Raw genomic sequence first — 139,245 nt, forward strand, 5'->3', positions numbered from 1 at the left:
ACCCTGGTAGACAGAAGGAGCTCAGTTATTGACACCTGGTTATACAGGGACAGACTAAAAAAAAAAGAGCAATTTCCCTAAGATCAGAGAATAAGAACCCTAGCCACCTTAACAACTTTACTTACATTACAGGCACCACATGATGACCCCAAAGACATAGCCAAAGTCATAAAGAATTAACCATAATGCTCTCACAAAGACCCAACAAAGAACCAACTTGCCACAAGTTAGAAATCACATTTTTATTATTTTTTAGGCGTGTAGTCAATCATTCACAGAATGAATCACTTCATACCACATGAATATTAAAAAACCAGCTTTACATTAGACATCCTAATTTGACACCAAGGAACAGATCTACAATTGTCCCCTCTGAGGTATAAAAGGGGAATGGTTCTTTTAATCACAATAAATCCAGGATCTCTCAATAACCCAAGCTCTAGCTCTCCCTGATGGATATGGCAGATAAATTTATTATTCTGCAGTCATAACATTATCTTTTTGTATTCCATCTATGGCTCATGAAAACTCTCTCCACATTTAATACAAATGGCACTGACCTCAGCAAATCCTAGACTAATTGCAAATAATCAAGGAAGTTGTTGTGAGGAGACAAGTTAAGAACAAAACAAGAGCTAAAGAAATCAATACTGTGCAAAGACTCCAAACTCAAGATGGCATCTGATTACTGTCACTAACCAGTCAAATTGGCTCAACCACCTCAATTGCATTTTTACATTTAATATATGTGTTGCTGAAGTCAGCATGCTCTTTTGAATTGAACATAATTTCTCAACTACATGTAATCTAAAGTTATGAGAAGTAAATTAATCAGAGAGCAAACTTATGATTACAAATATAAAGGGCTCTGAACCATATTTATTACAATTCAGTGGGAATTCCAAAAAACACTCTCTAAAACTTTGCTCCTTTACAAGGGATCCAGCTGAATACGAGGAACTAGCTTTATTCTCAACCTGATGTCCAAATTGCTAGAAAGATACTAAAAAGGAAGGAAAGTTGGGACAAGTTCTATAGCAGAAAGAGCACTGAACATGGAGTCAGTCCTAACTTTACCACTTACAAGCTGTGAGAGCAAGTCACTTAAACTTTTTGAGCCTGTTTCTTTATATCTGTCAAACAGGGACAATAGAAATTATACTACCTACCTGACAGTTGTAAGGAGTAATGTTTAAGTACTTTGCAGTCATAAAAATGATTTATGAACATAAACTTATTGTCATGATTATTCACAATCTTTTCCCTATATCTTTCATAAAGAATAAAACTGTCAAATTCCTTTTATTATGCCATGGTTACAAAAGCTAATCCTCTTTGTGGCTACTATGTCTACTATGTGAAGACTCCTGGATGTAATTCATGATCAAGTTTGATCAACTGTGAAAATAACCTCCCCTGGCTATGAGATTAAAAAACACAAACTACATTTTCAGATTTTAAAATCTGACACAACTTCCCCCCAAATTCTGCTGTCTTCTGTTGCTTTATTTCTTTCCCTCTAAGAAAGAAACCAGCATCCAAGGCACCATCAGGAACGCCAGAAAGAAGAGGGCAGAAAGCCCTTTGGGATGGGAATTTCCCTGTGCTGCAGACATTTCTGGATAAGGAAAGAAGAAAAAAGTGAATGATTATTTGTAGAAGATTTTGTGTTGGATGGAAAGTATTCAATTCAAAGACAATAAAAATCTTATGAGTCTGAATAAGCAAATGAAAAATGGGGGTGGGGAGGGGAGCGGGGGAGTGAGATGGCTCTAAATGAAAAGCTTTGCTTATGTGAGCATCATTTTATTTTTTACCACCACTAATGAAATTTGACTCAATGAAGAGTCTGCAGGTTTATGCTGGTGGTCCTAATACTACACCACCAAAGTTTTTTGCTTGTTTGTTTTTTAGTGAGGCAATTGGGGTTAAGTGACTTGCCCAGGGTCACACAGCTAGTAAGTGTTAAGTGTCTGAGGCTGGGTTTGAACTCAGGTCCTCCTGACTCCAGGGCTGGTGCTCTATCCACTGCACCACCTAGCTGCCCCCCCCCACCAAATTATTTTTGAAAATTAACCTTTTGTTTTCTTGGCATTTGGAAAGACTCTGGTGGAAAGGTTAGTTCCTTAGGAGAGATTACCACACATCCTAGTTTATGAGCTCTGAGACAAAGAGATATTGAGACAACATGAAAATTCCTTAAGATAAAGGATGAACTAAAACAACAAATTAAATGGGTGATTCCTTGATTTCTGGAACAACTTATCCAAGGTAGAACATCACAACTATCTAGGAGTAGGCTGTGATTAGTGAAAGCTGAACAGAACTAAATTACTCAACTGAAACCAAAGTAAGGGGAAAAACAAGACCAGGGATATGAACAGTTTAGAAAAGCAAGAATAAACAAAAGAATTTAGAGAAGGAATGAAGGCATGACAGTAATGGCATTAAGATCCAAGAATTTCACAGATATTTAATTCACCTCCATGAACTGTTTGAGACGTATGAAAGACCCCATTTGTCCTGAGATGGTAATGGCTTCAATTCTAAAGAGAGGAAAAGTTAAGTTTAGATGCACAGGAGAAAAATTAAAGCAAGATGGGGAGATTTGGGGTTCTTCTTGTTGGAGAACAATAGGCATCTATTTTTAAGAACTTGGTTAAATAGTCTTGTCACAGAATTTCAGAGTTGGAATGGCACCACTGGCCAAGCAGTCTAGTTCATATGCCAAAAGGAATCCTCCATTTTAAATGTACACAACAAGTGGTCATGCATCTTCTGCTTGAAGACAACTTCTACATAGTGGGAACCCATTACCTCCAAAGTAAGCCCATCCCACTTTTTGGTAGTTCTATTAGCAGAGTTTTCTTAAGTTTAAGTCTGACTTTGCAACTTTCACTAATGAATCCCTGGTTGTAGCCTTGGGAGCCAGGCATAACAAACCTAACCTCTTTTTAAAAGTTAAAAAAAATTGTGTTTTTTTGTGGGTTTTTTTTTTGGTGAGGCAATTGGGGTTAAGTGACTTGCCCAGGGTCACACAGCTAGTAAGTCTTAAGTGTCTGAGGCCGGATTTGAACTCAGGTCCTTCTGAATCCAGGGCTGGTGCTCTATCCACTGCGCTACCTAGCTGTTCCAAGCCTAACCTCTTTTTCACAAAACAGTTCTTCAAATACTTCAAAGATAGACTCAACTAAGAATTCTGTAGCTTATAGTACAAGGATTCCCAACCTTTTTGGGTGGACAGTGATACACTAGTAGCTCTAAGCATCATCTCTCTTCCAACTTGAAATGCCATGAAGATATAGTCATAGGTGAAGCTGTGGGCCCAATTCACTAGATCAGGTGATCAATTACAATATCAAAATTTATTAACTCGAGATCCCTATTTTAATGGCTTAAGATGTACAAGAATCATCTCAGCTAGTTTAATCTCTGTATATAAAAGACAGGTGGGAAATGCCATGTATACTAACCACAAATAGCCCCTTAGCTAGTGCTATCTTCTTGAAGGGGCCAAAAGCACTTTGTAGATATTTTTATCAGCTTTCAAACGCATCAAAAATCAATGGAAAGGTAAAGAAGTACCTTTCTTTATACAATGATATTGTTCAATATTAGTCACAGAAACTAGGTTTTTTGATGTCTAATTGAGAGCTATATTCAATAACCCATGTTGTCTCTGTTCATCAACTTTGGTACCTGGGACAATATTCTTCTTTTATGAGTAGCATCATCTTCCAGAATTGAACTTGGTACTGTTTCATGAGTGCATTCCCACATACCTAGAAGAGGCAGGCAATCAATGTCAGAGAGAGAACAGAAATTTCCACTGGTCCAGAAAGATCTAGAAGGCCCAACCAACCTTTTATTTTCCACTTCTCCCATAAAGCATGCAAATCATGCCACTGACCCAGCCAACAATGGCAGCCAATGATTTTTTTTGGGGGGGGGGGCGGGCAGGCAATGGGGGTTAAGTGACTTGCCATGGGTCACACAGTTAGTAAGAGTCAAGTGTCTGAGGCCGGATTTGAACTCAAGTACTCCTGAATCCAGGGCTGGTGCTTTAACCACTGTGCCATCTAGCTGCTCCCAGCCAATGATTTTTTAAAGTATTTGTCTGTATGGAAATATCTCATTTACCAAATACCCCAGAGACACAAAAAAATTGCACATAATTTTTAAATGTATAAGCTAGAAGCCAAGGTCACCATTATGAACATCTATTACTGATGTGAGAAGGGACTGTAATGTGATGTGCTCAGGGCAAAGAAGTGTATAGGTTTGCTCCTATTCCCAAATTTTAGACCACTATGCATTTTGTGGTTTGGTTTTATTCTGTTCTCTGTGTGTGTTATTTGTTGTTGTTTTTTTTTGGTGGGGCAATGGGGGATTAAGTGATTTGCCCAGAGTCACACAGCTAGTAAGTGTCAGGTGTCTAAAGTCGGATTGGAACTCAGGTACTTCTGAATTCAGGGCCACTGCTTTATCTACTGTAACACCTAGCTGCCCTGTTCTGTGTTTTGTTTTGTTTTGTTTTTGCGGAGCAATGAGGGTTAAGTGACTTGCCCAGAGTCACATAGCTAGTAAGTGTCAAGTGTCTGTGGCTGGATTTGAACTCAGGTCCTCCTGAATCTGGGGCCAGTGCTTTATCCACTGTGCCACCTAGCTGCCCCTGTTTTGTGTTTCTTATAGAGTTTTTGGGCTTTTTTGGTCTGTTAGCAATAATTTCTTGCTGTTGCCAACAAACCCATTTTAAGTAATCCTTCTGCAAATGTACTGTTTTGAATGTACCAGGGGTACAGAAAATGAATAACCAGGGTGGTTAGAATTGTGTATAAAATGAGAGAGAATAAGCTAAGTGAAAGCCTGAAGGGTTATCCTATAAGAAAACAGAGATTTGGCAATACTTCTTTTGGCTGTTTGATGGCTTTTTTACGATTTGATTTTCAGACATGTTCCAGACAACTGAATTTGACAGGTAGATGACTGAAGAGATAAGAGTCACTGATGCTTGAAGGACTAGGATAAATCCTACTTACAAAGGAATAAATTAATACACAAAGGAAAAACAACTACCTCAGGATTCCCCTAAATTACTGTTGTAGCTATGAATAGAACCTGTAAGCCTTGACTCCTGGGATGTACTATTGCCTCAACATCTCCCAAGCACATGTTTTTTCAGTTCTGTTGCCCTTCAATACATTCTCCTATTAGCCAAGGAATTAAAAGGCATCTTTGCCCATGGGATCTGTCCAGAAAGGAGGTTACCATTGTGTTTTTTTAGAATTTTAACAACTGTGTTTTATAATTAATTGTTATTGCACCAGTTTTGGCAGTAAGCAAATTATTATTTTATTAGTATCAGTAAAGAACTGTGTGTCTCCCTAACTTCTCATGGTCTCAGGCTGCCAGACCTATGCTGTTTTTTGTTTTTTTTTTTTTTTTTGCAGGGCAATGAGGGTTAAGTGACTTGCCCAGGGTCACACAGCTAGTTAAGTGTCAATCCAGGGTTGGTGCTCTATCCACTGCTCCACCTAGCTGCCCTTTAGACCTATGCTGCTTTAAGAGGGAGGGCCAGGACAGTTAGGTGGCACAGTGGATAGAGCACCAGCCCTGGAGTCAAGAGGATATGAGTTCAAATCTAGCCTCAGACACTTGACACTTACTAGCTGTATGACCCACAGCAAGTCACTTAACCTTAATTGCCTCACCAAAAACAAACAAAAAAACCACCAAAGCAAACTCAAAACTTAAGAGGGAGGGCCAAGCCAAGAGCATGCACCAGGCACCAGCCAAGTGAGTGAGTCAAGAGAATGCCAATGCTTTAATCCTCTTTTGATAGAGGTGGGTCATTATACATTGATCAAAACTAATTGACTAATAGGGGCAGCTAGGTGGATAGAGCACCAGCTCTGGAGTCCCGAGGACCTGAGTTCAAATCCGGCCTCAGACACTTTACACACTTACTAGCTGTGTGACCCAGGGCAAGTCACTTAACCCCAATTGCCTCACCAAAAAAACCCCCCAAAACAAAAACAACCCAAAAAACTAATTGACATGGGGCACCTAGGTGGTGCAGTAGATAAAGCAACAGGCCTGGATTCAGGAGGGCCTATGTTCAAATCCAGCCTCAGACACTTGACACTTACTAGCTGTGTGACCCTGGGCAAGTCACTTAACTCTCATCACCCTACCAAAAATAAACAAAAAAACCCTAATTGTTTAATATCATTCAATTCCATTAATCAACAAGATTTGAGGGTGGTCTAAATTAAAATCAACTCTACAGATGACATCAGAGGAAGAATGTAAAAGACCCTTGCTGAAAGTCAAAGTACCTAGGCTTCACTGAGCTAGACAAAAGTGTCTATCTCCATTTCTTTTGTTCCCTTGCATTTGTCTGAAAGGACTGAAACTGATCTCTGGGTCTCCTCAAGAAATCCATTATTAATAATTGTTTTCTCAGACCATATACCTCTAAGAAGTCCAAAAGAAGAGTGGCAGTCACATCTGACAGAGGCTCCATGTTGAGGATCTGTGCCAACCAGCGCCAGCCATGGTTTAAGCCATGAGGGTGAGCCTAGGAGAAGAATTCAATCATTTAACAATCTTTATTCAAGCCATAGAATCTGTGGTAAAAATTATTGGACTTTAGCTGACTTTCGGGAGGGGCCACACCTGGCTCACCCTGAAGTTACATATGCTACTGAGGTCAGAAGGAGAAACCTCTCCAGAGGCAGTTTTTGAAGGACCTTCCCTTTTGAGGGAGGAAGATTGAACGCTCCCTGAGGGGAAGTGAGAGTCTCTCCTAAAACACTCTCCCTCTGCTCTGGCTCTCCTTCCTCTGCTTTCCCAGTGGAAGCTGTCCCAGGTGTGGTGAGTGAACACAAAAGCCTTGCATTCCTTTGAATTAGTTTAATTGGAAATGATCTGGGATTGTATAGACTTAGGTCAGAGCTAGGAGAATTTATCTGTATTTCTTTTCCCCTATTTCCTTATCTTTGATTTTATTAATTTCACCTTTGTTGTTTAATTAATTCCCAAGTAATAAAATCTGATCCTTGTGGAAAAGAAGCTGTAAGGTTCCTTTCTTATTGGCCTGGGAGAAATATCTAAAAGGGCAGTTCGGAGGGGAGGGAGCTTTGAACCTAGAGATCCCTCATTATTTCTGGGACCCCAATATTTGGTGAGTCACCCAATTAACGCTTCACATATTAAATTTGGGCCCAACAATTTGGCATATCCCCCTTCAAGACAGAATGTGTAAAGGATGGAGGAAACCTTAATATCTGGTGTTTCTATCTTTGCCACTGGACAGGAAAGATAAATAGAATACATCTTTTTTTTCTGGGATGGACTAATGCACTGAGTCTTCCAACTTTTGTTTCCTAGGATCCCTGAAATATCTGACTCAATTTAAGAGACTCTAGTATATCTCCTCAGTGTTGATACTTAAACTTTGCATTATTATTATATTTTTTTTTGGTGAGGCAATTGGGGTTAAGTGACTTGCCCAGGGTCACACAGCTAGTAAGTGTGTAAAGTGTGTAAAGTGTCTGAGTCTGGATTTGAACTCAGGTCCTCCTGAATCCAGGGCTGGTGCTTTATCCACTGCACCACCTAGCTGCCCCCTAAACTTTGCATTATTAATAGTAGTTTATATTTCTTTTTGTCCCTTTTGGGCCTGAGTGAAAACAGGTTCACAGCAAATTCCACTTTGAAAACTCTGATCTGAGCCCAAATCTGGAAGGCTTAAACTGAGGTGGGCCGTCCATGGTCTCATTATTTACTGACAAAGCACATTTTCTTGTGTTCATCTTCATTCCTAGACTATCACTTGATCCTTCCTTCCTAAACAATACTGCACAATTTTTGACTTTGACCTATCAAATCATTCAGTGAGACTTATCTCTTGAAGAAATGACATTTCCTATAGGTCCTGATAGAGCAAGCATTTTCTGAACAAAATTTCCACTGTTAGAGAATATGGTCCAATCTCCTATTATAGTTGGGTAGTCCTTCCTGCCTACCCCTTGCCTATTTCCATAAGGCCAACGGAGTTGAATGATGGCAGCATATAGACGAATCATCCCAGACATGCGTTTCAGAAAATTCTCCTGTTGTTCAACATTGGAATCATTGACTTGATAGCCAAGGAGTCTGTAAAGAAAAAACCCAAACATTCAATATGATAAGGGTAAAATGAGAATGAGGAACCTGAGCTGCTAGTTTAGCAATCTAATTTACCTCTTGTGGCTACAAGAACCTTCTCCTCCCCTCCCCTGACAAATCCAGATACACAAGGTTTCTCAGTCTGCAGCAAAAGCATTACTCTCCAACAGGGGATTGAATTGAGCAATGGGAGAATCTGCATTTTTCTGTTCCATCGTTTCAATTCAACACATATCTATCAAGCACTGACTGTGTAAGGCACTATGGTGGACACTGGGCATAGAAAACATAAAAAGAAAATAGTTTCCATCCTCAAGAAACTTACATTCCACTCTAAGTTACATGGTGATGTGTATAATGCACACAAGTAAATATACAAAATAATTTCAAGAGAAAGTATGCTAAAAACTAAGTAGAACATGAAAAGCCTTATATAAGACATGGTGACAGCTAGTGGATGAAGCTAGGACTTTAGGAAACAGGTGAGGAGAGGGGCAGCTAGGTGGCACAGTGGATAAAGTACTGGCCCTGGACTCAGAAGGACCTGAGTTTAAATCCAGCCTCAAACACTTGACACTTACTAGCTGTGTGACCTTGTGCAAGTCACTTAATCCTTATTGCCCCGTAAAAAACAAACAAAAAGAATATCAACACAATACATGGGAGATCTTTTTCAGTAAATGAATGCCCTTTGTCAATTCAGTTCTCTTCTCAATTTCAGCTTTTCCCATCTATATGGTAAGGATAACCATTCATGTCAACTATATAGCAGGGACTACAGAACCTAGATCAAAGTTTAAACCTATAAATCACATTATACTTTGTAAAACAATGCTTTTTCTTGCACGTGGGGGGGCAAACTCAAAAGTTAATTGTTGACAAATGACATAAGGGAGACTATAACTGAGAGAAAGGAAGGTGCTTGATAAATACAAGTAGTTTTTCTTTTTTCTTTAAATTTTCTTTTTTGGTTTTCTTTTAACTAAAGTTGTCTGTGATAGGAAGAAAAAGAAGCCTAATTCTTTATTCTTTAAAGATCATTCCAATAAATGCTACGTGGTCTGAAGTACAAGAATTCTCACTTCTGATATTGTTCCAAGGTCATTCCTTCCTTGAAGGCTGGGTAGAAAGGCACAGAGTAAGGGCACTTTTTGTGGAGATGAGCAAGGATGAGATCTCCCACCCTGGGATGGAGCTCCCAGATTCCTGATGCCACAGCAGCAATGGGGAATGCTGCTTCATGGTGAGAAGCCACTTCTTCTTCTCCTTGTTTCTGCCAATAAAAAAGGTAGCCTCAGTTTTCAGGGGAGTCTTCTATCTCCCTCTCCAGCTTCCAATAATAAAAGCAACTTTGACTCTGTGGTTTCATCACTAAAGGAAAGAACTCCCATGAGGAAATTCCCTATGCCAATACAGATCAGCAACTATATTGGTTAGAAAATATGCCTCAGAGTCAGGATCAACAACCCAAGGATTTAAGTCCTGCTTCTGACAAATATACTTATGTGTTCACAGTGAGTGAGTGCCCCAGAAAACTCTCTCCCAACAATATCTGGCATTCATATAGAAAGTTTACAATAAAATACTGTACATACATTATCTTATTTGATCTTCACAAAGACTCTTCCTATGAAATTAGTACTACAGTTGTTAATGACTAGATGAAAAATATTTGTTAACCATTTACCACATACCAAGAACATATTTTTACAGATAAAGAAACTGAGGCCCAAAGGAGTTAAATGATTTGCCCAAAGTCCCACAGCTAGTCAGAATTAGGATTTGAATCCCAGTTCTCTCCTCACCCAAGTCCTGTGCTGTTTCCAACTATATTACGCAGCCTTTCAAAAAAAAGTTTCTCTTACCACAAATTTCTCTGCCAGCTTGTAATGGACAAAGTCCAGTCCTTGTTGATGGTGTGTCACTGACACAGCCCGACCTCCACAGTGAACAGTCTTTCCCAAGAGCAGACTGTTGATCTTATCAAAGATCTCCTTCAGCTGGGAGCCTGTGGTAGACAAAACATAGGAACAAAGAGAACTACAGATGATCAACAAGTACTTGAGCACATACCTATGATTCCTCTCATAACATTATAATTAAAAAACTAATAAAACCACAGAGCAATACAGAGAAATGGGCCTTACACCATGGAAGTTCACAGTTTAAGCCTGAAAACCTTGATGCAAATAAACCCATCAATTACTTATTTAGTACTTATGTTCTGAGCACTGTACTGGATAATGGAGGAAACAACAGTAATATCAGTCATACTTTCTGTCTTCAGAAAACTTACAACTTAAGTGGGGAGTCAACATATAACATAAGAAAATCCCATGATGCTATTCAAATTGAATAGAAAAGATCATCAAGTGCTGTAGGAGATTTACACATGCAATAATCATACATTACCTTTCCTTAACTCCTGCTTCTGTCTACCCAGGAAGCTGAGGAATATCTCAGAAGTCTCAGAAATATTCTCTAAAACTTTTCATTTTAATTCATGTTATTTGTTTATTTATTTTTGGTGAGGAAATTGGGGCGAAGTGACTTGCCCATGGTCACACAACTAGTGAGTGTTAAGTGCCTGAGGCCGGATTTGAACTCAGATCCTCCTGAATTCAGGGCAGGTGCTTTATCCACTGCACCACCTAGCTGCCCCACGTTAATTTTTTAAATGCCATATATATTTTACAGAGATGAGCATGACATCAAAGAACAATGAAAAATTAGATTCCTTAACATCTGTGTAACGATTGGAATGACGCCACCTGCTGGAGACTTACTGTAAAAGAGTTCCACCCATGAAGTGAAGGTCTTTGAGGGCAAGACCAGGAGTCTTTTCTTTGGCGTCAGGAAGTGACGCAGGCTAGTGGGAGGAGGAAGGAAGAGACTGGCGCTCAGTCTTGCTCTCTTTCCTGAGGACTCTGGTGGAGAGCGGAGCTAGAAATGTGCTCTTCCTTTAATAGATAGGAATCTAGGCCTTTTCTTCTCTCTTTACCAAATTCTTATTCTCCTTAATAAACGCTTAAAAGTCTAACTCTTGCAAAAGCTTATAATTTATTGGCGACCACTCATTAGATATTTTAGACAGTTTAGCTAGAATTTTAGCCCTTAACATCTGGAAACACAGTTATACAAACTTTATATTCATACATTTGCATTATGCACCGACAGTGCAAGAATATTTACATGGTAATTAATTCACACAAACCACTTATTCCTAGATCATATTTTACCTTCACTTTAGATATAGTTTAAACCTTCCCCAACAATCTCACTTTGTGGAGAAGGGACCTACCACCACCAACTGCTGACCAACTGCCAAATGACAGGTCAACCCAGCAGGCTCCAGGAACAGACACTACCCACTCCCTCCCCACTTCCCAATTACTAGCCTAGCCCTGGCCATCGTCCAAAGGAGCAACCCTTGTGGAGGTATGACCTATCAAATGTCTCTGTGCATCCTGTAGTCCCCATCTCCTCCACAGCCACAAAAACTGAAGACACAAAAAAGAAAGTTCTCCTTATCAAAGTTGTTGGAATTGTCAAATGGTTCAACATTAGAAATGGATATGATTTTATTAGTGGAAATGATATTAAGTTGTACTACCATCTACTTTGCCTCTATAACCTAATGACCATGAGACCCTTCCATTTGCCTTGCCACTGAAACCTACCATATCTCTGTCTCTCTCTCTGTCTGTCTCTCTCAGATATAAGTACTTTGAGAACAAGAACTGTTTTGCCCATGAAACAAGACAGCATAGAACAGGGGCCAGGGACAAAAGGTGTTGTGTGATGGCTTGCTTGCTTGAAGATAATGAGTTAAAAAGTGGAAAAAAATCCCTGAGGCTTGTGGTGAGGAAGTAACTTGCACAAAGGTCTCTTTAGATCAAAAATACTATAGAAAAAGATCCTTACCTCCAGGACTTCCAGTTTATACTATCTACAACAATTTGTGATTCTGAGGATTCCTCACCAAGAGGTTCACAATATTTAGTCACTTGATCTGAAAGAGGGTCTTCCCAATTGCTGTTCTTTATTCCTTTTCTCTAAATACCAATCTCCAAAGAAATAAATTTATATATTCATCCTATCATTTTCCTAAACATATTCTCTTTAAACTCTAAGGGAAGAGGCAGGATCTTGGCCACACTAACCTGCTATAGCAGAGATCTGGCTCACAGGAATAGTGACAACTTTCTGCAGGTCCAACTTGATCTTTTTAGTCTGCCAAATAAAAGGAAGGAGAATCAAAGAATGTTCTGAAGAAACTAAGAAATCCCACTCAGGACAAGGAAAGTTGCCAATGTGTTAGCTACATTCAATTATGATAGAGACCAGGACCAGCCTTCAGAGCAAATTCCATGGAAAACACTTTCAGGACCAAGAGATTCCTTAACATTGCCCCCTGTCCTTACCTGTTGATCTTTGCTATTGGTTAATCCATCAAAGGCCAAAACACACTGATTGGCTACCTCCTGTAGCTGCTGGTACCACTGCATTGTACTGTCTTCTGCTTTCACCTGGAGGCCTGAGGAGAAAGAGCCATGTCTCATACTTACATATCATATACCCCATGACACCTAGTACAATACTATGTACACATTAGGTGCTCAATAAATACATTATGACCAGCACTTCCAGAAATTCCCCCTAAGAAAACTGTAGAAGATTTCAAGAACATCACAGGAAGAGTCAGAGTTCAAACCCATGACTTGCATTAATTAGAATAGAATAGAATCATTACATGTGAGAAGCCACAGCTGATTGATTCTAGTATGATATAACCAGTAAAATCATTCCAAAAGGGAAAAGACTGTTTCATCTATCTTATCACAGCATATAAACCATCCCTTTAAAGAATGTTTAGGGACAGCTAGGTGGCGCAGTAGATAGAGCACCAGCCCTGGATTCAGGAGGACCTGAGTTCAAATCCAGCCTCAGACACATAACACTTACTAGCTGTGTGACCCTGGGCAAGTCACTTAACCACAATTGCCTCAAATTTACTGAATAAGGTCCTAGTGGCCATTTGAAGAGCTATATGGTGAATATCTATTACCTTCTTTCTGTTTCCTTCCTGGGGACTGGGAAGGAACTGGGGTCTCCTTTTCTGTTTTTGGCTGCTTTTGTAATTCCTTTTGCTTCTCCTTGGCCTCCTCTTCATCTCGCCTCCTCTTTTCCTCAATAGCCTTGGAGATCTCCTGTTGCAAGCTGGTAAGCACTTGCCGCATTTCCTGCAGGGCACGCTCTGCCATAGCTTCATCTTCTGGGGTAGGAAAACCTCTCTGCAGATCCAAAGTAAAACAAAACTTAGTGAACAGCTTCCTGGAACAGAGATTGCTTAGAGAATGAAAGAACATAAGTTGGGACAGCTAGATGGCCCAGTAGATAAAGCACTGTGCTAGTAAGTGTTAAGTGTCTGAGGCCGGATTTGAACTCAGGTACTCCTGACTTCAGGGCCGGTGCTCTATCCACTGCACCATCTAGTTGCCCCTCTCAATTACATTTTAATCTGGTTCCCAACACCAGGATGTTCCTTCCTCAGGGTCACACATCTGACATCAATGGATTATAATTTTAATTCCTGTTGTCTAACCAAAGTGACCCCTGATGAAGGATTTTTTGGAACTTATTACAATCCTGTATTCTTAGTTTCCACCACAGTTTATTTCCTTTCTAGGCAGAAGAGTGCTGATAAAAGGAATATCAAACATTTAAAAACATATATTTTAGGGGCAGCTAGGTGGTACAGTGGGTAGAGCACCAGCTCTGGAGTCAGGAGGACCTGAGTTCAAATCCGACCTCAGACACTTAACACTTACTAGCTGTGTGACCCTGGGCAAATCAATTAACCCCAATTGCCTCACTAAAAAAAAAAAAATCTAATTGAGAAACGTTTAATAAAATAAATAAAAATGCAACATAACTCCCGATGAGAAAACTCCTTCTACCAATGTAGATTGACACTTGCTCTACATCTTTTGTTTTTGTTTTGTTTTTTTTTGTGGGGCAATGGGGGTTAAGTGACTTGCCCAGGGTCACACAGCTAGTAAGTGTCAAGTGTCTGAGGCCAGATTTGAACTCAGGTACTCCTGGATCCAGGGCTGGTGCTTTATCCACTGTGCCACCTAGCCGCCCCCTCTACATCTTTTAAGAGACCTGTTTAAAGCACTAGGCGGTTGTGACTTACCCAGGGTGACAGAGCCATTATGTATTCGAGATTGGACATAAATAACCCAGGTCTTCTGACTCAAAAGCTACCTTTACTACACCATACTGAGATTCACACAGAAAACAAACACAAATGCATCCTCAAATAGTAATGATGGTAGGCAATGATCCACACTTAAGATTTCCAGAGTGAGTTCTTTCTAAAAACGCTTTCATCTGTTAAGTCTCTCCGCAATGGACAGAAAGGGAAACTGAGGCCACAAGTTGTCAAAAGATTTGTCTTAGGATGTAGCAGCAAAGCTAAAAATGATCTAGTTGCTTAATTACTCATAAAGAAATATTTATGAAAAGACTACTCAAGAAAAGGAAGAAAACTGCTATGTTACCTCACTGGTGGTTCGAATGATGCCTGAGATAAGCCCACATAACTGGTTTCCTCTGCTTCCATAACCAGACAGGTCTATTCTCAGCAGGTCTTTGTGCTGATAATTGGGATCCAGCTGTTGATTGAGCTGCAACACCTCCTCTTGAAGGGCATAGAGACGCCGTAAACGATCCTGACCCTCTTCCTTTCTAAGCCGCTCTTGTTCTATCTGCCTCAACCGCTGTTGTTCAGCCTCACGTAATTTCAGGTTGAGGATCTACAAAAAAGGGCATGAGGTGAAAGCCTGATATTTGGAACTTCTCTCCAATGATTTCTAGGCCCTTTATCTTCATATCTTAAGTTCTATAAAGACTAGTCATTTGTAAAGCAGGAAGAGCGCCATAGCAAAGAAAGGCATTCTCCAGAACCACACAAAGCCAATGGTGAGGAAAAACGGAACAGGTTATACTGTGACATAGAGAGAGGTGTTCAAAGAGAGAGGCTGACAGATGTCAGGGAGGCTGAAATAGAAATTCCTGCACTGTTTGAAAGATGAAACTTGATGACCTAAGGATTCTTTAGAATTTAATATTTCATAAATCAGATTCTAGTACTCTACTGACCACCCAGGACCCTTCTGACTACAATAGTCTCAAAGAGAGATTCTCTAAAAGGCAAACAAAATGACCCACAATAGCTTCTCAGTCACATTATCCGCATTCAGCCTCTGACCTTGGCCCTATGACGATGTTCCTCTTTTAGCTTCTCCTGCTGACCTTGTGCTTCTTTGAAACTGAAATGAGATATAGAAAGGAAAAAAAAATAGGAATTCTTACTCATAAATTGTTCCCCACGGGGCAGCTAGGTGGCGCAGTGGATAGAGCATCAGCCCTGGAATCAGGAGAACCTGAGTTCAAATCCAGCCTCAGACACTTAACACTTACTAGCTGTGTGACCCTAGACAAGTCACTTAACCCCAATTGCCTCACCAAAAATTTAAAAAAGAAAATTGTTCTCCACAACATACACAATTAATACAATAATACAAAAATAAAATTAAACAGATGATACTACTTATTTTGCCTCTCTCAGAAATGAGTTTCAAGGACAACAGATATGGAATGCTGCAAATGTCACCACATGCAGTTACTCTGTTGGTTTTACTTTTTTTTCCTAACATGTTACGACTAAGGGATTTGAGAAATAGTGTCAGTGAAAGGAGAGAAAGTCTTTTTTTTTTTAAGTGCACTTCCACTGCGCCACCTAGCTGCCCCGAGAGAAAGTCTTAAAAGTCAAGAAGGCTTGGGTTCAAGTTCCACAACTGATACACAAGGGTTATCTGACCACATACAAGTCGCTTGACTTCTTAGTGTCCTAGGCAATTCTCTAAGAATATAAATTGAAGGACAAATGGTGATCTGTATCAGTAGAGGGAATGAAATCACAGGTCAGGAATAAGAAAAATAGTTCAGTGGTGGAGAAGGAGTTTTACTGAGAAAAGACTATAATATAAAAGGCATCACTAACAGTTAAAAAAGCTGTTTTCCTAAAATGTATTAAAGGAACCTTAATTTGAGATCACCTTTCTGTGGTAAAAATTATTTATGGTATAGCTGAATCATGCACATACCACTGAGCAGCTTTTGTAGGACCTCCCCTTTTGGGGGAGGAAAAACTGAACACCACCAGAAGGGAGGCAACTTCCAGTAGGTGGGGCGTGTTCAAAAGTTCTCGCTTTTTTGGCCTGGCGATCAGTGTGATGGCATCCTGGACCTGGCGGTGGCACGTGTTTTGCTCTCTTTGGGGCCACTGCTGTAACTGTAAACTGACTGGGGTTGGTGAGTTTTAATTACGGAAACCCTAAATGCCTTTGAACTAGCTTAATTGGGAATGCTCTGGGATTGCATAGGCTAAGCTTAGATTTAAGACTATCTGTATTTCTACTTCCTTATTTCCTTAATTGGTTTCACCTTTGTGGTTTAATTAATTCCCAAGTAATAAAATCTGATCTTTTATGAACTAAAACTTATCGGCCTGGGAGGAATATATAAAAAGGAAAGTTCAAAGGGGAAATTAAACCTAAAGAGTCCCTCATATTTCCGGGACCCCAATATTAAGGCGAGTCACCCAAATAACGCCTCGTATATCAAATTTTGGCCCTTACATTTCATAGGAAATAATCTTCTCTGGATCTTTAATTCTGATGTTGATACCTTACATTTTGGGAATATCATTGCTATCTATTTCTATCTAACCTAGCATCATCAATAATTTAGTAGCCTCTGGATATTCCCACCTTTTCTCTATCACCTCCTGAAGATCCTGATATTCCTTGTGCTGTTTCAATGATTTTCGTTCATCAAACCGCTTCAGCTGCTCTGATGCCATCTCAGAGAGGACCCGTACCTTCCTTTCATGCTCTTCCTGCCACTGCCTCAATCCTTTCTGAAAGAAAGATCGAAAAACTTTAAATATTAGAAGCAGACAGAGAAAACCTGGACTCGAATCCTGGCTCTGCCCTTAAATAACCTATTTTATCTTAGCCAAATTCCCTGGGACTCAATTTACAAAAAGAGAATCTGAATAGATGAACTCTGACGTCCTTGACTCCAGACCCGGTTGCTCTATCCACTGTACCACTCAGCTGCTCAAATAAGTCTTTAAAAAAAAATTCTTTACTAGCTGTGTGACCCAAGTCACTTAACCCCCATTGTGCCCCCCCCCCAAATTCTTTATTCAGAACTTAAACACAGGGAAGGCCAGGCGCCACATTCCCATAAACACAGCAGAACTCTAGAGGTTTCTATATGAAACTGTGAATCTCCATTTTATACCACTTGATTCTGAAAAAAATATATAATTTCACATATTACTTTCAAAATTGGCCTGTTTGTCTATGCTTCTATCTGAACTTTTTTCTGTGCATTTTAAACAAAGTTCCAATGGTCTTCTTATTTTTGACATTACTATTGTTAATCTCCTCTATCCATCCACTCACAATTAAAAGCTGAAAGAAAAACAAAATCCTCCTAAGAAGTAAGAACAGTCAAAGCTTTTTGAAAAGAACACACCAAGGCCACGCCTAAAATGAGTGCTTATACTCTACATAGATTACCTTTCGGACAGACTGAGTAACACCCCTTCATCCATCCCCTGGGGACACAGCATTGATCAGAATTGCTAAATCCCTCAAAGTTGTTTATCTTTACAATGTTGTTGATCTTGTATAAACTGTTCTCCTGGTCCTATTCACTTCCTCATGCTTCACACACCACCCAGAATTCCCTGAACCATCTCTCTTTTTTTTAATAGAATTTTATTTTCCAAAATATATGTAAAAACAAAATTTTAACATCAATTTTAAAAAACCTTTGTGTTCCAAGTTCTCTTCCCCCCTCCATTCCCACCCCCCACTCACAAGAAGTCAAGCAATTCAAAATAAGTTATACATGAGTAGTCATGGAAAAATTCCCACATTAGCTAGTTGTGAGAGAAAACAGTCTCCTTGACCTGGGAGTTCTGGAATTTGGCTATAATATTCCTGGAGGTTTTCCTTTTGGGATCTCTTTCAGGAGGTGATCGGTAGACTCTTTCAATTTCTATTTTAGCTTCTGCTTCTAGAATATCAGGGCAATTTTCCCTGACAATCGCTTGGAAGATGGTGTCTAAGCTTTTGTTTTGGTCATGGTTTTCAGGTAGCCCAATGATTTTCAAATTCTCTCTCCTAGATTTATTTTCTAGGTCAGCTGTTTTTCCAATGAGATATTTCACATTGCCCTCTAGTTTTTCATTCAATTGGATTTGCTTTACTGTGTCTTGGTTTCTCATAAAGTCACTAGCTTCCATTTGTTCGATCCTAATTCTTAGGCAGTTATTTTCAGACAGTTTTTTAATCTCCTTTTCTAATTGGCTTTTCAAACTGTTGACTTTTTTCTCATGACTCTCCTATATCGCTCTCATTTCCCTTTCCATTCTTTCCTCCTTTTCTCTACATCTTCTTTCTATTTCTCCTACTTTCTCTTCAAAGTCCCTTTTGGGAGCTTCCATGGCCTGAGACCAGTTCATATTTTTCTTGGAAGCTTTGGATGTTGGAGCTTTGACCCTGTTATTATCTTCTTCTTCTGAAGTTGTATTGTGGTCTACCTTACCCCCAAAGAAGTTTTTGATGGTGTTCTGCTTTCTGTGCTTACTCATCCTGGCTTACTATTTCTTGGCTTTTAACGCCTTTTTTTTTTTTTTTTAAGTTAGGCAATTGGGGTTAAGTGACTTGCCCAGGGTCACACAGCTAGTAAGTGTTAAGTGTCTGAGGCTGGATTTGAACTCAGTTACTCCTGACTCCAGGGCTGGTGCTCTATCCACTGTGCCATCTAGCTGCCCCTTTTAACGCCTTCTTAAAGTGTGGCGTTGCTTCCAGGACACACTGTTCAAGCTACAGCATGGCCCGGGGGATGGTTGGGCTTCTCAGCCTGCCTGGCCTCACTTTCATTTGATTTTAAACTCTCCACTGCGGGGGTTGGTACAGGGTGGGGTGGGGGGCCTGCTTCTCGGCTCCCCTCCTGTTCTCAGCTTCAGAGGGTCCCAGGTGTTTTGGGTGCAGAGGGGGCAGGCTTTAATCTCACCTGGCCTGTTCTCAGGTCCAGAGATAACCTCAGGCCTACTTTACTAAACAACCAACCAGCAAAGCTTTCTGTGGTGTGGTTCTCAGCTTCTGATGAGACTGCTCCCCTGTTCCCCTCCCCCACCTGGGTCTCTTCTTCCTGGTTCCCGTGCTGGGGTGGGACAGTTGAATCCTTCCATCCAGTCCACTAGTACCCCTGCACTTATACACCCCCCCCCCCCAGCCGTTCAGTCTGACTGTGCACTCGGTTCCAGAAGACGCCGGTGCTGCAGCCGATTCAGAGGCACTGGGGCAAATTTTTCCAGCGGGTGTCTGGTGTGTTGGCCCAATTGCAGGGTTAGGATTTATTCATGGCCCAGCATGGCCCCCTCAAATCTATCTATAGCTGGAGAAAACTCTCAGCCCATATTTTTGTATGTTTTTCTGCCCCAAGGGTTCTTTTATTGCTCTTTTTGGGATGATTGTATCAGGAGCCTTGTGGGTTTAATGTCTTTCCTCTACCATCTTGGCTCCGCCCCCCAAACCATCTCTTTTGCAATTTCTTATGACACAATATTCCATTACCTTCATATACCACAATTTGTTTAGCAATATCCCAACTGATGAATGACACCCCCCCCCCCCTTAGATTCTCATTCTTTGCTTTTATCGTTGTCAAGCCTGACAACAGCGGCCATGAGGTCAGCAAGCAGCTCTCTGGGCGTCCAAGGTCAGGGCAACTGTTTCAACTGTGGTAAGCCAAGTCACTGGAAGGATGAATGCCTCTCAAAAATGTTATGGGCCCAGAGCACCCCAGAAGTTCTCTGGGGTACATCAAAGAACCTTCTCCTTGAGAAACTAATCCAAAGGACAGACACACCTAAAGAGATAAGTGGAACCAGATGAGACTGAGCTAGGTTCTGGACCTCCACCCTTCATTCTAGTCTCCCTCAACCCTGGGGTGATAAGATTAGGTGTGGCTGCTTCCTTTGTGTCCTAAGGAGATGGCTTGAGAGATCTGCAGCCACCCCTCACCCAACTCCTCCAGCCACCACCAGTGGGGGATAGTCCTCCCTCACTAAAGGAACTTTCCAGTCAGATGGTCACCCCCATCAGTCCTCTATAAAAGTACCTGCCTGTCTCCTGCTCAAGGAGATTGGTATCTCAGACCAACTCTCTCTGTGCCATGCCTTTCTCCCCATGAGAAGTCCAAGGATTTCTTTCATGGTTTCCCTTCCCTTCCCTTCCCTTCCCCTAAATAAATGACTATTATTCTAACTGCTTTTGTGTGCAAGAGGGTGTAATTCTTTAAAGAGGAATTCCTAAGGACCTCAAACCCCTATCCCAAATCCCCTATCCCATTTTCCCCATGACATCTTTTTCCCCATTTGATACTTTTTTCAAGATCATGAAGCTTGTTTTGTTTGTGGCTATTCCATCTAAAATTATCATCTCTCTTAGCCTCCTTCCATACAATCCCAATGCTTGTTTCCCTGCTGATTTTCATTTATTTCTGTGCCAATCAATGTGTGTGTGTGTGTGTGTCTATGTACATTCAACCCTCCTTTGTCCATTTCAAAATGAGATTCATCTGATGTCTGCTACCAACACATCTTTTTCTATGTTGGTATACTCTTCTCATACATCTTAATTATGAAAAATAGCAGGTTATACCTTCCTTTTTCCTACACTAGTGTATTTCTTCTTTTATCCTCACTTCTCTCTCTTTTCTTCAAACCCTCATAAGAGAACTAATCCAACTACAAAGCCCTTTGTTTTTCTTTCTTGAGTCCCCTGATACTTAGGGTCCTCAAAGGACATCTGTTTCTTCTCTCCCTTTATAAATGTGAAGTACTACATATAGCCCCTTCCGAGTCATAAACAAAAACTGCCTAGATATTTTGCTTTTCATTTATGACTTCTTGAAATATAGGAATCCGTTGATTTTGGGGGGTGGGGTGGGTGGGGTAATGGGGGGTTAAGTGATTTGCCCAAGGTCACACAGCTAGTAAGTGTCAAGTGTCTGAGACCAGATTTGAACACAGGTCCTCCTGAATCCAGGGCCAGTGCTTTATCCACTGTACCACCTAGCTGCCCCAGATTCCATTGATTCTTAAGTTATTTTTTCTTGATCTATTTTCCAGATTAGTTATTTCTGATATCATATATCTTACATTTTCTCCTTTTTTTTTTCAATCTTTTGATTTTAGTCTATTATTTTTGGCTATCTCAGAAAGGCACTGATTTATGTTTGGTTTATTCTAATTTATAGGAAATCTGTTACTTGAATATGTTTTGTTTTGTTTTGTTTTTTGGTGAGGCAATTGGGGTAAGTGACTTGCCCAGGGTCACACAGCTAGTAAGTGTTAAGTGTCTGAAGCCAGATTTGAACTCAGGTCCTCCTGAATCCAGCGCCAGTGCTCTATCGACTGTGCCACCTAGCTGCCTCCTTGAATAAGTTTTACCACTTTACCTTCTAAGCTATTTATTATCCTCTGAATTCCTTTTTCCTGAACTTTTACATTTGACACTTACTAGCTGTGTGACCCTGAGCAAGTCACTTAACCCCAATTGCTTCACCAAAAAAAAAAAAAAAAAAGACAAAGTATATAATAACTCCTACGGTTGTTATAATCATTTCCTTCTTATTTTGGGAAAAGCTCTAGATTTATAATAATTTTTGACACTAGTTGGTGATATTTTTATTGATCCCTCCAGCGTTAGTATCTGAATTGGGGCTTTATGCCAGAGGCAGACGCCATCCTCTAAAGAACTTCTCAGTGCAGTGGTCTTCCCTTAATGGTCTTTCCAGGGTCCCTATGGCTCCTGAACTGAACTCTGCCTCCTCAGCATAGGCTCCCTATGAATCTTTGAAGGCAGAGCACTGGATCTACAGAACCCTCTATAACATCTCAGGACAGAGTGCTAGGGACACCTCATCCCATTGGTGCCTGGGGTGTATAATGAGTATTTGAAAGAATGTTCAGCAAGGTTTGAGCTACCAAGCATATTGATTTATTAAGCTATGCATGCCAATTGCATAACAAATCAGGGCCAGGACTCCTCAGCTTTGGCACTAGACTCCAAATGAGACTGGACAAGGGGAAACATATTTTTATGAATGAAAAATAATTAATGAAATAAGATGAATTAATTCATAGGAAATTAACAGGGTACAAACCAGGAAACAAAATTAGGAAATCCGATTTCTAATTAGAGGAAAGATATGGGGCTTTCCAAGTTGAGAGGGGGATGAATAAGTTTTGAGTTTGGGGAGAACAAAGAAGTACAATTTCTTCAAATTAGAAAAAGAGGTGTCCTACTCCCTCCACATGTCTGTAGTCAACCAAAACAGTAACCGATTGAAAAGAAACAGTAACTGACTGACTAGTAGAGAGCCAGTTTTCAGATAAGACTGCTTGAGATGTAATTATGAGAAAATTCCTTGCATCCCTCATCAGATCTGAATGGATTTCTGGTCAGTATAGCTTAACTCCTTAGTTAAGGATCTCTAAGGTAAAAGGGATGGGGCGGGGGAAATCTAGCTTCCCAGCTACACGGGGCTAAGTTCAAACAATACAATAAAGTTTTCTCACAATTCTCATAACTGAATAAAATTTTCTCCCAAGACTGAAATTGGCCCAGATGCATAAGTGAATAGAAAGGAAACTGAGGCTAGACCCAGAACTGAGTCAACAGAGTAAGTGTGGTTCATTTCCCACAATTCCCTCACCAGGTTGTGAAGCATTTTAAAAAGTATAAAGGCATTTATATTTCATACTAGAACAAGTGTTCTTAACCTAGGTAAAAAAAAAATTTTGATAGGAAAATGCAGTTAAGATGACAGCAAATAGGCAGCAAGTCAGATGAACTCTTCCAATATTCCCCTTTAAACAAACTTTAAAATAACACCTCAAATTGAAACCTGAAGCAGCAAAGCCAACAAAAGGTCAGAGAAAGACATTTTTGCAGCCCAAGAGAAATCAGGAGATTAGCAGGAAAGGTCTGTGATACCTGGGTGGTAGCTGGCTCAGAGGGCAGAGCAAAACTCAGCAACAGTGGCAGCATCAGCTTCACAAGCTCTCAGTCCACAAATGGTAAAAAGGTCAGACAATAGGTCAGAAAGAGATTGCAAGGGAGCCTTTGCTAGCACTGTTGAAATTGCCTATATGCAGTTCAGGGTTACAGTTCCAAGGCAAAGAGGTGCATTAGTACTTGCAGCTACAGGGATGCAGGGGATCTAGTCAAAGTTCCAAGGCAGAGAAGTGTGTTTCTGGTCACTCACCAGGGAATGAGGGCCCTGGTCTCAGTTCCAAGGCAAAAAGGAGCACTAGCACTTGCAGCCACAGAAGAGTAGAAGTCCTGGTCACAGCTCTAAGAGGAGCATTTGTTCTTGTGGCAATAGGGGAACAAGATCCTTTCCTGGTAAAGACCATAACACAGGCCAGGAGAGCAGTGATCACATCTCTCCTGAGATCCTACCACCTTGGAAGCACTGAAAACTTACAGATCCTCAGAACTAGCTCTGAAAACAGCAGCACAAAAAACCTGAAGTTTGGAACAGTGACCTCTCCAGTCCAGTAGCAGAGCCCAACTTTACCATAAAGTTAAAAGTCAAGAAATAGGCTGGAAAAATGAGCAAACAAAAAAAGAAAAAAAAACCTGACCATAATAAATAAGTTAATATGATGAAAGGGAAGATCAAGGCAAAGCTGAAGACAATGATGCTAAAAGCAAAGTCTCTCTCACTTTCTCTTTTTTTTTTTTTGGCAGGGCAATGAGGGTTAAGTGATTTGCCCAGGGTCACATAGCTAGTAAGTGTCAAGTGTCTGAGGCCTAAAAGCAAAGTCTTAAAGAAAAAAGGTGGACTGGATACAAACCAAGCAAATATTCCTGGAACAGCTTAGAAAGGATTTAAAAAATTTATTTATTTATTAATCTATTCATCTATTCATCCATCCATCCATCCATCCATCTATGGCAGGGCAATGAGGGTTAAGTGACTTGCCCATGGTCACACAGCTAGTTAAGTGTCAAGTCTCGGAGGCCGGATTTGAACTCAGGTATTCCTGAATCCAGGGCCGGTGCTTTATCTACTGCGCCACCTAGCTGCCCCCCCCAAAAGGATTTTAAAAAATAAGTAAGAGAAAAAAAAATAAGTAAGAGAGGTACAAGAAAAATTGGGAAAAGAAATGAGAATGTTCCTGAAAATTATGAACAGAGAGCCAACAGCTTGGTAAAAGAGGCACAAAAAATAATGAGGATAACACCTTAAAAACCAGAATTGACCAAATGGTAAAATAAGTACAAAAAATCCTCTGAAGAACTTAAAAAACAGAATTGACCAAATAGAAAAAGAGGTACAACAGCTCACTGAAGAAAATAATTCTTTCAAAATTAGATTTGGGCCAGTGGAAGCTAAAGACTCTATGAAACATCAAGAAACAATAAAAAGTGACACTAAAAATATGAAACATAGTCTGGGCAATTTAATCATTTTATTACTAGGCCAGCAGGTTATTATTAATACGATGGTCAATGGCCATCTCTCTCAAACCAAAGACCCCTAATGGCGGTAGGGTCACAGTTTATATACCCTTCTAATTGTATGAGGTCCAACACATAGCAATCAAATCTAACTGGTTGACATGATTGGAGGTATGTCATATTAAAATGAAATCTGGTGATATGTGACTTAAGTCATCTCATCAGAAAAACAATTGACCAAGAAAAGAGATCAAGGAGAGATAATTTAAGATTCATTGTGACAAAATATTAGGAGACCACCCTGTTTTCCAGAGCTAAGTGCCCAGCTGTGCCCTGAGCTTGGAAGGACAACAATTATCATTTTCTGGATGGTCTTACCCTCTGGCAAAATCACAAAATTCACCAGGTGTTTCTGAGCTGGGCAAGCACAGGACAAACTTAGAAGTCCTGCAAGAAATCAAACATGTCACATTCTTGCTGTTTCCCTTCACTGTCAGGGCTACAGCTCACTGGAAAGCCATTAGTTATCTCCCCACACTGCCTCAGGCCTCTCCACTAGGGTTGGGCCCTCAGCACATGTGTCCTTGCTTGCAAGCTATTTCTCTCACTTGGAAAATAAAACTTCTCTTTGATTTCTGACTCTCTTGTTACTAGCCTGCTCTGTTTGGCTCTGGCCATTCACAGGTTAGAGGCTGGTACTTCCCAGTTGACAACTGGATGACCTGAAAGCCACAATCAAAAACGGGCCTAGAAATATTTTTAAAAATTATGAATGGGGCAGCTAGATGGTGCAGTGAATAGAGCACCAGCCCTGGATTCAGGAGGCCCTGAGTTCAAATCTGACCTCAGACACTTAACACTTACTAGCTGTGTGACCCTGGGGAAGTCACTTAACCCCAATTGCCTCAAGAAAAAAAAAATGATAGAAAATGCTATCCACATCCAGGGAAAGAACTGATAGAGTCTGAATGCAGAACAAAGCACACTATTTTCACTTTATCATTTTTCATGGTTTTTTTTTCTTTTGCTTTGTTTCTTCTTTTACAACATGACCAATATGGAAATGTTTTACATGATTGCACATATATAACCTATTTAAAGTGTTACCTTTTTAGGAAGAAGGAAGGGGAGTGAGGTAGAAAATATAGAACTCAAAACTCTTTTTAAACAAATGTTAAAAATTGTCTTTACATGTAACTGGAAAAAATAAAATACTATTTTTAAAAAGTTATGGGGGCAAGCTAGGTGGCAAAGTGGATAGAGCACTGGCCCTGGAGTCAGGAGTACCTGAGTTCAAATCTGGCCACAGACACTTAACACTTACTAGCTGTGTGACCCTAGGCAAGTCACTTAACCCCAAATGCCTCACCAAAAAAAAAAAAAGTTATGAAGGAAAACTGCCCTGATGTTCAAGAAACAGAAGGCAAAATAGAAACTGAAAGAATCTACCAATCACCTCCTGAAAGAGAAACCAAAATAAAAACTCCTAGGAATTATTATAGCCAAATTCCAAAGCTCCCAGGTCAAGGAGAAAATATTGCAAGCAGTCAGAAAGAAAGGTTAAGAAGTCCTATAATAGAACCAGAGAGCCACTGAAATTTACTGAGTAGGGGAGTGACAAGGTCTTATTTGATCTTAAGATAAAGGAGAAGAGAAGTGTTGCTGATATAGAAATAGCAAGATCTGGCACACATGATTTAACATGTGGGGTAAAAGGGAGCCAAAATCTAGGTTAATGACAAGGTTGTAAAGCTGGGAGACTAGATAGATAAATGGTGGTGCCTTTTTTTTAAAGTAATAAACATTTTTATTTATAGTTTTGGGTTCCAATTTTTTTTTTCGGGGCAATGAGGATTAAGTGACTTGCCCAGGGTCACACAGCTAGTGTCAAGTGTCTGAGGCCAGATTTGAACTCAGGTCCTCCTGAATCCAGGGCTGGTGCTTTATCCACTGTGCCACCTAGCTGCCTCCTGGGTTCCAATTTTTGTCTCTCCTTCCTTCCCTCCCCTCTCCCCTCCCTTAGGCAGCAAGCAATCAGATATAGGTTATACAAATACAGTTATGTAAAACATTACCATATTAGTTATTTTATATAAGAAAACTTGAATAAAAGAAAAAAAAATGAAATTTCCCACTGATTGGGGGGGGGGGGGCGCGGGCGGGCAATGAGGGTTAAGTGACTTGCCCATGGTCACATAGCTAGTAAGTGTCAAGTGTATGAGGCCGCATTTGAACTCAGGACCTCCTGAATCCAGGGCTGGTGCTTTATTTACTGCGCCACCAAGCTGCCCCCTCCCAATGATTTTTAATCTCTTTCAATTGTCCATTACTGAATGTAATTTTTATTGTATTATGATCTGAAAAGGATGTGTTCCCTATTTCTGCATCCCGTTGTAAGGTTTTTAAGCCCTAATATGTGGTCAGTTTTTGTGTAGGTCCCATGTGCTGCTGACAAGGTATATTCCTTTCTATTTCCATTCAATTTTGTCCAGAAATCTATCATATCTAATTTTTCAAGAATTTTATTCATTTCCTTAACTTCTTTCTTGATAGTTTTATTATCTCTATCTTCCTGTAACTCATTCAACTTCTCCTTTAAAAATTCAGATGCATGGTGGTACCTTTGACAGAAATATCTCAGTTTGGAAGAGGGGTAGTTTATGTGGAACTGAAGCTCAGGAACTGAAGAGAGTATAGGGAGAAAAAAGGGCCTAGGGGAATATACTCAGTGAGAGGTGTGACATGAATAATGAACCAGCAAAGGAGACTGAGAAGGTAGAAAGAGAACTAGGAGAGAGTAGTATTCCTAGTGGCTTCAATGTAGTAAGTACTCGTTAATGTTTCATGACTAAAACTGGTCTCATCTTTCCCATTTCCTATAAAGCAGTGATCACAAAAAAGCAGTGATCACAAGAAGGATGAGTTTTTGTTGTTTTTCTCTTTTCACCTTTGACAATTTTAAAGACTTTTTACACTCCTAAATCCAGGTGTTACATTTCTGTCCTTTCATTTTGTTTTTTAAAAATATGTCCTTTACTTTGCTACATCTAGGGTCAGAGAGCCTGGGTTTTAATCCCAGCTTTGCCATTTGCTGTGTCACCCTGGACTTTAGTTTCTTCTATAAAATGAGGGGGCTGGATTAAACAACCACTAAAGTCCCTTCCAGACTTTAAATCTAACTATTTCCCTAGACTCAGTCCAAAGCACAAGTCCTTAATATGTAGGAAGCACTCAAATAATATACAAAAAAAGGACTGATTTATTTAATCTATGAGAGAAATGCATCTCTCCAGCTAAACTTTTTAGCTAACCTTATGTTCCTATATAGTGCGGCCAGAATTAACATTCACTACTCTTTGATTTACTTACGGTTCCTTTCATCTTGTGTACCTCCTCATACATTCGAATGCATCCTTCCACCTCCATTCCCCGGGAGGGGCGAAGTACCACAACTTTTGCCTGATGGTATTCATCCTGACTCTGTGTAACAAGAAAAAAGCAAAATATTTTCAAAAATGTTTTTTCTTCCCCTCAAAATAGAAAGCCACCTTTAATGCACCTTATATGAGAACATAAGTGATGCTAAAATGTGTTAAACATAATACAGACTGGTCTTTACATTACAATGTCAACTTGAAAGGTGTCCCCTTAAATTTACTCAAATTATTCCAGAATGTGCATCTATTTTCAGTTTAGATCACGTCTTCGGGTGGTAAATCCCTCATGTTCACTACTCATTACAGAAAATGACCTTAAACCTTCTGGAATAGGGGTCCCCAAACAACAGGTCAGGATACCTAGGATCGCTTCAAGCTAGTTGATGCTGTTAAGCCTGTGTCACCCGTTCCCATAACACTTTCCCAAACTCTAATTAGAAACTCCATTAGAACTCTACTTTTGGCTTATGACCTCATTTTCTGCAATTCTCTCTCTTTTTTTTTTTTTTTGGTGAGGCAATTGGGGTTAAGTGACTTGCCCAGGATCACACAGCTAGTAAGTGTTAAGTGTCTGAGGCCGGATTTGAACTCAGGTCCTCCTGAATCCAGGGCTGGTACTCTATCCACTGCGCCACCTAGCTGCCCCTCTTTTTTTCAATCTTAATAGTCTTTTATTTTTTTTCCAGTGACATGTAAAGATAGTTTTCAACATTTGTTTTTATAAGACTCTGAGTTCCAAGTTTTTCTCCCTTCCTTTCCCCTCCCCAAGACAGAAAACAATCTGATATAGGTTATATATGCACACATAAAACATGACTAATGTTGTGAAAGAAGAATCAGAACAAAAGGGAAAAGCCTCAAAAAATAAAAAAAACAACAACACAAAATGTAAAAATAGTATGGTTCAATCTTCATTCAGATCCCACAGTTCTTTTTGTCTGGATGTGGTATGGAGAGCATTTTCCATCATGAGTCCTTTGGAATTGTCTAGGATCATTGTATTGCTGAGAAGAGCTAAATCTATCACAATTGATAATTCCACAGTGTTGCTGTTACTGTGTACAATGTTTCAGTTCTGCTCATTTCACTCAGCATCAGTCCACTTAAGTCTTTCCAGGTTTTTATGAAATCTACCTACTCATCATTTCTTATAGCACAATAGTATTCCATTACATTCATATACCACAACTTGTTCAGCCATTCCCCAATTGATGGGCATTCCCTCGATTTCCAATTCTTTGCTACCACAAAGAGAGCTGCTATAAATATTTTTGTACATGTGGGTCCTTTTCCCCGTTTTATGATCTCTTTGGGATTCTACTACTAGGTCTGTATCCCAAAGAGATTATAAAAAAGGGAAAAGGACCCACATGTATAATCCTCTTTTCTCTCCTGTTATCTTTAGACCAAGGAAATGAAAAGAAGCTTCTCTTCACTAAAAAAAAAAACAAAAACAAAAACCAAGATGGGCATCTGGGGGCCTCTTGTCCACAACATCCAGTGTTTAAAGCAACAAAATTCATAATGAATCTTAGAATAGTTCACAAATCATTCAGCTTATATTGAACAGATGAGATACTGTACAAATAAGAGTATTTAGTAACTAATGGGACATAAGAGAAGAATGAGTAGAATAAGCAACACCATAAACAGTCTACTTCTCTTCTTTGAAGTGATATATGAGCAATCTTGATTCCACATCTATAAAAACAAAGCAATTAGATAACATAAAGGTTCTGTTATACACTTGCAACACTCAGCCAAGACATCTTTGAAATGCATATTTTTGCATTGAAATATACACATATTGACACCAATAATTCTAAAAATTTTGCCTAAAAATATTACTTTTAATTCATTATGTGATCTTGAAATTTAAAAATTTGATAAGGAGTTACTAGCCCTTGTTTATATATAACCATTTACTCGATCTTTATTTTCCCCCAACTAAACTAAGATTATCCTCCTATTGGAGAATGGCTAAACCAGTTTGACTTTTGGCTTAAGCTAAACTGTTACCTGAGTTCCATTTGGAGCTGCAGAGGAAAGTGGTGAGGAAACTTCTGCATGTCTGGCAGGGGATTTGGGAATAGACAATACTTGGTCACGTTCAGAAGAGAGTGCTGAATTCTCAGAGAGAATTTGATTCTGGTGAGAGCGAGGCAAGATGTGGTCTACCACCCATCCAGAGTAAGTAGACAACTCAGGAAGGGACATACATTCTTCCAAAATCTCCTAGAGAGAAAAGAATCCAGTTATGCATTCATTTTACAGGTCAAAAGTTCAATGCCACAGAGAATTAATTTTGTCCACACAGTCTTCCATGCATCTTACAGAAGACCAATTAAGTCTTCTCTGAGAGGTCAAAAAGCATCATTGTAACTTCTTCCTCAATTCTATTCCAAATCAGAAATGAAGAAAAGAAAATTTTTTAAAATGTCAAAATTTATTAAGAATTATCTTTGAATACTCAAAGGTAATTTCATCAGAAAAGAATGCATTTTTTTTCTGGGCATTGAGGGTTAAGTGACTTGCCCAGGGTCACACAGCTAGTTAAGTGTCAAGTGTCTGAGGCCATATTTGAACTCAGGTACTCCTGAATCCAGGGCTGGTGCTTTATCCACTGCACCACCTAGCTGCCCCAAGAATGCATTATTTACCCACTCAGGTTTCAATATTTAAGAACTTAGAGTCTAAAAAAAAATGAACTTTACAATTTTTTTAAAGTGCCTCTAATATTCAATTAATTGCTACCTTAAATTTAGCTGGGCCCTCACCATTACTCAGCATTTTTTGTTTGTTATTGAAAATTTATGGAAAAGCCTGCAGCCTATTCTGAATTCCTCTGCCATTCCATCAAATCTCAAATCCTAAATTCTATTCCTGGGTATTTCACTTTCAAGACATAACCACGTTTTCTACTTTACTAAGAAGGAATCCATGACTAAAACTCACTCAACTTTCCTGCCTCTCTACCTCAAAATTTCTCTGTATTTTTTACTACTCAGAGAAAGTATTCCTTCTTTTTCAAAGACAACTACTCTCCTGCCCCTATCTTATCTTACTTTCTCTAAGGACTACTCCATCAACTGATTTTATGTGTTGATCATGGAAAGTTTTTTGTAAAGATGCGTTTGAGACAGGAGTTCAGCATGCATGTCATGCAGCATGCATGACAGAATCAACTTCTCTGTGAATCAGGGATTTTTATCTGGGGATGTCGAACAAGGAAGGCAGACCTGTTAAGAGTGTACTGTCCTAATACAGGTATAAAATAAGATACCTTAAACTAGAGTAGGAATGGAAAAGCAGAGATGTATGTGAAATATGTATCCATAAAACCTGTTGAAGAAAGGGTAAAAAATTATTCTAAGGTTCTAGGGAACTAGAAAACCTATCTCGTCTCTCGTCCCCACCTCCATTATCTGCTTCCTATTTTCTACATTTCCACTTAAACAATCCTGGTCATCTATCAATGCCCTCACCCTTTAAACTTTTAACAAAATCTTAACAAAATTTTTTAAGCGCCCACTAGATACATTACACTGAGCTAAGCGCTGGGGTTTCGGATATAACATGGGCACTGCTCTCAAGGCCCTTACAATATAATGGAAGAAAAGATACATAAAATAACCAAATAGGGCAAATGGGAGAGTGAAGAAAGTACAGAAATCTGAAATTGTAAAGCATGTATAAACAAAAGTTGAGAACTATCTTTACATGTAATGGAAAAAATAAAATACCTCATACATTAAAAAAAAAAAAAAGAAAGTACAGAGTTAAAGAGGCACAGGAAACGCGAAGGAAAAGTTCTCTGGCGGGGGAAGGGAAGGAGTGTTTAGAAAATGCTTTCTTGGGGCAGCTAGATGTCGCAGTGGATAGAGCACCGGCCCTGGATTCAGGAGGACCTGAGTTCAAATTCGACCTCAGACACTTAACACTTACTAGCTGTGTGACCCTGGGCAAGTCACTTAACTCCAATTGCCCCGCAAAAAAGAAAGAAAGAAAGAAAGAAAGAAAATGCTTTCTCGTAGGAGGGCGGCTGGATTCGGACTTGAAGAAAAGAAGAGGGGCTCAGAAAAGGATGGAGAAAGGGGTTTTCCCTGAGTCTCTGAGGTGGGAGTAGGTAAATGAGGGAGAAAAAAGGAGAATGAGGCCAGAGAAGGCTGTAGCCTACTATGGAAAAGGTTAGGAATGATGCCCCAAAGTCCACGCTCGCACCCCATTCTCCTGCGGGGTCGCGGTTCTCTGGGCGGAGGGGGGGGGGGCGCGGAACAGGGCTTCGCTGTCCTCGGCCGTGAGGACGTAACAAGGTGGAGGGTGGGAAGGTCGGCGCCTCGCTCACCTCTCCCCTCAGCAGCCAGTCGCGGTGGTAGGACAAGCGCCCTTTGTCCGAATTCCTCAGAGCCTGCAGGGTCTCCCAACAGCGGCCCTCTGACGGCATCACCCCCCACCCCCGGCCGCAGGCCCCACGCCCACTCTGAGTTGCGGCTGACTCACAGAAGAACCACTTGTGACAAATACGGCTCTCGAATCCGCCGCCGACACCAGTCTAACTGCCTCCCGCTTCCGCTTCCGGTACAGGCTCCCGATCCCCGGAATTCGCTTCAACCCGACGGCTAGGTCGGCCCCACCCACGGAATGACTCAAGCTGACCTCTCACCCCTCACGGGCCGCGTACGCTAAAAGGGGCGGGGCATATTTAAAGGGCTCGCTACAACTAAAAGGGTAGATTGACCTGGAGTTTTCGAGGTGTCACTTGCCATTGATACGATAGAGCTGAAGGCGCTAATCAATGACCTTAAATTAATTGTATTTTATAATTTTTTTTTATTAAGATTCTTATTTGCATGTTGCCTTGGTTACTTTCAGGCCCTGATCTCCAGTCTCTCTTGAAATGTCATCATACTTCCTTCTAACAGTTCAATACTTTTAAAATGTCATCTGCTTAATTCCCACATAGTCATAAAGAAAGTATTGGAGGGACAGTCTACTTCTGTTACTCAAGGGGGGGTGCCACTGAGGTGCTTTGATTAGAACACAGGGATCAAATTAATCTGCCATCTCTATTTTAAAAGTGATAATGGAGCTGGTTAAAGGAACTCTGCTTCTACTAAACCAATTTTATGTCCTGGTTCTTCCATTCCTCTATGAACTAAACTGTGTTATTCATGAGCAAATGGAGAAAAATACCAAGAGAAAAGAGAGAAAAAAAATCAAACACGACCAAATTGCAATAAAAAAAAGCCTAACACCACCAAACCAAAATTATTTTAAAATCTTTAATAGTTTGCTGCCCAGAGCACCTTATAATAATTTGTTTTGTTTGGGGAAGGGGAAAATGATCATCCAATGGAGCCCGATAAAAATTATAAAAGAGTCTTGTAAAACACAAATACAAAAACAACATTTCACAGATATAAACCAAACAGTTAAGTAAACATCAAAAATAATGAGGATCAAACCATCAGGAAATTAAAATGAAATTCTTAAATTGTCTTATCCTGAAGTGCTTTTTTTGGGGGGGGGGAGGCAGGAGAAAGGCAAAGAAGTGGGGTTTTAGAGTTCCTCTGATACAGTAGAGATTTAGCAGAATAGGGTTCCAAAGGGATTTTTTTGAAGCCTTGAAGGAAAGTTTGTCAACAGGCATTGCATTTAAGTTAAAAGTTATTTTTAAAAAGTGAGAAATGCTCACACTTGGTGAGGTGGGGACAAGATGGAGACAGGCTAAGAGAATATAAGTCTGTAACTAACAGCTTTTTTCCCTAAGAGAGAAAAAAGAGAAAATGAGATCAAACAGTTTCTAGAAAGACTAAAAGGAGTTTGGGGGTGGGGTGCCTCAAAGGAACTGAGAATAAATATCTCTGTAATAACTGGGAAAACTGGGAGAACTGGGAGAAGCAATGATGCATATCCAAGTGATGGAAGAAAGATGCATATCCAAGTGATATAAAAAGTTTAACTGTTATAAAATCTAAGTTGTTAGCAGGTTAATTAAAAAACTCCAACCTAGTCACTGAGGAAAAAAGGGGAAGCTATAAAATGTCCACATCCACTGCATTCTAAAGATGATTTGGCATGGACTTTTGCAGAGCAAGAGGTCTGGACAAGATGTCTGCACCTCTCTGACCAAAAGGAAAAGAGGGACAGCCCAAAGGATCTCCAGATACAGCTCTTCTCTACAATCAGGTTCCTTGGAAGGGTCAGAACAGCTTCATATGGGAGGTGATCGGGAACGGATGGGAGAGCTTGTTAAATAAGTAGTTAAAGCATTGTCCCCAAACACATTGGCATAGGATGATTTGAGGAACTGGACGTAATTTTGCATGCTTCGGTTGGTACTCTCTGATTGCTCAAGACGATCTTTTAGGTCCTGAAGGCGGCTCTGGTATCTTCGGTCAGCCTAAGAGAAAAATAGAGGAAATTTAGGGCCCAAGGGAGCAGGAGAAAAGCTTTTCTTTTTTTTTTTGCGGGGCAAAAGTTAAGTGACTTGCCCAGGGTCACACAGCTAGTAAGTGTCAAGTGTCCACGGCCAGATTTGAACTCAGGTACTCCTGAATCCAGGGCCGGTGCTTTATCCACTGTACTATCTAGCCACCCCCGAGAAAAGCTTTTAACAATGCAATTTTTCCAGCACAGAACTGTAGCATGTAACTCTTTGCAACTGGAATTTTTCACCAAGTCATTCTAGATGAGGCCTAAACATAAACAGAAATCAAATGGCAGGTGAGATCTCATTGACGTATTGGAGTTTTTTTAAAAGTATGTTTACAAGGTTGATTCCTGAGCTGTTATGCATAGAGGTAATTTTGTGGTAATAGTATCAGTGAATTGCATGCACAGTGTGTGTGTGTGTGTGTGTGTGTGTGTGTGTGTGTGTGTGTGTGTATTTCTGTGGGTGTGTGACTGACACTTGTTATAGCCTCTGTAGCCTATATCCTGAAGTGGCTATCTTAAAAAAAAAAAACAAAAAACAGGCTATCTAGAAACATGGTTTTCAGACCCAATTTATAGCTTGAGCATATAATACAAAAAGAATACTACAAAAACTCATTACCTCCAACTTGCTGGAATTTATAGATTTATAGAGAAAGATTTTTCTGGACAAGAAATTATATCCCTCAGACATAAGGGTTATATAGGAAGACAGAACTTTGGTGGTGATATAAAACCCACAAATTCATCTACCTACAATTTACTTGTGTAGGATAGAGAAATCTGTCCTATAACAAATCTGCCGAGATTGTGTAAAGATTTACCATAGATGATTCACACATACTTATAATAATGACTTTTCCTTGTAAAAATATCAATTTTGGGGGAACCTGAAAATTCCAGAACTTTCCTTCATCTCAGGAAAACCTTCCCTGCCAGGACATCATTATCTAACACCTTCAGTTCTTTGGTATTAAAGATGGTTGGAGGAATTCTAGCCACCACCCAGCCCCAAGTTCAGACTCTGCTTTCTGCTTTGTTTGTTCTCCTCACCCCCAGCTCAACTCACATCATCTCGGCTCCGTCGTAGCTGGTTGAGCTCTGTTTTGGTCCGACTCAGCTGTGTTTCCAGATCCAAGATTTTGTTCTGGGCTGTTCTTTCCTTTGAGACTGCACGCTCCCTTGTTTGTTCCACCTAGAGAAAAGGCCCAAACCTGTGTGTGTTGCTTTCCCAATACTTAGCAGCCACCACCTTCACAAAATAGACCGTGCAATGTCTCTCTTCCTTGATGGGATACCCTTGATACTTTACCTTATACTTGGGGACTCTATTTTCCCAGAAGTATATTGCTACTAACTATAAGGCAGAAGGAGCAAGAAAAGGTAATAGAGGGGAAGGCAAACCTCTTCGAAGCTTCCTCTGCATCATGTGACAACAAAAGGGCTATGGGAGAGCCGGGCCAGGACTGGGGGGGCACCACTGACCTGTCTCTTGGCATCTTCAATGGCATTTTCCAGCTGTCGTGCTAGAGAACCACATTCCCGGGTTTTCTCCTCCAACCGAAGCTGGGATTGATGGATTGCCTCCTCTCTCTTTGCAATCACCTGGAGGAACTCAATGTTCTGGGCGCTAGTACACTCAAGTTTCCTGTATAAAAGCACTAAGTTAAATCTCCCCATCATCTTTTCTACCATCACTCATCCCTATTGGACACCATGAGACCTGTGTGCCACACCAGGGTGGCATTCAAATCTACATTCTCATGATGCCACCAGAGAATCAGAGTCCCAAAGGAAATGAGATATGAAATAAACCAGATTAACTGAAAGACCAAAATGGGATGGGGAGAGGTGGTTGAGGCAAGCTAGGGAAACACAGCATAAATTCATAATGAGATGGAGCATAGAGTTAATTCAGAGATGCCAAAAACCCTAACAGAACTTAACCACCAGAACAAATCTGGCAGGTGTGTCCTCCCTTTCCCACTATTAATAGTGACATGGGAGCTCTGGTCCCTTTGTTCAATCTGGACATCACATTGAAAGCTACCTTCCACTGAAGGAGTCATGGGTTCAGGGAGCTTAAAAAGGGCCATCAAATAAGGGAAGTCTCAAGGTCATTGGTTAGGTAAGTCATGGGGAAGACAAAGGTCAGAGAATAGAATGAGGAGAGAATACCCACCACCATATGTACCAATTGTCCCATTTAAAGCAGGCCCCCTGCCTAAATGAAATCTGCCTTTCTCCAGGGACGGGGTTAAGCTCTCAGTCTACTGGAGGTAGCTGTGTCTTGGTTCTTGGATGTTCCAAGGATGAGAGGTCTGCAAAGAACTTGTACTTTGACTGTATGGATGGTTGCAGGCAAAATGGAAGCAACTTTTCCTAAAGAGTTTCTGTTTGCTCTTCCCTCTGAAGTTAGCCCACCACCATCATTCCAGGACCTTGGGTCAGTCACCCCAAACTCTTCAGTGGGTAAGCATAAAGTGGAAACTGAAGAGTTCAGGTCCTAGAAAAAGGATGAGGACAGAAATAGGACACTGTGACTCTAACCTCTCTAGCTCTTCCACTTTCAGGCTTAGCTGTTTGTTTTCCTCCTGAGAATATTGATGTCTCTCTCTCACCACCTCCAGCTTCTCCCCCTGGTGTTCGATCTAAAATGACAGGAAAAGAGAAAAATTTACACAGAAGGTGATACATTGTATTGTTCTCCCTTCTCCCAGGAAGCTGGCATCCAAATGGACAGGACATCCATAGATGGTATTCCTTGTCGGGGTTGACTGCCACCTTCAGCATTCCCTGCCCATGCAGGACTTGAAGAAGTTTAGATCTAATAAGAATGTAGGCTTTCCCAAAATAAGAAACATCTGCTCCTGGCAAAATATAATGCTTTCTTGATCAGGAGAAGCCAAGGCTTCTCTGAAAGTCAAAAAGTCAAAAAAATCCCTGAAGCCAAAAGTACAGCCAAGTTGTCATGACACACATAGGATGTTAATACCCAAATAAACTTAAATTAGCCTACAGATAACCATGTCTGGAATCTTTACCTTTAATATAAGAACTGGAAGGGGCCTTACAGATCATTTAATCCAACCCCCTCACTTTCAAGGTAAGGTTAACAAAGGTAAGGTTAGAAAGGTTAAGGGACTTGCCCAAGATCACAAATAATGTTTGTCCCAAAGTAACAAAAATAAGACACCAGCATGCAAGACTGGAGAAATCAGGCATGACTGAATCAAAAGAGAATGTTAGATATAGGAATTGCACACAAAAGAATGAAAAGGAGAGCAGTTGAAGTATGAAGAGACGCCAGACAGGCATTCAGTGCAACAATGTCTGATGCCCAGGCCCTGTGGATTGCTTGGTTTGAGGACAATGAAAGGACTGAAAGTGCAAGAGGTAAATCTCAGACCAATATGAGGTTGTGGAAGAAGAGAAAATCCAGTTATCAGAATTGATAGAAGCAGCTCAAAAGTGACGCCTCCTATCACTAGAATCACTATTTGCAAACACAAGAACATTTGGCACACCAGACTTTTATTTCACATTGTTGATGAGAATTAATTCGTTTCGAAAAGTGGCAGCCAAAGAAAAGGAAGTGATCTTCCTTTGGGGGCGTGCGTCTCATCTTGGTATCCGGCTGGCTGTTCGGGTCAGGTCGTGAGACCCTTTCTGCCAGTCCCTTACCCGGGTGCGCAGATCTGCTATGATAGCTGTGAGGTCCACATTTTTCCTCTCATAGCCTTGTAGCTGATCCTGACATTCGGCCAGTTTAGCCTCAGTAATTTTGAGGATCTCAGGCAGTTGTTGAAGGTCAGTCAGCTGAGCCTGGAACTGCTTACGAGCCTTAAAGGGGGAAAGAAAGATATCTTTTGGTAAACACCAGTCCACATTTTTTTTTTTTTTAGTGAGGCAATTGGGGTTAAGTGACTTGCCCAGGGTCACACAGCTAGTAAGTGTTAAGTGTCTGAGGCAGGATTTGAAGTGTCTGAGGCAGGATTTGAACTCAGGTACTCCTGACTCGAGGGCCAGTGCTCTATCCACTGAGCCACCTAGCTGCCCCAGTCCACATTTTTTTTAACCTCTTGAAGTACTCAGAGAGCAGGGCTAAACTAAATATCCATCAAATGTGCAATGTAAATCTCTTGATAACAATGAGGGATTTTAGAAATTGTAAAGCCACTTTCAATCCATTTTGCATCCTCCCCTAGAAAACTTCAAAATGTGCAAGTTACCTCAGGGTAACTCATTGTAAAATTCCCAATTGTTCTCTAGGGTAGCTCTGACTATCTACCAGCCTGTTATGGAGAATTCCATTCTGGAGGACCCATCTCATCTTCCAGTAATAAGGCACCACATGGATCTCTGGATGTCTAACAGAACAAAAATACTTCTACATAATAACAGACCAACCCCAAACCCCAGATTTTTAAAGGTGCCTTTATCACATGAATTTGTTAAAGGTAGGTTTGGTTTTTGTGTGTTTGGGCAACTAGTTGGCAAAGTAGATGGAGGCCAGGTCTGGAGTCAGTAAGACCTGAGTTTAAATCTGGCCTCAGACACTTATTAGTGTCTGACCCTGGGCAAGTCACCTAACTCTGTTTGCCTCGGTTTCCTCATCTGTAAAATAACCTGGAGAAGGAAATGGCAAACCACTCCAACTTTCTGTGTGTTGCTGCAGGTTTAGGGGGAGTGTGGAAGAGGGTGCTGGTATCAACTAGGATCATAAAACACCAGCTAGTCAAGCAGGTATGTAGGAGTTCTATCATCATTTATTCTCTTAAAATTACTGTGTCTTTGAATGCTTTTAGCATTTTTTTTTAATGAAAGAGGAGAGAGAAAGAAGGGCAGAGGTAGAAGGCAAGGGAAAGGAAAAAAGGGAAGAAGAAAGGTATCAGCCTTTCACTTTCAGAAGAACATTTTTCCCTTTCCTAGCTGAAAATATAGGAGGGTCCCAGCTACCTGCCTGATTAATTCAGAAAGGAAGATTTTATAAGGGGTAAGTTTGTGTAGACATGAACAATTACCGATTCAATTTCTTTGTTCATTTCATCTTTGAGGATCTTGTTCTCTTTGTCGCAGCGTTCCAGTTGAGTGGCTACCTCATCAGCTTCCATCCGGGTCTTCATCACCTAGGTACAGAAAGGGCAATTAAGCTTTATGATAGGAGATTGGATTTGGTGAGAGACAACAGCATCTCACTACTTAGTTGTTGAAGGTAAGGAGTTTCAGAATGGGAAAACTTAGAGCAGATGAGAAATGAGGCAGGAATGAAGTAGGGCAGTGATGCCCTCCTGCAGAGAAAGGCTCAAATTAGAAAAGTACCTGACTCTTGTAGTTGTCGATCATCCCTTCATAGTTCTTGACTGACACCTTCAGCTGTTGGACCTCAATTTGGGCTTGACTTAGCCTGTCTTCCACAGGGGTGATACTAGCCTGTAAGGAGATATTTGCAATATGGAAAGGTTGGCTTTGACCAAACCTTTATGACATTAACTTTGGATTAGTGCAACAAGATGTGGTGAAAGATATCTCTCTGTTGAACAAAAGAAAAACATCTTTCCTCAGAAAAGCAACAAAGATAGAAATATCAGTCTTTAAACTTTACCAGCCTTATCACCTCCCCCCTCTCTTTAAAAAAAAAAAAATTAGCCTGTCCAGTTCCCTTCCTCTGGAAATTAAAGGAAATATGAATTAGTGATTTTGAAAAGTAAACCATTCCTGATTCTAAAAAGCTGACCTCATTCAGATTTATATTTCTTAAGGCTAAGAGGTAAGTATCCCAACATCCCTCCCAATTTACAAATGGGGAAAATAAAGCTCTGAAATTTGAAATGACCTGCCCAAAGTCCCAGTGGAATTCCTCCTGACCAGGAGAGAACTTTATAGTTTGTCCCAGCCCCAGAGGACACCAGGGTAGGGGAAGGTGCAGATGGAAGATGGGAGAAGAATCTTGTCGAATAATCAATCTTTTTCTTGTGATGGTGTTCAGGAACATATTAGAGAAGTCCATAAAAGACCTTTAGGTCTAAATATTGAGACATAGAATTAAAGTTCCATTCTTCCATTTCAATCTCATTTTGTACCTCTCAAAACATACAAATAAGCCCTTGGCAGGAAAACCTGACTTCAATCTAATTGCCAAAGGAAAAAGGGAAACCCAAAGCTGCCTCAGTAAGGTACAGTATCTCTTTTCCCAAGCTCTGGCCACATAAGGTAGCAGATTTTCTCTTTCTAAAGCTCTAGTTTTATGGTTCAAGGATGCTTAGCTGACCTTTAGCCTCTCATTCTCAAGTTTGAATGCAGAGTATTCTGCTGTTTGTCGGTGTAATCTTTCCACCAGATTATCCCGGTCTTCTCGCATCTTCTCCTCCAAGGCATGCTGCTGTGATACCAGATCCGTCACTCGGCTGGTACATAAGAAAAAGAAAGAAGAGAAAACGGCAAACATCGGATTTCAATGATCCCAAATATTTTGAAATGAAGTGGCTCCTTATGATCCAGAAGCCTTGGCATTGAGCATGCCAAAGGATAACAACGCTAGAATGGTTGTTTCCTCTATCTATGGGTGAAGAACTAACTCAGCTTCTCAACTGAAGTTTCATGCTACATGCGGGGAGGGCATGGAGGGCATGAAGAAAGAAACTGCTGAAATCTGGGGCCTGTTCAAGTCAAGTGTTAAGGGTAGTTTTGGGGAGGAGAACATGTTACATAATTACTTCCCCCAGTAAACACATACCTCCCCACTAAAAATGTTGATGAGATGTAGGTAGTAGTGCTATGAGCCACACATTGGTACCAGACTAGAAACTGAACAACTGAAAGGTTGAGGAGGTAGTTCGCTTCTGAGATCTACAACTGATTCGTTTTAACCAAAAACAAACATCTTCTGGTCTAGAATGACAATCGATATCACTCCCATTTCAGGAAGTATCTGTCACCTAGTCAAACACTGCTCAAATTTAATTAAGGCCATCTTTCAGATCCCCCCAAAAATCTAGATAGTCCTTTAGGGCTTATTTTTATCAAAATACACATTAGGCCTGAACCACCAAGCCCTTTGTGCTTAGCCCAAACAAAATCATCAGAAGTTATACACCCCTCAGATTAAATATAATCATAGCAAATATAGAGGACAATGCATTAAAATAATTATTCACCACATCCAAATAAGAGTGATATGAGGAACAGCAAAAGGCAATATAAGAAAAGACACAATCCACACTGATAGAAAAAAAATAAAAACAAGATCACCTACTGGCTTGATGTTAAAAAGTAATATTGGTAATGACTATATTATTATAAGGCAAGAAAAGTTAATAAGGAGAAAATGTTGGTAAGGAAAAGATGACCATAGCCCTATTTTGAGATAAGGTGATTCTAACTTGAAAATCCAAAGGAAAAAAAGTTTAAATATTCAAGTCAATAAACATTTATAAAGTGCCTTCTACCCAGCACTGTGTTTAGTGGTGGGGATATAAGGACAAAAATGAAAGTGGCCCTACCCTTAAAGAGCTTACAGTCTATTGGGGGAAACAGAACATATATTCAAATAAACCCCAAATAAAAGTACTAACTACTGAAAGGGAGGTGGAGATGAGGAAAGCCTTCTTGTAGGAAATGGTAACTAAGTGGAACTTTAAAGGAAGCTTGGAATTACTCTAAGATGGGGGGGGCGGTAAGTAGGGAATGCATTCCAAAGTAAATGTGGCAGCCTGTGCAAAGCAATATAGGGGAAAGAATGTTGAATGTGGGGAATACCAAGTAGACCAATTTGCCTGGAAAGTGAAATATGTGAATGACGTGGGAACAATGAGAAATTAGTCTGGAAAGGACTTGCGAAAGGATTCAAATTGGCTGAGGATATCGAAGAGTCAATACAAGGCACTGCCAATTTTTGAGCAGAAGAGTGACCTGTGTCTGAGGGATATCAACAGGGCAACTATGTGGAAAACAGATTGAAATGGGAGGGAAGTCGGGGGGGTGGGGGGGGGAGGAGTAAAACAAGGAAAAGCAATGACAAATATAGTCCAGTTGAGAGGTGATCCAAGGGCCTGGACTAAGGTAGTAGCCATGTGAACTGAGAAAAGGTAACAGAAGTGAGAAATGTTGTAAAGGTATAATCATCCTGACTTCTTAACTAATAGGATATGGAAGGATAAAGGAGAAAGTATAATAAAGAATACTAAAGTTAAACACCAGGTTACCAGAAGGATGGTAGTATCATAACACACAGAGTTTAGAAAGGGTGGAATCAGGGAGCTTTATTGGGGGAACAAAAAATGATGAGTTCTGGGGACATATTGACTCTGAGATGCCAATTGTACGTGCATAGATGGATATATCCATTGGGCATCTAGAGATTCAGGGCTAGAGCTTAGGAAAGTTAGGGTTTGATATGTAGTTTGGAGAGAAATCCTGTAATGAAATTATAATTAAACCCATGGGAACTGAGGTCATTGAGAAAAGAAGGTTCAGGGTAGAGCTCATCACTTCAGGACAAGTGGATGATGATCAACAGTGTCAAATATTGTAGACAAGTTAAAAAAAATATTGTAGAAAAGTCAAGAAGAAAGAGGACTGAGGAGAGGCCACCTGAGTGAGAAGGTAAGAGAATGTGGGTAGGGGGGTGGCTAGGTGGCACAGTGGATAAAGCACCGGCCCTGGATTCAGGAGTACCTGAGTTCAAATCCGGCCTCAGGCACTTGACACTTACCAGCTGTGTGACCCTGGGCAAGTCATTTAACCCCCATTGCCCTGCAAAAACAAAACAAAAAAACCCCACAAAAAAAAACCAACAAGAGAATGTAGGTAACCTTAAGCGACTATATTCAGTAAAACCATATTGAAGAGGTTGAGAACTTAGTAACTGGGTTGGGGTTTTGCAGACAATGGGCACTGGTAGAAAGGGGAGAAGATAGTATATAATAAGATAGTTAGGGGCAGCTAGGTGGCACAGCGGATAAAGCACCAGCCCTGGATTGAGGAGGCCCTGAGTTCAAATCTGAACTCAGATATTTGACACTTACTGGCTGTGTGACCTGGGCAAGTCACGTAACCCTCACTGCCCTGCAAAAGAAAAAAAAGATAGTATATAGTTGAAGTTATTAGCCTGAGGGGGTCAAGACTATGAAGTAATCCCTGAGCAGGAAGATGGATGGAAAGAGCAGGTAGGTTTCCATACCTATCAGAGGTAGGCATGAGGACAAAAAATAGGTTTGTAATGGTGAAATAGTAGAGGGAGAGTGATATGGGATAGGAGGTAATGATCAGAGAAAGGAACTCCTGCCGTATTCAAAGTCATTAATCTATATCACAGTGATGGCAATATCTAAGATACGAATGGTTGAAATGAAATAAAGATGTAGTTCATGGGATTTGAGGCAGTTGTGGAAATGACAGGTTAAGGGATAAATGAAGGAATGATGACAGGATAACAAAGAGTATACTAAAATCCTTCAATCCAAGGGTAAGGGTTGACATAGGGAGGAAGACCTTAAGATGTACACCTGAGAAAAGAGAGAATGACCTGGAGCTTCATAGATAAGTTTGACAAGCATCTGGACAAGGCATTATAAAATGTACCTCAAAGTAGGAGAGGTTGCTTAGTGGTAGATAGTCTGGAAGTGGCAATAACATTCAAGGAATATGCCCAGCTTCTCCCTATGGCCATGTCAGATGGGGCATGAAAGAAGCAGAGAGGTTGACTAGGGATGCAGCATCTTCCTGAGGGAGCCAGATTGCCATGAACACCAAAAACCGTAATGTGTGAGGTAAAAAGATCTAGGATGATCTCCTATTATCATCAAGAGAAAATAAAGTGAGCTGAGAGGAGTAGCAGGTGGGGGCAAACCCACAAATATCAACTGTATTCTTACTCTCCAACATGTCACTGGATCCATGCTCTCACTTTCTAACTATCTATCTATGCCTGTTAAAAATTCTTATCATATGTCTTATTGATGACTTCCGTTTTTATATCACATTATTTCCTTAATTCTTTCTACCCCCATGCCCCCAAATTATGAGCCATCCTTTGTAATAAAAATATAAAGAGAAGAAAAAGCACTTTGACAAAAGTGACCAACATAGTGACCAAATGCAATGGTAGATGCATAGTCCTTCATTGTAGGCTCCTAGTCCTTCATTTCTATGATGGGAGAAAAGGTATACTTTCTCAACTTTTCTCAGGGGTCAAGCATGATCACCGTAACGATAGTGTTCAGTTTGGGGGGTTTTGTGCTTTACATTTACAGTGTTGGAGTCACAGTAGATGATACTGTTTTCTGATTTAGCTTAACATCAACTCTGCTCAGTGCAAAGTCTATCAATGCTTCTCTAAATACTTAACAGTACTCAGTACATCGTGGCAATATTCCATCACATTCATATACACAATTTGTTTAGCCATTGATCCATTGTTTCCAGTTCTTTGCTACCACAAAAACTACTGCTATGAATACTTTGGTTTATATTTTTTTTGGGGGGGGGGTGTTGGTTTTGTCTTTTACTATGTCTACCAGTAAGATCTCTGAGTCAAAGGGTATGGGTATTTTAATCAATTTTGAAAAATCTATGCCTTTTTCATCTTATACAGTACTTGTTCATGTCCTTCCAGAAATCCACCAAAGATGTCAGTTAACATATATGGAGGCCTAGGGGCAGCTAGGTGGCACAATGGATAGAGCACTGGCCCTGGAGTCAGGAGGACCTGAGTTCAAATCAGGCCTCAGACACTTAACACTTACTAGCTGTGTGACCCTGGGCAAGTCACTTTCAAAGTAAAGGGAAGATCGGACTAATATACAATGTTTTAAGATTTGCAAAGTGTTTCACATATATTATTTACATTGGATCCTTACGACCCCCTTAATTACTACACATATTATCTCCATTTTACAGATGAGGAAACTGAGGTTTGGGGAGGTTAAATGACTTATCCAAGATTAAACAGCCAGTGTTAGAGGTGTGATTCAAAACTAGTCCTTATCCATATTTCACCTATTCAATTTACTATAGTACTCTATCTACTATATTGCACTGATTCAACAACCATTAAAAATACTGTTCAAAATGAAATGAATGAATGGATAAAAAAATATAAAAAGGAGTATTTACAAAAAATATAAACTTCCAAGATTAACAGAATAGAAAATAAAATATTCCTCTTTTAAAAAGTTTTTTTATTGTTAGTGAGGCAATTGGGGTTAAGTGACTTGCCCAAGGTCACACAGCTAGTAAGTGTTAAGTGTCTAAGGCCAGCTTTGAACTCAGGTCCTCCTGACTCCAGGACCAGTGCTCTATCCACTGTGCCACCTAGCTGCCCAAATATTCCTCTTTTTAAAAAAGAAATGAACTCCCTAAGGAAAAAAAAATCCGCAACCAAGTGGATTTACAGATGAATTCTACCAAACATTTAAAGAACAACTAATTCCAATACTACGTAAACTGTATGAAAAAATAAGTAAAGGAATCCTACCCAAATTCCTTCTCTGACACAAATATAGTCTTGATACCTAAACCAGGGAGAATCAAACAGAAAAAGAAAATTATAGACTAATATCCCTCTAATGAATATTAATTTGAAATTTTAAATAAAACACTAGCAAGGAGATTATAGCAACATATCACAAAGATCATATACTATGACCAGGTGGGATTTATATCAGGAAAGCAGGACTGAATCACTATTAAGATTTAAGCATAACTGTCCATATTAAGAAAAAAGTATATAATTATTCAATAGATGCAGAAAAAGCTTTTGACAAAACACCTATTTCAGTTTAAAACACTAAAAAAGCACAGGAATAAATGGAACTTTCCTTAAAATAAAAAGTACTATCTATCTAAAAACAAGAGCAAGTATTATCTATAATGGGTACAAGCTAGAAACTTTTCCAGTAAGAGCAGGTGAAATATAAGAATACTACTATTCAATATTGTACTAGAAATTCTAGCGATAGCAAAAGAAATAGAAGGAATAAACATAGGTGATAAAGAAACAAAACTATTTTTTTTTGCAGATGATATGATGATTTAATTAGAAAACCCTAGAGAGTCAACTTAAAAACTAACTGAAACACTAACTTCAGCAAAATTACAGGATATAAAATAAACCCACACAAATCATTAGCATTTCTGTATCTAACCAACAAAAGCTTGGGAGTCTATCTTGCCAAGACATACACAGGAACTATATGAACACAACAACAAAATAATTCACATAAATAGAAATCTAAACAATTGGAAAAATAGTAATTATTCATGGATAGGCTTAATAAATTTAATAAAAATGACAATAATACCTAATTTTTTTTTTTTAGTGAGGCAATTGGGGTTAAGTGACTTGCCCAGGGTCACACAGCTAGTAAGTATCAAGTGTCTGAGGCCGGATTTGAACTCAGGTACTCCTGACTCCAGGGCCAGTGCTTAATCCACTGCGCCACCTAGCTGCCCCCAATAATACCTAAATTAATTTACTTATTCAGTGCCATACCAATTAAACTACCAAAGAATTACTTTATAGAGATAGAAAAAAAAAATTGTAAGGGCAGCTAGGTGGTGCAGAGGATAAAGCACTGGCCCTGGATTCAGGAGGACCTGAGTTCAAAGCCGGCCTCAGACACTCGACACTTACTGTGTGACCCTGGGCAAGTCACTTAACCCTCATTGCCCCGCCAAAAAAAGAAAAAGAAAAAGAAAAAATATTGTAAAATTCATCTGAATAAACAAAAGGTCAAGAATATCAAGGGAATCAGTGTAAAAAAAGGAAGTAAAGGGGACTAGCAGTGCCATATAGCAAACTAGTGATTGATTAAATTGATTAAAATACTACAAAGCTGTAATCATTTAGTACTGGTTGAGAAATAGAGAGGTTGATCAGTGGAACAGATTAGATAACCCAATAAACAGAAGCAAATAAGCCCAGTAACCTAGTGTTTGATAAACCCAAAGATCCCAGCTACTGAAATCAAGAATTCACTTTTTTACAAAAACTGCTGGGAAAACTGGAAAGTAGTCTCTGGTAGAAAGTAGGAATAGTCCAGCATGTCATATCATATACCAAGATAAGCTCTAAAAAGGGTACATGATGTAGACACAAAGGTTAATATCATAATCAAATTAGTGGAGCATGAAAGAAATTACCTGTCAGATCTATGGCTATGTGAAAGGTTTATGATTAAACAAGAGATAATGGTTTGCAGGAGCTAAAATGGAAAATATTGGTTACATAAAATTAAAAAGGTTTTCCACAAACAAAATCAATGCAGCTAAAATTAGAAGAAAAGCAGGAAACTGGAAAAACATTTACAGCAAATTTCTTTGATAAAAGTCTCCTTTTTTTAAATATATAAGGAACTGAGTCAAATTAACAAGAATAACAGTCATTCCCCACAATTGATAAGTGGTCAAGAGGGTATGAATAAGCAGTTTTCAGAGGAAGAAATCCAAATTGTCAATAGCCATGTGAAAAAGTATTGTAAATAACTAATAATTAGAGAAATGCGGGGGCAGCTAGGTGGCGCAGTGGATGGAGCACTGGCCCTGGAGTCAGGAGTACCTGAGTTCAAATCCGGCCTCAGACACTTAACACTTACTAGCTGTGTGACCATGGGCAAGTCACTTAACCCCAATTGCCTCACTAAAAAAAAAATAAATAAATAATTAGAGAAATGCACTTTAAAACAACTCTGATTGGGGCAGCTAGGTGGCACAGTAGATAGAGTACGGGCCCTGGAGTCAGGAGAACCTGAGTTCAAAACCGGCCTCAGACACTTAACACTTACTAGCTGCGTGACCCTAGGCAAAGTCACTTAACCCCAATTGCCTCACCAAAAAAAACAACAAAAAAACCCAACCAACTCTGATACACCTACCTCACACTCAGCAGACTACCTAATATGACAGAAAAGGAAAATACTACATATTTTGCACCAAAAATGCACTGTTGGTAAAGCTGTAAAATAGTCCAACCATTCTTTTTCTTTCTTTCTTTTTTGGGAGGGGGGCGGGCAATGAAGGTTAAGTAATTTGCCCAGTATCACACAGTTAGTATCAAGTGTCTGAGGCCGAATTTGAACTCAGGTCCTTCTGAATCCAGGGCCAGTGCTTTATCCACTGCACCACCTAGCTTCTCCCAGTCCAACCATTCTTGAAAAGCAATCTGGAATAAAAAAGGGAAAAGGACCCAACATGTACAAAAATATTTATAATAGCTCTTTTTGTGGTGGCAAAGAATTAGAAATTCGAGGGGATGCCCATCAACTGGGAAATGGCTGAACAATTTGCAGTATATGAATGTAACGGAATACTATTGTGCTATAAGAAATGATGAACAGGCAGATTTCAGAAAAACCTGGAAAGACTTAAGCGGACTGATGCTGAGTGAAGTGAGAAGAACCATGAGAACATTATACAAAGTAACAGCAACACTGTGTGATGATTAGCTGTGACAGATTTGGCTCTTCTCAGCAGTGCAATGATCCAAGACAATTCCAAAAGACTCATGATGGAAAATGCTTTCTAAATCCAGAAAAAGAACTGTGCAATCTGAATGCAGATTGAACCATACTATTTCACTTTTGGGGGTGTTTCCCCTTTTTATACTTTCCTTCCTTTTTATTCTGATTCTTCTTTCACAACATGATTAATGTGGAAATATGTTTAACATTATTGTACATATATAACCTCTATCAGATTGCTTGCTGTCTTGTGGAGAGGGGAGGTAAGGAGAAAAATTTAGAACTCAAAATCTTATCAAAACGAACGCTGAACTAGCTGTGGTAAGAAATTTCCCCTCCCTCTCCCTTTAACTGCTAAGTACTGGCGTACTGGCTGTGTTTTCCTTTAAATTTTTTCGAATGGACCTTTTAAACTCCCTAATTATCCTATTTTTGATTTTAGTCTGTTTAACCAGACAAATGGGAGATAAGATCATGTTAATGCTTTGTTTTTGTGGATTTTCTATTTTTCTTTTTATTTTTGTTAAAAGAGCCAGCAACTTACTCACACAAGGAAATATCTCTCCCTCTCCCAACCATGCTTTTTCAGAGAAACCTGAAGAGATTCCCGCAGCTTTTCCCAGTTCTAACAGTAATTGTTGCTTTAATTTTGCATGCCTGGAGGCAATGACCCACCCTCTAGAAGCTTTTAATCCCTTAGCACCTGGAGGCAAAGTGGGGGAAGAGGAATCCAGGCCTGAGTTCAAAATCAAGTCTGATTCAAATTGCTCTGGTCCCTCCCCTCCTCTCCAGACCCCACCCTCTACTCCTCCTATGGCCAAGCCCATTGCTTCCCCTGCCTGGGAAGTCCAGAGATCTGATGCGCATGCTCAACTTTTTCTACCTGCATTTGCAGCTTCAGGCTCAGCCCTTCCCCGGCCTGGCTGTGCTTTTGAGACAACCTTAGAAAGCCCTTTAAATTCCACATATGCCTGTTTTGTTCATAATTTTGCTAACCTGCTTTTGTCTTTAATTAGTATTCTTATAAAGCATTTGTATGGTGAAAAGACTGACAGACAATATAGAGGGGTTAAAGAAGAAAAACTTAAGCTGAATAAGAATGACAATCAACATAGTTCAAGACTCTGCTTCTTTTGCCATGGAAGGGTATATATTTTACAGAAATGTAGAAGTAAGCAGCAAGGTATTGATATGAGTATTGGGGATTTTAGATATTGGAATCAAGAGTGTTCTGAATTCACTCAGATTATTAATGTCAGTTCAGAGGTTACATAGGATTTCTATGCTATTACATATACATTTTGGAATTAATGGTATAGGTTTATTTTCATAGAGATTTTAATGCTTTTGAGATTGTGTCTTATACTTAGTTTCTAAAACAAGGAGAATATTTGTAAAAGCTTTTTATAGTCATGCGATCAAGTTTATATTTTGTAATACTCTTATTAATATTAAGTTCATATTCATTTAGATTTCCCTAGTTTTAATTTCATTGTCTTTTATTATACCACGTGTATTTTCTTCTATTCATTCATCTATCTAATTTTGAAACATGGTTTTGATTTCATAATACAATGTTAATTCTAGGAGTATTGTGCTCCCATATTCTGAGTTATTTGTTTTTGCTATTTTTTCTCAACTGATTATTTGATCAAACTCTTTAAAGCATTTCCCTGGCAAATTGTTTGCCATGGCAAGTGTAAATTGATTCTAGAAGTATTATTTTTGATAAGCATATTCCAAAAAAAAAAAAAAAAGAGAGGAACATTTGTAAAAGTTGTCTTTGAGATTGTGTTGTGCTTTAACTTGTATTCAAATATGTTCTGATTTTTCACAAAAGTAATTGTATACTAAGTAAAAAAAAAGGGGTATTATTTGAAATTGTTGCATAATTATATATTGTGTTCTGAATCAAGATGTATTCACATTTTTTGCAATCATTTATTATCCTCAATTTTTAAATCCATATGAGATTTTAAATTATGGGAACTTATCATTTAAGACATTAATTGTCTTTATTCTGAGTTATCAGATGCCAGTTGGCCAAGATGCCATCCAATCACAAGAGGAATACATGCAAGAGCAGACACTGAACTGTCACATGAGGGGAGACATGCATGAAGTCAAGGTATGGCCGAGGGAACGGCTTTTGACAAATGTTCAGGTTGGATTCTCTTGGTTTAATATTTTATTCTCTTTTTCCCTACAATATTGTACAGATGGCTGGAAGTATTCATCCCACCCATCTCACTTCTACACCTGGCTTCTATGCTCCCTCCTATATGCCTGATGCCATGGACATCTCAATCCCATGCATCTGATTAAGTCTGACTCAAGTTTCTTCCAATATGTTCGGTGGCATGGACATATATTCCATCCACCTATTTTAAGCCTTGCATACTGTATGGGTAGTACATATTGCTCAAGTGTGGGAATGCTCATATCCCATCATTTCTCTGTTCTTTTATGGTAACCCCCATAATTATCTCAGGTGTCATGATAAATACAGTGTTGAATTTGGCCTTGACACCTGTTACCAATTATATTAGATTTTTTAATTTCTCATAATGGCATGAGGATAATTAGGCAGATGATGCAAAAAGTGATGAAACAAAGATAAAAATTATTTTTAAAAATTAATATCGCAGCAATTGTCTTCTCAATTACTCTCCATAAGGGGGGACTATAATAATATTATAATTTTAAAGAATGGTTCAATTTTTGTTTTATTATATGTTTCATGTGTAACAACTAAGATTCTGAATTCCCTTAGACATGTTTTTGAAAACTTTCATTGTTTGATTTGATTATTGACAAAGCTATTTTAAAGTTGTGTTAAGCTCAATTTTGTAGGAAATTTTCCTGGCTGATTACCAGCATCCACACATCAACCCCTGAAAAGACTTCCATTCCACGACTACACCTAGAGGACATCTGAGAAAAGACTTTCAGAGACTTTAAATGAACAGTTTTGATTTGTTGTTTTTGTTGTTTTTTTTCTCTTTCTGTTATAATATACACCATCTGTTACATGTATTCTCTGCAGAGGCCCTCCCTTTGCAAGACTAATGTCAAAGCGTCGGTTCATGAGGACAAAAAAAAAATCGCCCCTCTGGACAAAACTTTCCTCTCTTCCTTTTCTATATTGTTGTTCACATATTATTAGTTAGCAATAGTTATTATATTGTTTTTACTGTTCCGTCAAGGAAACATTTTGTTTCTTGAGGAACAACAGGGGGGACTGTAACGATTGGAATAACGCCACCTGCTGGATACTTACTGTAGAAGAGTTCTGCCCATGAAGCGAAGGTCTTTGAGGGCAAGACCAGGAGTCTTTTCTTTGGCGGGAGGAAATGACGCGGACTAGTGGGAGGAGGAAGGAAGAGACTGGCGCTGACTCTGGGGCTCTTTCCTCTGGACTCTGGCGGAGAAGGGAGCTAGAAATGCGCTCTCCCTTTAATAGATAGGAATCTAGACCTTTCTCTCTCTCTTTACCAAATTCTTATTCTCCTTAATAAATGCTTAAAAGTCTAACTCTTGCTAAAGTTTATAATTTATTGGCGACCACTCATTAGATATTTTAGACAGTTTAGCTAGATTTTTAACCCTTAACACTGCCCTGCAAAAAAAACCCAACTAAAAACCAAAACCAAAACAACAACAACAAAAAACGAATGCTAAAAGCTGTCTTTACATGTAACTAGAGAAAAAAATAAAATTCTAAGATTGAAAAGAAAAGCAATTTGGAATAATGCCCCCAAACCTAATAAACTATACATATTCTTTGATTCAGTAATACCACTACTGGGGTCTACATCCCAAAGAGATCAAAGAAAGAGGAAAATAACCCATATGTGTGTGTGTGTGTGTGTGTGTGTGTGTGTGTGTGTGTGTGTGTGTATGTGTGTGTATATATATATATGTGTGTTTTTGTTTGGTAGGTTTTTGTTGTAGCATAGAATTAGAACTGAGGGATGCCCATCAATTGGAAAATGGCTGAAAAAGTTATGGTATGTGAATACAATGGGAAATTATTATGCTATAAGAAATAATGGGGGCAGCTAGGTGGCGGAGTGGATAGAGCACCGGCCATGGAGTCAGGAGTACCTGAGTTCGAATCCGGCCTCAGACACTTAACACACACTTACTAGCTGTGTGACCCTGGGCAAGTCACTTAACCCCAATTGCCTCACTAAAAAAAAAAAAAGAAAGAAATAATGAAGGAGATGGTTTCAGGAGAAACTTAGGAAGACTTGAGTGAAGGGAGTAGAAATATGGGGTAAAAATGTAAACAGTAACAACAATATTGCATAGATAATCAACTTTGAAACACCTCTAACTCTGGTCAACCACCAAAAGACAAAACACAATTCCAAAGATTCAAGATGAAACATGCTATTCATCTGCAGATAGAGAAGTGATGGACTATGAGTGTAGACAGAAGCATATTTTCTTCAATTTCATTCTTTTTCTTCCTTTTTGGGGGAGGAGGAAATGGCCATGGATAAGAGAGAAATTTGTTTTGCATGTCTATACATATTTATAAGGGTTTTTATTTTCTTGCCTTATCAATGGGTGGGAAAGGGGAAGAGAAAGGAAAAGAATCTAGAATAAAAAATAAAACTGAATTTTTAAAAAAGAACAATAATAAAACATTAAAAATAAAAGTATGGTTCAATTTCCCAAATGCATTTTAGCCTATTTTTTTCTTCCTATTTCAATATGGGCCTAGCTTATTGACCCTCTCTAGTACCTGCTCAAGACATAAGTCCTGGTGGCTAACTCAGTTATCTATTCAAATTCATTTTGAGCTCTGGACAATACATTTTTCTCCCAATCTCCTAAAGAATTATAGCTCTCATTGAGAAGACCCCATAGTATCCCAGTGTTTAATGTAACTGGTACATCATCAGAAAACCAGTTATTTATAGAATTTCCCTGTCAAGAGGGAATATTATTATTTGAAATTTGTATAGGATATCCTCCCTGAAACAGGTGAATAGCTTTGGTGAGCTTGTTTCCTTGTTTGATGCCTTGCTGAATGTGTTGATACTCAGCAAATCATTGAACAAGGTTATCTCTGTGGTCACATCTGTCATTAAATGATATAATTTTGATATTACATATGTGAGAAATTTCATTAGAGGGGTACCTTTACATTTTATGACCAAAACATTTCATATTCCTTCATTTTTATAAAAATAAGCAGTGGAATAGTATATTCTCTATACTTTCCAGTCAAGTTTGTGTGAAGACAATCTACTCTAGAGAAAAGTCTGCAAAATGGTCTACCCATTGCCTCTATCAATGTATGCATGCATAGATCACTCTCATGAAGATTTTATAGAGGAAAAAAAAAGTGTGAATTTGGATTGGCACGTGTGGATGTCTCCTCAACATTTTGGGGGTAATCATACTATCAATTTTTTCCATTCTTTTGGAATCTTCCTTTCTTTGTGATATTTTGAAAACTGATCCTTGAACACTTAAAAAACTATATATTATCAGCTAACTGGTGCAGTGGATAGAGCACCAGGCCTGGAGTCAGGGAGACCTGAGTTTAAATCCAGCCTCAGACTCTTACTAGCTGTGTGACTCTGGGCAAGTCACTTAACCCTGTTTACCTCAGTTTCCTCATCTGGAAAATGAACTGGAGAAGGAAATGGCAAACCCCTTCAGTGTCTCTGCTAGAAAACCCCAAATGGGGTCATGAAACACAACTGAAATGATGGAACAACAATAGTACACTGTGTGTTTTTCTGTATATATTTGGTCAGTTCTCAGAGAGTCACTCCCCCAGATGTTATCTTAAATGTCACTGTCATATTTCATTATATAGGTGTCCCAACAGTCATATTGCAGTTTTAAGCCCTAACAGCTATGGTAGTGTGGTGTCTAAATGTGATAATTCTACTATGTTGATGAGAATAATATGCTAAAGAAATTCTCAGGTGCAGCCAGGTGGCTCAGTGATTAAAGCACTGGCCCTGGATTCAGGAGGATCTGAGTTCAAATCTGACCTCAGACACTTGACATTTACTAGCTATGTGACTCTGGGTAACCCTCATTGCCCCACCAAAAAAAAAAGAAGAAGAAGAAAGAAGTATCCCAAGAAATTCTCAGACATTTTTTCATTTCATATCTATTTGCTATCACACCACGAAGTGTCATTTACAAATGTTCTCTGGGGGGCAGCTAGGTGGCGCAGTGGATAAAACACTGATCCTGGATTCAGGAGTACCTGAGTTCAAATCCGGCCTCAGACACTTGACACTTACTAGCTGTGTGACCCTGGGCAAGTCACTTAACTCCCACTGCCCCGCAAAAAACAAAAAAATACAAATGTTCTCTGATACTTAAAGCTTAGTTCAGAATGACTCCCACATGCCTTCAGGTTCATTTCTCTCCATTCTGGGAGGCCACAGTGCTTAGGATCATAAACTAGAGTGTGTCCAAAAGAGGGCAATCCGGAGAGTTGAAGGGCTTTGCATTCCTGCTAAAGGAAGTTTAGTGAAGGAAGTGAGGATGTCTAGCCTAGAGGGACACAAGAACTGTCATCAAGTGCCAGCACAGCTGTCACATAGAAGACTTGTTCTGTTTGACGGTAGAGGACAGAACCAGGAATAGCAGGGAAGTTGTGCAGAGGCAAATTTAGGTTTGATGTTAGGGAAAAAATTCCTTGCAATGAGAGCTGTCCAAAAATTGAGCTTCCGTGAGAAATGATGGGTTACTTGTCATTGGAAGTCTTAAAGTGGAGGCTAAAATGACTGGCTCACTTGTCAGGATTGTTATAATGGGGACCCTTTTCAGTTATGGGCTGAACTAGATGGCTGCTGAGGAGCTTTCCAATTCTCAAATTCTGTGATTCATACTTTTCAGCTCTTTTATTCATTCAACACCTCTCTGACAAGAGAGCCATTGAAGGATGTTTAGTGGCAATTTCTCTGTTTTCTAGTTTTGTCTACAGTGATAATGTCAGTAGAGTTGTGATTTAGTTCCTGTATGCTTATCTTTTGTCCAATGGTCACAGAGTCCATTTAGAGTAGTAAGGATTAATGTTTGCAGAAGGTCTAAAAACACATTTTTAACATGTTTTACTTCCTTATCTAGTACTCCATCAAAATAACTGCAGAAGGGACAGGGAGCCATGCAGCACAGGAGGGGGTGGGGTGTATTTTACATTTTATATTTCATGGATTGTCATAGGACCCCCTCATGCCCAAAACTGGTCACACAATAGTCAACTTTCTGGTGATAAGCCTCTCTACACTTGGCTCCTTGGACAGCAGACACAATCCCTGCTGAGACAATACCGAAAGCTTTTCCAGTTCAGCTTAGTATTGTTAGTAAGAGTCTAGCTGAAGTTTAAACTTTACTTGCATAGGTTTTGAGAATATCCTGGTTACCTCCATGTCACAAGGACATATCCAATGTAGTCAACGTCTATATGATTACTATCACATATAGGATTTTTAATCTTCTTGGCCCTGTACAAAGATATACCTTCATTTCTTCAAGTCTTCCCTTTCTTTCTGCCACTAAAGTCATCATTCTCTTTGGAAAGGTCATTTATATTCCGCAGTAGATTAACACCCAAATACTTTTTTTTTTGGCTACTATTTATTTATTTTTGCGGGACAATGAGGGTTAAGTGACTTGCCCAGGGTCACACAGCTAGTAAGTGTCAAGTGTTTGAGGCTGGATTTGAACTCAGGTCCTCCCGAATCCAGGGCCGGTGCCTTATCTACTGCACCACCTAGCTGCCCCCCTTTGCTACTATTTATAAACAGGACCTATATTTTCAATTTCTCTTTTAGCTGTTATTGCATTGGTGGTGGCAGTGCAAATTGGTGCAATCTTTCTCAAAAGCAATGTGGCAAAATGTCATAAGAGCTATGAAATTGGTCATACCCTTTGACCTTGTAATTTCACTGCTAAGACTATATACCAAATATGTAAAAAAGAAATATTTAAAAAGAAAAAAATCTATTTGTATAAAGTTGTTAATAGATATCAGTCAAGAAGCAAACACTCACCAGACCTTTAGTCTTTCCCCATCTAAGGGGAGATAATTTACTCAATACTAGAACCACCCTGGGACAGACCTGACTTGGTCACTAGAGGGTGAATAAATCTAAACAGTAGTGCCACCCAGTTCTGCCCCCATCCCACACTCCCCCACCTTTATAACCAGGCAAGTCTTAGGACTTTGACCAGAAGGCAGACCACCATGTATATGTATCTGCCTTGCCATAGCTAATTTACTAGGTCCTCATCTCTTCTGTCTGTACATGTTTTCTTAGTGATGTCATCAGTTCCCTTGGATTCAGCTATCACTTCCACACAGATGATTCCTAGATCTGTATTATCCAGCCTCAGTCTCTCCTGAATTCCAGTCCCTCATCACCAACTGCCCACTGGGCATCTCCAACTAGTTGTCTTATAGGCACCTGTAATTTAACATGTCCAAAACAGAACTCATTATTTTTCTCCCCTAATGTCCCCTTCTCCCATATTTTTATGATTTTGGCCAAAGGACTTTCATTCTTCTAGTCACCCAGGTTTGCAACCTTGGAGTCAACCTCAACTCTTTCCTTTCCCTCTCATTTGTTAAATTTTGTTGATTCTATCTCTCAAATTCATCCCTTCTTCATTAAAACAGCTTTGATTCACGCCTTTATTTTCCTCTTGTTTAAGCAATATTACAATAACCTCTTTTTTTTTTTTTTAGTGAGGCAATTTGGGGTTAAGTGACTTGCCCAGGGTCACACAGCTAGTAAGTGTTAAGTGTCTGAGGCCGGACTTGAACTCAGGTACTCCTGACTCCAGGACCGGTGCTCTATTCACTGTGCCACCTAGCTGCCCCACAATAACTTCTTAAAGAGTCTCTCCACTAAAAAGTTCCCTCTTGCCTCTAGAATAACACATATTTTTATTTAGTTTCTAAGACCCTTCTCCTCCAGGCCTGGCTCCTCCAGCCTACCTCTATAGGTTTATTACACATTACAATTTCTTTCCTTCACAAACTCTATGATCCAGGCTGGTCTGTTTGGTATCTCCTGAACACAACATTCCATTGTCCATCTCTAAGCCTTTGTACAGGTTGTCCCCATTCATGGATGAAATGTATTCCCTCACCTTGCTTCTTCTGGGAATTACTAGCTCCCTTCAAATATTCAGCTCAGCTGTTACTTCCTAAAGAGAGTGTATGCTAATCCTCCCACACCTTCCCCACTTCAACTGCTAGTTCTTCCAACCCCCAGGAAATTATTCTTATAGTTCATTTCCTAAGCAGTTTATTTCCTCTCACAGCACATGAACTTCTTAAGTGCCAGGACGGTTTCAGTTTCGCCTTTGTATTTCCAGTGCTTAATACCCACTGCCTTGTCTAATTAGGTTCTTTTTTTTTTTTTTTTTTTTTTGGTGAGGCAATTGCAGTTAAGTGACTTGCCCAGGGTCACACAGCTACTAAGTGTTAAGTGTTTGAGGCTGGATTTGAACTCAGGTCCTTCTGAATCCAGGGCTGGTGCTCCATCCATTGCGCCACCCAGCTGCTCCTAATCAGGTTCTTAATAAATACTTCCTGAATGAATGGTTATGATGGTTAGAATAGAAACAAACTGGAATTAATGTTAATGCTTGATGGCTAAAGAATGACTGAGCAGACTGACATAACTGTGATACAAGAGACTACTACAACTGCCATAACAATTAAAAAATAGAAAGACCCATACTGCAATTAGAGTGAAATCCATATGAAATCATGAAACTATATTTGGGATCAGATGAGCATAAGCACAGGGAGAGGTTACATTATGACTTGCTCTTAATGTTTTAAATATGTTTATTTTTAATAAATCAATAAAGCATTTATTAAGAGCCTACCATGTGTCAGAAACCATGCAAGGCACTGGAAATACAAAGAAAAAGTTAAATATATGAACTTAAGAATTACACATTGCCCTCAATATAAGCAAAACAATACACACACACTGTGTGTGCCATATGACTAAACTAGCCCACATACCCTCAGTTACTGCACATGCCAGCTAAAAGCCAAGTTCATCTTTCCACATCCCTCTGCATCAACATTTTGCCCCAAAAGTCAGAGAACTGACTGGCTACAGGCATAATCTTGTGCTAATGTCCATCCAGAATTAGAAATCTGAGGGGCAGGTAGGTGGCACAATGGATGGAGCACCAGCCCTGGATTCAGGAGGAACTGAGTTTAAATCCGGACTCAGACACTTTACACTTACTAGCCGTGTGACCCTGGGCAAGTCACTTAACCTCAAGTGCCTCATCCAAAAAAAAAAAAATTAGAAATCTGAGAACCCTGCATGGACAGAACCTAGAGGTGCTGTCACATGCTCCCATCACAGGTAAAGGCCCATTAAAGAACATTTTAATTAAGTGGCAGCTGCAGAAAAACCATGGGACAGTGACTTCTCTTTTTCTACTGTGCACGATATGTTCCATCTTGCTATTTTACTAGCCCATGCCTCAGTTCTTCAGGCCCAAATGGGCTGTTTCTATTATTTATATTGCCACCTACTTTGCTAGGTAATATAATGTTAGGACCAAGTAACAAGGAATACCAAAAAGCCCAGTTTCTCAGCTGAGCCTTGTAGGAATCAGTGTAGCAGGATACTAAATGGAATCTGAATAAAAGAGAGCCATTCTAAGGAATCCAGTCAAACTAATCGATCTTAAAATCCATACCAGGCCACACAAAATTCCCCTCCCCCAGCCCACCACGCATGATTTCTTTACTGTCATCTACCTATACATAGCAGTGAAAATAGAGGATTTGTTTAAGGTTGAACCATGCCTAAAAACTTTCCCATGCTCAGCCCCCCCACCAAGGCCTCTGCCCAATCCCAAGACCTTACTCATTTAACACAATGATCTCCAGCTCTAGGTCTCCCTTGTCTTTCACCACCTGGTTGTAGCGGCTCCTCCAGGATTCCAGGGTAGAGAGGGCTTCAGCAACATACAGATCCTGGGGACACCAGGAAAGGACAAAACAGACTCATCAGCCCAAAGCATAAGAGAGCCTGGCCTTGGCACAAAGGTCAGAGGGCAAAAGTGATCTCTCATGCAGGGCCTTCAGTTTTTCAATCTAGCAGAGTAAAACTATGAGGCCAGGCCCAATATCTATAATCCATCATTTTGAAAAACCAAAAAAAAAAAAAAGTAGATGATGATGTCAGACCCTAAAACCTGAAACTACCTAAAAGCAGAGAAAATATTGCTCCCAAATTGCAAGTAACCACACTACTAATTAAGCTTATAAAGCCTTTCTTACACAGCATCCTGAACCACAGGAATTTATGCAGCTTTCTTACAAAAAGCTCAAAAGTTGATAACCACTTTTATCATTACCATCTTGGAAAGGGGCAGGGAGAGTTGAACAGATTACAAATGGGAATGCTGAGATGCAAAGGCATCTAGTAATCTTTTTTTTCCTTTTTTTAAAAAGTGAGGCAATTGGGGTTAAGTGATTTGCCCAGGGTCACACAGCTAGTAAGTGCTAAGTGTCTGAGGCCAGATTTGAACTCAGGTCCTCCTGAATCCAGGGCCGGTGCTCTATCCACTGTGCCACCTAACTGCCCGGCATCTAGTAATCTGCTGAAGTTTTGGCTCCCTTAAAAGCCCCTTCTTTCAAAGTCTTAGGGTCATTACAGACAGTAACCACGTTGGGATAAGAACCTAAGGTGGATAAATCAATAGCCTGTGGCTCCTTCTGTTGGACAACACTATTTCAGAAGCCTCAGGTATCCTTTTTAATCTTCCCAAGGCACCTTCTCAGTGTCGACTATTGTACTTTGACTACCCTACAGTTATCCTGTTTTATGAACCATCCCTAATTACCTTCTTGGAAGGGAACCTTTATCCACCCTAAGCCCAGTGTGACTGGATCTATCAACCTAACACAACAGACTGCCCTCCTTTGGAGGCCAACAGGGAGCAAGCTGTCCTCCCCAGGGTCAGAACTGGATTTGAGGCTGGGCAGGACAATGGCTAAAGCACTGTCTCTAAGTAAAGAGGCCAGTGTTGGCCTGCTACCTCGGAGTCTGACTGGCTGCTGGGTGACATTAGGGATACATTGCTTAGCCTCTGAGTCAGAGTTTCCTCATCTGTAAAACTGGCACTATTACCTCTCTCAAAGCACTGTGAGAAGGTGCCCCTGGTATGGATGTGAGTTATCTTCAGTCAGCCCTCCCCTGGCTCAGTTACCTTGTCTGCAAGCTGGACGTGCAGTTGTTCAGCATACTCTTCACTCCGCTCTGCCCTTTCCTGCTGTGCTCGGATAGCTTTCTTCAAGGCTTCTTTGTCCCGGTCTCCCTTCTGCTTGAGGTCCTTCAGCTGCTCCATGATGGCCTCCATTTCAGCCTTATGCTGTGAACCACTGCGCTCCAAATTCTGGGGACAGGAGTGAAGAATGAGGTTCGGTGAGCGCTAAGGCTCAATGTTCTTGTTGTAGGAACAACTGCTTATCACTCTTCCCAAAGGGGTTTTATACTTTACATTTCTTTCAGTTCCCCAGAATGCTATGAAATGCTCTGTGACCACTAGATGGTGGAGAGGGAAGAGGGCTAATCAGAAGGGAGGTTGCTATCATGAATCTTCGTCATTTATTGTATTATCCAGTGGTCCTTGAGGTGTGATCAACTCCTCTCAAAATTCCCTGTCAGGGAAAACTTACCTGCTTCCTTTTATCAGATAAGAATGATATAACCCAGCATGTTCCACATTCAGCCTTTCCTATAAGGAAGCTCAGGGCTACATTCAATACTCAAATGCTGCAAAGAATTTATCTTAGGACCCTAACACCAACTACTGTCTGCTTCCTTTACTGGGATACTGCTTTGTTTTCATTTTAATTTGGTTCCTCCATCCACTAAAGTTCTACTCTAATTCCTTACCATGATGTGGAAGGAACTGGATTCTCAAACTCTACAAGTAGACCATGCCAAGCTGGGAAGGCTTTCAGTATGGGCCCAGTGCCAGCCTGTACTTATGGTGTACCAGGACTAGCATAGCTAACTTTAGAAAGGCCCACTGCCAAGTTAGCAAAGTGATTAATTTTTTCTGCTACAACGACTTTCAAAGACCACATTAGTGGCAGAAGGGCGACAAACTGCAACGGTAGAGGGTGTACACACTAAAGAAACCATAGATCCTTGAATTAATGAAATAAGTTTATTTGAAACTACATAGTATGTTTATTTTTTAATTTTTAAATTTTTTTTGGTGAGGCAATTGGGGTTAAGTGACTTGCTTAGGGTCACACAGCTAGTAAGTGTTAAATGTCTGAGGCCGGATTTGAACTCAGGTCCTCCTGAATCCAGGGCCGGTGCTCTATCCACTCCGCCACCTAGCCGCCCCGTACGTTTGTTTTTTAAAACTATTTTAACCTTTTAAGCTCAAAACTATTTTAGAAGCAGAAAGGACGTAAGTCAAAAGTACGTGAATAGGGGCAGCTAGATGGCGCAGTGGTTAAAGCACCGGCCCTGGATTCAGGAGTACCTGAGTTCAAATCCGGCCTCAGACACCTAACACTTACTGGCTGTGTGACCCTGGGCAAGTCACTTAACCCCCATTGCCCCGCAAAAAAAAAAAAAAAAAAAAAAAAAAGTACGTGAATAGGGGCAGCTAAGTGGCACAATGGATAAAGTACCGCCCCTGGATTCAGGAGGACCTGAGTTCAAATCCAGCCTTAGATACTTGACACTTACTAGCTGTGATCCTGGGCAAGTCACTTAACTCTCATTGCCCCACAAAAAACAAACAAGAAACAAAACAAAACAACAAAAAAAGGTCAAATTACTTTAGAACAAGCAGGGACATCAAAGGTCAACAAGAAAAACGCACTTATTTTGCAGATGAGGAAATTGAGGCCCAGGGAAGATGAGTGATCTGCCTAAGGTCACAGGAGTTGTAGATGAATTAAGATTTGAACACAGGTTCTTTGACACTAGAGCAAGCATGCTTTGTACTGTACCTTATAGACACACTACTCCCCAGGTACGTAAAAAGAGACAACATATAATCACATACCACAGTGCAATCTAGGGCTATACCCATGTCTGCTAACTGTATATCCTGGGGTTGTTCTCCTTATCTGTCCCTACTAGAGAAGCTTAGACATGCTATCATGAAGAATGGAACTAATTCCATGGACCCAGATCTCTGAAGAGCTAGTACCTTGATCTGGATTACAAGACGACTATTCTCTGCTTCTTTAGACCGCAGTTGTGTCTGCAAATGACCCCGCATGGATTCCATGGTCTTGGAGAGTTCAGATGCTGTCTTAGCTTGAGCCTGCAGAGGGATCAAGTCAGAAGAGTTCCTTTCCCTTGCTGGACACATAGGTCTCTCACACCTGTGATAACCATAAGCTGCATGACTGGGTCCTGCCCAGAGGCCTACTCAAATTTTATGAAGCTGCCAAAACACATTAACTACTAGGTATAAGAGTGGGTATCTGATGCACTCTCCCTGTATTTTAGATGTGGTTTATTTCCAAAGACAGAGCTAAAAGAAACCTTGAAGAAAAATTTTAAATATGGGAAAAAATATTAAGAATGTTCACTGGTAAAACAAAATGGAGGGGCTGGGAGTCTAGAGAAGACAGCAGGGAGGGACAAATAACAATTGAGGATCTAGGATAACCATGTCAGAACAATTTCCTATTTAAAACTCTCTACACAATAGGAAAAAAATAAACAGGGAATATGGAAAGAAACTACCTTCTCACACTGAATTTCTTGTAGCAGCTCTTCTACTTCCTTGTCTTTGTCTTGTAGCAATAGCAGCAGGCGCTGGAAGACAACATACATCTCAGCTTCCCCTGGGGAAGGAGTGGGCATGCAAATTCCAGGGCAGGCTATAACCTCTGCACTTCTGCTGGCCAGAAAGGAGAGCACCCCCTTGTGCGAGGCTTGGGACTCATAACTTGGTCATTGGGGCCTGGCAGTTAGGCTGACACAGCCACACAATCCAAACCACAACCCATAGTGTTGAAATTAATGAGGCACGTGCCTTCTGGAGGATCTAGAGCAAATATTCAAAATAAAATGTGGCTGTATCTAGGAAAGAGCCATTGTACTTTTGAGTTCCCCAGATATCAGACCCATGGCAACATTATGTGAAAATTAACCCTTCTAACATTGTCCTTTTAAGTTTTGCAAAACAAACAATGGCTCAGAAAGGCTAAGAAAATCTGTATCTTCTTTTTTTTTTTTTTTTAAGTGAGGCAATTGGGGTTAAGTGACTTGCCCAGGGTCACAAGTAAGTGTTAAGTGTCTGAGGCCTGATTTGAACTCAGGTCCTCCTGACTCCAGGGCCAGTGCTCTATGCACTGTGCCACCTAGCTTCCCCAAATCTATATCTTCTAACACTGAGGCCACCCAAGACTCTTTCTGCATGCCCTGAACTCCCCAAGAAAACCCTTTTACCATTTGAATGAGATCAAAAAGGTGGCTTCACATTACCGCTTTTTCCGAGTCAGCTTCGGCTAGTCGTTTTAATAGGTTTCCTTGTTGCTCCATCAGCTTTTCTGAATCCTTCAGAGACAATCAAACTATCAAGGATATCATAAAACCAACCTCCCCCCACCCACCTGCCCACCCCACAGCCCCTATTCCCGGAGTGATACTGATCTTGAAAGGCCTCATTATTATTTTCATGTCCCCAAGTATTCCTTTCTGCCAGAGAAGGAAAGGGAAGGGTAGTTGTTTACTCAAGTTTCTAATGCTCCTGATAAACATAATTCAATACAATGGCTTCCTCTCTTTGTCAAGTAAAGTCAGAGGATGACATCAGTTCAAAGAGCAAGGTCAAGAGTCAGGGAGCCAAAAATCTAGATATTTTTCTTCCCTTTTCTATTCTCTTTGATTTGAGGTAAAAAATGTAGGAGAAAACAATGATTCCCTTTGATATGCATTAACCAACCAATCAAGAACTTACTTAGCTTACAACACTAGAAGATATATAATGAATTTAGAAAAATATGGGGAAACTTACATGAACTATTACAGGATAAAGAAAGCAATCTACAAGAACAATGCATACAGTGACTATAATAATGTAAAGAAAAATCCTCCAAAGAAGCTAAACTAAAATTAAATGCCATGACCAATTTTGGCCCTGCAGGAGAGATGGTCCAACACACTTCCTTCCTCTCATGAGAGAGATAGATATGGGAGCGGAATGCTACAGATATGGTAGAACACAGTCACTGTATCAGTTCGTTTTGCTTAACTGTTTTTCTTTGTTATAATAAAGATTTCTTGGAGGATAGAGAGGGAATAATATTAGGAAATTATTTTGATATAAAGAAACAAAAAGGTTATCAAATAAAACTTTAGTATGGCTGAAAGGTGGTGGTGGGGAACAACAATTTATTTATCACTTAACTCTCTTCCCTAGGAATATGTTTAAAACAATTAAGTGATTTAATTACTCATCTCAGTGAGCCTCACCCCACTCCCCATTCGCTGTCAGAAAAGAGAATTACCATAGAAACACAGAATATTAATTGAGTATGGACCCTGGATCTAGTCTAATCCTCTTATTTTTACAAAGAGTAGCAAATTAATTTAAGTTAAAGCAGCAAATTAATGAACAAAAAGCAATTAAGGTCTAGAGAACAAAAAGTCTTGGCCAAGGTTACTGACAGAGATGGCAGGAGGGACTCTGATCATCTAAGCTTATAGTTCAAGTTCTCTTTCCACTAAAACACACTTGAATATATTGCAGTCAGCCTCTATTAGATATTGGCTTTGATTCTTTTAAAAAAAAAAAAGCAAACAAACAAAAAACCCCAAGTATAGTTATCCAACAATGGAACAAGGGGGGCCTCAAAGTGCATTGAGTTCCCCCTTACTGGAAGTAAAGACTGAAAGACTCTTTATCTGAGATCTTTTAGAGGAGATTCCTGCAAAGGCAGGAGGTTAGATTAGAGAATACCTACAGTCTCTTTAAATCCTGAGATTCTATAATTTCCTATTTTAAAATCTTAGTATAATAGAAGTTATGGAAGCAGAAAGAAGAAGAAGAATCTAATGTTAGAAGCAAGTTGTAGATAGGGGGCTAGGCTTTCCACAAAAACAATAGCAAAGTGACAAAGACAGTGGCTCAGTGAGGAAGGCCTAGGGTTACCTCTTTAGAATGTTGCTCCTTCAACAAATCTCTGAGAGTACGATTGGTCTCTTCAAAAGTACTCAACTTCTGGAGGAGAAGTTCCTTCTGCCGGGTCAGTGTATTGATGTCAGTGCAAGTCATGTGCTTCTCCTAGAAATCAATTAAGTAGCCAATAGAAATTTGTTACTGAATGCCCACTACATAGATGCCTGGCACAGTGCTCAGTGCTATAGGTGATACAAAGAAATAAAAAAAATTGGGATTCCTGGGGCAGCTAGGTGGCACAGTGGATAAAGCACCGGCCCCGGATTCAGGAGGATTTGAGTTCAAATCCATACTCAGACACTTGACACTTACTAGCTATGCGATCCTGGGCATGTCATTCAACCCTCATTGGCCCGCAAAAATAAATAAATAAAGTAAATGAAATTAAATAAAAATAAATAAATAATAGGGATTCCCCTACCTTTAGATTTAATGACTTTTTGTGTGTGTGTGTGAGGCAATTGTGGTTAAGTGACTTGCCCAGGGTCACACAGCTAGTAAGTGTTAAGTGTCTGAGACCAGATTTGAATTCAGGTCCTCCTGAATCCAGGGCCGGTGCTCTATCCACTGCGCCACCTAGGTGCTCCAGTTCCCCTACTTTTAAGAAGTCTACAGTTTAACTGGGGAATATAAGATACAGTTACAATTAATCAAAAGCTAATGAACAAAGTAAGACAACATATGATAATGGTTAAATAAGTGGTACAGACAATAAGGATTACATAGGAATTAAAACAAGATGACTGTAGGCTGGAGTACTCAAGGAGGGCTCACAAAGGAGATGGAACTTGATCTGGGCCTTGAAATATAACCAGGATTTGAATGGACAGAGGAAAAAGTATAACCATTTGTGGTCTTTCATATCTTGGACATCTACAACATGGCTTGATATCCTGTGACCTCTGGTGATGTGTTATTAGTTTTCTCTGGACTCACCAGTGATGAACCAATTCTTCCAAAGGAGAAGGGCTAGGAAGAAACAAGTTAGTGCACTTGCCCATAGGAAGGAATGGCAAAACCTAGAGCCCTGGGGTTCTTTAGCTAGTTGACAGTAATGGTAAGGTACCAACTGATATCAAACCATCAAATTCACCTTTAGAACCGTGAAGAAAGTACTAGTCACTCCTCTACCACTTACCGATTTTAGTTTCCCGATTGTATCCTTCAATGCCATTACTTGCTTGGCAGCGGCTGCTCCATCCATCTCTGCTTCCACGAGCTTAGACATGAGACATTCTTTTTCCTGTTGTAAATGCCTTTTTTGTAGCCTGTAAATACAATTTGGTTGAGTCATCACCCATCAAGCTTACCTCCAACACAAAGGGCCTTCTCTTTCTCTACAAAGCTCTATGGGCTTCCCCAATTACCATGGTGCTTTCTAACCTCCAAAGTCAGGGGTCATTAGACTACCTCTAGGAGATGGGAAAAACTGAGGTCCCAGAAGGCCATTATGGCTTCTCTGGCTAAGGTTGGGGGTAAGTAGGGAAAGGGTAAATTGGGAGGGTGAGGAAGAGGCAGGAAGGGAAATATAATGTCATCCTTCTTGACTTTTTTTATGACTTATTTCTTCTTTCCATCAGTTCTACTTCTACTGGGGTGAGGAGATATGGAAAAAGGGAGAAAGGGTAGGTACACAAGGTACATATTCTGAATGGGTTTAACCTTTGAAAAAGGTACAAAATTGAAAGGCCACCCAGTGGAAAATGTGCTATCATAAGCAACATCTCTAGGTAAGGCATTTCTGATAACAAAAATTGAAACCCTACATATACCTCGAGATAGTGGGGAGTATTAGGATAGGATAAGAATGGGAAAGAAACTGCTTTACACTGTAAAATCCTTTTCCTCCTTGATACGCTCAATATTTTGTCGAAGCATAGTGTTCTCATGTTCAGTCTCTGCTAGCTCGTGGGCTACCTCCTCCAGCTCTTCCTTCCGCTCCTCTAGGAACCGTTTCGCCATCTGGCGCTCCCCTTTCTGCATCTTTACCTAAAGAAGGGATCACAAGTATAGTCAGAATGGCCAAAGAAGCAAAAAGATTTTTCATCCGTGGGACCCCTCTGCTCAGAGGTAGGTGAGCATAGGGGGGTTGATAAAGAAGGCAGGGATGAGGAGAGATTAGCAAGGACTTTCTGTAGCCAAGGAGTAGGGCTGTCTCTAGGGGGGTTACAGAGCCCAAGGCAAATCAAATCATATTGTGTGGAGTGCCCCCCTTAACATTTTTACACAGGTAAAATCTGATTAAAATGAACAACAAGGGCAGCCTTCAAGAAGAGGTGGAGGGGAGGAGATGTCACAAAAGGGCAACATGCAACCTGAGGGGTGTGTATGGAGACGGGGAGGGGGACTGTTGCCAGGCAGCCAACTGGGGGTGGGGTGGGGTAGGGTGGGGGTGGGGAGACTGAGGGAGTTACATTCTTATATGTACATCGGTGCATTCAGGAGTATTTTTTTTAGCATCAGCTGATGAAGACACTCTTTTCTCCCAATGCTTCCCTGATGGTCTAGTAACCTGGTTGCCACAACAGCACAGGAACCCAACCACCCCCACAAAAAGATACAGAACCACTGGCAATCGCCCCAGTTTGCCATACAAGAGAGAAAGGTCTGCTAATAATTGAGGGGTAGAGGGGGAAAGGGTATCTATTTTTAGGAATGGGGCTTCCCTAGCCATATGCTTATGGCAGAAAACACTCTCCCTTACCCCCAGGGACAGTCTGACCGTTCCAAATCAGCATCAACACTGGACTACCCTAATTTCTACTAGGACAGATGACAATATGAATTCTATTCCTTGGACCAAATGTCTTGTGGGTACCAAGGGGAATAAGGCTACAGAAACCACCCCAAGTTTACTTCCTACTTCACACTTCCTCGGCCTGGCTGTCAGTTCCCCTTACTACCCCTCCTAGATCATCACAGGCATACCTCCGATTTAAGACAACCAACTGAATTTATTAAACTGTCCATCTTCTTGTCATAACGGTTTGTCTTGCAGTGACCAGAATCTTCATCCTCCGTAGAGAGGTCACTTAATCGCATCACTGAAACCAGTTTTTCTGAAGATGGTGGAGATATCTCTAGACAATGAGTTGGACTCTGACACAAAGGTGATCAATAAAGATAACATTACCATCAGGCAAGACTTTACAAGCCTTAAGTCAAAATGCTGCATAGCACATTGGAGAAGGGGGTGGGGTACAGGGTAATCAACCAACTACAGAATACATACTGTGAGCCAGGACTCCTGGATTCTATTTGCACCTCTACCCCCACATCTCCAAACAATTCAGAAAGCACCTAGAACCAATCCCTTCCCCCTCTTTGGTTCTCTGTTTCCTGATCTGTAAAATGAAGAGAACAAATCTGGCCCAAGTCTCACAGGGACATAGACACACACTGTGAGATAAATCCTTTAAAGACAAATAAAGTATAAAGGATTGGACCAGGTAGTCAAAAGCAAAAAAAACAACACTAAACAAGCACACAGAACCTGAGAAATTTAAGAGACCTTAGAGATCAACTAGTACAACTTTATTTTACATATGAGGAAACTGAGACTCAGAGAGGTTAAATTACTTGCCCAAGGTTACACAGCTAGTTAGCTGGCAGAATGGGGACTCATATCCAAGTCTCCTGACTGCCCAGTCAGTTGGCACTCATTATACTATATGTGTAAGGGACTAAAAAGCAACAAATCTGACATGCTTGATGTGATCCTGAACATACACAAAAAAGGAGAGTAATTTTAATGTTTGCATGTCTTGTAAAGGTCACTAAATTTGGGGCACAGTATTTTAGATATATTGATCAATTCACTATTCCATTTTACTCCCCAGAATTATTTTCTCTCTCTCTCTCTCTCTCTCTCTCTCTCTCTCTCTCTCTCTCTCTCTCTCTCCCCTCTCTCGAATCAACAACCCTGCTACTAGGGAGAAAGTAGACTCCTACAGCAGGGCAATTAAAATATAGCACATGTAATTACAAAGTAAAGAGACTGCCCTTTTACAAATCAGAGAAGAGCATATACATCTAAATGAGTTCTATCTCCTTTGATGTAGTCACATTGAGAAGGAATTTATTGGGGTAGCTAGGTGGCACAGAGGACAGAGCACCAGCCCTGGAGTCTGGCTTCAAATCCAGCCTCAGACACTTGACACTTACTAGCTATGTGACCCTGGGCAAGTCACTCATGTAACCCTATTTGCCTCACCAAAAAAAAAAAAAAGAGAGAGAGAGAAAGAATTTATTTCAGTGAGGCTCTAGCATTACTCAAAAAATTTGGGAAATTCCTCTTTGAAAACTGCTTTCAGAGCAGATGGCCTACTCTCTTCAATGCCCTCAATGGGAGCAATTTTTATACTGTAAGAGTATATTTAATTTTTTTGGAAACAGTCAAGAATCATTTGGAATTAAACTGTTGAATAAATCAAATATGGTACTACAGCCTTTTGTATCAAAAACCAGTTGTGGCTATAAAATCATGAGTTGAATTTTTCTAGTCTTGTTTATAACATGCTTCTGAAGGTCACTGCCAAAGAAGAACTCAGAAAATACAGTCTGAGAATTGAAGTATCTTTGGAATAAGTGTCTTTAAGTTCTCATTTGCTTAAATAAAGTCATCAATCTCATTTATAATACTTTATAAACCAGAATAGCTATAAAGAATTTCTCAAGGGAAAATAAATTATTTGATTCCTGTTTAAATCCACTACAAAGAAGAGATTGCTGGGATCACCTGAACACAGTTTTTCAAGTAAATTCAAACCAAGTTTATTTGAATGGCATTAGTTTAGGAGCACAACTAAGACTATAGGAAAATGGAATGCTAATACCTCCCATTTGCAGCCTACGTGCCGAACGGATGCTTTGCCAGGAGGCATCCAAGGGACTTTAGTTTTCACTCGAACACTCCTCCGGACATTCACCGTGTCCCCTCTCATGCCACGTTTATGCGATTTCTGTTAAAAGTGAACACATACACACAAATATATGTGATTGATATGATTATGGTGATAATACAGATAGCAACCCCACCAAACATTATCATGGTGCTTTGCTGAGAAACAACCTTCCGTGAAGATGCTGCTGCTGACTTCTAGATGAAGATAACTTTCTTTTCCTGACCATTTGAAGTAAAGATTGAGTCAAAACAAAGCAAGAGAACCTGGGTGACGTCTAGGCCCCGGTGTTGGCCCTGGTCCGCAGCCTTCATTCACCACGCCCCAACTGGCATGCTCCTACCTGGCTCTTGGCTGGTGTTGGTTTCGGGATCTTTTTTATGTGGACGTGGACAGGAGTGTTCTCATCCACGTGAACATGTAAGGGGGGAGTTGAAGAGCGGTTCTTCATCATTCTCTTCTGGCGGGCAGGGGAGGGCAACACAATAAAAGGTTGATCTGTGGATAAGTAAACTGGGCATGAAAAAGAGAGCTCGCTGCTTTGGGAGGGCACTGAAAGCTCAGCCACTGGGCCCATAGCGCAGCTGCTACCTACATGCACATGCATCTGTGTCGACCACACTCAAGTAGCATGAACCAAGATTTGAGTTCCCATTGTAGTAGGTAACTAAGCTGACTTCAGATGAATCCCATTGTAGGCAAAGTAAAGTCTGGCTCAGTAGAGAGGTATCTGCAAAAATCACCGTTTTCCTCTGGCTACAGCAGTGTCCAGGCCCCAGGATCTTTAAATTTCACTTTCCACTTTACCTATGAGCTAAAAAACTCTGTAATGTAGCATGTCAAAATAGGAGGTTTGATTCGAATTCTACATAACTTAAAATATCCATGCTGATTAGCAGTGGCTTAGAGGTCCTAGGCCTAAAAGTTTTGGCCAAGGTCCAAAAGAAGTAAGCCAGCAGGAAAATACAGACTTTTAGAAATGCAAAGCATGTCCTATAATACTAGCACTATAATTCCTAAAACCGTTCATCTTCTGTTTTTAAGTGAATCAGGTTTTTGGCACTAGTTAAGGATGAGATCTGCATGAATTTTGCAGATGAATAAAAATATTGTTGAGTTTGATTTTTCGATAATATATTTGCAAGGCTGACCAAAACAATCTGGAATTAGCTTTTAAGCACAGTTTAAGTATCATTCTTGGCACCAAACAAAATCACCATATGGAAAGCAAGGCCAAGCTAAAACAGACACATAAATAGGACTTTAAAGCATGCTTCAGCAACTAGCAAAGGCTTGCAAGCTCCACTAATGCAAAAGCTGCCAAAAAGTTGAAGCCCTTGCCCCACGTCCCCTCACATACCGTAACTGTTACGCTGGGAGCTCCACAAGGTGTTCGTAAGACCTTTTTCTGTGTGACAGTCGTTATACCGCTTTTCCCGCAAGGTGGAAACCTGCTTATGGGCACAAGAATTAAATTATGAATGTCTTCCATTTTGTTCTCCCACATTACTCACATGACATTGATTGAGTGACTATAATTTCTCAATTTGGGAAACTAATTTTATTAACTATATTTTATACAAGCAACAAAACACACATTACATAAGAAATAAATATGATGCTAATTTGAAGGGGCCATCATCAGCATTTCTGGCTTGTTAAACTGGCACTTCATTAATTTTAACATGACCTTACTCTGCACAGTACAATTGTAATCCCACCTCAAATAAAAGCAACACTGATCAGTGTAACCAGGAAGGAATGCAGCACAAGTAAAGCAGTATATGAAAGATTAATATAGCTGAAAGCAATCTAGTCTAAGTCTTGTTCTTCGTGATAAAAAACAGACCACCATGCTTGTAAAACTGAATGTCATTTAGTCTGTAATCTGAGTCATTAGATTTGGGGGCTTGGGAGAAGATCTTGGGAGTATGGAGAAATAATCTTAGTCAAGAATTTCTACTTTATGCCCTCTTAAGTACTTAAAGCAAAAAGATGCTTTTTTTTTTTAGCCAACCATGTTTATACTGTGCAAAAACTCGCCAAATGCCAGAACTCTTTTGTCACAAGATTATAAAAACATAAATTTGAACAAAGCAACAAGGGTTTTACAATTTAATTTTTTACATGAAAAAATAATGGGATAGAAAGGGACTTGAAAAGATCATTTTGCCCATCTCTGGGAGAGGCCATTACTGCTTTTAGATATAATCAAATCTAACATGTTCCTGACAAATTCAATTTAACAAACATTCATTAAGCACTATGTGCAAGGCATTGTATTAGGCCCTAGTCATGGATTGAACTGTTGATTAATCAACAAATTTTTATTAACTATCTATCTAGTATCAACTCTGCAGGATATACAATTGAAGAATATTCCAACCAGTATTAGCATACTTAGTTTCCCCCCACAAATAACATTTCTGTTCCACGAGTATTTGTTGAATAAAAGCAAATCAGAGGACCTTCCTCTTTCAGTTTTCCCTTCCAAGTACCTTTGCCTCATCATTTACTCTGTTATCCCCTGGGTCATCCCATCATAGAAAGAATACAGAGGCCCAAATTCCTGGGCTAATCTATCATAGCTACTAAGTATTAAGTCTGGCAAGGTGGTTTAGATTTGGATTTGTGTATTTTTAAATAATGTGGTCAAAATTTTCACAAAACAAAAATGAGAAAGCCAAGAAGAGGAAACTGAAAGTCCAGTCTGTAGTTCCCTTGACAACTTCTCTCCAAGATGAGTGAATATCACATTGGTCTTCATTAAATCTTAACATATTGCTCATAATTTTAAAACCGGGGCTGGATACCATAAAACACTGCCAGGCCTTTCAGCCCCATTTGACAGGGGTGAGATGACTAAAGCTAAGCAGAATTAGACAAGCCTGGGATGGCAAGGAGAAGGGATGTCAAGGGGAGCTAATCAGAGGGTCCCTCTGTCCGGGCTTGGTGGCAGCAGCCTAAAGGACCCACTTTACCCTTTGGAAAAAGATTCACCAAGTAAGTGGGAATGCCCAAGCAGGATGGGGCAGGGAGGGCATGAATGCTCTTCCCCAAACCTCGGTGTGGGCATTCCCCTACCAAGGGTTAATGTCACAACTGCAAGAGGGGAGAGGTGGCCCAGGGAGGCAGAAACAGAAAAAACCACCGGGGGCCATAGGGAGGAAGGGGAAGAGGGGGTCCCTGGAGCGTGGGGGACGAAACCGCCTCCACTCATTTACAGGGGCCGCCAGTCAGGGGCCGCCCCATCCCCACGGCCCTCACCCTGGAGAGGCCCGGCTCAGGGACCGCCGGAGGCCTAGGGAAAAACGGGAGAAGGATCGGCCGGGGGCTCGCCCCCGCCGTGCCCGCGGTGACCGGGATCTCAGGGAGCGGGCATCCCCGATCGCCTGGCGGGTCAGGAGATCCAGAAAGCATGAGTAGGCACAGCCGGCGCCATCCGGGACTGTTCTTGGAGAGATCATCGGATGGAGTAAATGCCCGGATGGGGGGGGTAAGCCCCCAGGTTAATAACCCCCTCCTCCCCCTCCGCGGGGGTTCTGAAGTGTGACGTCCCCAGAGAGAGTGGGAAGCCACAGGGCGGGGCTGGCCCGAGGCAGACCTTCGAACGCGGCGTAGGGGAGACTTCGGGGGCCGGCGGGGGCTGGGGTCCCCCCCCCAGCCCTCCCCTCTCACCAGGAACGGCACGGCTGTGCCCAGAAACGCCTCCTTATGAAGTCGTTGAAATCGGAGGCCAGGGTAGTGCCATGGAGACGCCGGGGCGGATGCAGTGCGCCTCCCCCAACGACTCCTCCCTTCTTCCGCCTCCTTTTCCGACACCCGGTCGGCAGCTCGCCCATTGGCCAGTTCAAACCCCACCGGGAGCCCCTTTAGCTTCGCCATTTAACCACAGCCCCTAGCGTCACAGAGACACCCCGCCCCCTCCCCCGCCCACTTCCTGCACGGAGCGGGGGCTGTCGCCGTGGAAACGAAGGGGGAGGAAATGGGAGGGAGGAGGAGGAGGTGGGAGAAGAAGGAGGAATGGGAGAAGAAGGAGGAATGGGAGAAGAGGAGGAATGGGAAGGGGAAGTGGAGAAACAAGGGAAAAGGAGAGAAGAAGTGAGAAAAGGAAAGGGGAGAAGGAAATAAATAGGAGAAGTAGAGTAAAGAGGTTTAGAAAGGAGAGAAAAGGGAAATGGAGAGAAGAGGTGGGTGAGGGGAAAAGAGAGGAGGATAAAAAAGGAAGTAGGAGAAGTCGAAATTTGAGGAGAAAGAAGAGAAGTGGGAAGAGGGAGGGAAGGGAAGGAAATAAATGGAAGACTCAGGAAAATAAGGGGAGGAAGAAGGAAAGGGAAGGGGAAATGGGGGGGGGGTATGTAGCAGGACAGATTCTCAGCTGAGCCACGGACTGATGTTTAGAATCTGGTTCAGGTGAATTGTTCAGATTTGAAACAAGAGGACATAAACTGCATCAGAACGTACGGGGTTAGGTCTGCACTCCCAGCCTCATCTCTTCCCCTTAAAGTTACCAAATATTTTTCTCCCTCATTTTAGGATCATTTAGCATCATGGAAGGGACATTAGAGATCAACTAATCCAACTTCATCTCACAGAAGGAAAAACCAAGACAAAGGGGTTGAGGAACTTGGCTAAGGCCACATGTGGCAGTTAGGATTTGAATCCAGGTCTTCCACTTTCCACACCAAGTTCTTTCCTCTATCCACAAACCCTCCATGAAAACTCCAAGGTCACTTCTAATTCCAGAACTCTATTATGAATTAACTCCTTGTCACAGTAAATGCCCTAGGTGTTTCATGAAGGAGAACCCAGTGAGACCTAATTTGGTGACCACCATTCAGTGGGGGGGAATGTGCCAATGAGTTCCAAATAACAGCACCATACCATGGAGTTTCCATTCCTGTCAATCTATTGAAACAGCTCCCTCCAAGGTCATGAGTGGGAAGCCTTCCCAATCCCTGGATCCAATTAACCTTTTTTTTCAGTCCTGAAACTCCTTGACCTCTGCTGCTTATGACACTGTTGACCACACCCTTCTAGTGGATACTGTCTTATGGTCCTTTTGAGACTCCAGCTCCAGCTCCTTTATCTCTGCTTGACTACTTACTGTACGTATTTCTTGTTTCTAGTCTTGATCTTCTCCTAATAGATGCTCTTCTTTGAACAGCCTAATTTATTCCTACCATTTTAATCTCTATGTAAATGGATCATGAACTTGTATTTCCAGCTTCTTACTCTTTTCTGAGGTCCAAAGCTGTATCTCTAACTGCCCTGGCAGACATCTTCCCTGAGATGTCTCCTCAGATACTCAGACTTACAAGTACAAAACTGAAACACCACTCTCTTCTGATTCTCCCGCATTTCTAATGGTGTTCGCTCTTCATCTCCATCCCTGTTTGCTCTTCCCAACCCATTCAATTTTTGTGGTTGTTCTTCAGGACCCTGTCAGATTACTTTCCTTTTCAGCAGTGTCTCTCCTTGGAATCCCATGGTTTTTTTTTTTTTTTTCAGTTTTAACTACCATGTCCAAGCACCTCAATCACCCATTCCATACTCTTTTGTCCCGTCTTTCCTTTTCTCCTGAGTTCCAATCACTCAAGTCTTCAACAACCCAGTGGAAATCTCGACTTTCCTGTTTACATCTTTTTTTTTTTTGTCCTGTTTACATCGTAAACTCAACATGTCCAGAATCTTCCTCCCCAAACTTGTTCTCCTTTTGACTTTCCTTTTTTGGTCAATGGCACCACCATTTCTACCCAGTGTAAAGAATTAATTGTTATTTGAGGTTTTTATGACCCCATATTTTGGCTAAGTTCGTTCCTGTTAAATAAATCCTGCTCTGTTTTGAGGGAGGCTGCCGGTCTCCTTCCTTGCCCCAATATTGCAGCGAGCTGCCTAGCTAACACTCCCCAATTAAAAACTGATCCCTACACCAGTCATCCAGATGCAAAACCTTTGTGTTATCTTTGCTGCTTCCTTCTCCCTTATCCCTGACATTTAGTAAAGTTACCAACTGATGCCTGTCTAGACCAGGGCTTCTTAAACCTATTCCACTCACAAGCCCTTTTCATCAGAGAAATTTTCATGCGAGCTGGTTATATATGGATACAAATATGGATACAAATCAAACGTTTACTGCCAAATTTTTCACGACCCCGCCCCCCATTCAGCTACACAACTCCATATGGGGCCTTGACTCACAGTTTAAGAAGTTTTGGTCTAGATTGCCTTTGAAACATATCTCACATTGTGTCCCCTTCTTTCTATTCCCATAGTCAACACTGTCATTCAGGTATTCATTACCACCACTCACCTGGGCTAGAGTGATAGCTTCCTAAGCAAGTATCTTTTCCTTCAGTCTCTTTCTCTTTCTAACCTTTCCTTCAATACCACTTCCAGAAAAATCATCCTTATACATAGATTTGATCATTTTACTCAGCACAACATTCTTTAATGACTTCCTATTGTTTGACAGAATCAATGCACAACCATTTATTGTTTTTGTTTTGTTTTGTTTTGTTTTGCGGGGCAATTGGGGTTAAGTGACTTGCCCAGGGTCACACAGCTAGTGAGTGTCAAGTGTCTGAGGTCGAATTTGAACTCAGATCCTCCTAAATCCAGGGCTGGTGCTTTATCCACTGCACTACCTAGCCGTCCCTGCACAACCATTTATTAAGCACCAAAGCAACAAGCCTGGCATTTGAAGCTTTCTGCCACCCTAATTTTGCAGCCTAAATTTTGTAGCTAATCTCTACCTCATATTCTGTATTGTAATCAAACTATTACTTGCCATATCTATAGAAATTACACATTTCCACACCACCTCACTATTTTCCCTAGAATTCCTCACCATTTCCATCCACCTGCTGTAATCTTACCTATCTTTTCATACCCAGTTCAAATTCTGAGGCCTCCCTGAAGCTTCCCCTGATTTTCCAGTTGGAAAAGAGCCAGCTTTTCTCATACCTTGCATAAATGGAACTTCATTTTTATTTCTAAGATGCAGAGGGATATAAAGGAAAGAGCCCTGGACTCAAGGATCAGATGATCTGGGTTTTAGTCCTAATATAGCATGGCTACTACTGATAATAAAAACAACTCATATTTGTATTTAAAATCTACAAAATATTTTCCTCACAACAACCCCTGGGAAGTAGCTAAGTGACCCTAGGCAAGTAATTTAACCAATTTTGAGCCTCCATTTAGCCATTTGTGAAATGGGCATATATAATTTAGCTCATGTTACTTGCTATTCAGGTTTGTCCTAAGGAGATCCTTTTGTAAACCTTAAAGCATTATATAAATTTGAGCTGGTATTAGTACCTCTTTTATGAACTTATTTAATTCTATTTTCTATTGTAATTATTTGCATGCACTGTATACAGGTAGTCTACTAGATTGTAAATTCCATGAGAAACATGTGTTTATGCCTTTTTATATCTACCCCAGTACTAAATATGTTGCTAAGTTTGTTGAATGAGATGGGAGGGATGAGGATATCCCTAGTTTAATTAATTTGAAGTCACAATACAATTTTGTCAGTTGTTTTTCAGTCACGTCCAACTCTTCATTGCCCCATTTGGGGTTTTCTCGGCAAAGATACTGGAATGGTTTGCCATTTCCTTCTCCAGCTCATTTGACAGATGAAGAAACTGAAGCCAACAGGGTTAAGTGACTTGTCCCGGATCACACAGCTAGTTAAGTGTCTGAGGTCAGAATTGAATTCAGGAAGATGTCTTCCTGACTCCAGGCTCAGCACTCTATCCACTGCACCACCTAGCTCCATGACAATACAATAAGAAAAGTTATTTTTAAAATGACATTATACATCCAAAATACTATTGTCCTTCTCTAAGATGATCTACAAAGAGATCTTACATTTATGCCCATGAGGCTGCCATTTAAAAAATATTCTTAAGAAATGGACCTCAGAGACGTGCAAGAAAGGCAGTCTCCTGACTTTAGAATCACACTTCTATTTTTGACACCAATGATACAGACCAATCTGATCATCCAACTTTCTCACCAGACTTTTCTGGGAATGATTGATGGCAGTTTACCCAAATCAAATCCACTCTCAGAGGAAAAAGATCTTCCCTCTCTTGAGGCAATCAAAAGAACATAATATAGGCCCCAAAGGTCATTCTGAAGTTATTTCAGACAATGGCAGCATCTTGGAGATGAGTTATTATAAGTGTATTATTCAGCCAAGGGAAGTATTTTGTTTTGTTTTAAAGTAGGCCTTTTTTTTTTTTGGCAGGGCAATGAGGGTTAAGTGAATTGCCCAGGGTCACACAGCTAGTAAGTTTCAAGTGTCTGAGTCTGGACTTGAACTCAACTCTTCCTGAATCTAGGGCTGGTGCTCTATCCACTGTGCCACCTAAGGGAAGTATTTAGACGGGCACTTCCCTTACATATGTAACTTTTGGCGTTTGTTTTTGTTAAAATACTAAAAATTCAGTTTAACATCCATTTTTCAAAGTCAATATTAGTCATTAAATACAGAAATTCCTGGTTGGCTTTTTTTTTTTTTGAGAGGGTGGTAAAGATTTTTTTTTGGCTCACTAGCATCTTGGATTAGTGCCTGGCATATATGCATAAGTGCTTACAAGTATTTGTTGAATATTTATAGTCATACCCATAGCTTATAGCCCACTCATGATTAGCTATACTTAACTGAGGCAAGGGTAGGGAAGGTCAAAAGAAGCAGTGACTCAAATACGTCCCAATAAAGGAGAATCCAAAAATTATTTGCTTTTAGAATGACTTGGAGAATATAGTATTGCTTTGTAGTCCTTGGAACAAGCATGGTGTAGTGGCTAGATTGAATAAGGAAGGCATGTTTCAAATCCTGTCTCTGACACTGTGACCAGGGGGAAATCATTTAACTGCAGTTTTAAAATGTGGGGTTTGGACAAAATGGTCTCTAAGGTCCCTTCCAGCTCTAAATCTGTGATTCTCCATTGTTCTTCGTTGCACATACTGACTAGCAACAGGTCAGGAGGAGTCTCCTAATAGTGTACCGAGAACCGAAGGAGCCTGCCTTGTTCAAAGAATTGGCTTCAGAAATTTGAATTTAAGCTCTGGTACATTGGTCTAAAATTTAGTCTCCTTGTTTTATAGTCACATTTCAAATTCTTTCAATTAGCGCATATACTTTTACTTCACTCACCCCCAGATGTTGGAGAAAAGAGAATCAAAGAAGTTCAGAATTGGAAGGAACCTTAGAGGTCATCTAATCTAACTGACATCCTGAAGATACTTAGTTCTCCAAAGGAGGACTCATTTTTCAAGAGTTTGAAAAGAAAAAAAAATGTTTTTCAGTGGAGAGAATAGTTATTCCATCCATTAATACAGGTTGAAAGCTGAGTGGTGTATCTAACTTGGAAGGTTGGGTGGGTGAGAAAACTGGGGAGAGGCCAGGAAAGCATTCCTTTAAAAAGAACTGATAACTGGGGGCAGTTAGGTGGTGCGGTGGATAAAACACTGGCCCTGGATTCAGGAGGACCTCAGTTCAAATCCAGCCTCAGATACTTGACACTTACTAGTTGTGTGACCCTAGGCAAGTCACTTAACCCTCATTGCCCTGAAAAGGAGAAAAAAAAAAAAGAATGAGACAGCATAAGGAAACATAAGGGAAAAAGAACTGATAACTAATTCTGAGAAGCATGCCAGGAGGATAGCAGGCAGAAAGGAAAGAAAACCTTTGATTCCTCCTGATGTATCAGAAGATCATTGTGTCTAAAAGAGACCTTAGAGTTCATGTAGTGACTGGTTGTTAGTCCTACCATCTCATTTTACAGATGGAGAAACTGAGACTGAAAGAGTTAAATGACTTGCCTGGGGTCACACAGGTAGCTAAGCAGCAAGGCAAATCAGCTCCAGGTCACCTGACAGAAATTCTAAGTCTAACAGTTTTTCCATTGTATCATGCTCTCTCACACTAGGCAGTTGTGTGGATAGTGGTCTTCAGATATTTGGGGCTAGAGACCCTGAGTGATATAGGGTCCATCCTCTACAAAGGAAAAGGGCCTGGTCCTGGGCCTCATTCCCAAAGAGATACAACTATATATATCCAAGTGTTGATTTATAAACATTTATTGAACACTTACCTATATATGTGCTGAGTACTTTACTAAGTGTTCTGGTTGATATCTAAGGATAAATAGACACAGTCCCTATCTTTGCAGAGTTTATAGTATATCCCAAGGAAACAAATCACAAATCATACTTTCATAAGAAACGAATAGCAGGAAATGGAGAAGCAAATTGTTAATACAATAAAATAGACTCCAAATGAAAGACTTAACTGCTTGAGGGGTGCACAAGAAAGGAATGGTTGGGGAGATCATTCAAGAAGACTTTCTGGGAGAGATTACTAGTGGAGGGGAGGAAAGAGGTAAGGGGAAAGCATATTACAGATGGGAATAGCCATGTGTAAATGCAGAGACTGGAAAGAACAAGGAACATTGTTTTTAACATTTAGATTCGCCCCAAAATGGAATGGGCTGTCCCCAAAATGGTGGGTTCCCTATGTCTAGAGGGTCTTCAAGTGAAGAAGGCCTATCAGGAATGTTGGAGAAAGTAATCCAGGTATGAGTTGACTATATAATCCCTGAGATGTCTCTTCCAATTATGATATTCTATGATTCTGTGTCCTGAGAGATGGAAAAATAGCTTAGGCTGTAGTGGAGAATGTGTGATAAGGAGTAAACAGATTTGAGGTTTAGGCCTTGTTCTTTGTGCTATACCACTCAATACCTCAGAGACACTTCCTTCTGTCTCCTTGTAGACTCCTCTGGGAGGTAGGTGCTATTATTATCCCTATTTTACAGATGAAGAAACTGAGGGTGACAGAGGTTAAGTGACTTGCCCAGCATCACGAAGCTAGTATCTGAGGCTACATTTAAACTCAGTTCTTCCTGACTCCAAAATCATCTCTCTAATCCACTGCACCACCTAGCTGTCACTGAGGGAAAATAATACACACTCTTTTGACTTTGTTTTATTGTTTCTTGATGTCTCATAGAGGCAATTTGGCCAATTCTAATTTTTAAAGAGTTGTTTTCTTCAATAAAATTTTGTGCCTCCTTTTCCAAACCATTAATTCTCTTTTCATATTTGTCTAGTTCTCACTTCTTTTCCCATTTTTCCTCGACTGCTCTCATTTGGTTTTTTTAAAAATGATTTTTAGCTCTTAAAAAAACAAAAAACCTCTTGATTTAACCTTATAGGAATTCTTGTTGGACTTGGTCCAAGCTGCATTTATCTTTGAGGCTTTGCATGTAGATTTTGAGGCATTCTCCTGGGTTTGTATCTGGAGTTTCCCTGTCAACATAGTTGGGAACTTTCTCTGTTTATTCTTCCATACTACTACTTGACTTCAGATTTTGTTAGTGCTAGGTTCTGCACACTTCTGGAGTGGAATATCTGCCCTGAGTTTTTGTCATCCCCCATCCTTCTGCTGCTTTCACAGCTCTGGCTGGGGCCCTGCAAGTTTTCAATGCTCCCTGAGTGGTGTGATTTAGGTGGGGGAAGAGGGACCTGTTTTCCATCTGAGTTTAAACTCTGCAAGTTCATGACTGGGGCTTGGGACTGTCAGCTTGTCCTAGGTTGGGAGTTTCAGTGGACTTCTACTGGTCTCAGCTACTATTGGTCCATTGGAAAGCTCTGCAGGTTCAAAGCCACTGAACTGCGGGCTTTTCTTTGGTCTGGAATTCTTGCCTTGGTTATACCACTGCAAGCTTCCACACTGGGCTGGAGGCTAGAACTGGGTTGCATCTCTGCTCCTGGAATCAGAGCCAGACCACATTTTACTCCTGGATTTTGCTCCTTGCTCAGCACATACTGAGGGCCAATGCTCAAGACCACTCCTCTCTGTTCTAGATCTGTGCCCCAGAAATGGGTAATAGGCAACAAAGCTGCCAGATAGCACCCAATCCTGCACCTAGCACTAGTTCAAGAATTCCCTTGGATCTCCTTTCTGCTCTGATACTTCTTGCCCTGGTGCTCTATTTTAGCCATCTTTCAGTCTCTGGGCTCTGGAAGGTTCCTCATTGTACATGTTTCTGGCCAGGCCCTCTCTCTAGTGTCTGAATACCTTTCTGTCTCCTAAAGCTTCCCCAGTCTGAAAAAATGGCTCAGTGCCTTTTATTTGGCTTTCCTGATCAGAATTCAGTCTGGTGTATTTTTTGTTTTCTTCATGGAGGCAGTCTGACATCTTGACTCCATCCCACAATGTAGTCTCAATTTGGATCTTTCACTAAGTACCTTTTAAAAATTTATTTGTTTGGGGGGGGGCACATTTTAAGTTCTGAGTTGTCTTCTTCCTTCCTTCCCAACAACACATTAGAGAAGGCCAACATTTGATAAATATAGATATAGATTAGACATAGACAGACATAGACTAGACATAGGCATAGACATAGACAGACATAGACATAGACATAGACACAGACATAGGCATAGACATAGACATAGACATAGACACAGACATAGGCATAGACATAGACAGACATAGACTAGACATAGACACAGACATAGGCATAGACATAGACATAGACATAGATATAGATATGTGGTACCATACAATACATACCTCCATATATAAGTTCTTTCTCTGGAGGTGGTTAGCATAAGTCCTTCGTTATTAATTTGAATCATCATATTACTCAGACTAGCTTAGTTATCCAGAGTTACTCTTCAAATAATATTGCTGTTATTATATACGATGTTTTCCTGGTTCTGCTCATTTCACTCTGCATTATTTCATGTGTGTCTTTTTCCATGTTTTCCTAGAACCAACCTCATCATTTCTTATAGCACAGTAGTATTCCACCACAATCATATACCACAACTTATTCACTATTCCCCAATTGATGGGCATCCTCTCAACTTCCACACTAAAGCAGCAACTCTAGCTGAATCTGGTGGACCATTTGAAAGGATAAAAAGCATTATCCAATTAGTTATGGATACCTTAAGTCCTTCCTTTGAAAGCCTACTAAACTACCTGTATATGTTTTCCTGGTCTTTGAAATAAAACCACTTTTTTGGGGGGGAGTAAATGGGGAATAGGGCAAAATAACTTAAAGCTGTCTAGAATTTTAAAATGAAGAACTTTGGACTTAAGAATGAAACCTAGGGAGCAGCTAGGTGGCGCAGTGGATAAAGCATTGGCCTTGGATTCAGGAAGACCTGAGTTCAAATCTAACCTCAGACACTTGACACTTACTAGCTGTGTGACCCTGAGCAAATCACTTAACCCCCATTGCCCTCCCCCCCCAAAAAAGAATGAGACCTGGGTTCTAGTTTGGTTCCACAGCTTACTAATAGTGTATCTTTATACAGGTTACTTTACCTCACTGATGTTTGTTCCCATATCTGCCTAAAGCGATTATTATCTTTCCTCAGAGGGGAGCTGTGGAACAATTAGATGATAATGTGGAAGAGCCTTCCAAATCATTAAATATTATGTATATTTATAAAGAGAATGTTATTCTATTATTATTATTCATTATTCATCATCATCCCAACCTAGGTTTGGGTCTATCAGATTGTTCCTAGAGGAAGTTTCAGTAATTGGCCATGTCCAACAGAATCGTCTCAGCCCCCTTTGGTGCTGCACTGTTGCCCCCAGGAAACCACTGTCACTTATTCTGGAATCCCCAGTGTAGATGGAAGGATCAGGTTTGAGCCCAGTAGCTCCACCCCCTCTAAGTCCTAGGTCTTACACAGGTAAACCTTCCTAGAGAATGGAATGAGGGGAAGGGAACTTGGGAAGGGAAAATCTGGATTTTAGCCAGCTCTGCCTAGAACAGGAATGTTCTACTTACTGAATCCTAATTACAATTTATTTTCATCTTTTAACTTCTCTCCCCCTGAGGGCTAACATCCTGATGCAACCTGGCTGAGATGAGAAGATGTATCAAGCAATGTGAGTTTGGGGTTTAGTTGGCTAGAAGGTAGAAACTGAAATTTGTGCTTCAAGGTGATTTCGAAATATGAGTTAAAAAAAAAAGATTGAGTGAAGACAACTGGACAGAAGTTACAGAGTTAGATATCACTGCCTCATTCTCAGTTCTACCATCACTTCACTGGGAGGTCCCATCCCCCTCTCTTTTCACATTACTTTCCAATTGGGACAGTGCCTCTACTCAGGGTTGGATAAGCCCCCGGAACAGGGAAACATTTGCCTGCTTGGGGGATGGTGTTTCCTACAGGACTATACAACAGGTCCTGTGGACAGGCAGGATTATTTGGGTCCTTCTGTTCCCCAGACCATTTTTGTGTTTGAACTCAGGGCCAGTAGCTGGTACAGTATCACCAATGAATATGCTGGGATGTTTGAGCAGTTGGAAAATTAGAGGAAAGCATATAAAAAGAACACTGAGGGGCAGCTAGGTGGCACAGTGGATAAAGCACCAGAGCTGGATTCAGGAGGACCTGAGTTCAAATCTGGCCTCAGACACTTGACACTTACTAGCTGTGTGACCTTGGGCAAGTCACTTAACCCCCATTGCACTACAAAAAAAAAAAAAACCCAAACAAAAACAAAACAAAAGCACATTGGGGAAAAAAGGAGCATTGGAATTGCCTCTCTGTGTCGTCCCCATACATCCTCCAGACCAGCCCTCATCTCCGATAGATGGTAGTGGCACCAAAGGCTGATTTATGGGAGAGTCTTGTTTATTCTCTGATTTCAACTTGGGATAGCCAAGGCTAGACCCTCTTTCCTTACATCCTAGCTCCATAGACAGTGGAAAGGACTAGAAATGATCTAATTCAACCTGCTGCATTTCATAAAAATTCCAGAGGGTAGAATTGACCTTGCCCAAGGTGGCATTGATATTATATAGGATTTGAACCCAGATCCTCTGACTACAAATTTAGTTTGGTCTATCCCCATCATCTTTTAGAGATAGAAACTGAAGCTCAATGTCCCACAGCTAATTATTGGCTAATTCCAACTCTAGAGCTGAACTTTAACAATCCATATTGCCACCCTTCCCTTTATAAGCTTCGATGGGTCTGTTATTATTCACCAATTTGTCTTACTCTTTTTGTTTTTTTTGTTTGTTTGTTTGTTTTTGCAGGGCAATGAGGGTTAAGTGACTTGCCCAGAGTCACACAGCTAGTTAAGTGTCAAGTGTCTGAGGCTGGATTTGAACTCAGGTCCTCCTGAATCCAAGGCCAGTGCTTTATCCACTGTGCCACCTAGCTGCCCCCTGTCTTACTCTTTTTGAACCAACTTTCAGCCTATTACTGCCTCTCAGAGCACGGAATTGTCTAAGTTTTCTCCCCACTGTGTAAAGCCATTTTCTGTTTGTCTTTACTTATTTTCAGAGTGGGGTCGGTGTGCAGTTCTATAATTTCTGAACTTGATGAACAATCTGTATTCCTCTCCATCGCCATCATGATTTTAGACTTCCATATTGTCCCTTCCCCATCTTTTCCCCCAGATTAAGTAACCACATTTTTAGCCATTCTTCAGTATCCTAACCACCATCCCAAGCCCTCTCACCACTTTAGTTGCTTTTCTCTGAGTTCTCCCAATCTAATTCTCTTATGTCTTTCCTGAAATATGGCAACCAGAACTATGCCAGGGGGTCAAGGCACTTCATTGCTTCACCCATGCAGAAATCAGAAAATCACTCAGCAAGCTCAACTATCAGTTAAACAGCTAAATCCTCCAAGAAGGGAGTAGACCAAGCCACTGAGAACCCAAACAGCTGGCATGTGCTAAGATCCATGTCCTTAGTACATAATAGCACACTGCCCTTTAGTCTATTTACTCTCAAATGACACACAATCCTGACAACCTTGATGCCAATAGCATGGGGAAACTAGGTGGCTCTGTGGATAGAGTGCTGGGTCTGGAGTCAGGGAGACCTGAGTTCAAATCCAGTCTCAGATACTTACTAGCTATGTGACCCAGGGCAAGTCACTTAACCCTGTTTGCCTCAGTTTCCTCAAATGTAACATGAGGTGGAGAAGGAAATGGTGAACTACTCCAGTATCTTTGCCAAGAAAATCCCAAAGTCATGAAGAATCAGATACAATTGATCAACAGAACAACAATGCCAATAGTAGATTAGAAAGGGGAAAAGAAAGGGTATGCTAGAGATTAGTACAGTTATAGTAGCAAGAAATTAACAGCATTCGGCTGTTCTTGTAGTGATGTAGGGTACCGAAAACTACAAAGGGACACAAAAACTTGAAAGGCACAACAGTCTAGGGCTATTTAGTGCAGGCGTCAACATCCCTGCATAAAACCTCAATAGGCCCTGAGTACATCACTGTATTATAGAGTATGCTGTCACAGCATAATACAGTAGCAATAACTTAGTGATTATCGTCGGTCAGCAAGAAAAAGTAAAAATTTAATTTGCATTTGGTGGCAGCTAGGTGGCACAGTGGATAAAACACTGGCCCTGGATTCAGGAGGACCTGAGCTCAAATCCCACCTCAGACACTTGACACTTACTAGCTATGTGACCCTGGTCAAGTCACTTAACCCTCATTGCCCCGCCCCCCCCAATTTAATTTGCTCTGTTCCATTTAAGAAGGCCAAAAAGAATACCATCCAGTTGAGAAAAATGTCTGAGCATCACTGTTAAAATGAGATATTTTAGCATGTAAGTTTCAATTTCATGGAAATTGTCATGTTAGAATAGTTCATTCCCCAACAGAGATACCAAAATGCCTACTTGGATGAATACTACTAATAACAATAGTAATACTAACCCTACACATCTGCGAAGCAGCATTTTTCATAGCTCTTAGATTATTTTTTTCTCAACAGTCTCCATGAGGCAAACGTAGAGAAATGTTGATTTTCCTGCAATTTGGCCCCAGTATTTATAGGGAAGTAGGAATGAGGGAGCAAGCCTTTATTTCTGCTAGGAGGATGCTGAGCCTCCTCTATGACCATTCCAACCCAGTCACAAAGGGGGAGGGGCTTTTTCCCCTGACTGAGAATGACAGGGTAGGATTTAAGAGACAGAACTAGAATCCCATTGAGAATAAGATTGATCTATTTCCCTTCTAATTTTTAAAAAATGGTTCCATCTTTAATATTCAAATCACATATGTACATTTTGAATTTCCTGTGGAATATAGTATATGATGATGGTCTAAATTTCATTTCTGCCAGGCTGCTTTCTACCTTTCCCATTAGTTCTTATCAAGTAATGAATTCTTTCCTGAAAAATTTATGTTTTGGGGTTTATCAAATGCTGGGTTATTGAGTTCTATTATTTCTAATTTTCCTTGCCTACAATGTTCTATTGATCTTCTTTTCTATTTTTTAACCAATACCAAATGTTTTTGATGTTTGCTACTTTCTGATAGTCTAAAGTCAGGAAGTGTTATTACTTTTTTATTCCTACCTTTTTCATGATTTTCTTTGATATTCTATATCTTTTATTCCCCCAAATGAATTTGTTATTATTTCATCAAGTTCTGCAAGATAGAACTTTGGAAGTTTAATGGTATATCATTAGAAATATCAATTAGCTTTGATGATATTGCTGTTTTTTGTTAAATTGACCCAGTCATGAGACTGAATATTCCTTCAACTATTTAAGTTGTTCTTTCTTAAAGGAGCATTTTATAATCGAATTGTGATTAAATGTGCTTTGCTAGATTGATTCCCAATTATTTTATACATTTTATAGTTTGTTTGTTTGTTTTTAACAGGGCAATGACTTGCCCAGGGTCACACAGCTAGTAAGTGTGTAAAGTGTCTGAGGCCGGATTTGAACTCAGGTCCTCCTGAATCCAGGGCCAGTGCTCTATCCACTGCGCCACCTAGCTGCCCCTACACAGATACTTCTTTTTTTTTTTAATTAATAAAGTATTTAATTTTTTTTCCGTTACATGTAAAGATAGTTCTCAACCTTTGTTTATACAAGCTTTACAATTTCAGATTTTTCTCCCTCCCTCCCCTCCCTCCACCCTCCCCTAGACAGCAGGTAATCTGATATAGGTTATATATATATATATATACACACACACACACACAATAACATTAATCCTATTTCTGCATTAGTCATGTTATAAGAGAAAAAAATCAGAGCAATGATGGAAAACCTCAAAATAGAAAAAAAACAACAGCATCAAAAACAAAAGAAATAGTATGGTTCATTTAGCATCTATACTCCGCAGTTCTTTTTTTTTTTCCCCTGGATTTGGAGATCCTCTTCCATCACGAGTTCCTTGGAACTCTTCTGTGCCATTGCATTGGTGAGAAGAATATAGTCCATCACAGTAGATCAACACTCAATGTTGATGTTACTGTGTACAATGTTCTTCTAGTTCTGCTCATCTCACTCATCATCAGCCCACGCAAGACCCTCCAGGTTTCTCTGAACTCCTCCTGCTCATCGTTTCTTACAGCATAATAGTATTCCATTGTATTCATATACCACAACTTGTCCAGCCATTCCCCAATTGATGGGCACCCCCTCAATTTCCAATTCTTTGCCACCACGTAAAGAGCAGCTATAAATATTTTTGTACATGTGGGTCCCTTTCCCCCTTCCATGATCTCTTTGGGAAAAAGACCCAAAAGTGGTATTGCTGGGTCAAAGGGTATGGACAGCTTTATCGCCCTTTGGGCATAATTCCAAATTGCTCTCCAGAATGGTTGGATCAGTTCACAGCTCCACCAACAATGGATTAGTGTTCCAATTTTCCCACAGCTTCTCCAACATTTATTATTGTCCTTTTTTGTCATTTTAGCCAATCTGATAGGTGTCAGGTGGTACCTCAGAGTTGTTTTTATTTGCATCTCTCTAATCATTAGAGATTTAGAGCATTCACAGATACTTCTTGTTATATTTTTTTAAATCCCTTTATGTCTACAGGGTTTTTCACAGAAACAAATTGTACTTTGTGAAAGGCTTTTCCTACATCTATTCAGACAGTCATATGGTTTCAGATTTTTAAAAATATAATTAATTATGTTGATTGTTTTCCTACTGTTGAACCATCCTTGAATCCTGGTACAAATCCAATTTGGTCATAATAAATGGTTTCATGGATAAATTGCTATCGGCTATAAATCTCTTTATTTGCTTTACCCTTCCTGGGTGTAGGTATTAGGAATGTATTTGACTCATAAAAGGAGTTTGATGGAGTTTTTCTTTCTCTATTTTTGAGAATAATTCATGTAGTTTTGTTATTAATTATTCTTCTAAAATGTGTTAGAATTCACCTATAAATTAATCATGCTCAGGAGTCAGAATGGATTTGAGAGATAATCTTAGTCCAATCTCTACTCTTTTTTTTTTTAACAGAGGTAATGTACAGGGGTAGGCCAGAATGGGAATGTGACCAATGAGTCCACAGAAAAATGTAAACAGCAAAAGAAGCTCCATGTATTGGGAAAACTTGTACATGACCCTGGGCCATCCTGGCACTGTGCCTTCTTTCTTCTATTTCTATTTAATACCTGACTTGGCCTAGGGTTGGTGCAAGGATCCAAGATGTTACTTTGTCTTGCTGCCACAAAGGATGACTGGCCTCTTGTGAATAAAATCCCCCAACTAACCTAATTAACTCTAATAAAACCTATTAATAGGAAAGCTAGGTGGCGCAGTGAATAGAGCACTGGCCTGGAGTCAGGAGGACCTGAGTTCAAATTCAGCCTCAGACACTTAACACTTACTAACTGTGTGACCCTGGGCAAGTCACTTAACCCCAATTGCCCCACAAAAAAAAATGGTGTAAAACCTTTTAATAACTGGGGCAGCTAGGTGGCACAGTGGATAGAGCAAATAACCAAGCTGGTATAAGCCCCTCTTTCTTTGATATCTCAGTATTATCTCAGAGGGTATGCCACCTACAATTGGCATAATCAGGGTAGAACAGATCTGCCTCCTTACATTTGGCATAGTTGGCAGGATATTCCCCCTTATAGGCAGAAACCGAGTGGGGAGAGGGAGTGTCACGTCTAAATCATAGTCAGAGGCAATGTCAATAACTAGAGTCTAGATCACCTGACTAAAGGATCTTTGCTTCTTGGGAATATATTCCAGGCAAAGTGTTTTCTTATATTCCGTGTTTGTATTGCTAACCTAAAAAATATCTTGGACACAGATGGGTCACTTTCAGGGATGCCCCCTCACATTTGAGGGTGGGGGTATAGGGCATACTAAAAATGATAATAGTAATAGTAACACCACACATTTTATATGGCATTTTCATAGTTCCAAAGTTATCCGTCTTCCAAATAGTTTCCATACGTTCAATCATTCAATCAACAAGCATTTATTCATCAACAATGTCCGGGGCAGCTAGGTGGTACAGTGGATAGAGTACTGGCCCTGGATTCAGGAAGACCTGAGTTCAAATGTGGCCTCAGACACTTGACACGTACTAGCTGTGTGACCCTGGGCAAGTCACTTAACCCCGATTGCCTCACCAAAAAAACAACACCACAATGTCCCAGGCATTGAACTAGGCACCAGGCATACAAACACACTGAGTCAAACAGAGCTTACATCTTACAAAGTTAAATAAGAAGCAGCCATGCTGTGATCAATAGAAACCTGAGTTTGGAGACAAAAAAGACCTGGGTTCAAGTCCTGATTCTAACCTATAATGACTATGATACCTTAAGGAAGTGCCCACCTCTAGGACTATAAGGTACAGAGCAGGTAGTTGCGCACACAGATAGAATGGCAAATCTAGTCTGAAAGAATTAAATGCTAAGAATTGTCCTCACTTGCCTAAGACTTGGCCCCAGGATTTGGAGTGGAGTCTGTGTGCCTCTGCCTCTATGTTCAGTGGCAGATTATATTTTAGGATTATTCTTCTTGGTAAGAAAAAGAGATCAAAATTCTTTTCTTGGTTCTTCCACTGACTAAACCATGTTATAGTTTGTTTTGTTTAAAACAATCCCTCCTGTAGCACCTCTCAGGTGAGAGAAATGATTATTTCTCTCTTATAATAAATAACCAATTATTGGGGAGATTCAGGTATTTTTCTTTTTTCTTATTTCAAAGTCCAGTTTTTCAAGGATATCTCTGATCTTGTCCCAAAATTTATCCTACCTAGACCTTATCTAGGTGGAATTGTTGCCCCACCTAACTAGAAAAACTTTACAAAGAAAAATCTGGGTGAAATTTGGCCATTTGTTCTAGTCTGAGTGATCAATTCTCTCCCACAGCACCTCATTAAAATAGGTCTGCCTCTTATTATAATATTCATTCTCATTAATTGTTAACCAATCAGAGTTGATGGCTGCCTGTCAGAAATACCCACTCTTCCAAGGGCATATAAACACAAAGAAGCCACCATGATCTATCTTTGGCATTTGAGAGTGCCACTAACCCCTTTTATTAATTATCTGCTAGCAATAATTAATAAAATGATTAATTACCCACAAAAACCCCAGTCCCTCCCTTAATCTATCCTCCCTCCAAATCTCCCTTCCTCTTTCTGCTTTTTCCCTCTTCTTTCTCTATTGAGTGAAATGTATTTCCCTATGTGTGTGTATGTGTGTGTGTGTGTATTGTCCCCTCCTTTGACAAGTTCAGATGAAAGGGAGTAAACTTGTAACTATAGCTGTAGCATAGCTTGTTTTGTGGTATTGGCAAATTCAAGGTAGAAGTTCCTTGAAGACACTGCCTGAAGTGACTGCTTGGGGAAGCTAAAAAGGTAAATTGGGAATCTATATTGCAGAAAACTTTACAGCCCAGGAAGGATTTCTTTGGTGTTGAATTCCTCTTCATTCCTTTTTTCTCCTCTTCATTCTTTAAAGCCCATATCAAATACCACCTCTTGCAAGAAACCTTCCCTGTTTCAACCTTTCCTTTTCAACCACATCATCAATAGCTCACTTGTTTGGAACTCACATAGTACTTTGTTTCACATCTATCTAGTGCATTTATTATATGTAACCCATGAATCAGAGGCTCATAACTCAGAGGACTCAAGGTACTCTTTGAAGAATTTTTTCTCTCTTGGCTCCCACCCAGTAAACTAAGAATCATGTTTACACCCGTACTTCAGGAGTACCTTCCCAATATGCTAAGGTTGATTCCCAAGTTCAGAAATATAATTTACAGGACAACAGAAAAAAAAAACTTTATTAAAAAGGAGAAATACTGAACACAAATCATCTAATGAGCAACCATTAGCCCAAAGGAGACAAAAGAAAAACCAAAAAAACCCAACTCCAGGGTCATTTACAATCCCAAAGATTTCTGGAGGGATGCACATACTTTCTGCCCCCCTCCCCCCACAAAATCTTGTTTTTATTCCCTGAGGGATCAGAGATTTTGAGCTGGAAAGATATCAGAAGAGGGGCCAGAGAATCATAAATTTTAAAGTTGGAAAAGGCATTCGAATTTATTGTATTTGGCCCCTGAATGCCCGACCAGAAGCAAAGGGAAGAAACTGCAAAGGGGAAATTTTAGGCTTGATGTTGGAAGAACTTGCTAACAATTAAAGCTGTCCAAAAGTAGGATGACCTGACTCCGGAGATGGGGAGCTCTCTCTTCTTGGTGTTCTTCAAGCCAAAGCTGGATATAACTGCTTGTCAGGTACATGATGGGGCCAGATTCCTTTCATGCATAATTTGGATTAGATGGTTTCTGAAGTCCCTTCCAATGTGCAAATTCTAGGATTATGTGAAATCTTTATTATGCAATAAAAAATAATGTAAAACATACTGGTATTATTGTTATATTCCTTTTACAATTTCATATTTGTAATTTATAAAATAGCCATAATCATAGCATTTTAAATGTAGTAGGTGGATTTGTTTTTTCCACTGCAAAGTTTCTCGAAACATGACATCATTAATATTACTGCTAGTAATTTTTTTACTCATATTTTTGTCTGTATAACAGCTCTGAAAAAAACCTCCACCTCATTTCATTGGAATAAGATGCTATTAATAGTAACAAATTATGTATTACGTTGATAAATCAGAAAGATACTTTATTCCCATGTAGTGATAATAATAAAATTTATAGCTTCAAATGCTTGTTTCAATGTGTCATTGCAAGACAACTCTATTAATCCTTCTTGTTCATATATAACCTATATCAGATTGCTTCTGTCTTGGGGAAAGGGGGAGGGAAGGGAGGGTGGGAGAAAAATTTGAAACTAAAAATCTTATGAAAACAAATGTTGAAAACTATCTTTACGTGTATCTGGAAAATAATAAAATACTTTTATGATAAAAAACAAGTTTAAAAAATCCTTCTTGTTCAGACGGAGTAAGATTCAATGGAACTTCATCCATGGCAAAAAGGGCTCCTCCTCATCCACTTGTATGAAGAAATATCTGGGCCTTTAAAATAACATAATATGTGTTCATGTAGACTTGTCAAGTGATTAACAAACAGTTCCTTCATCAACTTCATTTGCAGGGTAGTGTTTTTTCTTTTTTCTTTTCTTTTTTTTTTTTTTTTGTAGGCAATGGGAGTTAAGTGACTTGCCCAGGGTCACACAGCTAGTAAGTGTCAAGTATCTGAGGCTGGATTTGAACTCGGGTCCTCCTGAATCCAGGGCTAGCGCTTTAACCACTGCGCCATCTAGCTTCCCCTCAGGGTAGTGTTTTTTTTCTTTCTTTTTTTTTTCGGGACAATGAGGGTTAAGTGACTTGCCCAGGGCCACACAACTAGTGTCAAGTGTCTAAGGCTGGATTTGAACTCAGGTCCTCCTGAATCCAAGGCCAGTGCTTTATCTACTGCGCCACCTAGCTGCCCCGAGGGTAGTGTTTTTTAAAAGAGGAAAACATCAGAATATAATTTTGTGAATGTATAATGCATAGCTTCTTTTCATAAAGGTAGCTATTTTATCTTTCTAGATCAGAGTTAGAATATGAAGAATTTGTCATGCAATTACAGGATTCAATTTTGCAAAAACATCCAACAAACATAAAAATCTTAGGAAGAAAAGTTTGTTGTAAAGTTCATTTTCTTCATCTTTATTATTGTCACTAAGAACAATGGTAACAACTTCTTTTGGCTCAAATACTTTGACATGAAAAAGCCAATGTGTTTTGCAATAACCTATATGTATACTATGTTCTGTCCCCAGACTGTCATATATTTTGCAAAGAGCTTTTTAATGGACTGGTTTTTTTTAAATTGTGCTTTATTTTGGATTTAATACCAAATAAAATGTGCATTTCCTCATGCAGAGTAAAACAAAGAAAAAGAGGACCTTATATAAAAATACAAATCTCTATTATGTATTGCTTGTTTTTCTTTTTAAATACAAATCAATCTGAAAGGGGGAGAGATTTTTTTTCCTCCAAAAATTACTGTGGTGAGGGGCAGCTAGGTGGCATAGTGGATAAGGAACTGGCCCTGGAGTCAGGAGGACCTAAATTCAAATCCAACCTCAGACACTTGACACTTATTAGTCGTGTGACCCTGGGCAAGTCACTTAACCCTTATTACCCCGCCCCCCCAATATATATGTGTGTGTGTGTGTGTGTGTGTGTGTGTGTGTGTATACTTACAAAGTTTTTTAATGTAATCATGGGGTATTGATTGAATAAATCAAGTCACCCCATGTCCCTTAAAGTATTAAATGCCTTGGTACATTAACCAGGTGAAAACAATATTACATTTCAATCATAGGCTTTAGTTTTAATTGATCAATCACAAAGGTTTTAGTATAAGTGTAAAAAGTCCTTAGAACTAGAGAGAAAGGGGCAGCTAGATGGCACAGTGGATAGAGCACTGGCCCTGGATTCAGGAGTACCTGAGTTCAAATCCGGCCTCAGACATTTAACACTTACTGGCTGTGTGACCCTGGGCAAGTCACTTAACCCCAATTGCCTCACTAAAAAAAAAAAAAGAACTAGAGAGAAGTTGCACTGGAATCATTTTAGGTTAGGCTGAGGAAATTTCGGTCACACTCTAGGGCTTGATATAAAATATTGAGCCACTTGAGAACACTGAGTCATTACAACTATTTGAGTGAATTTGGTGTTTTCGTAAAACCCCTGAAGAGGAACTACTTTGGACGATGGTAGAAGGGATGGGGTGGAGAGGAGAAGAACATGCCTTGGCTTTGGCCTCATCCTAGGTCTCCTTCCCTCTTCCCATGCTGGTAGGAGGACCTTGTGAGTGTCTAAGGGTCTGGAAGATTTTGGAGTTCCCATCATACCATGGGATTCCTACCATTGTCCTCCACCCCTGGACAGCATCTGCAGCTAGCATATATTGTTTGTATTAGGAGCCAACAACAGATTGAATGTAGATTCACAGCTCTACAAAAAGCCCAGCAAAAAAAAAGCTATACCATGCTGGGGAGAAACTGCTTGACCACATATAAAGGGTAAAAAAGAACTTCCAGAAACCTGGCTAGGAGAATGAATCCGTAGCAGGTGAGGATATGAAGCCCTGATGGGAATTGCCCATGTAAAGTATATAGGCACACAGTAAGTAGGGTGTTGGGATAAGGGATGGATACATATGCAACCAGAAGCTGTGTTAATGATACATAGAGCTAAAAAGAGAAAAGGAAAAAAATTGTACAAAAAATATTTATAGCAACTCCTTGTGGTGGCTAAGAATTGGAAATCAAAGGAATGCCCATCAATTGGGGAATGACTAAACAAGCTGTGGTATATAATTGTAATGGAATATTATTATGCTATAAGAAATGATAAGTAGGATGATTTCAGAAAAATCTGGAAAGACTCATATGAACTGTTGTATAGGGAAGTGAGCAGAACCAGGAGAACATTGTGCACAGTGACAGCATTATTGTTCTCTGAGCAATTGCGAATGACTTAACTACTCTCAGCAATACAATGATCCAAGACAATCCCAAAGGACTAATGATGAAGCATACTATCCACCTCTAGAGAAAGAACTGATATTGATTGAACACAGACTGAAGCATGCAATTTTTCCCTTTCTTTTATTTTACTTGAGTATTTTTATATAAAATTACTAATAAAATGATACATAGAGCTGAGTTTGTCAGTGCCCAGAGAATTCTCAGCTACTGACCAGCCATGATAAACCACCAAATCATGATAAAGAGCCAAAAATCTGCTTCAGTAACTAGCAAATGAAGCACCAAAGCTTCCCTCTAAAATGGTAACAGAAAGGCCCAGTATCTGGAGCAAAGCTGAAAACACCCAGTGCTTGAAGCTTCACCATCAAAATTCCCATCCCTCTCCCCTAGGAGGCTTTTTTTCCTCTGTGGGTTTTGTCTCAAGGGTTTCTTTTTATTAGGTCTAGGGGATGATCATTTTAGGGGCAGTTGGGTGGCACAGTGGCTGGAGTGCTGGGGCCTGGAGACTCATCTTCCTGAGTTCAAACGCAGCCTCGGATACTTCCTGGCGCTGTGATCCTGAGCAAGTCACTTAACACCTATCGACTTCAATTTCTCATCTATAATGGGAGCACACAGGAGAAGAAAATGGAAAACCACTCCAGTAATATTTGCCAAGTGAAAACTGTGGATAAAGTCCCTGGGATAAGGTAAAGTCCAGCATGACTGAACAACAATGATTATTTTAGTACACTCTCATTCCTTCCCACCCCAAAGAGATCTGGGGACTTCCTCCCCATCCCTTCAGCTATTGCTGAAAAGGAATTATGTCTTCTGTTTCTTTAAAGGCAAAACCTTTCCCCAAGGATGCCTCAAAATGAGAAAAGAAAAAAATAACATCTTTCCATGTACAGCAGAACAGAGAAGATTCCATACAAAACAATAAATTTCCATTTCAAGAAAACCTATATGATAAATACTACACATTGTTTTCAAAGCTACCCAGCTTTTCTTTGCTTCCTTCTAGGTTTTCTTTTGTTCTCTCCTGTGTACTTTTTGCTTTTTTTCCTCCCTCCTTCCCCCCACCGAAAAAGGCTATAATTAAATGCAGATATGCATATATATGTGTGTGTGTGTGTATACATACATACATACATAGATATCTATTAATATACACATTTACACTTATATACATATATGTAAGACCTACTATGCATATTTCTTTTTTTTTTTTAAGAAATCACTTTATCTTTTTATTTTATTTATTTGTTTATTTATTTTGGTGAGGCAATTGGGGTTAAGTGACTTGCCCAGGGTCACACAGCTAGTAAGTGTTAAGTGTCTGAGGCTGGATTTGAACTCAGGTACTCCTGACTCCAGGGCCGGTGCTCTATCCACTGTGCCACCTAGCTGCCCCCTACTATGCATATTTCTACTTGTCATCTCTTACTCTGGTGGTGGAAAGCATCTTCCTTCATAGGTCCAAGTCTTTCCATAGTTTTCTAAATCAAACAGCTCATCATTTCCTACATGACAGCAGAATTCCAACACAGTTACAAGGCACTGTTATTAAATCAAGCCAGTCTGCATTTTGTGGTTGCCTCATTTTCGTTCATATCTAAGGCAATGAATTGACTGTGAAAAAGACAATAAGCAATGGGAGAAATACTTCTTCCAGACTTCTGACAGCCTGTGGGCTGGAGCCAATTGGGAGAAGAGGCTTCTCTCTCTAAATACCTCCCTGGAAGATGGGAAAGACAGAAGAAAGCAAGTTTGGCAGTTAGAGGGGAAGAGAAGGGAACAAAATATCAGAGGCTTGAGGTTGATTTTGTCTCAATTTTGTCCCCAATCACCTACTAACAGGCTCTGATCATCCCCTTAATTTCTATTTTCTGTCTGCAGCAGCAACCCACCAACACAGTCCTGGGGGCTCCAGGAATTACAGGGGATACAGTGCCCAGTGCAGGATGTCATCTCTAACCTTCCACTGCTCTGAAAGGCTTCTCAAGATGGATACTTTTCATCTTTCTTATTGTGAGGGCCAAAATTTGATATATGGATCATTATTTGGGTGACTCTCCAGAATATTGGGGTCCCAGAAATAATGAGGGACCTTTTAGGTTCACCCTCCCCTCTGAACTGCCCTTTTTAGCTATTTCTCCCAGGCCAATAAGAAAGGAGCCTTTAAGCTTTAGTTCACAAAAGGATCAGATTTTATTACTTGGGAATTAATTAAACAACAAAGGTAAAACTAATAAAAATCAAAGATAAGGAAATAGGAAAATAGAAATATAGATAAATACTCTTAACTCTAAACTTAACCTATGCAATCCCCAGACCATTTCCAATTAAGTTAGTTCAAAGGAATTTAGGGTTTTCTGTAATTAAATCACCAAAGCCTGGACAGTCTACAATTGCCCTCGCCTGCCAGGAAAAACAACCACCCAAGACAGAGAACTCATGCTTCCACCACCACCACAAGGGGAGAAGTCCAAGAGCCCGTGTTTCTGGAAGAAGCCTAGTGTTCTGGAAGATGCCTCTGTCTCCCTTCAGGGAGCATTCAATCTTTCCTTACCCCAAAGGGGAGATCCTTCAAAAACTGCCTATGGAGAGTTCTCCTTCTGACCTCAGTAGCATACGTAACCTCAGGGTGGGCCAGGTGTGGCCCCTCCCAAATGAGTCAGTTAAAAACTGCAATATTAATCTTTACCACAGATCATTTTTACCACATTATGAAATTTTCATTATCAGATTCAAATATCACTGTTAACTTTGGGGCAAAAATCTTGCATGGCTAACACCCTGTCCTCCTGAGTCTTTGTGGCATTGTTCACTACCTGGACAGTTGTGTAAAGGGTTACACATACAATATTAGGGGGCATGGAAGGAAATAAACATTTATACGGTGCCTACCATGTATCAGGCATTGTGCTGTCCCTTTTATAATAAGTATCTCAGGGGGCAGCTAGGTGGTGCAGTAGATAAAGCACTGGCCCTGGACCTGAATTCAAATATAGCTTCAGATACTTGACACTTACTAGCTGTGTGACCCTGAGCAAGTCACTTAACCCTCATTGCCTCACAAAAACCAAAAACTATAATTAGTATCTCATTTGATCCTCACAACAACCCTGCGAGGTAGGTTCTCTTATTATCTGCATTTTAAAATTGAGGAAACTGAGGCAATCAGGTTAATCAACTTGCCCAGGATCACTCAGCTAGTAAATATCTGAGGCTGAATTTGAACTCAGGTCTTCTTGACTCCAGGCCAAACTGTACCATGAACTGCTTAATATTAGATGGCTACTAAAAGTATACATTTTACCTTTCCCTATTTGTGTGTGCTCTGGCTAATCCCAGAGTCAGGCTCCTGACATCTCTCCCTTAGGGTACTAGAGGAATCATATGGGGTGGTGGAGGGGAAAATCTTCTCTAATGTTTTCAACTTGAGCCATTACAGGTTGTTTTTCCTCCACAGGTGTCAGTGACTCGTGTCCCAATTCCATTTGACCACTTAACATCAGTTAGCTTTTTTCTTCTTTTTTTTTGGGCAGGGCAATGAGGATTAAGTGACTTGCTCAGGGTCACACAGCTAGTAAGTGTCAAGTGTATGAGGCTGGATTTGAACTCAGGTCCTCCTGAATCCAAGGCCAGTGCTTTATCCACTGTGCCACCTAGCTGTCCCTAGTTAGCTTTAAAAAAAAAAATATATATATATATATATATATATATATATATATAAATAAAAAAGACCAAACTCACCACCACCAGTACTTGGGTGACACACTCTCCCTTATACCACCTACATCTCTGCAGAGAGTGGACTCAGGATTAGCAGTTTCAACATAGCATTGGTCCTGCTATATTCACATCTAAATTCAATACTAAATGATGATGAGTCTCCATCTCTACTATAAATAGGCTGATTCCTGTATTCCTGCTACTATGGATCCTTTGGGGCATAGATTCTGGGTTGGCTGCAAAACCTGGCATGGACATTAAGTCCCAGACTCCCAGAGGCTCTCCTGGCCTTTCAAAACTAAACATGGTTGGGGGCTCCAAATTAAGTTTCTTCACCTAAAATGGAATAAAAGGCAAAACAAAAGGACCTCTACTCCTTTTTATAGGGTCCCATGTCAACCCCAGTAGGAGAAAGTCTAAAGCCTCTCTTCATATAGCCTTTTCTCTCATCAGATACCATTAGCAAAGGAGCCAAATGAAGAGAATGTGTCCTACTAAGGACTGCTCACTAGTGCCTTTTGAAGGCATACCCAATTCCAGTTTCATGGCCACAGCACCTGTCATTCACCACACAGTTTGGGGACCTTCAAGTCTACAAATGCATTTGCATTACACATCATGACTCTTCTTGAAGCAGGCTACCCAGCCTCTGTCCTTGGGGAGTGTGATGAAATAATGGGATTTAGCAGATACTCAAAGACCCACCTGGAGATTAATCAAGACTGATTGAATCAAGTGAGAGTGATTGACTGCTGATTAAGCCTACTTCAAGTTAATTGGATTGTAATCACACCTGGCTATCCCTTAAGACGGTATTGTTCTCAGAAACTAGACTGTGAACTCAGCTTGAGAACACCTTCAAAGCCAATGGATTTGGATGACTCCAACCAATCACCTTGAAGCAGTGTGTAAGGACCGCCTCTGTTCCAGATCTATAAAAAGCTTCCACAAACAGCTTGCTAGGGTGTTCCTGATTAAAGCAGGCTCATGGAGGAGGACTTCAGGAAGAACCCAACCAGGCTGGAACTCTAGACTAGACTGGAGCTGAAGCTTCTGATTTAAGGTGACCACAATTTAGATTTTAAACATCACCGGAGACACCATCAGAGGCCCTTTGTGTATGGGCCAGACCCTGTTACACCTGGAACTGAGGAAGATAAAATTATCTGGCTCGAGGAATTTGCACAATGATAACGTTTTTGTTTGTTTGTTTGCTTTGTGGTGAGGCAATTGGGGTTAAGTGACTTGCCCAGGGTCACACAGCTAGTAAGTGTTAAGTGTCTGAGGTCAGATTTGAACTCGGGTCTTCCTGAATCCAGGAAGTGTTTATTACAACAATATTATTCTATCACATTCATATTCAGCCATTCTCCAGTTGATGGATACCCCTTTGGTTTCCAAATTTTTGTACCACAGAAAGAGCTGCAGTAAATATTTTGTATGTATGATTCCTTTTCTTTTTCTTTGACCTCTGAATTCTTCCACACAACAGTCCTTTAAATTCTTAAAACAACGGGGCAGCTAGGTGGCACAGTGGATAGAGCACCAGCCCTGGAGTCAGTAGTACCTGAGTTCAAATTCCACCTCAGACACTTAACACTTACTAGCTGTGTGACCCTGGGCAAGTCACTTAACCCAATTGCCTCACTTAAAAACAAACAAACAAAATTCTTAAAACAATTATAATGTGCCCATAGTCTTTTGTTCTTCAAACTTAACTACAGTTTCTTTCAACTATACCTTGTATAACATGGACTCAAGGCCCTTAACCATCCTGAATACTGTTCTGTGGACACTTACCTGATTATCAATGTCCCTCTTAAACTAGAGCACACAATACTGAGTATAGTACATCAGATGTGGTCTGACTACAGTGGATTACAGAAAGACTATTACTGCCTTATTCTTGGAAGTTATGCCTCTCAATGGATCCCAAGACAGGTTATTAAAATCCCAAGATCACATTCACAAATAGTAATTATAACTTTAAATGTGAATGGGATGAAGGCTCCCAAAAAACAAAAACAAATAGCAGAATAGATAAAAATCAGAATTAAAAAAAAATATGTTGTTTTGCAAGAAACACATTTGGGGGCAGCTAGGTGGTGCAGTGGATAAAGCACCAGCCCTGGATTCAGGAATGCCTGAGTTCAAATCCAGGCTCAGACACTTGACACTTACTAGCTGTGTGACCTTGGGCAAGTTACTTAACCCCAATTGTCTCACCAAAAAAAAAAAAAAAGCCAAGAAACACATTTAAGAATGAGACACACAGTTAAAATGCTGGGTTGGAATAGAATTAATTTTGCTTTTGCTAATGCAAAAAAGGCAAGGTGACAATTATGATCTCAGAAAATGTTATGGCTAAAATAGGTTTAATATCTATTTTGATAAAAGGTACCGTAGACAATGAAGCAATATCAATATTGAACCCATATGCACCAAATACTATAGCATCTAATTTTTTAAAAGGAAAGTTAAGTGAATTACAGGTGGAGATAGCTAGTATTACTACAATAGTGGGGGGCTTTAATCTTTCCCTCTCAGAACTAGATAAATCTAACCAAAAAAAATAAGAAAGACATCAAGGAAGTGAATGAATTTTATATAAGCTAGATATGATAGATGTGAACAAAATTATATGAACAGTTTTTGGATAAAGAAATCAAAACAATTGATAGTCATGTGGACAAATGCTCTAAATCATTATTGATTAGAAAAATGCAAATTAAAACAACCTTGAGATGTCATTTTATACCTATCAGATTGGCTAAAATGATTGAAGGGGAAAGCACCAAATTTGAGAAGAATATGAAAAATTGAAACATTAATTCATTGTTAGTTGAATTGTGAGTTGATCCAGCCATTTTGGAGAATAATCTGGAATTGTGCCCAAAGAATTATCAAATTGTCTATGCCCTTTAATTCAGCAATAAAAACACTAGGTCTGTTTCCAAAGATGATTAAGGAAAAAGGAAAAGAACCTATATGTTCTAAAATATTTATACCAGTTCTCTTTGTAGTGGCAAAGAACTAGAAATTGAGGAGATGCTCATCATCTGGGGAATAGCTAAAAAAGTTGAGGAATATGATTATGATGAAATACTAGTGTGCTATAAGAAATAATGAGCTCAATGATCTTAGAAAAATATGGATAGACTTCCAAAAAGTAATGAAGAACAAAATGAACAGAACCAAGAGAATGTTGTATACAATAATAGCAATATTATTTTATTTTGTTGTTTTTTGTTTTTTGTCAGCAATATATATATATATATTTTTAGCGAGGCAATTGGGGTTAAGTGACTTGCCCAGGGTCACACAGCTAGTAAGTGTTAAGTGTCTGAGGTCAGATTTGAACTCAGGTACTCCTGACTCCAGGGCTGGTGCTCTATACACTGCGCCACCTAGCTGCCCCAGCAACATTATTTTAAGAACAACTTTGAGTGAATAAGTCATTTTAACTATTATAAATACCCAAATTAACTACAAAGGACATATGAAGGAAGATACTATCTGCATCCAAAGAAAGAACTGAAAAATAGTTGTATAGAATGAGTTTACATATACACACACATACTTTTGTCTAATGGTGGCCATCTCTGGGAATGAAAAAAGGGGAGAAAAAGAACTTTACATGATAACTTTATTATATATTTAAAAGGAATAGAAAGTTGTAAATAACAGATTTGCAGTTTCATGTGCAATCATCTATTTTATTATGCTGTGGAAATCCTTGTTTTATTCCATAAATTAAATTTTTTTTTTAAAGTTTAAACCACCCAAGATATTTTTCAACCAAACTTCAATCTAACCATCCCTCCTCCATCGGTGAGATTAATTTATTTGAACCTGTGTAAGACTTTACATTTCCCCTTGTTGAATATTTCTTCTTATTAGATTCAGCACCATTCTATAGCTTGTCAAGATCTTTTTTGGTCATGACTAGCATATCCAGTATTGCCCCACCAAAAAAAAAAAAAGAATAGGGTCAACCAAATCTCTGAGGTACTCTACTGGAGACAACTTTCCAAGGTGACATTGAACCATTAATAAATGACTACCTTAAGAATCCTGCCATTCAACCTGTTCTAAATCTATCTGATTGTATTATCACCTAGTTCACACTTGTCCAGAAGATGAACTTCTCTAGATGTCTGGATAATTGAAATCCCATTTTGTGACCTATTTTTCTTTTGAATAAGGTATATATACTCTGAATGGAGTCATATTCCACTCGTAGGTTTCATCCCACCAAATTTCAGGAATAGCTGAGGAAATTTGCCTCTTTGCATTAGGATCTCTGGTTTCTCTAACTTGTTGCTTAAGCTTTGTGCATCTGTATGCAAGAGTCCATGTGTTTTACAACTGCCTCCTTTCTTGGATTTTGTTTTCTGTGAAGCTATGGGTGTAACAACAGTGATAGTCTCTATGGTATCTAGCTTGGCAAATATACATTTCTCTCTTCCATTCTTTTCAGTTTAAAGTCTTTTTGATTAGATTATAAGACAGCCAACATATATTCTTGTCAACTTTTTTTTGGGGGGGTGGTGAGGCATTTGGGGTTAAGTGACTTGCCCAGGGTCACACAGCTAGTAAATGTCAAGTGTCTGAGGTCAGATTTGAACTCAGGTACTCCTGACTCTAGGGCCGGTGCTCTATCCACTGCGCCACCTAGCTGCCCCTCTTGTCAACTTTTGCTGGGTGTACTCCATCCCTGGCCCAGGGTTTGTTATCCCTATATTCTAAGTCTGTTGGTCAGTCAACAAGAATTCATTGAATGCTTACTATATGCTAGGCACAGGGTTAAATGCTAAGGATAAAAAGAAAGGCAAAAACAGTCCTGCCCTTAAGGAGCTCACATTCCAATTGGGGAAACTACAGAAAAAAATATATAAATATATAGATAGAGAGATAGATATAGATATAGATATAGATATGTGTATATATACATATATATATATATATATATATTTTTTTTTTTTTTTGGTGGAGCAATGGGGGTTAAGTGACTTGCCCAGGGTCACACAGCTGGTAAGTGTCAAGTGTCTGAGGCCGGATTTGAACTCAGGTACTCCTGAATCCAGGGCCGGTGCTTTATCCACTGCGCCACCTAGCCGCCCCCCTGTATATATATATTTTTGTTTGTTTGTTTGTTTTTTGTTTTTTAGTGAGGCAATTGGGGTTAAGTGACTTGCCCAGGGTCACAAAGCTAGTAAGTGTTAAGTGTCTGAGGCCGGATTTGTTTTGTTTTGTTTTGTTTTTTGCAGGGCAATGGAGGTTAAGTGACTTGACCAGGGTCACACAGCTAGTAAGTGTCAAGTGTCTGAGGCCGGATTTGAACTCAGGTACTCCTGAATCCAGGGCTGGTGCTCTATCTACTGCGCCACCTAGCTGCCCCTATATATATATTTATGATAAATTGGAGGTAATCTTGGAGGGAAGATACTAGCATTAAGGGAGAACAGAAAAGGCTCCTTATAGAAAATAGAATTTCAGCTGAGAGCTAAAGGAAAATATGGTCTAGAAATCCAAATCTGGTTCTTAGACAATACCATATCAGAACTATGGATTTCCCAAGAGTCAATAGAAAGATGTAGAGTGGGTATTAAAAGGTGGCAAAATATTACATGTGATGACTTGCATGCAAACATTAAAATATTCCATCCAAGAGATGTGTGACTTGAAAAGGAAATGGATCAAGAGTAAGGAATAAGATGGACATCTTCTGTTGCACTGGTGCTCATAAGAAGTCTCCCAGATTGATGATTGAATTCCTGTGGAGGATATAAGAAAGCAATCGTACAAGAGTCACACTGGGGGAGAAGGTCTTATGATCTGTATCTTTGGAGGGAGTGTGCTCTCCAGGGATATCACAGATCAATTGAAGTTCTGAAGCTTTAAAATGCTGAATTCAAAGAATTTTTTTGGTATGTATATGGAAGAAAAACTTTGGTAAGAGACATTCTTTATATATATATATATACATACATACATACACACACACATATAATGTACATACATACAGATGTACAAGCATATATATACACATACATACATGCACACACACACAGATGTGATTCAGTGGATAGAATGCAGAACTTGAAGTCAGGAAGACCTGAGTTCAAATCTAGTCTCAGATACTTCCTCACTGTGTGACCCTGGGTAGGTTACATCATCTTTCTGTGCCACCTCAGTTTACTCATCTGCAAAATGAGGACAATACTACCTTAATGCAAATGATACCACTCTGATGGCAGAGAGTAGAGAAATTAAGAATTGATAAGGGTGAATGAGGAGAATGTAAAATCTTATTTGAAGTTTAACATTTAAAAAAACTAAGATCTTGACAAATGGTCCCATCACTTCCTGGCAAAAAGAGGGGGGAGAATGGAAGCAGCGTCAGATTTTATATTCTTGGGCTCAAAGATCACTACAGATGGAGACTGCAACCATGAAATTAAAAGATGTTTGATCCTTGAAAGGAAAGCTGTGGCAAATTTGGGAAATTTAGCATACTAAAAAGCAGAGATGTCACCTTGCTGACAAAGGTCCATATGGTCAAAGCTACAACTTTTTCAGTAGCAATGTGTGGCTGTGAGAGTTGGACTATAAGGAAAGGTGAGCACTGCAGAATCAATGCTTTCAAACTGTGGTGCTGGAGAAGACTTTTGAGAGTCCCTTGGACAGCAAGGAAATCAAATCAGTTAATAAAGAAATTGATTCAGGTTATTCACTGGAAGGTCAAATACTGAAGCTGAAGCTTAAATACTTTAGCCACTTAGTAAGAAGATGAGACTCATTAGAAAAGACTGATGTTGGGAAAGATTGAAGGCAAAAGGAAAAGGGGACAGCAGAGGATGAGATGGATGGAGAGTGTCATGGAAGCAATGTGAACTTGGTCAGACTTCTAGAGATAGTGAGGACAGGAGGGCCTGGTGTGCTGTGTATGGTCCATGGGGTCACAAAGAGTTGGACATGACTGAATGACTCAACAACAACAAGAAGACAAGGGTTGTTATGAGGATAAGATGATTTAGTATTTGTAAAAATGCTTTGTAAACTTTAAAGGGATATATATATATATATATATGCATGTGTGTATGTGTGTGTGCCAGCTATTATTATTATATATACATAAATTAATATTTATAATCATTGCTTCTTGGAAAGTGATTCAAATGGTAGCATTCCCTCTGTTAATTGAAACTTTCCCTACCCAGGCAAGATCTTTATACATTTTATGATACTTAGAAACTAAGATAAGATTCAACAGTCAAGATTAAGTATAACCCAGGTATGTCTGGGCATGCTCAGTTCACCCTACATGGAAACACCCTTGAGGGCCCTTTGAAGAATGTTCATATTGCCTAACATGGAAGCCTTTGTATCTCCTACCACATGAGTCAGGGTAGCCTCCTTCAACAGGCTGCCTGTGTTTTTAAAATCGGTGTGATGTTTAAATTCTAATGTGTGTCCTTACCTCCCCCCCCACCAGTTTTTGGGGGAAACTAGCTAAGATTTACTGTTAAATTCAGCAACAGTTTAGGCTTTCAAGTATTTATTAAAGTGTATTAGAAGTTAGTGAAGAGAGAGAGGGTAAGAACAGATCTCTCATAGAATGGAAAACCCTAGCTTAGATCCATGCGGAATAGACAGAGAGAAAACCTTGCCTTTACCTAATACATGAAGTTCTGCCACCACAAGTTGGTTCCCGAACAAAAAGGCCAATTCAGCACCAGACTCACCTTCCTACTTCCTGTCTCCTTCCCTGAAAAGGGGAGGTCCTTCAAGCTAATTGGTTGAGGGTGGTCTCCTGTTGATATCCTAGTCCACAGTCTCTGAGAACGACACCCCACTCAGGACCAGGTGTGGTCTCAATTTAATCCTCCTTAAATAGGTTCTCAGTCAGCCTCTCAGTCTCACCCAATTCAATCAATTCCAAACCAATCTTCAGGTGGGGCCCCTGGGTGTCTGCCAAATCCCATTATTTTATTACATTGGCAAACAGTGGATAAAGCACCAGCCTTGGATTCAGGAGGACCTAAGTTCAAATCCAGCCTCAGACACTTGACAATTACTTAGCCCTCACTGACCAGGAAAAAAATACACAACAAAAACAAAACTGGCAAGACTAAGATGTTTTCTCTCTTCTGCTCTCTTTCTGCCATTCTCTTTTAGACCACTGTTACCTGCTGAGGTCAGAAGGTGAAGATCTCACTCAATTCACCCACACCACAAGTGCCATGACCTTAACAAGTGAAAGGAGTCACACAGATATTTGACAGAAATGAGACTTGAGTCTAGATCCTTTGATTCCAGACTAGTCTTCTCTCCATTGTACAATGCTGACCCTAGCTCTCTCTCTCTTTTACCCCAATACCAAGAAATGGGCCTAGGGCTGCTTGTTTCTGTTCTGTGTTCTTTGTCTTCAATTTTAAGTGCCAGAGATGGTCCTCATGGAACCAAGAGTTTGAGCCGTGGAGACCTCAGAACCAGGATTGCAGACAAGGTGGTGCAGCCAACCAGCCTAGTTTCATTGTGGCCTTAAAAGCCACACAATGCCTGGGACTCAAGCCTGAGAAGGGTTTTGAATTTGGAACTGGAACTGTGCATATAAAAACTATGCTAAATGGGGCAGCTAGGTGGCGCAGTGGATAGAGCACTGGCCCTGGAGTCAGGAGGACCTAAGTTCAAATCCGGCCTCAGACACTTGACACTTACTAGCTGTGTGACCCTGGGCAAGTCACTTAACCCCAATTGCCTCACAAAGAAAAAAAAACTATGCTAAACTATGAACCTAATCCCTTCTCCTCCCCAGAGACTGAGCTGGTACAAAGGGGTAGGGAGGCAATCTCACCTCCCACATGGTAGAGGAGTATATTTGTATATTATTATACCTTTGAAGTCAATGTTGTTGTTGAGTCATTCAGTCATGTCCAACTCTTTGTGACCCATGGACCATACACAGCACACCAGGCCCTCCTGTCCTCACTATCTCTAGAAGTCTGACCAAGTTCACATTGCTTCCATGACACTCTCCATCCATCTCATCCTCTGCTGTCCCCTTTTCCTTTTGCCTTCAATCTTTCCCAACATCAGTCTTTTCTAATGAGTCTCATCTTCTTACTAAGTGGCTAAAGTATTTAAGCTTCAGCTTCAGTATTTGACCTTCCAGTGAATAACCTGAATCAATTTCTTTATTAACTGATTTGATTTCCTTGCTGTCCAAGGGACTCTCAAAAGTCTTCTCCAGCACCACAGTTTGAAAGCATTGATTCTGCAGTGCTCACCTTTCCTTATAGTCCAACTCTCACAGCCATACATTGCTACTGAAAAAGTTGTAGCTTTGACCATATGGACCTTTGTCAGCAAGGTGACATCTCTGCTTTTTAGTATGCTAAATTTCCCAAATTTGCCACAGCTCTCCTTTCAAGGATCAAACGTCTTTTAATTTCATGGTTGCAGTCTCCATCTGTAGTGACCTTTGAGCCCAAGAATATAAAATCTGACACTGCTTCTATTTCTCCCCCCTCTTTTTGCCAGGAAGTGATGGGACCATTTGTCAAGATCTTAGTGTTTTTTTAATGTTAAATTTCAAATAAGATTTTACATTCTCCTCATTCACCCTTATCAATTCTTAATTTCTCTTCACTCTCTGCCATCAGAGTGGTATCAATTGCATATCTGAGATTGTTGATGTTTCTCCCAGCAACCTTAATTCTGGCTTTTGATTGATTCATCCAGCCAGCATTTCACATGTTGGGACCAATTTTTAATTGGGGAGTATTAGCTAAGCGGCTTACCACAGTATTGGGGCAAGGTAGGAGACTGGCAGCCTCCCTCAAAACAGAGCAGGATTTATTTAACAAGAACGAATTTAAAAAAAAAACAACCACAAACAGGATCAGTAGGATCAAGGGAAAGGAAATAAAATGGGGAAAAGGGAAATTATACAACCTGAATAACACCATCACCCAGGAATCAGCTGAGAACACACAGCAGCATCCTGTCACCTTCCAGCTTCAAGCTAGAATGGTGAATCTCCTCCCTTCTTCCCAGCAGACCCCAGACAGCCTCCAGCCAATTGGCTGGCTGCTCTGACAGTCACATAACTGCCCTCAGTAGGCTTCCAATCATTATAATTTTGCCAGGCCCATGTAGGCGTCTGCCAGTGGTGATGACATGAAGTGCCGGCACCATGGCGGGCTACAACCAGTGGGTGGAGCACCGTGCTGTTTGCGGAGCCCCAGAGGCCAGTGCACACACTGAGTTTTTTTTTTGTTTGTTTGTTTTTTAGTGAGGCAATTGGGGTTAAGTGACTTGCCCAGGGTCACACAGCTAGTAAGTGTTAAGTGTCTGAGGCTGGATTTGAACTCAGGTACTCCTGACTCCAGGGCCGGTGCTCTATCCACTGAGCCACCTAGCTGCCCCACACTGAGGTTTTTTAAAAAAATATTCTAGCCAAAAGATGGGGTCATAAAAACCTCAAATAACAATTAATTCTTTACACACATGATGTACTCTGCATGTAAGTTACATAAATAAGGTGACAATATTGTCATACTACTTTTCCAATCTTAAACTAATTGATTGTTCCATCTTTGCTTATAATTGTTGCTTCTTAGCCCAAATTCAGGTTCCTTAGGAGACAAGTAAGAAAATCTGCTACTCCCATTTCTTTGAGGACTTGCCACATTTTGTTGTGATCCACAAAGTCAAAGGCTTTAGTATAGTCAGTGACACAGAAATAATTTTTCCCCCTGAAATTCCCTTGCCTTCTCTATAATCCATCAAATGTTGCCAATTTGGTCTCTAGTTCTGCCTATTTGAAAACTAAACTGTTCTGGTAATTTTTGGTTTACGTATTGCTGAAGCTAGGCTAGCTTAAAGAATCTTAAGCATAACCTTGCTGGTATGTGAAATGAGTGCAATTGTTTGATAATTTGAACATTCCTTGGCATTGCCCTTCTTTAGGATTGGGATGTAAACTGATCTTTTCTGATACAGTGGCTACTGTTGTATTTTCCAAATTTGTTAGCCTATTGTGTGCAGCACTTTAACAGCATAATCTTTAGGGATTTAAATAGCTCAACTAGAATTCCATTACCTCCACTAACTTCATTGTTAGCAATGCTTCCTAAGGCCCACTTGACTTCATTCTCCACAATGTCTGGTTCTAGATTAATAACTACACCATGGCAATTATCAGTGATGTTAAGATCTTCCTCGTATAGGTTTTCGTTTCTGTGTGTATTCTTTGCCATCCCTTCTTAATGTCTTCTGCTTCTGTTAAATCCCTACCATTTTTGTCTTTTATCACTCCCATTTTTGCATGAAACTTTCCCTTGATTTCCCTCATTTTCTTGAAGAGACCTCTTGTTTTTCCCATTCTATTGTTTTCTTCTATTTCTTTGCATTGCTCATTTATGAAAACCTTATTTCTCCTTGCTATTCTCTATAATTCTGCATTCTGTTAGGTATATTTTTTCCTTTCTCCTTTTCCTTTTCCTTTCCTTTTTCTCTCAGCTAATTGTAAAACCTCATCAGATAGCTATTTTGCTATTTTGCTTTCTTGCTCTTCTTTTGCTTTGGAATGTTTTTTGTTGATGCCTCCTGTACCATATTGTGAAACTTTGTCCATTGCTTTTCAGGCACTCTACCTATCAGATCTAATCCCTCAAATCTATTTATCACTTCCATTTAATATTCATAAGAGATGTTATTTAGGTCATATCTACATGGTCTGATGGGCTGTGATTCACAAATCCAGGGTGGGTTTGAAGTAAATATACCTTTGTAAAAGCTTTCAGTGATTGAATGAAACTGGGATCCACCTCTTAGAAATGTGGGAATACCATCAGTGGGGGTTGGAGCCATTGGCAGACAGCCTAGACATCCCTGATCCCCCTTCAGAGTACTGGAGAACTTTGGGGAAGAAGTAAAATCTAGTATACCTAGTCTCTCAGGCAGTGGGGATGGGGGGGGACCACAACGGCCCCTGAGTATTATACTGTCACACCTTAAAAAAGATCACTAGAGGCAGCTAGGTGGTGCAGTGGATAAAGCACTGGCCCTGGATTCAGGAGGAACTGAGTTCAAATCTGACTGCAGACACTTGACACTTCCTAGCTGTGTGACCCTGGGCAAGTCACTTAACTCTCATTGCCCTGCCCCCCCCAAAAAAAACAAACAAAAAACCCCCCAAGGTCACTATTGCCTTTTGTGGAACCTGTGTTTGGTGGAGGGAGTTAAATTAATGTCTGTAAACTGTGTTACTTTCCCCTTGAGTGGCCAGGGAAATTGGGATTGGTTTTTTTTTTTTTTTGGTTTTTTTTGTGGGGTTTTTTGGTGGGGCAATGCGGGTTAAGTGACTTGCCCAGGGTCACACAGCTAGTAAGTGTCAAGTGTCTGAGGCTGGATTTGAACTCAGGTTCTCCTGAATTCAAGGCCAGTGCTTTATCCACTGAGCCACCTAGCTGCCCGGAAATTGGTTTTTATTCTGAATCTTTTATCATTATATTTCAAATAATTTATGTGTGGTGGGTAGATATAATTCTGGCCCAGTAGCCCTCTTGGAGATAGAAGACTGAAGGAAAAGATGGTCCATACACAAGACCTGGATCTTCCCTGACCCTGCTCTCTCTGAGAGCTGCTGGTTGGTCCAATAGCCCTTCCCCTACTTTCCACAAAGGTGGATAATCCATTCTCTCTTGGAGATAGTGGGCCAGATCCCAGATCAGATATCTATCCTTGTCACAAGCAGGCCATCTACACCTTCTATTAGATAGCTACCAACAAAGATTGAAAAACAAAATAAACCAGTTCAGAAAACCAACATCACCAACACCAGAAAACACATGCAACATTCCACACCCATAGTTCACCACTTCTCCAGTGAAAGGAGAGAGGTATATTTTCCACTCAGTCACTACATGGTAAAGTGGATGGAGCCCTGAACCTGGGGTTGGAAGGTCTTGTGATCTGCTTCTTTGGAGATCTATCGCTGTACTAAAGCTTTAAGGTACTGAATTCATAGAATTTGGTCATCTTGCATATGTAAGAAAGACTTTAGTAGTTTGTAAGAACCATTCTTTATATTTATATAGATATATCACACACACACACACACACACACACACACACACACACACACACACACGATACAGGAGAAAGAATGCAGACTGTGGAGTCAGGAAGACCCGAGTTCAAACTTGCCCTCAGATACTTACTGGCTGTGTGACTCTGGCAAGTCACTTGACCCCTGTTTGCCTTAGTTTCCTCATCTGTAGAATGAACTCTAGAAGAGCATGGCAAACCATTCTGGTATCTTTGCCTAGAAAATACCAAATGGGATTATGGAGAGTCAGACATGACTGAAATGACTCAACAACAGCAAATAACAATAGCACCTACCTCCCAGAGTTATTGTGAAGATTGAATGGTAATAATTGTAAAAGTGCTTAGCACAATGCCTCACGTATATTTGGCATTATATTTGTTGTTGTTCAACCATTTTTCAGTTGTGTTTAACTCTCTGTGACCCCATTTCGGGTTTTCTTGGCAAAGATACTAGAGTGGTTTGTCATTTTTCTTCTCAAGTTCATTTTACATATGAGGAAACTGAAGTAAATAGGGTTAAGTGGCTTGCCCGGGGTCACACAGCTAACTAAGTGTCTGAGGCCAGATTTGATCTCAGGAAGATCAGTCTTCCTGATTCCAGGCCCAGAGCTCTAAATGTTAGCTATTATTTATCTCTTACCTAAGGTCAAGCTTGGTCTTTATAATTACACAGTATTTTTGGTTTCTTTTTTATGTTCTTTCTGTTTATTTGCCTGTAGTCATAATATATTGTTTTCCTGATTCTGCTGATTCCATACTGTATCAGTTCATACAGGACTTTGCCATGAGAGTAGGTTTATTGGGTAGAGAGTGATGGGAGGGATATATTCAGAGATGAATGTGTCACAGGACCATAAATCTATGCCTATCATTGGGCAAGGCTTCTCTGATGACCCGAGAGCAGCTCCTCTATATTGGTGCTTCTCCCCAGCCCCCAACCCCCAGTGTGCCTCTCACTGTCTTCATGGCTTTCCCCCCCTCCATCTCATGCTTCTCATAGTTCTCAGCAAATGTCATCAGTGCCTGCTCCCCATGGCAATCCTGTTCTCTGCCCACATCGCTAGATCTTAAGATCATGACTCCAGCCTCTCTGCAAATTTCACAGGTTACTAAACTTGTAGTGATCTCTTGTCATCATCCTTTTTTCATCCTGTTTCACTAGACTCTAAGCTCAAGCCTCCTATAGTTTTCCTCAACCCCCAGCTAATGGCAGCTTTTTTCCCCCCTTTTCTCAGGGACAAACTTCTCAGTTCCTCCTCCTGACTTCCCCTGGCTTCCTGTATGTCTCAACTAAAAGTCTCCCCTCCTATAGGAAGTCTTTCTCTGATCCCCCTTAATTCTAGTGCTTTCTCTCTGTTGGTTATCTCCAATTTATCCTGGATAGAGCCTATTAACATGTAACACAGGATCATTTACAAAGGAATATTTACTTCAAAAGCTAGAATCACAATAACCAAAAATACACATGGGAGTCCTCTGCCCCACCCTGTACCACCTCAGTCTCTGGGGAGTGGAAGGGGATCATTAGTTTAATGGTTTAGCTGGGTTCCTATAGAGCACAGTACTAATTCCAAGTCCAAACCCTCACCCTCATCTCCCTGGATCCAAGTCCCAGATTTCTCAGGGCTTCCAAGCCAGCCTGGCTGACTTTACCCTCTTACTCACAGTCCTGGCTCTGGGGCTGCCAAATGGGTGAGGTGATCTAGATGTTATAAGTGTGAATATGTTAAATGAGAAGAGCTCTATCTAGAGGTTTTTATGGGAGAAATAGGGGTGAGAGGAGGTGTAAAAGTACAAGGCAACTTGTGGTCCATTTTTAATATATTGCATGTGAATGATTTTACATTTTAAACCCTAAACCAAGGTAAGGGCTGGGGGTAAACAGTTGATCCTATATTTAAGAACACTTTCTGAGCCATCTAGCTACAGTACCAGTATACATGGAAGGTATCGATAAGTGACCAATAACCAGTCCCCTAAGACCCTAATTTTTACATCTGAGGACTGGGCTACCCCATGAGGCACTCTAATTTTACATATTGTATATACACTGCCCCTCGTTACCAACATAACTAGAATTTCCTTATCTTTGTACGTGTTGTTTCCACCAATAAAATGAAAAGAGATTATGAAGGTTTTGTCTTTATATCACTAATATCTAGCACAGAGCTTCTACATCCTCTCCAGGAAGCCTTTCCCAACCCCCTTTAATTCTAGTGCCTTCCTTCCCGTTTCCTATTTTTCCAGTATATATAGCTTGTTTGATTATTTGTCCTGAGCTCCATGGGGGCAGGGATTGTTGTGTTTTGCCTCCTTTGGTGTTCCCAGGACTTAGCACAGTGCCTGGGATACTGTTAGCACTTAATAAATGTTTATTGACTCCTGACTTGCAGTGCCTGGATACTTAATAATACTTTTGTTGAATTGAACTGGATATTTTTAACTTTGTTTCTGTGGAACACAGCAGATCTGGAGCAAGCAGAACAAAGAGCCAGGAGCCTAGAAATGGCATTAAGAGTTGGAAGGTTTGGGATTCCCATTGCTCCCCATTCCTTTGGGAGAAGAGGGAGGAGGGTTCAGGGCCCTCCCTTTGTGCTGGACCCAGGGAGAGGCGGTGGAGCCCAACTGCCAGCTTTGCCCCTCCCCCTCTAGTGTAATTTGCATGCAGGATTGCATACAGGGACTTAAAACAGGAGGCAGGAGGCAGAGCAGAAGAGCAATGAGGCGAAGAAACACAGTGTGGAGCAGTCCCTGGTTCTGTGAGTCATACAGAACATGTTGGTTCCAAAAAGAGCTGTGAGCTCCCAGAAGGGAAGATTGGTTGACTTCCTAGAAACCCCCAAGATTTTTCCCAGTTTAGGGAAGCCTCAACCATGGGGGGCACAGTGAGTCTGGAGTGACTTACAAGGCTGAGGGGAGGGTTTGCCAGAGAGGTGCAGGGTTTATGGATTTGATGAGGCACACAAGTCCTTTATGTGTTATTTATTGCCTAGGATAAACCAGTTCTGGATTTTTTGCCTTGTTGCTGGCCTCCCTGTCCCTCCCTCATGACATTCCTTCCTGAATCTCAATAACTTTGCACTGGTCCTCCCCATGCCTGGAATATATTTCCTACTTACCCCTGACTCAGTTTCCCTTTAAGATTCAGCTCAACAATTTGGAATTATGCCCAAAGGGCTATAAAGCTGTGCATGCTCTTTGACCCAGCAATACCACTATTGGGTCTTTTTCCCAAAGAGATCATAAAAAAGGAAAAAGGGCCCATATTTACAAAAATATTTATAGCTGCTCTTTTTGTGGTGGCAAGGAATTGGAAATTGAAGGGCTGCCCATCAACTGGGGAATAGTTAAACAAGTTGTGGTATATGAATGTAATGGAATTCTATTGTGCTGTAAGAAACGATAAGCAGGAGGAGTTCAGAGAAACCTGGAAGGATTTACATGAACTAATAATTATTGAGATGAGCAGAATCAGAACATTGTACACAGTATCATCAATATTATGTGTTGATCAACTGTGATAGACTAGATTCTTCTCGCCAATACAACGGTACAAGAAAGTTCCAAAGGACTCATGATGGAAAAGACTCCAAATCCAGAAAAAAACAAAACAAAACTGTGGAATATGGATGCTGATTGAACCATACTATTTCTTTTGTTTTTGGTGCTGTTGTTTTTCTTTTTTGAGGTATTTCCTTTTTGCTCTGATTCTTCTCTTATAACATGACTAATGCAGAAATATGTTTAATGTTATTTTATATATATATATATATATATATATATATATATATATATATATATATATATATATATATATATAACCTATATCAGATTACCTGCTGTCTAGGGGAGGTGGGGAGGGAGGGAGAGAAGGAGAAAAATTTGAAACTAGAAATCTTATAAAAATAAATGTTGAGGGGCAGCTAGGTGGCACAATGGATAGAGCACCGGCCCTGGATTCAGGAGGACCTGACTTCAAATCCGGCCTCAGACACTTGACATTTACTAGCTGTGTGACCCTGGGCAAGTCACTTAACCCCAATTGCCTCACACACACACACAAAAAAAATGTTGAAAACTATCTGTACATGTAACTGGAAAATAACAAAATACTTTCATAATTAAAAAAAAAAGATTCAGCTCAAGCATAATTTTATGCATAAAGCCTTTTCTTGATTCCCTCACCACCACCACCACCCATTTACTAGTGCTATTCTTTCCTTGATCATGGTTTTCAGGTAGACCAATAATTTTCAGATTATCTCTCCTGGACCTATTTTCCAGGTCAGCAGTTTTTCCAATAAGATATTTCACATTGCCCTCTATTTTTTTATTCATTTGGATTTGCTTTATTTTGTCATGGTTTCTCATAAAGTCACTAGTTTCCATTTGTTCAATCCTAATTCTTAGGCAATTCTTTTCATCAGAGAGCTTTTGTTCCTCCTTTTCCATTTGGCCAATTTGGCTTTTCAAGCTGTTGACTTTTTTCTCATGTCTTTCCTGCATCACCCTCATTTCTCTTTCCATTTTTTCCTCTACCTCTCTAACTTTATCTTCAAAGTCCTTTTTGAGCACCTCTATGGCCTGAGACCAATTCATATTTTTCTTGGAAGCTTTAGATATAGGAGCCCTGATGTTGACATCTTCCTCTGAGGGTGCACCTCGATCTTCCTTGTCACTGAAGAAACTTTCTATGGTCCTCACCTTTCTCTGTCAGCTCATCTTGCCTTTCTTTTACTTGACTTCTAGCTCCTTAAAGTGGGGCACTGTTTCCAGGCTGCACTATTCCAAGCTTCAGTAGGTCTCCGGTGGTATGATTTAAGTAGGAACAGGTTCTTCACTCACCTGGCCTGTTCCCTGGTCCGTAGATGACCTCAACCAACTTGTTAATTAACCAGCTTTGTGTGTTGTGGTTGTCAGCCTGTGCCCCTCCCCCACCTGGGCCACTGCTACTCAAGCCTACCTCCAGGTTCCCAGCAGGGTTGAAAAACCCAAGTTCTGCCTCAGCACCAGCATAGACCCCTGTAATCTTCCCCCTGCCAAGGGCTCAGCCCTCTTACCAGACTGTGAGCTTAGTTCTAGACAGCACTGGCGTTGCAGCTGATTCAGAAGCTCTGGGGGAGGGGTCTCTTTCTCTGGCAAGGCCTTCCTGGGACTGGATCTGTGTCAGGGTGACTGTGGAGTTGGGCTCCACTCCTGTCTCAGCACAGCAACTCTCTCCTTCCGACCTTCCAAGTTGTCCTTGGTTGCAAGATGATTTCAGCACATTCTTCTATGGGTTTTGCTGCTCCAGGAATTGTCCTATGGCATTATTTGGATGTTTTTTCTATTCTTTCCTAACTACCTGGTATTTAACTACTTTGAACTATATTTTGCATTGTTCAGTTGTTTTTCAGTCCTGTCTGATTCTCTGTAATCCCATCTGGGGTTTTCTTGGTAAAAATACTGCAGTGGTTTGCCATTTCCTTCTCCAGCTCATTTTTCAGATGGGGAAACTGAGGCAAACAGTTACGTGACTTGCCCAGGGTCACACAGCTAGTAAGTATCTGAGGCCATCTTTGAACTCAGGTCAACCTAACTCCAGGACTGGCATTCTATTCACTGTACCACATAGCACCCTTTGAAATGTATACTCTCTCTACATATAAACTGCAAATTTATGTTGTATGTGTCATATGTATCTGTTGTCTCTCGCATGAGAATATATACTTCTCAAAGTAGGAATAATGTTTCATTCTTTATACTTTTGCCCCCAGTGTCTAGTACAGTGCCTGACATACAGCAGGTGCTTAATAAATACTCTTTGATTAATGGATTGGTTGAAAGGAACCCAAGACACATAGATAAGAGCTAGAAATTAGTCCATATGATCCCAAAAGAGTATTATGATATTATTGATAAGTCTCTCATATTAATCATGGGCTCCAAGTATATAATGCTGGATTAAATATCAGCTGTTTTTAGGAGGCTAAGCAGGAAGAAGTTCCGAAGATAGGCCAGTCAGGATCCCTATTCTTACCCCTTAAAAAGAAATGGGGGGGGGGCAGCTAGATGGCACAGTGGTTAAAGCACTGGCCCTGAATTCAGGAGTACCTGAGTTCAAATTCGACCTCAAACACTTGACACTTACTAGCTGTGTGACCCTGGGCAAGTCACTTAACCCCCATTGCTTGCAAAAAAACCCAAACAAACAAACAAAAAAAAGAAATGGTGGGGCAGCTGGGTGGCGCAGTGGATAGAGCACCGGCTCTGGAATCAGGAGTACCTGAGTTCAAATCCGGCCTCAGACACTTAACACTTACTAGCTGTGTGACCCTGGGCAAGTCACTTAACCCCAATTGCCTCACTTAAAAAAAAAAAAAAGAAATGGGAAGAGTAGCAGAAGGGATAGTTGAAGGGCAGCAGAGAGGCCATGTGGGAATGTGAAGTTATTTCTACCTGACCCTCCCTCTACTAAGATGTTCTGTTGTTTCTCTCTGTTCTGGGAAAACATCACTAAATAGTTATTCCTTTGGTTCCCATATGGAAGTGATCACCTAAAGTGTTAATCCATGATCTGCTCTTTACAAGGTAACTTTAGGTCTTGAGCTACCCATGAGCCTGAGGGATTGGCTTCTTTCCTACTCAAATGCTCCATAACAGAACCATTGTGTATTCTACTGCCCTCTTGTGGCCAAAGATGGAATTGCACCTACTTGTTAATAAAAGGAGCCCACATGAGCTCTTGGCTTCCTGACTGCAAGGTTGTAAACTAGGACTGTTGTCCCCTGAGGCAGGAACAGGTAGGGGGTGGGGCAGCAGCAGGAAATAGCACACACTAAAAGCTGTTCAAACAATGGTGGGCAGGTTCACCCTCTACTCCAATAATAATTCCCAATAGCAATGGGGTCCTATGGAAACACTGGTTAGTAGAATCCCAAAATGTGAGGAATGGGGGAGAACTGTCACCTTGTGAAGGAAGTTAGCCCTTCCTCCCACTTCCCATCCCCCAACATCAGTATTAGGGAATGTATCAGTAACCAAAAAAAAAAAAAAAAAAATATATATATATATATATATATATATATATATATATATATGTGCAACACAATTTTAAGTTACATTTCCATTATCCCCCCCAAAAATTCCATTATTAACACTCTTATCAGAGATATTTTATGCAAAGTTGTTTTTCCCCCAGGTGACAACTTTTCTTATCCCAATTGCATTGATTTTGTTCATGTAAAACTTTTCAATTTTATGTTAGTGAAATGATCTATTTTATCTTTTATTTTATTTTATTTTTGCCTCTTTTCTTGTTTGGTTAAGAGTTTCAAAGCTTTTCAATGCTGTGTGAGAGGTTAATGCCTTTTCAGTACTGGACCATGGATTTTCAAGGTCATAGCAGTATTGTGTTTGCTTTGACATTGCTTTTCAGCCCCTAATTTGGGATTTGGGATGATAACTACAAAATTTACTGAGAACTGATTCCCCACCCAGTCCCCCTACCCAGCCAAGTGAATTGCCTGGTGTAACGATTGGAATAACGCCACCTGCTGGATACTTACTGTAGAAGAGTTCTGCCCATGAAGCGAAGGTCTTTGAGGGCAAGACCAGGAGTCTTTTCTTTGGTATCAGGAAGTGACGCGGACTAGTGGGAGGAGGAAGGAGGAGACTGGGGCGCTCTTTCCTCTGGACTCTGGTGGAGAAGGGAGCTAGAAATGTGCTCTCCCTTTAATAGATAGGAATTTAGGCCTTTTTCTCTCTCTTTACCAAATTCTTATTCTCCTTAATAAATGCTTAAAGTCTAACTCTTGCTAAAGCTTATAATTTATTGGCGACCACTCATTAGATATTTTAGACAGTTTAGCTAGAATTTTAGCCCTTAACAGATGGCTGACCACGAAGAGGAAAGCTAAACCTCAGTCTTCTGATCTTCTGGTTGGGTAAGAAATTTCCCCTCCCTCTCCCTTTAACTGCTAAGTACTGGTGTACTGGCTGTGTTTTCCTTTAAAATTTTTCGAATGGACCTTTTAAACTCCCTAATTACCCTATTTTTGATTTTAGTCTGTTTAACCAGACAAATGGGAGATAAGATCATGTTAATGCTTTGTTTTTGTGGATTTTCTATTTTTCTTTTTATTTTTGTTAAAAGAGCCAGCAACTTACTCGCACAAGGAAATATCTCTCCCTCTCCCAACCATGCTTTTTCAGATAAACCTGAAGAGATTCCTGCAGCTTTTCCCAGTTCTAACACTAATTGTTGCTCTAATTTTGCATGCCTGGAGGCAATGACCCACCCTCTAGAAGCTTTTAATCCCCTAGCACCTGGAGGCAAAGTGGGGGAAGAGGAATCCAGGCCTGAGTTCAAAATCAAGTCTGATTCAAATTGCGCTGGTCCCTCCCCCCTCTCCAGACTCCACCCTCTACTCCTCCCATGGCCAAGCCCATTGCTTCCCCGGCCTGGGAAGTCCAGAGATCTAATGCTCATGCGCAACTTTCTCTAACTACATTTGCAGCTTCAGGCTCAGCCCTTCCCCAGCCTGGCTGTGCTTCTGAGACAACTTTAGAAAACCCTTTAAATTCCAGATATGCTCGATTTGTTCATAATTTTGCTAACCTGCTTTTGTCTTTAATTAGTAATCTTATAAAGCGTTTGTATGGTGAAAAGCCCGACAGACAATATAGAGGGGTTAAAGAAGAAAAACTTAAGCTGAATAAGAATGACAATCATCACCATAGTTCAAGACTCCGCTTCTTTTGCCATGGAAGGGTACATATTTTACAGAAATGTAGAAGTAAGCAGCAAGGTATTGATATGAGTATTGGGGATTTTAGATATCGGAATCAAAAGTGTTCTGAATTCACTCAGAGTATTAATGTCAGTTCAGAGGTTACATAGGATTTCTATGCTATTATATATACATTTTGAAATTAATGGTATGGATTTATTTTCATAGAGATTTTCAGGCTTTTGAGATTGTGTCTTATACTTAGTTTTTAAAACAAGGAGAATATTTGTAAAAGCTTTTTATAGTTGTGATCAAGTTTATATTTTATAAGACTCATTAATATTAAGTTCATATTCATTTAGATTTCCCTAGTTTGAATTTCATTGTCTTTTATTGTTCCATGTGTATTTTCTTCTATTCATTTATCTAATTTTGAAAAAATTGCAAGATGGTTTTGATTTCATAATGCAATGTTAATTCTAGGAGTATTGTGCTCCCATATTCTGAGTTGTTTGTTTTTATTATTTTTTCTCAACTGATTATTTGATCAAACTCTTTAAAGCATTTCCCTGGCAAATTGGTTGCCATGGCAAGTGTAAATTGATTCTAGAAGTATTATTTTTGATAAGCATATTCCAAAAAAAAAAAAAAAGAGGGGAACATTTGTAAAAGTTTTCTTTTTTCAAAAAAAAAAAGTTTTCTTTGAGATTCTGTTGTGCTTTAACTTGTATTTAAATATGTTCTGATTTTTCACAAAAGTAATTGTATACTAAGTAAAAAAAAGAGATATTATTTGAAATTGTTGCATAACTATATATTGTGTTCTGAGTCAAGATGTATTCACATTTTTTGCAATCATTTATTATCCTCAATTTTTAAATCCATATGAGACTTGGATTATGGGAACTTATCATTTAAGACACTAATTACCTTTATTCTGAGTTATCAGATGCCAGTTGGCCAAGATGCCATCCAATCACAAGAGTAATACAAGCAAGAGCAGACACTGAACTGTCACATGAGGGGAGACATGCATGAAGTCAAGGTATGGCCGAGAGAACGGCTTTTGACAAATGTTGAGGTTGGATTCTCTTGGTTTAATATTTTATTTTATTTTTCCCCACAATATTGTACAGATGGCTGGAAGTATTCATCCCACCCATCTCACTTCTACACCTGGCTTCTATGCTCCCTCCTATATGCCTGATGCCATGGACATCTTAATCCCATGGATCTGATTAAGTCTGACTCAGTTTCCTCCAATATGTTCGGTGGCATGGACGTATATTCCATCCACCTATTTTAAGCCTGGTATACTGTATGGGCAGTACATATTGCTCAAGTGTGGGAATGCTCATATCCCATCATTTCTCTGTTCTTTTATGGTAACCCCCATAATTATCTCAGGTGTCATGATAAATACAGTGTTGAATTTGGCCTTGACACCTGTTACCAATTATATTAGATTTTTAAATTTCTCATAATGGCATGAGGATAATTAGGCAGATGATGCAAAAAGTGATAAAACAAAGATAAAAAATTATTTTTAATAATTAATATCGCAGCAATTGTCTTCTCAATTACCCTCCATAAGGGGGGGACTATAGTAATATTATAATTTTAAAGAATGGTTCAATTTTTGTTTTATTATATGTTTCATGTGTAACAACTAAGATTCTGAATTCCCTTAGACATGTTTTTGAGAACTTTCATTGTTTGATTTGATTATTGACAAAGCTATTTTAAAGTTGTGTTAAGCTCAATTTTGTAGGAAATTTTCCTGGCTGATTACCAGCATCCACACATCAACCCCTGAAAAGACTTCCATTCCACGACTACACCTAGAGGACAACTGAGAAAAGACTTTCAGAGACTTTAAATGAACAGTTTTGATTTGTTGTTTTTGTTGTTTTTTTTTTCTCTTTCTGTTATAATATACACCATCTGTAACATGTATTCTCTGCAGAGGCCCTCCCTTTGCAAGACTAATGTCAAAGCGTCGGTTCATGAGGACAAAAAAAAAATCGCCCCTCTGGACAAAACTTTCCTCTCTTCCTTTTCTATATTGTTGTTCACATATTATTAGTTAGCAATAGTTATTATATTGTTTTTACTGTTCCGTCAAGGAAACATTTTGTTTCTTGAGGAACAACAGGGGGGACTGTAACGATTGGAATAACGCCACCTGCTGGATACTTACTGTAGAAGAGTTCTGCCCATGAAGCGAAGGTCTTTGAGGGCAAGACCAGGAGTCTTTTCTTTGGTATCAGGAAGTGACGCGGACTAGTGGGAGGAGGAAGGAGGAGACTGGGGCGCTCTTTCCTCTGGACTCTGGTGGAGAAGGGAGCTAGAAATGTGCTCTCCCTTTAATAGATAGGAATTTAGGCCTTTTTCTCTCTCTTTACCAAATTCTTATTCTCCTTAATAAATGCTTAAAGTCTAACTCTTGCTAAAGCTTATAATTTATTGGCGACCACTCATTAGATATTTTAGACAGATTAGCTAGAATTTTAGCCCTTAACACTGGGGCTAACCAATCTTTTGTCAATTCCAGACTCTTGATGACTTATGGACCTTCCCCCAAGCAAAATGATCCCTGCCTTACTCCCCAGACTTTATGTAAAAAGGGTCCAACTACATGAAGTAGTTTTTATTTAGAGTTAGTAGAGAAAAAAAATAGAGTTAGTACTGTCTATACTTAACTCAGGAGCAGTTCTATTGTTTCTTTTGTTAAAGGATCATTTACATTAAGTAGATGTACCTGACTCTGGAGCAATCTTTTGGTTTCCTTCTGTTCTGTTACCCCATAAAAAGCCTGTCCTGGGGGGCAGCTAGATGGCGAAGTGGATAAGGCACCAGCCTTGGATTCAGTAGTACCTGAGTTCAAATCCGGCCTCAGACACTTGATACTTACTAGCTGTGTGACCCTGGGCAAGGCACTTAACCCCAATTGCCTCACAAAAAAAAAAAAAAAAAGGCCTGTCCTCAGTTCCCATCTTTGGGTATTCCTAGCTTCTGAGCTTTGAGATAACACTAGCTATAGTTCCTCTACCCTGATTAAAGACCTTATTTCTCCTATATTGATTGTTTCCTTAATTTACAGGGTAACATGGGATTCAAAACATAGGCCACTCGTGATTTTTTTCAAATCAGAAACCATGTTTCATATATTTGTGACCTTGAATAAATCACTTAATCTCCCTCTGGGCCTCAGTTTTCTCATCTGTAAAATTAGGAGTTGGATAGATGAAGTTCCCCTCTAGATTCTAATCTATGATGCTATAAAACAAAATACAGGGGGAAGTTGCATTGGAACACTTCTCATATAGCTGGCCACATGTGTATTTTTTTTGTTTTTGCTTTTTTTGCAGGGCAATGAGGGTTAAGTGGCTTGCCCAGGGTCACACAGCTAGTTAAGTGTCAAGTGTCTGAGGCTGGACTTGAACTCAGGTCCTCCTGAATCCAGGGCCAGTGCTTTATCCACTGTGACACCTAACTGCCGCCCCACATGTGTATTTGATGTGGGCTGAAATTAGGGGTCAAATTGATCGTGAGTTGTCCCAAAAGAATTACAAAACTCAGTGACTCAGTTTCCCAAGTTTTATTGCAATACTGTGAGTGATCACAGGGAGAGAACCAGAAAAGTAGAGGAAAAAGTGGAAAGGTATCTCTCAAATAATGAAAGAAAAGAAACTTATATTTATAGTATGGATAAATTGATTATCAGTCTCATTATAATAATCTCCACCTTAGGGATGGACAGGGGAGGGCCTGTCCTTCTCATTATAATAATCTCCACCTTTGAGAGGTACAATGGAGAGCCTATCCTAATTTGGTATTCTTGGGGTCCTAAGCCAACCCGAGAAGCGGGCACCTTTTTCTGTGGAGGTGTGTTTTGGGGGTTTATACATCATAAGGTGAATCTGGGGACAAATTTGGCCTTTTCTGAGCATGTCTCTTTATGGTTCCCATAGGTAGTTTCAAAACATCTTCATTTTTCATTTGTTTCTAGTCTAAGTTTCTATAGCCTGTCATTTCCTTTATTGTTATAGTTTCAGATCTTCATGGCCTCTTTCCCTCTGTTCTGTTATGGGCACTGATTTCCGTGGGTAAGAGAACCTAGCAGCCTGATCAGTTCACAACTCCACCAACACTGGATCAGAGTCCCAGCTTTCCCACATCCCCTCCAACATTCAATATTTTCCGTTTTTGTTATATTTGCCACTCTGATAGGTGTGAGGTGATACCTCAAGAGCCAAACATGGTATCCTAATGTTCAACAGATAAAAGAACCCTATTCAAAAAGATTTCTAGAAATATTTTGCACTGTGGCAGAAATTAGGTTTAGATCAATACTTTACAACTCATACATTGTACAATAAGCTCCAAATAGATTCATGACCTAAATATAAAAGGTCATGTCATTACAGAAAGTAAACAAATACCAATAGTGGGGAATGGAAGGTGGTACCTAGCAAAACTATGACTAGGGTGAAAACTTCTAACTAAACAAGACATAGAAGTCATAGAAGATAAAAGGGATCATTTTTATTATATAAAATTTTGCACAAACAAAATCAATTTGGCCAAAATTAGGGGAGAAGCAGTTAGGGCGGGGAAGGGGGGGGTGGTTCTTTCCAGAAAATATCTTTTATAAAGGTCTGATATCCAGGATATATGGAGTAAATTGATAAAATATATAAAAGAGATCTATTCTCAATTTTAAAGTCATCAAAGAATATAGTTTTCAAAAAAGAAAAAAGGCATGTTATCAACAACTATCTGAAAGAATGTTCCAGGTAACAAGTAATAAGAAAAATATAGATGAAGACATCTCCCACCCATTAGGTTGGCAAATATGGCAGAAGATGAATGTGCTAAATGTTAAAAGGACTGGGGAGGGGCAGCTGGGTGGCTCAGTGGATAAAGCACTGGCCCTGGATTCAGGAGGACCTGAGTTCAAGTCCAGCCTCAGACACTTGACACTTACTAGCTGTGTGACCCTGGGCAGGTCACTTAACCCTCATTGCCCTGCAAAAATAAATAAATAAATAAAAATAAAAGGACTGGAGAAAGGCAGATAATGGAGATATACATGAATCCCACTATTATGGTAACCAATTTGGAAATAAAATCCAAAAGTCACTAAACTGTAATATATACCCTTTAATCTAGCAAAACCAATATTTCTCATATATCCCAAAGGAGGTTAAAGACAAAAGGAAAGTTTCAAGGGTGTGCTGAAGATAGCCTGTACTGGCTTTCAAAAGCTGACTGTTAAATTTTCATTGTGAATATATTCACCTTGGAGGTCCACGAACACTATAAAATCAGATTTTGATTTATTTATTTGTTGTTTTCTTGATTTATAGGCTTAAGAAAGTGATGAAGAAAATGCTAATAATTCATATTAAATTTAAAAGTATGTTGTGTGTAGATTTTTTTTCAAAGAGCCAGTTGTTAAACATTTACCAGAGCACTACTAGAAAGATTCCACCTATACAAAAATATTAGTAGCAGCACTTTTTGTAGTAGCAAACAAGTAAAATCTGTGGTGAGTGAAAGATGAAATGACTGAGGAAACAAAGGTTTGATCTTCCAACCAATGCATAGCAGTTATCCAACAAACCAAGACCAGAGCTCCTCAGTTTAGGCCTGGACCCTGAAGACAGGGAGAGACAGACTTTTATACATTAAAAAGAATCAATTAAGGCCAATTAATTAAAAGGAAACAATGCAACATTAGGTACTTTGATTTCTAATTGGATGAAAGATTAGGGATTTTCCAAGTTGAGAGGGAGAGCAAATGGGTACAATTCCCTGAATTCTGAAAAGGAGGTGTCCTGCTCCTCAAAGTGTTTGTAAACAATTCAAGGAACATGGAACTGACTAATCAGTATGGGGCCAGTTTTCAAGTGTATACTTGGGAGAAAACTCCTTGCAACAATCTTTGGATCTGGCTGGATTTCTGGTCAGCATAACCTAGGTTCCTAGTTAAGGGGCTGTCTTTAAGCAGCACATAGAGGTGGTCCAGCTTCCCAGGCACACAGGATTAGTTTCAAACAATGCAACAAAGTTTTCTCCCAATTCCCACAATTAAATAAAGTTTTCACACAAGACAGAAGTTGGATTAGGCCCATAATTGAATAGAAAGGGAAATGAACTAGCTCCAGAATTGAGTAACAAGATGGAGTCTGTGTGGTTCACTCAATTCCTACTTGCTAATCCTAACCCTCTCAGTTCCTTCATTTTTCTCAAAACAAAGCAGGTACCCAGTGGTTGGAGAATGGCAAAATAAATTATGGTAGAGAAATGTAATGGAATCCTACAATGACATAGAAATGATGACTATAAAGAGTCAGATAAACTTGGGGAGACTTGTATGAATGGAAGTCGAACAAAATAAGCAGAACCAGGAGAACCGTTTACATGATAAACACAATAATGTAAAGCAAAACAAAAAAACCAAAAACCTTTAAAGACTTCAGAGGTCTGATCAATGCAGTGACCCATCCCTCTACTACAGTGACTACAGATGGTAAAGCATGCCTCTTGGCAGAGGATTGGTAGATGACAGGCAAAATGAGTTATCTATTTTTAGACATTGCCAATGTGTTGATTTGTTTCACTGGATTATATCTATCTGTCGTAAGCAAGAGTTCTATGGAGGTGGAGGAGTTAGTCACTGGAAAAGGACAATGATGTTAAAAAAAAAAGGCATTAATAAGCATTTTTAAAGGTTTTAAAGTATTGATCTTCTGGGTATTCCACAGAGTTTCTAAGAAGAAAATCATTATACAGCCTACAAAAGTGTTTCTATATTCCAGAATCTGTATAAGCAGAAAACCTACAAAGGAAGATTTCATGTCTCCCTGACCCCTGATCTAGACCCTGATCTTAATCAATTCCAGAACCCAAAGTCCCTTAATTTTTTTTATTATTTTTGCAGTTATGCAAAATGTTTCCATGTCATATTGCAAAAGGAACATAGACCAAAAAAAGAAAAAGAAAGAAAATGAAAAACAGTATGCTTCAATCTGCATTAAGACTCCATCAGGGGGCAGCTAGGTGGCACAGTGGATAAAGCACTGGCCCTGGTTTCAGGAGGACCTGAGTTCAAATCTGACCTCAGACACTTGATACTTACTAGCTGTGTGACCCTGGGCAAGTCACTTAACCCTCACTGCCCCCCCCACAAAAATAATAATATTACAAACGCCCTCAGCAGTGTTCTATAATATAGTATGTTGGGGGCAGCTAGGTGGCACAGTGGATGAAGCACTGGCCCTGAATTCAGGAGACCTGAGTTCAAATTTGGCCTCAGACACTTAACACTTACTAGCTGTGTGACCCTGGACAAATCACTTAACCCTTGTTGCCCTGCAAAAAAAAAAAAAAAGACTCCATCAGTAATGTCTCTGGAGGTAGATAGTATTTTTCATTGTGTATCCTTCTGAATTGTCTTGTGTTGTTGCATTGCTGAGAGAAGATAAGTCATTCACAGTTGATCATCATACAATATTGCTGTTATTGTGTACAATGATCTCCTAGCTCTGTTCACTTTACTTTTTTTTTTTTTTTAACTCAGATTTTAACTCAGGTCTTCCTGACTTTAAGGCTGGTGCTCTATCCACTATGTCAGCTAGTTGCCCCCTGGTCACTTCATTTTGCATCAGCTCACATAAGTCTTCCCAGGTTTTCCTGAAACTATCCTGCTTGTCATTTTTATAGCACAACATTATTCCATCACAATCATATACCATAATTTGTTCAGCCTTTCCCCAACTATGAGCATCCCTTCAATTTACAAGCCTTTTCTACCACAAAAAGAGCTGCTATAAATATTTTGTACATAAAAGACCTTTTTGGGGGCAGCTAAGTGGCACAGTGGATAAAGCACCAGCCCTGGATTCAGGAGGACCTGAGTTCAAATTCAGCCTTAGACTCTTGACACTTACTAGCTGTGTGACCCTGGGCAAATCACTTGACCCTCATTGCCCTGAGGGGGAAAAAACCCCAAAACATAAAATACTTTTTCCTTTTTCTTTAATTTCTTTGGGATATAGACATAGTAGTGATATTGCTGGATCAAAGGTTATACACAGTTTTACAGTCCTCAAAGTCTCTTAATTGAGATCTTGGTCAAGGCCTGGTGAAGGACAAGTGCTCCCTTTACTAGTTTATACCTATTATTCACCCTCACTAGTACCTGAAGCAATTTACCTATGGTATAATGCATTAGACCAAGGTAAATGACCAAGTATTTAGGGTCTTCTAGATTCAGTAGTGACACTGATTTTCCAAAACATTTATCTATTTAATTATTTGTATTTAATTTTTCCTAATTACATGTAAAAAACAATTTTTAACATTCTCTTTTAAAATTTTGAGTTCCAAATTCTCTTCTTCCTTCCCTTAGCTCTCTTCTCCCTGAAATAGTAAGCAATTTGATACAGGTTATACATGTGCAATCATGCAAAACATATTTCCATATTGGTCATGGTGTAAAAGAAAATACAACAACAACAAAAAAAAACATGAAAAAATAAAGTGAAAAATAGTATGCTTCAGTCTGCCTGCAGTCTCCATCCATTCTTTCTCTGGAGGTGAATAACATTTTTCATCATGGGTCTTTTGGAATTGTCTTGGATCATTGTATTGCTGAAAGTAGCTAAGTCATTCATAGTTCATCATCATACTATATTGCTATTACTGTGTACAATGTTCTGGTTCTACTCAAGTCACTATGCATTGGGTCAAGTAAGTCTTTTCAGGTTTTTCTGAAATTGTCCTGCTCATCTTTTCTTATAGCACAATAGTATTCTATTAAATCATATACTACAAGGGGGCAGCTAGGTGGTGCAGTGGTTAAAGCACCGGCCCTGGATTCAGGAGGACCTGAGTTCAAATCCAGCCTCAGACACTTGACACTTACTAGCTGTGTGACCCTGGGCAAGTCACTTAACCCTCATTGCCCCGCAAAAAAAAAAAAAAATCATATACTACAACTTGTTAAGCCATTCCCCAAATGATGGGCATCCCTCAATTTCCTAGTCTTTGCCACCACAAAATATTTTTGTACAAATAAATCCTTTTCCCTCTTTTTTTTAAAAAATATCTGGGATACAGACCTAGTAGTGGTATTGCTCCATCAAAGTGGTATACACACTTTTAGGACCCTTAGGACATATTTCTAAGTTGCTTTTCAGAATGGTTGGATCAGTAGTGACACTGATGTTAAGGGAACCTCATGGGTCCTGAGCCCTCTTGTTAGACTGGGAACATGTGGAAGATAGGAATTTGAAGGAGTAATGGTGAGGATTTGCATCACCATAGGACCAATGGACCCCATATTGAATCCTATGGGGTCTCATACTTCCCTGATTTATTTATTTATTTTTTAATGTTTTAATGATGCTTTTTTTTGTGTGGGGCAATGGGGGTTAAGTGACTTGCCCAGGGTCACACAGCTAGTAAGTGTCAAGTGTCTGAGGCTAGATTTGAACTCAGGTACTCCTGAATCCAGGAATAACAGCAATCAATAACAAATTTCAGCAGGGAAAGGGGTAATAATGCCCATCACTTTGCTATTCATATCTTGTTTGGCTGATATAGAAGGCAAAGAAGGCTTCGTGGTGAATTGTTGGCTACTGGCACCTCAACCAAGTAGTATCCTTTGTTTCCACTGATGTTAATGACATGAAAATTGTCTTAAACTGCTTGAATACCTTCTCTGGGCAATGGCATGTAGTAATAGATTGGCAGGGTACAACAGCATTTCAGAACTGTGTTCAACTTGGATTCAGTGGTACCAACAAGCTTCATGGAGTGGTCAGGTATGTCTGCAATATACCCACCTCCACTCCCACTTTGGTCAATTCAATTCAATTCAATAAACATTTATTAAGTGCCTGTGATGTGCCAGGCACCGTGCTAGGCACTGAGAAAACAAATAAGACAGTACCTGCCCTCAAGGAGCTTACAATCTAACTTGAAAAGACAATACACAGAAGGGAGGAGAAACACCAGGAGGTACCTGGCAGGGCATCTTTTTCCTTCAAGTTGAAACCAAGCAGAGATGCAGATGGAAAGTGAAGTGATCTGGAAAGTCCAAATGCTGCCTTTGACAAAGGAAAGCTTTGGGAGGAGTTCAGTATGTTTAGTACTTCATCCTCCAGCCCTCCTATTAGAGAGGAGAGGAGGCTGAGGGAGGTAGAAAAGAGGTGAGTATCCAAGGCCTGAGTTAGCAGGATGGTGATAAGATTTGAAGAGATCAATTTATCATAGGGTATAAGGTAGAGCAGTAATCTTGTTCTGAGTTGAAACCAAGCAAAACTGCAGACAGAAAGTGGACTGGGCTATTCCCTACATAGATCCTATGGGTCAATGAGGGGCATGGAGGACATCCTATGACTTGCTAACACAATGGTGCACCGTGGCTTCTCTAAGAGCTATTCAAAAATAGCAACCACCCTCCAGTCAATGATTGGTTTAGTGATATAAGATGAAGGGAAGATGTCATCCTAATGGTCTGAGCTAAGAATGGCTTTAAAGTATAATAAAATACATTAAAGATGAGACCCAAGAAAAGGTACATATTTATACCGATTCATGGATGGTAGGACCATAGATTGAAACATAGAAAAAACCCTTAAGGCTAACTAGTCCAACATTTTACAGCCGAGGAAATCAAGGTCTGGAGACATTAAATGATTTGCCCAAGATCACACAGATAAATATGTTAGGCAGGCTTTGAACCTCAGTCCTCTGCCTCCCAAATCAGAGTTCTTTCCAGTGCACACTACTGTTTCCCTGGGTCATGGCCAATGGCATAGTAAAAAGATGTGGGGCATAACAGGCACAAAGGTAGAATATCAGAGAGAAAAAGACATGGGGTACTCTTTGGGAGAACCTTTATGAATGAGGTTGTCCTTTAACCGTTTATATGTTCCATATTATATTCCATTAAAAATGTCCACATTAGGGGGCAGCTAGATGGCGCAGTGGATAAGCACTGGCCCTGGATTCAGGAGCACCTGAGTTCAAATCCGACCTCAGACACTTACTAGCTGTGTGACCCTGGGCAAGTCACTTAACCCCAATTGCCTTACCCCCCCCCCAAAAAAAATCTAAAAAATGTCCACATTATTGGGGCAGCTAGGTGGTGCAGTGGATAGAGCACCAGCCCTGGAGTCAGGAGGACCTGAGTTCAAATTCTGCCTCAGACACTTAACACTTACTAGCTGTGTGACCCTGGGCAAGTCACTTAACCCCAATTGCCTCACCAAAAAAAAAAAAAATGTCCACATCATTGAAGAGGGGTGTAATGATGAGGCCAATAAATTGAAATAATCTCTAGTAGGAGGTTGCCCAGACACAATGGGGTCATAAGTAAAGTAGATATGGAGTAAGAAATGGAGACTAGACATCTCCAGATGCTATTAATCAATTCCAACCTTACCATTTCAGTGGCCAAGTACCTCAGCTGTTAGTACAAATGACCTGCCTTGAAATCCATAGTCAATCTTTAAAAGATCTTATTGATTTGCAAATCCTTTCCAGGGATTTAGATAACAAATCATCCAAGCCTGACTATTCTGGATGACTCTTTTCCCTATCCTCCCATAGGTTCATCACAGAGGAGCCACCTAGCCGGGGGTGTGCTGGAGTCAGCTCTCTGTGAAGTGGGATGGAATTTAGGGTCAAATTGATCGTGAGTCATCCCAAAAGAATTACAAGACTCAGTGACTCAATTTACCAAGTTTTATTGCAATACTGTGGGTGACCACAGGGAGAGAACCAGAAAAGTGGAAAGGTATCTCTCAAATAAGGAAAGGAAAGACAGTTATATTTATAGTATGGATAAATTGATTATCAGTCTCATTATAATAATCTCTACCTTGAGGAGGTACAGGGGAGGGTCTGTCCTTCTCATTATAATATTCTCCACCTAGGGGTGTTTCAGGGGAGGGCTTATCCTAATTTGAAGTTCCTGGGGTCCTAAGCCAACCCCCAAGGTGGGTACCTTTTTCAGTGGAGGCGTGTTTTGGGGGTTTACATGTCATAAGGTGAATCTGGGGACAAATTTGGCCTTTTCTGCGCATGTCTCTTTCTGATTCCCATGGCTAGTTTCAAAACATAATCATTTTTCTTTAGAATTTCTATAGCCTTGTCATTTTAATCTAAGGTCATCATGGCCTCTATCTGTTCCCGTTATGGACACTGATTTCTGTGGGTACAAGAACCTAGCATAAGTTATCCATTAACTGGGGTCTGACTCCTTTTTGGAGCTAATATCTGAATCAGAGCTTGGGTCTTGGGTTTTTCTATTAACCCCTTTTTGCCTCCTACATCATCAGGAGTTGATTGTTAAATTTCTGGTGTGAGCATTTACAGATATGAAATCAACAAATGCTGTGAATCAGGGATTCATTTATTGTTTTGTTGATTTAGACAAGAAAGTGATGGGGACAGCTAGGTGGCGCAGTGGATAAAGCACCGGCCCTGGATTCAGGAGTACCTGAGTTCAAATCCAGCTTCAGACACTTGACACTTATTAGCTGTGTGACCCTGGGCAAGTCACTTAACCCTCATTGCCCTGCCCCTGCCCCAAAAAAGAAAAAGTGAGAAACTTTAAAATAATAATGAGATTATGAATCTGGGACATTGGAAGAATTTTGGTACTTTTACAAAAATAAGGATGTTGGGAAGGGGAGTGGGTATTGGAGGAAATGTTAATAACGCAGATTAAACTCAAAAGTATGTTATGTGTTTTCAGAGAGCTGGGTGTTAAACATTTACCAGCACACTCTTGCACCCCAAATATGGGAGACCTTCCTCCCTTTCTCTTGACATCTTAGGGATTCTAGTGGGTCACTGTGGCTGTCCACTTATTTTTACTCATAACACATTACCAGCTCATTTTTTCTTCCTATCATCCAGTTCCTTAATGACTTTACTCCTTTTCTTCCAAGGTCCCTATTATATGTTGCTGCCTGATTATATCCACCATGTACCTTTTTATCAATTGTCTTCTGCGTGACAATCATTTGTAATTCTTCAAATACTATTGTCTTCCATGTCATTCTGCCATACAACAACACTGGATGAATATTGATATTAAAAAAGAGAAATCATTAAAAGACTTTTTCAATTTCCCGAAGGCAATCCAACCCACTTTTCTTCTCCTCCTGTTCAACTCTAGGCCCAACCCATTGTCCATCTTACTGTCTCCCCAAGAAATACATGGACATGCTCTATAGTTTGTCCATCCAAAGGCATGTTATTTTAAACATTTAAAAAATTTTTCTTTTTTAATAATAAACATTTTTATTTAAAGTTTTGAGTTCCAAATTTCATCCCTTCTTCCCTCCTTACCCTCCTCCCTCCCTGAGGGAGTAAACAATCAGATAGGGGTTATACATGTGCAGCTATGTAAAACATTACCATATTAATCATTTTGTATAAGAAAACTTGAGTAAAAGAAAAAATGAAAGAAAGTGAAAAATAGCATGCTTCAGTCTGTATTCCATCAATATTAGTTCTTTCTTTGGAAGTAGATAGTATGCTTCATCATTAGTCTTTGGGATTGTCTTGGATCATTTTACTGCTGAGAATAATTGTCATTGAACAATATTGTCACTGTGCACAATGTTCTCCTGGTTCTGTTCACTTCACTATACATCAATTCATATAAGTCTTTCCAGGCCTTTCTAAAATCATCCTGCCTGTCATTTCTTATAGCACAATAATATTCTATCACCATCATATACCACAGCCTGTTTAGCCATTCCCCTATCGATGGACATTCTCCAAAGACATATTATAATCTAGTCAAGAGACATTCTTCATCCACTTGGTATTTATATGGATTGCAAGGTGAAATTTCTTTGAGAGATTAAAACTTTCTTCTAGAAACGCAATGTCCTTGAACTTGATGCAATCAACACATTGTCATCTATAATTATCTGGAACATCTGGAGAACCTCACCATCCACAAGGAATTCCCTTTCAACTTGGATTTTATGCTGGTATTCTCCATCTGGGTGGAGAACCCTTTTAGTGAACACAAATTCTTTTTTAAAAAATGTCTTATGGGGGCAACTAAGTGGCAAGGTGGATAAAGCATCAGCCCTGGATTCAGGAGGACCTGAGTTCAAATCCGGCCTCAGATACTTGACACTTACTAGCTGTGTGATCTTGGACAAGTCACTTAACCCTCATTGCCCTGCAAAAAACAAACAAAAAACACCCCACAAAGTCTTGCCTGATATTTATGAACAGGAGGTAATTGAACACAGTATTTTCTGTTATTATATCTTTTTTGTGTGTGTGTGAGGCAATTGGGGTTAAGTGACTTGTCCAAGATCACACACCTAGTAAGTGTCAAGTGTCTGAGGCCGGATTTGAACTCAGGTCCTCCTGAATCCAGGGCTGGTGCTTTATCCACTGTACCACCTAGCTGCCCCTCTTTCAAGGAATCTTGAATGATTTTGATGCATGGATGAGAGACTCCTTTTTGTAAAAGAACCTATGTGACAGAGTTTTTTTAAACCCAGTGTATGAGGAAATTTCAGAGGGTCTATAAACTTTTATGGGAAAAAAAACCCCAACACATCTTTTTATTTTCAGTAGTTTGGTTTCCTTTGTAATCCTATATGTATTTTATTTTATTTTTTTATTTTTTTAGTGAGGCAATTGGGGTTAAGTGACTTGCCCAGGGTCACGCAGCTAGTAAGTGTCAAGTGTATGAGGACAGATTTGAACTCAGGTCCTCCTGACTCCAGGGCCGGTGCTCTATCCACTGTGCCACCTAGCTGCCCCTAAGAACCTTTTTTTTTTTTTAATCAATTTAAGAACATTATTCTGAGGAAGAATCATAGGTAGATTACCAAAGGGATCCATGACCCAAAAAAAGGTTAAGAACTCTTATCTAGGGCATGTTTTATTGAATCAAATGCTTTTTCACAATCAACAAACAATAAGGAGAATGAAATTTCAAATTCTCTACATCTCCTCAGTCTCCTTTAAAAAAAAGATATTCTATCCCCCCCCCAATTACATGTAAAGACAATTTTTAACATTCATTTTCCAAATTTTCTCCCTCCCATCCTCACTTTCCCCTTCCCTGAGATGGTAAGCAATGTTACATAGGCTAAAGATGTGTAATTGTGCAAAATATATTTCCATATTAGTCTTGTGAAAGAAGTCAGTGCTCTTTTTTATTGATAAGGGCTGAGATTCCCCACCTCCCATGCCTTTGGCTTTTTTCTCCTTCCTTCAGACCATCACAAGTTGCTTCAGCTGATTTCTTCTATATACACTTGCTGTAATGTGGCTGCTGTTCCTATCTTTTCAATACACTTTCTACCTCCAATATAAGCACATCTGGGACTGATGTTGGGGTATAAGTGTGGTGGTTCCACTTTCCTTGATGAAGAAAATAGTTTGTTACAATGATTTTTTATAAATCTTTTCCATCTTTCTTTTGTTTGTAGCCCTCCTTCCATTTTCATCCTTAGAACGACTTTGCTTAGTTGGATATCTTGCCAAGCTTCATTTAAGAGTAATTTAAAGAATTTTTCTCTACTGCTGTCTCTTCCATATGAAAAGGTACTGTTTGAAATTGTGCATCATGTTGCATGATAACATGCCTCGAGAGGAGAAACTTGCCATTATGTGGCAGATTGTTGAGATGGGGAGAGGGAGAAATGTGCCCTGACATGTGTTGACATATGCTCTGTATTTGGCTTTGTATTCCCAAGTTGCTAAGCAACAGCAGAAACAACCTTTAAGGGGTTTACAGCATTTGATATGCTGCCATGATATTCCTAGAGCTTCTGATGAGAGATCCCACTTGACCATTAAGGAATTCCTGAGAGCAAAGACCATTAACACAGATTAAAATCGTCTCTGTACACCACACTGCCCTTAGTTGGCTGGAATTATCAGGTACTAGGATGTCTGTTAAAGACCCAAATAAAATGGCTTTTAAGAGCCCAGCCCCTCTAAGCCTAGGGGAGTGTATTATAGGTAGCAGGCAGAAAATTCCCTGAATCACCAGTCATTATGTGAACCAGTCTCTCCTTTAGCTAAGATGCAGGGGTTGGACAATCAAGGAATGGAGGATAGAGGAAAAATAACTGTAGTTAGTTTGAATGTTAAAGTTTCACAAACTCTTCAAAATTTTTCCATTCCTCCATCTATGCCCCTTGGGGTGGTGCCCAGTCTAGCCCCTCTTGTACTTTGCAATGGCCCCATGGTTGTGGGACTCTCCCATACTATCTCCCATACATGGTGGCCAGCTGGCAATAAGGGAATATATTACCTGTGGGCCTTTTGTATGACTGTAGGGATCCCCTTATCTACTGTGATAGCTGCATATTTCTTGTTCTACTTTGCATTATATATAATAGATAGACAGATAGAAATAGATAGATAGATAGATAGATATTATACTTGGAATACTGCAGTAGCAACTATATAGGGGCAGCTAGGTAGTTCAGTGGCTAGAGCACTGGCCCTGAAGTTGGGAGGACCTGAGTTCAAATTTGACCTCAGATATGTACTAGCTGTGTGACTCTGGGCAAGTCACTTAGCAGCAATTGCCTTAAACATCCAGGCCCATCTCCAGTGGTTCTAATATATATTTTTCCACTGGACCCAAATGACTCTGGAGGAGAAAG

At 40.0% G+C, this 139,245-nt stretch overlaps 2 protein-coding genes across 12 annotated transcripts; both read right to left on the bottom strand.

The window, feature by feature from the left end:
• Positions 1–223: 223 nt before the first annotated feature.
• On the bottom strand, positions 224–32,770 carry GLE1 (GLE1 RNA export mediator). Of its 2 annotated transcripts, none has more exons than XM_043988771.1 (16): positions 32,583–32,770; positions 30,257–30,472; positions 28,170–28,280; positions 17,013–17,161; positions 15,449–15,509; positions 14,739–14,993; positions 13,241–13,466; positions 12,597–12,709; positions 12,336–12,405; positions 10,038–10,180; positions 9,255–9,445; positions 8,031–8,160; positions 6,476–6,580; positions 3,700–3,782; positions 2,483–2,546; positions 224–1,618 (listed from the first exon to the last, which is right to left on the bottom strand). In XM_043988771.1, exons 1-16 carry the CDS (start codon positions 32,679–32,681, stop codon positions 1,550–1,552), a joined length of 2,085 nt encoding a protein of 694 aa, XP_043844706.1. In that variant the 5' UTR covers positions 32,682–32,770; the 3' UTR covers positions 224–1,549. The 2 variants fall into 2 exon arrangements, with proteins under 2 accessions (XP_043844706.1, XP_043844707.1); XM_043988772.1 differs by lacking the exon at positions 32,583–32,770 and adding an exon at positions 31,521–31,548.
• A 766-nt stretch (positions 32,771–33,536) lies between these two features.
• Positions 33,537–75,070, bottom strand: ODF2 (outer dense fiber of sperm tails 2). Of its 10 annotated transcripts, none has more exons than XM_043985986.1 (21): positions 74,907–75,070; positions 72,589–72,679; positions 71,572–71,688; positions 71,163–71,288; positions 69,256–69,426; positions 68,156–68,316; positions 67,466–67,595; positions 66,301–66,432; positions 64,632–64,703; positions 63,888–63,959; positions 63,343–63,459; positions 61,372–61,557; positions 60,024–60,133; positions 40,944–41,079; positions 39,995–40,105; positions 39,697–39,801; positions 38,357–38,515; positions 37,223–37,323; positions 36,158–36,320; positions 35,742–35,867; positions 33,537–34,640 (listed from the first exon to the last, which is right to left on the bottom strand). In XM_043985986.1, the coding sequence occupies exons 1-21, from the start codon at positions 75,068–75,070 to the stop codon at positions 34,452–34,454; spliced, it is 2,739 nt and encodes a 912-aa protein (XP_043841921.1). In that variant the 3' UTR covers positions 33,537–34,451. The 10 variants fall into 10 exon arrangements, with proteins under 10 accessions (XP_043841921.1, XP_043841919.1, XP_043841911.1 ...); XM_043985984.1 differs by having other exon boundaries at positions 71,572–71,726; positions 72,589–72,682; positions 74,907–74,945; XM_043985976.1 differs by lacking the exon at positions 74,907–75,070 and adding an exon at positions 74,496–74,728 and having other exon boundaries at positions 71,572–71,726.
• Positions 75,071–139,245: the final 64,175 nt, after the last annotated feature.

The sequence above is a fragment of the Dromiciops gliroides genome, chromosome 2, assembly GCF_019393635.1.
Source record: "Dromiciops gliroides isolate mDroGli1 chromosome 2, mDroGli1.pri, whole genome shotgun sequence".
Taxonomy (NCBI): domain Eukaryota; kingdom Metazoa; phylum Chordata; class Mammalia; order Microbiotheria; family Microbiotheriidae; genus Dromiciops; species Dromiciops gliroides.

What these genes read in the sequence shown, in the direction of transcription:
- GLE1 (XM_043988771.1), bottom strand. Translation starts at nt 32,681, where the DNA reads ATGCCGTCAGAGGGCCGCTGTTGGGAGACCCTGCAGGCTCTGAGGAAT. An exon ending in ACTGGCTGCTGAGGGGAGAG is followed by an intron (nt 30,473 to 32,582) that starts GTGAGCGAGGCG and finishes TTTTCTCTCTAG; the next exon opens with GAGATTTTGGAAGAATGTAT. An exon ending in CTTATGGAAATAGGCAAGGG is followed by an intron (nt 6,581 to 8,030) that starts GTAGGCAGGAAG and finishes TTCTTCTCCTAG; the next exon opens with GCTCACCCTCATGGCTTAAA.
- ODF2 (XM_043985976.1), bottom strand. Translation starts at nt 74,648, where the DNA reads ATGCTTTCTGGATCTCCTGACCCGCCAGGCGATCGGGGATGCCCGCTC. An exon ending in AGGAGCAACATTCTAAAGAG is followed by an intron (nt 64,704 to 66,300) that starts GTAACCCTAGGC and finishes TTGTCTCTGAAG; the next exon opens with GATTCAGAAAAGCTGATGGA. An exon ending in TGAACAAAGAAATTGAATCG is followed by an intron (nt 38,516 to 39,696) that starts GTAATTGTTCAT and finishes TCCCCCTTTAAG; the next exon opens with GCTCGTAAGCAGTTCCAGGC.